Below are 144,179 nucleotides of genomic sequence, written 5' to 3' on the forward strand. Positions count from 1 at the left end.
GAAGTAATTTGGCCTTAAAAATATTTTAAAGCATTTCAGAAATGAATTAGCTTAACATTGAACATATTAGCAGGTCTTGTCAATGAAAAATGACTGATTAAGCCATTACAGATTATGTAGCATTATTAAAGTGCAAGATACATAATAAGTGTTTAATAAACATTTGCTGAATTAAATTAGAGCTAAATATGACAGGATACCTTATATGATAGAACAGCAGTTATAGAGCGTTTCATGAACACAGGATTCAAATGTAATTCGTATTTACTTTTCTAAGTAAACACTTAAGCACCACTGACAATGACATAAATATCTCCTATTTCTTCCTATTTGTTAAAAAATTTTATGGGCGCCTGGGTGGCTCAGTTGGTTAAGCGACTGCCTTTGGCTCAGGCCATGATCCTGGAGTCCCTGGATCGAGTCCCGCATCGGGCTCCCTGCTCGGCAGGGAGTCTGCTTCTCTCTCTGACCCTCCCCCGTCTCATGCTCTCTCTCTCTCTCTCTATCTCATTCTCTCTCTCAAATAAATAAATAAAATCTTTAAAAAAAATTTTTAAGTTACTCAGTCTTAAGAGCTCAGTTCTTCCATGTTCTGGGAAGAGAACAAAATAGACTCTCATCTCTTTATAGGTGCTACTTTCTTTGATGTGTTATACAAATTGAAAACTGTTTTGGTATAATCTGATGGGTTGCTTGCTATCCAGAGCTTCTGTGAATCATTTCCTCCCTAAAATCAATGTAATAGTACTACAAACTTGAGCCCCATGCTTAGGCTCTCAGTGTCTCCAACCTAGAGTCCCCTTTCTCCTCAGGGTAGGACTGGTTCCCTTTGAGACTCTTGATTGCCTGTCCTTACTGTGAGCCTCCAGGCAGATTTTCCAAACTCGGAACCCCTGGAGCAGATACACTTATGGAAAAGAATAAGTTTTGTTTCAAAGGCATCCAACAAAAGGTTGGATACTAAATACTAATTCTAAGTATTAGGTTTTGAAGATTTTATTTATTTATTTGTCAGACAGAGAGCACAAGCAGTGGGGAGCTGCAGGCAGAGAGAGAAGCAGACTCCCCGCTAAGCAAGGAGCCTGATGAGGGACTCGATCCCTGGGCCCTGGGATCATGACCTGAGCTGAAGGCGGACACTTAACCCAGTGAGCCACTCAGGCGTCCCTGGAAGTATTAGCTTTCGAAAAAAATGTTTTAGTCTTGTTAAATTTATGGACTGTGATTAAAAAACCAGCAAAAACCTATTGTGCTCACTTCTTATGATGAGCACCAAGTAAGGTACAGAATTGTTGAATCACTAAATTGTATACCTGAAACTAATATAACACTGTATGTTAACTATACTGGGATTAAAATTAAAAAAATAATTAGAAAAACCCTTATTGTCCTATTTTCTTAACATAAAACCTAAACTGTTTTAAAGAAAATGTCAATTTTTATGGTGATAAAAAAATTATACTAACTTTTTTTTTCCCTCTTTTGTCCATTTTACACTAAATAAAGGATATAGTTAGCCAACCGGTCAAGGATTGTAAGGAAATTGAGGTACTTTCGAATGTTTGTTTTTTTGTTTGCTTAGTTCAAGTTTGTTTTTTTTTTTTTTTAAGATTTTATTTATTTATTTGACAGAGAAAGATACAGCGAGAGAGGGAACACAAACGGGGAGTGGGAAAGGGAGAAGCAGACTCCCCGCCGAGCAGGGAGCCCGATGAGGGACTCGATCCCGGGACTCCAGGATCATGACCTGAGCCGAAGGCAGTCGCTTAACCAACTGAGCCACCCAGGCACCCTTAGTTCAAGTTTTTTTTTTTTGAATTCTAGCTACTTAACATATAGTGTAATATTAGTTTCAGGAGTAGAATTAAGTTGCAGATATGGACAACTGAAATGACTGTATTTGTTTTTTTATTATCTTCATTTCACTTGGTCTTTAACAACAAAATCAAAGGGAAGATCAAAGTAACGATATACATGTAACAAGGAAAAAACCAGTATAAAACTTTAGATATTGCTATATCATAAGGGTCTTAAATAGTTTAATGAAGGAATATTCTCTTATTCCCACATAATTTTAATAGAATCGGTCTTGTCTATATCAAAATGTAGAAACATGGATTCTTTGCACCTGGTGAACAGTAATCACATTACAATCCTGTATTTCCAGGGTAGTATGAGTGTTTTCTAGGGTATACAGGACACCTAGGGATCCAATGGCAAGAGGTCCTTTTTAAGTAGAAATTTTTATTTTTTAATAAGAATGCTTTCAATTTCATTTCTCTCTTCATATTCAGAAGTGAAAGCACAATTTCCTTTCCTTTTGTGTGCATCTTTTATTCATTTATTATATCAGTTTTCCTGACCCAGCAGATTATGCATATGGAAAATGAAGAGAGACACTGAAAATAAGACAATATAGTAAAAAAGATATTTATTTGATGTATAACATATGTCCTACATTTCCTCTCAATTAAGACAATATAACCCTCAATATTTTATATATTCTTTGAAGGTTGAGCTAAGAATGCCGTCATAATTGAGGTGATATTCATTTTAAGGATTTGTTTGTAAGGAAATATAAAATATGAGGATTTTTTTGTTATTACATGACTGTGGCATTCATATCTTGAGGAATGTGAAGAGTCAGATAGAAGACTAAATTATATCACTAATATACTACAATTATATAACTTCTCTTCTGTTCTTATAATTGCTTTTTGAAAAATGAGAATATGTGAAACTTTTAATAAGTTAATTCACACATGACAAATGCTGTCTTGGATATAATTTTAAATTATGTCATACTCGTATTTAAAGTATAGGAATTAGGGGCGCCTGGTGGCTCAGTCGGTTAAGCATCCGACTCTTGATTTAGGCTGAGGTCATGATCTCAGGGTCATGAGATTGAGCCCCGCATTGGGCTCCACATTGAGTGTTGCACTTGCTTAAGATTCTCTCTCTTCCTCTGTCCCTCCCCCACCTTATGCACACGTTCTCTATCTCTGAAAGAAAGAAAGGGAGGAAGGAAAGAAGGAAGGAAGGAAGAAAAGAACAGGAATTACAAATTGGCCAAATACTGACAGGTAGCTGTTCATTTCTTATATATCAGAAAAGCCAAAAATAACCAAAACCAATCCAAAAGTTAACAAATACGCTGAATCAATATGATGACAGCCGACAAGTCTGGTTCTTGATTTTTTGAACTAAATTACAAAAACAAATTCTGTTTTACTCATTTGACATTGAAATAAAATTGAGATAGTGGGAAGGGAAAAATGAAGGGAGAAAATCGGAGGGGGAGACGAACCATAAGAGACTATGGACTCTGAAAAACAAACTGAGGGTTGCTGGAGTGGGGGGTGGGGTGGGAGGGATGGGGTGACTGGGTGATAGACACCGGGGAGGGTATGTGCTCTGGTAAGCACTGTGAATTGTGCAAGACTGTTGAATCTCAGATCTGTACCTCTGAAACAAATAATGCAATATAGGTTAAGAAAAAAAAAAAGAAGAAGAAGAAGAAGAAGAAGAAGATTGCAGGAGGGGAAGAATGAAGGGGGGAAACCGGAGGGGGAGACGAACCATGAGAGACGATGGACTCTGAAAAACAAACTGAAGGTTCTAGAGGGGAGGGGGGTGGGAGGATGGGTTAGCCTGGTGATGGGTATTAAAGAGGGCACGTTCTGCATGGAGCACTGGGTGTTATGCACAAACAATGAATCATGGAACACTGCATCAAAAACTAATGATGTAATGTATGGTGATTAACATAACATAATAAAAAAAATTGAATTCTCTAACTAGTTTGTCTAAATGGTATAGTCACGGAGACCAATTTCCTCATTTACTTACCTACTGGGTGAATATGTAACCCTACAGACTTAACTAGTTTAGTTAAATGACCAGACAGATCTGTCAAATTTTTAGCCAAATTGTTTATCAGGTATCAAGTCAATAAAAAATAAGTATTTTATTTTTAATATAAAATATTTTTTTCTGTAGAGCTGCTCTTATAGCCATATAAACAACTAGAATAAAACAAAATCCACTACTAAGCTTAAATGTGAAGTGAACACTTTCCAGTTCTCTTCATAACCTTGATAACTTCATAGAAAAGGATATTATCCTTGGAAACTTAAGGTTTTGATCATTTTTTTCAATGATTCTTCATACAAAACAAATTCTAAATTCAAAGTGCTTTGCACTGTACCTCTGCGTAACTGGTACTGTTAACCTTTACTTTTACTTTTGATTTTGATAAATGAAAATTCTTTTTTCCTTTTTCTTCTGAAAAAAATAATGTGCCCTAATTTACATTTCTAGAATTTTATTAGAACTTTCCAAGAGATATGCTAAAAGGTGTTTTCCAGCACCTGTTAACTAGCGTATCTTGGGTAAATCTAAAACACCACTCAGTTTACCTTTATCAAAATGTAAGAGCACCTTAGTATGATTGTCACCATTTTTCAGTGTTTTTACTAGTTAACACATTAATGCCTCTAGGATAACTTTAAGTTACAACAAATGTAAACTCAACACATTTTGTTTTCTATTCATTTTTATCAGCTTCTTTGAAATCAGGGCTGATTTTAAAGCTCAGGAAACAATTTTCTTTTAGGAAAGGAGAGAATGGAATGTGATAGCGTTAAAGTAGAGGTAAAAAAAAAAAAGACACAACTCTGCCTTACAAGAGTTTCAAGACACTGTATATTTTCTAAAGAATCGCTGGACAAAACAACAGAATTGTAATAAAAACACAGAAATGATTTTTCCTTTATTTCTTTAAGAAATATCTAAAATTCTGACAATGTTTTCTCAGATCATTGGAAAACATCAGGCAGGTTTGAGGTTGAGTGTGTATTTCCATACACATGGAAGGTATGGCTGCAATATCCCCCAGGCACTTATTCACAAGTGCTCAGAAGAAACTGTCAACATAATACCAAACAGTATAACATAACTGTTGTTGCTTGAGAACAGGCACCTAATGTATGTTCTGGACAACTAACTAGAGAGGAAGAAAGTGAAGACCTGCTAACTTCCATCCATATCACAAGAGTACCTTCTGGGTAATCAAAATGAGAGAGAATTCCACAATTATATCAAAAACAAACATACAAATAACTATGTTTTGTAACAAGTATGATATGTTCCTATCTTCTTTCTCTAAACAGTTTTAAGCCATACTACTTAAATTGACTTAAAAGCTAAAAATATTTACCTTACACTTCATAGTAATTTATAAGGTAGGTTTATCTGATTTTCAAATGTATAGAAATGCATGTTAAATACATTTATGTCTATATTTTGACCCGAGAACTAAAAGAAAAAATAATGTGAAGTATGAGTTTTAAGGTGTTTTGTTTTGTTTTGGTTGCAGATGCTAAAGAATGAAAGATATTTTCCACCAATATGCCTCTGGGAAGTTCTATCCTAGTAATTTTCAAAAGAAATGATTGTTCTATTGGATTTTCAACTATATCAGGTAAAATATGGCTTCTTACATATAGAGCTATGAGGAACTTCTTTTAAATCATTAAAAATATGTATAATTGAGTTTGTGTCTACTGGACGCCAATGTAAGGGCTCAGCATAATCAATCATTTAATGCAGTTTAATAAAAGCCAAAGATTTAGCCACACACGACCCATCTATAAAATGTGCTCATTTTTGAAAATTAGAGATTTTATCTCCAAGAAAGTAGTGAAAATTATACTTTCAAGATTGAAATGGTAACAATGAAGTGCAAATATGTATATTAAATCCTTAACAGTTTACTTATTACAAAACCAGAAGTGCCTTCTTTTTTTTTTTTTTTAAGATTTCATTTATTTATTTAGCAGAGAGAGAGAGAGAGCTAGAGCAGGAACACAAGCAGGGGGAGTGGGAGAGGGAGAAGCAGGCTTCCTGCCGAACAGGGAGCCCGATGCGGGACTCGATCCCAGGGCCCCAGAATCATGACCTGAGCAGACGCCCAAAGACTGAGCAACCCAGGAGTCCCGAGACATAAGAAATCTTGCTGGCTCTCTCTGCCAAGTGAAGACACCATGAAAAAGCAGCTGTCTGCCACCCAGGAGAGGGATCACAAAAGAAACTGACCAACCTGCCACCTTGATTTCGGGCTTTCAGTCCCTAGACCTGTCAGATGATAAAATTCTATTTTTAAGCCCCTCAATTTGTGGTATGTTGTTAGTGCAGCTTGAACTAAGACATCAGGTCTGGCTGATGCAGGAAGCAGAGAGGAGAAAATAGGGCAGACAGACCTGAGGTTCTTATTTCCCCCAGGACATTCCCGCCTTGGTTTGACGGAGGCTGGATTCCTCCACCAGGCTAGAACATCCGTCTGGAGGCCACTTCCCTAGGGCTGCCTGAGTTCTCCTAACAGCTTCTTCTTCTCTGGTCCTCAGGGCCAATGAAGCCTCTCTCTACCACTGGTTGCTATGTTCTTCACCCTTCCTGGTTAGTATTTGAATCCTGCCCCAACTCTGTGAACACTCCACTAATTAATCTCCCTTCAGTTATCCTGTGTGTGTGCCATCTGTCTCTTAGGGGTGGTGGTGATAAACTGTAGAGGCTCCCAATCAGAAAAACTTAAAATGACACGATGAAATGCCTAATATAGTGTTCTATAAAATTATATATTTACTGAGTACTCATTGAAGCTCGATGCACCTGTATGAACGTGCTTATTGATTTTTCAAAATACAGTTTTACAATACATTCTACACTACCTGTTTTAAAAATGGTATATTCCCCTCCAGATTCAGAAATCTAAAGTTTTATTTTTTTGCTAAAAGCAAACTGAAGAACACATTTCATTTAAATAAAGAGAATGGGATTAAGAGGAAGACAACTGGTTTTCATATCCCTGCTGTGCCATTTACTGTCTATATGATTTGCAAAATCTTCATAAACCTTCTGCATCAAAGGACATTACTCCATAATAATACGTAGCCTCATGGGCTGGTAGTGCGGATTAAGTAAGTAGGTTAATACAAATCACTTAATGTGTACCTAGTATCAGTGATTTATTTCTATTTCCCTCAGTCATGAAAATCCAAGGTTATTTTGAGCAAATATATATAGAACTGATAGCTTTGTAACTGTATATTATACAATGACCATAAATAATAAAGGACACATATTTTTGAAATACAGGAATTTTTGTGTCAAATTTAAATGCAAATCTGGCTCCACTGTTATTTTTTTTCTGTTAGAAAAAGAAGCTTTTCAAATCATGAAATAAATAGCATATTCATTTATTAGTTGGTCATATAATTTAAATGGATTTTAATAAAAGTTATTTTTTTTGGTAAGTCCTGTGTATCATGATTAGTTCTGTGTTATAGTAAATTTTCCTCCATATTTCTTAATTCTTGTCCCCTCAATAAACTCAATACTATCTTCCTTTCATATCTGTTATTTATAGATATGTGTATGTATAATGTAACTCATTGAGTCTCTATAAATATGTTTTCAAGTAATCAAGAAAAGTACCAAGCCTTCTCTAGGACATAACTGTGTCTTATCCAAACTTCTCTATTCCCTACATTGCCACATGCCCAGAGTTAGCCCTCCAATAAGGACTATGGGTGTGTTTTATTGTGTTAGGACAACATTTTTACTCCTTATATTTCCTAATTCTTACACTAAATCCAATTCACACCTCATATGCTAGTTTCCTATAGGCATTTGGATTTTGACATTCATTTCAGATTATTATTAAAAAATCACCTGAACATAATATAGATCGTACTATCGAAGCAGCCAATGGATCCATTTCTGGAAATCCAGGAATTAGATTATATTTTATATTACTTATAAATGAACTAGCTTAAAAATCAGAATAGTACTCAACTTCATTTATAATATTGGAAATATAACCACTAACTTTTAAGGAGTTTCAACTTAAGAGAAAATATAAATTGTTATTTTTCTTAATTATAGTTTTTTTTTTTTTTTTTTTTAATAATGCTTTGCTAAATTCCCTCTTCCTTTTCCTTAACAATATAGCTCCTAGATCTTACAACCTTTGGTCTTTTCTGGACCAGTCCACTTCAGTATTTAAAGCTTCCAATTTCACATGCAAATCAAGGCATGCATCTCCCTTAGCCAATGCGCCTGGAGCTCAGATTCTTCTGGCAGGAGAGTAGGCAGGACTATGTGAAATGTGAGATGTGTTTTATTTCTCTGGATGTTTCACATATAAATTTCCAAGGATTGGATGGGAATAGATCAGAGAGGCAGGAGAGGCAGCCCAAAATGGCAAAATATACTTGATCTAGAAGTGTTCCTGTATTCCTTTGTTTAGGAAGCACATTGTGGGTATATGATATGCACACTATTGTTGGGGCAACGTACACTTATGTACATTTTCTGTGGCTGAAGACTCCCTCAAAGAAAGATGTCTCCCTCATTCCTGTCAATGACCGTCACCCCCAGCCTCTTCTGAGGCCACCATACAGAGAGGAAGCATACATCACAGGGAGACGCCATGGGTGGGCACTATGGTTGTCAATACTAAATCCAGCTTTCAATGCATCCCACCTCAATTGTCAGACATGTGAATTAGGGAGCTCCCACAAGATCCCAGCTCCCAAACATTTGAGCCTCTTTCAGAAATTCCACAATTATCTTGCTATGTCCCATCTGAATTCTTAACCTCAGACTTTTTGAGCATATGAAAATTCTAATACCTGTTAGAATGGTTATTATCAGAAAGACAAGAAATATTTCAACAAAGTGGCTTTAGAAGGAACACATCTCAACAAAATAAAGGTCATACGTGAAAAACCCATAGCTAACATCATCCTCAATGGTGAAAAGCTGAGAACTTTTACTCTAAGATCAAGAACAAATGGGACACTACATCAAAAACTAATGATGTAATGTATGGTGATTAACATAACATGATAAAAAAAAAAAAAGAAAAGGTTGAAAAACTGCATTAAACCTGTTAGAGAACCCTATTTTGCTCATGGGGCAATATGGGGACTCTATTTCAGTGAAAGGTTTGTTCAACCAGATCTGGGGATAGTCTGTGGGACCAAAGGTTTGACTAATTGCCATTGTTTCCTGGCTGGTTTGGAATCTTATTCATGGCAAGAAGCGATCTTTGAAGCTATGTCTGTCTTGACTTACTCCATATTGAGAACAGATATTGTGTTGTAGCTGTCTTGTTTTTAAAGACACATGCAAGTTACATCAGTGAAGACTTTTAGTATCCTACAGAACTTGCTTCACCACATATGAAATAATTCTGCTCAAATTGAAATCCGCTCTATCTTTTTTGGCTAATTTTTTCATTTTTTCTGTCTTTTCTTTAAATTGATCTTGTAAGTTTTTTCATTTGATCATTTAAAAAGTGTAACCATAACTATCCATTGTGAGTTTTTCATGTGACTGAGTCAAAATGTAATTGTGTTTTTCTTCTGTGTATTAATCCTCGGACCATGAATTTCTTTGGAATATACATATTTTTTTTCAGTGCAAAAGGCCCCAAAGGATATTATAAAGCTACTTCAAATTTGTAGCTTATAATGTTAACAGTGTTGAGATCAGGGGGCAGAGCAAGATGGCAGAGGTGTAGGAGACCTGGATTTCGTCTGGTCTCAGGAATTCAGCTGAATAGGGATCAAACCATTCTGAACACCTACAAACTCAACAGGACATCGAAGAAAAGAAGAGCAACAACTCTCTCATCAGAAAAGCGACCACTTTCTGGAAGGTAGGACGTGCAGAGAAGTGAATCCGAGGCGATATTCAGGAGGATAGACGGCGGGGGAGGGGGCTTCCATCAGCAGCTACTGGCAAGTGATAGAACAGCGGAGCACAAAATCGGAACTTTTAGAAGTCTGCTCTGCTGAGGGACATCGCTCCAGTGGCTAAGTGGGTGGTGGAACCCTCGCTGGGGCAGTGTGGTCTCAGGACCCTCGGGGTCACAGAAAGACCGGGGGTGCCTGAGTGTGGCAGAGCTCCCAGGGATCAGAGCGGGGAAGTCGGCTGCAGAGACGGAGCCGAGGAGTGGGCTCTCAGCTCGGGGTTGCCCTAAACCGTGATCTGCAGCATGGTCGGGCGACAGCTCCTCCAGCAGGGACCCAACAAGTGGCAGATCCAGGGAGACTCCCCTTCCTCCCCCAGGAGGAGCAGCGTGGGAGCACACCACGGGGATCTGCTGGGTTTGGACAGTCCAGCTGGGGTCGGGTGCCAGGGATAGAAATGCACGGTCACAGGCCGGGTGAACACGGAGTGTGGCCGGAGACTGGGGAGACGGGAGTGATTGACTGCTTTACTCTGAGGGCTCACTGAGGGCGGGGCTCCAAGTTCTCGGCTTCCCCGGTGCAGAGATTGGGAGGCTACCATTTTCACTCTTGGCCTCCAAGGCTCTATGAAGAGCTTGCAGGGAACAAAGGCTCCCGAGAGTAAACCCGAGCAGATTACTTAGCCCAGATCGGGCAAGGGTGGGGCAATTCCGCCTCCGGCAAAGACATTTGGGAACCACGGCAAAAGGCCCCTCCCCCAGAAGATCAGTGAGAACAGCCAGCCAAGACCAAGTTTACCCATCAATGAGAACAGCAGAACTCCAGCGCTAGGGGAATACTGCACATAGAATCCATGGCTTTTTTACCATGATTCTTTAGTCTTCCAAAGTTAATTTTTTTTTAAACTGCCTTTTTTTTTTTTGAATTTTTCTTTTTCCCTTTTTCAACCAACATCTTATCAATCCCTTTAAAAAAAAAAAACATTTTTATTTTTCATTTTTAGAGTCATATTCTGTCCCTTCATAGTAGTTACCCTTATTTTTGGCACATATATGTAAGTTGTTTTCTCTTTAAAATTTTGAGGTAGTTTCCTCTAACAGATACAAATATACCCTAAATCTCTAGTGTAAGGTTTTGTTCTACTCTCCTGCCTGATCACATTCTCTCCCTTTTTTTCTTTTTTTTTTAAATCCTCTTCTTTCTTTTTTCAAACAACTTCTTATCAATTCCTTTTATAATTTTTTTTATACTTTTCATCTTTACAGTCTTATTCCATCCCTTCATCATATAAACCCTTATTTTTCTACATATGTAAGTTTTTCTTTCTTTAAAATTTTGGGAGGTCTAACAGACCAAAATACACCCAAAATCTAGGGTGTGGCATGGATCTATGCACCAGCCGATCATATTTGATCATATACTGTTTTTTTTGTTTTGATCTGTTTTTGTTTGTTTTTATCATTTTCTTTTTCTTTTTCTTTTTTCTTTCTTTCCCTTTCTTTTCCCCCGGCTTCAGGGCTTTTCTAATTTGTTTAGAGTATATTTTCTGGGGATGTTGTTACCCTGTTAGCATTTTGTTCTCTCATTCATCTATTCTCCTCTGGAAAAAATGACAAGATGGAAAAAATCACCTCAACAAAAAGAACAAGAGGTAGTACTGACTGCCAGGGACCCATTCAATATGGACATTAGTACGATGTCAGATCTAGAGTTCAGAACCATCACTTTAAACATACTAGTTGGGCTTGAAAAAAGCATGGAAGTTATTAGAGAAATGCTTTCTGGAGAAATAAAAGAACTAAAATCTAACCAAGTCGAAATCAAAAAGGCTATTAATGAGGTGCAATAAAAAATGGGGGTGCTAACGGCTAGGATAAATGAGGCAGAAGAGAGAATCAGTGATATAGAAGACCAAATGATGGAAAATAAAGAGCTAAGAAAAAGAGAGATAAACAACTACTGGATCACGAGGGCAGAATTCGAGAGATAAGCGATACCATAAGAGAAAACAGATTAGAATAATGGGATCCTAGAAGAAGATGAAAGAGAGAGGGGGCAGAAGGTATAATGGAGCAAATTATAGCAGAGAACTTCCCTAATTTGGGGAAGGAAACAGGCATGAAAATCCAGGAAGCACAGAGAACCCCTCTCAAAATCAATAAAAATAGGTCAACACCCCGACATCTAATAGTAAAACTTACAAGTCTCATAGACAAAGAGAAAATCCTGAAAGCAACTCGAGAGAAGAGATCTGTAACCTACAATGGTAGAAACATGAGATTGGCAACAGACCTATCCACAGAGACCTGGCAGGCCAGAAAGGACTGGCATGATATCTTCAGAGCACTAAATGAGAAAAATATGCAGCCAAGAATACTATATCCAGCTAGGCTGTCACTGAAAATAGAAGGAGAGATAAAAAGCTTCTAGGACAAACAAAAACTAAAGGAATTTGCAAACACGAAACTAGCCCTACAAGAAATCTTGAAAGGGGTCCTCTAAGCAAAGAGAGAGCCTAAAAGCAACATAGACCGGAAAGGAACACAGACAATATTACAGTAACAGTCACCTTACAGGCAATACAATGGCACTAAATTCCTATCTTTCAATAGTTACCCTGAATGTAAATGGGCTAAATGCCCCAATCAAAAGACACAGGCTATCAAACTGGATTAAAAAACAAGACCCATTGATATGCTGTCTGCAAGACACTCATTTTAGACCCAAAGACACCCCCAGATTGAAAGTGAGGGGATGGAAAACCATTTACCATGCTAATGGACACGAAAAGAAAGCTGGGGTAGCAATCCTTATATCAGACAAGTTAGATATTAAACCAAAGACTGTAATAAGAGATGAGGAAGGACATTATATCCTACTTAAAGGGCCTATCCAACAAGAAGATCTAACAATTGTAAATATCTATGCCCCTAACATGGGAGCAGCCAATTATATAAGGCAATTAATAACAAAAGCAAAAAACACATTGACAACAATACAATAATAGCGGGGGACTTTAACACCCCCTCACTGAAATGGACAGATCGTCTAAGCAAAAGATCAACAAGGAAATAAAGACTTTAAATGACACACTGGACCAAATGGACTTCACAGACATATTCAGAACATTCCATCCCAAAACAACGGAATACACATTCTTCTCTAGTTCCCATAGAACATTCTCCAGAAGAGATCACATCCTAGGTCACAAATCAGGTCTCAATTGGTACCAAAAGACTGGGATCATTCTCTGCATATTTTCAGACCACAATGCTTTGAAACTAGAACTCAATCACAAGAGGAAAGTCAGAAAGAACTCAAATACATAGAGGCTAAAGAGCATCCTACTAAAGAATGAATGGGTCAACCAGGAAATTAAAGAAGAATTTAAAAAATTCATGGAAACCAATGAAAATGAAAACACAACTCTTCAAAATCTTTGGGATGCAGCAAAGGCAGTCCTAAGAGGAAAGTATATAGTAATACAAGCCTTTCTCAAGAAACAAGAAAGTTCTCAAGTACACAACCTAACCCTCCACCTAAAGGAGCTGGAGAAAGAACAGCAAAGAAAGCCTAAACCCAGCAGGAGAAGAGAAATAATAAAGATCAGAGCAGAAATCAATGAAATAGAAACCAAAAGAACAGTAGAACAAATCAACGAAACTAGGAGCTGGTTCTTTGAAAGAATTAACAAGATTGATAAACCCCTGGCCAGACTTATCAAAAAGAGAAGAGAAATGACCCAAATCAACAAAATCATGAATGAAAAAGGAGAAATCACAACCAACACCAAAGAAATACAAACAATTATTAGAACATATTATGAGCAACTCTATGCCAGCAAATTAGATAACCTGGAAGAGATGGATGCATTCCTAGAGATGTATCAACTACCAAAACTGAACCAGGATGAAATAGAAAACCTGAACAGATCTATAACCACTAAGGAAATTGAAGCAGTCATCAAAAATCTCCCAAAAAACAAAAGCCCAGGGCCAGATGGCTTCCCAGGGGAATTCTACCAAACATTTCAAGAAGAATTAATACCTATGCTTCTGAAACTGTTCCAAAAAGTAGAAATGAAAGGAAAACTTCCAAACTCATTTTATGAGGTCACCATTACCTTGATCCCAAAACCAGACAAAGACCCCATCAAAAAGGAGAATTTCAGACCAATATACCTGATGAACATGGATGCAAAAATTCTCACAAAAATACTAGCCAATAGGATGCAACAGTACATTAAAAGGATTATTCACCATGACCAAGTGGGATTTATCCCTGGGCTGCAAGGTTGGTTCAACATCCGCAAATCAATCAACGTGATACAATACATTAACAAAAGAACAAGAATCATATGATCCTCTCAATAGATGCAGAAAAACCATTTGACAAAGTACAGCATTCTTTCTTGATCAAAACTCTTCAGAGTATAATGATAGAGGGTACATACCTCAATACATAAAAGCCATCTATGAAAAACCTACAGCGAATATCATTCTCAATGGGGATAAACTGAGAGCTTTCCCCTAAGGTCAGGAACACGGCAGGGATGTCCACTATCACCACTGCTATTCAACATAGTATTAGAAGTCCTAGCCTCAGCAATCGGACAACAAAAAGAAATAAAAGGCATCCAAATTGGCAAAGAAGAAGTCAAACTCTCACTCTTTGCAGATGATATGATACTTTATGTGGAAAACCCCAAAGACTCCACCCCAAAACTGCTAGAACTCATACAGGAATTCAGTAAAGTGGCAGGATATAAAATCAATGCACAGAAATCAGTGGCATTCCTATACACCAACAACAAGACAGAAGAAAGAGAAATTAAGGAGTTGATCCCATTTACAATTGCACCCAAAACCATAAGATACCTAGGAATCAATCTAACCAAAGAGGCAAAGAATCTGTACTCACAAAACTATAAAATATTCTTGAAAGAAATTGAGGAAGACACAAAGAAATGGAAAAACGTTCCATGCTCATGGATTGGAAGAACAAATATTGTGAAGATGTCAATGCTACCTAGAGCAATCTACACATTAAATGCAATCCCCATCAAAATACCATCCACTTTTTTTCAAAGAAATGGAACAAATAATCCTAAACTTTGTATGGAACCAGAAAAGACCCCGAATAGCCAGAGGGATGTTGAAAAAGAAAAGCAAAGCTGGCGGCATCACAATTCCGGACTTCCAGCTCTATTACAAAGCTGTCATCATCAAGACAGTATGGTACTGGCACAAAAACAGACACATAGATCAATGGAACAGAAGAGAGAGCCCAGAAAAGGACCCTCAACTCTATGGTCAACTAATCTTCAACAAAGCAGGAAAGAATGTCCAACGGGAAAAAGACAGTCTCTTCAACAAATGGTCTTGGCTGTCCAACAAATGGACAGCCACATGCAGAAGAATGAAATTGGATCATTTCCTTACACCACACACAAAAATAGACTCCAAATGGTTGAAAGACCTCAATGTGAGACAGGAGTCCATCAAAATCCTAAAGGAGAACAAAGGCAGCAACCTCTTCGACCTCAGCCGCAGCAACTTCTTCCTAGAAACATCGCCAAAGGCAAGGGAAGCAAGGGCAAAAATGAACTATTGGGACTTCATCAAGATAAAAAGCTTTTGCACAGCAAAAGAAACAGTCAACAAAACCAAAAGACAGCTGACAGAATGAGAGAAGATATTTGCAAATGACGTATCAGATAAAGGGCTAGTATCCAAAATCTATAAAGAACTTATCAAACTCAACACCCAAAGAACAAAGAATCCAATCAAGAAATGGGCAGAAGACATGAACAGACATTTTTCCAAAGAAGACATCCAAATGGCCAACAGACACATGAAAAAGTGCTCAATATCGCTCAGCATCAGGGAAACCCAAATCAAAACCTCAATGAGATACCACCTCACACCAGTCAGAATGGCTAAAATTAACAAGTCAGGAAACGACAGATGTTGGCGGGGATGTAGAGAAAGGGGAACCCTCCTACACTGTTGGTGGGAATGCAAGCTGGTGCAGACACTCTGGAAAACAGTATGGAGGTTCCTCAAAAAGTTGAAAATAGAGCTATCATATGATCCAGCAATTGCACTACTGGGTATTTACCCCAAAGATACAAAGGTAGGGATCCAAAGGGGTACATGCACCCCAACGTTTATAGCAGTAATGTCCACAATAGCCAAACTGTGGAAAGAGCCGCAATGTCTGTCTATAGATGAATCGATAAAGAAGAAGTGGTATATATATACAATGGAATATTATGCAACCATCAAAAGAATGAGATCTTGCCATTTGTAACAACATGGATAGAACTGGGGGGTGTTTTGCTGAGCGAAATAAGTCAATCAGAGAAAGACATGTATCATATGACCTCACTGATATGAGGAATTCTTAATCTCGGGAAACAAACTGATGGTGGCTGTAGTAGGGGGTGGGGTGGGAGGGATGGGGTGGCTGGGTGGTGGTCACTGGGGAGGGTATGTGCTATGGTGAGCGCTGTGAATTATGCAAGCCTGTTGAATCACAGATATGTACCTCTGAAACAAATAATGCAATATATTTTAAGAAAAAAAAAGAAGAAGAAGAAGATAGCAGGAAGGAAAGAATGAAGTGGGGGAAATCAGAGGGGGAGATGAACCATGAGAGATGATGGACTCTGAAAAAGAAACTGAGGGTTTTAGAGGGGAGGAGGTGGGAGGATGGGTTAGCCTGATGATGGGTATTAAAGAGGGCACGTTCTGCATGGAGCACTGGGTGTTATGCACAAACAATGAATCCTGGAACACTACATCTAAAACTAATGATGTAATGTATGGTGATTAACGTAACAATAAAAAATAAAAAAAACACAGTGTTGAGATCATTTAATGTTTCTTAAATCTTCCAAATATGTTTATACATTTCAAAAGTATATTTTCCTTAAATTAAAATATTACTAGCTCTACCAAAAAAAAAAAAAAAAGAACAAAACAAGGATGTCCACTCTCACCACTTTTATTCAATATAGTCCTGGAAGTCCCAGCCACTGTAATCAGACAAGAAATAAAAGACATACAAACTGGTAAGGAAGAAGTAAAACTTTCACTACTTGCAGATGACATATAAGATATAGAAACCCTGAAGAGTCTACCAAAAAACTTCCAGAACTGATAAATGAATTCAGTAAAGTCACAAAATACAAAACCAACATACAGAAATCTGTTGCATTTTTATATACCAATAATGATGCAGCAGAAAGAGAAATTAAGAAAACAATCCCATTTACTATTACACCAAAAAGATTAAAATACCTAGGAATAAACTTAACCAAAGAGGAAAAAGATCTATACCCTGACAACTATAAAATATTGATGAAAGAAATTGAAGATGATACAAATGAAAGATTCCGTGCTCATAGACTGGAAGAATCAATATTGTTAAAATGCCCATATTACACAAAGCAATCACCAGATTTAATGCAATCCCTATCAAAATACCAACAACATTTTTCACAGAACTAGAACAAATAATCCTAAAATTTGTATGGAACCACAAGGACCCTGAATAGCCAAAGCAATTTTGAAAAAAGAACAAAGCTGTAGGTATAACAATCACAGATTTCAAGATATATTACAAAGCTGTAGTAATCAAAACATGGTACCGGCACAAAAATAGACACATACATCCATGGAACAGAACAGAGCCCAGAAAGAAACCCACATTCATATGGGTTAATTAACCTACAACAAAGGAGGCAAAACCATACAATAAGGTAAATACAGTCTTTTCAATAAATGGTGCTGGGAAAATGGGACAGCTGCATGCAAAAGAATGAAGTTGGATCACTTTCTTATACCATACACAAAAGTAAACTCAAAATGGATTAAAGGCCTAAATGTGAGCACTGAAACCATAAAACTTCAGAGGAAAATATAGGCAGTGATCTCTTTGACATCGGCTGTCACAATATTTTTCTAGATATGTGTCCAGAGGCAAAAGAAACAAAAACAAAAATAAACCAATGGGACTATCCCAAAATAAAAAAAAAACTTTTGCCTGGTCAAGGAAATCATCAGCAGAATGAAAAGGCGACTTACGGCGTGGGAGAAGATTTTTGAAAATTATATATCTGATAAGGGTTTAGTATCCAAAATATATAAAGAGCTTATACAACTCAACACACACACACACATACACACCACTCACACACACACACACACACACATCCAATTTAAAAATGGGCAAGAGACCTAAATAGACATTCTTTCAAAGAAGACATACAGATGGCCAACTGACACATGAAAAGATGCTCAACATTACTAATCATCAGGGAAACGCAAGTCAAAAGCACAATGATACACCTGTCAAAATGGCCATTATCAAAAAGATAAATAACATGTTGGTGAGGATGTGGATGGAATAAAAGGAACGCTCATGCCCTGTTGGTGGGAATGCAAATTGATGTGACCACTTGGAAAACAGTATAGAGGTTCTTAAAATAATCAGAAATAGAAACCATATGATCCACTAATTGTACTACTGGATATTTACTCAAAGACAATGAAAATACTAATCTGAAAAGATATATGCAGCCTTATGTCTATTGCAGTGTTATCCCCTAGTGAATAGATAAGAAGTTGTAGTAAACACATGCATGCATGTGCACATACACACACACACACTCCAAATGGAATATTATTCAGACATAGAAAATAATGTACCCTTACCATTTGTGATAAAACGCCAAGAAAACAAAACAAAAATAACAAGCTCATTGACACACAGAACAGAAGTGGTTTCCAGAGGCATAAGGTAGGGGGTGGAAGAAATAAGTAAAGGGGATCAAAAGGTACAAACTTCCAGTTATAAAGTAAGAAAGTCATGGAGATGTACAGTATTGTGACTCTAGTTAATAACACTACATCACATATTTGAAAAATGCCAAGACAGTAAATTTTAAAAGTCCTCAAACAAGAAAAATTTTGTAAGTGTGTATAGGGATGGATGCTAACTTCATTTATTGTGGTGATTATTTTCCAATATATACAAATATCAAATCACTATGTTTTATACCTACAATCAATACAATGTTATACGTCAAGTATACTTCAGATTTTTTTTTTAAAGATTTTATTTATTTATTTGACACAGAGAGACAACGAGAGAGGGAGCACAAGCAGGGGGAGTGGGAGAGGGAGCAGCAGGCTTCCTGCTGAGCAGGGAGCCCAATGTGGGGCTCGATCCCAGGACCCTGGGACCATGACCCGAGCCAAAGGCAGACGCTTAACCAACTGAGCCACCCAGGCACCCCAAGTATACTTCAGATTTAAAAAAGGAAAAATTTTGCTTTGTGCCAAAATACTTGGGATGACTTGATACACAGGAATATAATTGAAATAGTCACATTAGTCCCAAAATTCCAGAAAATAATTGTATAGGTTCTCTATAGAAACCTCAACCACGTTTTATTGTGTTATTGTGTTTCAAGGGTAACCCATAACTGGACAGCCTATAGGAAGAGCATCCAGCTGGCAACTGAAGATAATCTGTCAATTTTTGAGAGGATGATCAATCTTTATGAATAATTCTCTTAGAGGCTGCCCATTAAAACGATACTAAATTTTAGGAAGGGCATGGATGGTTAGTCAATATAATTAAGTTAACAAAACCTCCCTTAGAAAGCCCTGCAAACAGCTGCCTGGGTGGCTCAGATAGTTAAGGGTCCGGCTCCTCATGATCTCAGGGTCCTAAGATGGAGCCCTGTGTCTGGCTCCACCCTGAGTGTGGAGTTGGCTTGAGATTCTCTTTCTCCCTGCCCCTCCCCCGACTCCTGTGCACTCTCTCGCTCAAATAAATAAATGAAAAGAAAGAGAGAGAGATAAAGGAAGCAAGCAAGCAAGCTCTGCAAAGATGTGTGATTTTGTAGATGGCTCGTTGTAGCATTTTTGACAATCAGATGAAGCTTGATGTCAGTTGTTTTCAGCTCAGAGCTTCATTTCCAAGCCCAGAGCAACAGGAAAAAAATCATCTTACAATACTCTTTAGGTATCATAAATATATACAATATATATTAAAATATATATGATAAATATATATTTTATAATATATTTTACTGCATTTTATTACAGATTTTAAATATATATTTATTCTATATAATTTATATACATAATTTATATAGTATAAATATAATTTATATAAAATATAATATTAAAATATATCAATTACATATGTATAACATACACAATTACATAAATTAATTATGAAAGGGTTCATCAAATGAAAAAGTTTTCCAATATTAACCAGAGGAATTTGGTTAATTTACAGAGAAAAAGTCAATAGTAAAGGCATATACTGAGAGCATACAGGGTAACCCATGTGCTCTGTCAAGTTCTCAATAATGCTAGTTTCCAGATCAGATGATACTTTATATAATAGTTTAAATTAAAAGACATAAGAAATTATGAGAACAAGAGGTCCTATGTCCTGTCCGGGCATATCAGATTCCTTTAATTCATATAAAATTTGAAATACTTTTACATATATATATATTTTTTTTCTGAACAAGGAATGTTCAGAAACACTGAAAGAGATGCAAACACATACCTGATTTGTAATATTTTATTAAATAAATATGCATTGAGCAACTGCTATGGTTTCTTATTATGTTAAGTATTTGGCATGCAGCACGAGCAAAATCTGATAAAAAAAAAAAACAACCTTGCTTTCATGGACCTTAAATCTGAGTGAGGAATATAGATAATCAATAAGAGATAGAGTAGTGATTTGGTAAGGATAGCTATAAATATAGTTACTATAAATATAAATCAGGAAGGAGGGATGGCAGTTTTGGTGAGAATACTTGAAAATTTAAATTGTCTGTTCAAGGAAGCCCCCCAACCCCTAGTTGACTTTATCAAAGACTTCTAGGATGTGAGAGGGAAAGCCAGGTAGCTCTTAGGAGTGTGTTTTGGCAGAGGGAACAGCAAATGCAAAGTTCCAGAGCTAAGAGCTTTCCTGATGGCCTTACAAACAGTTTAAGGTGGGGTAGAGAGACTGTGAGAACATTGAGTGCATCAGCATTTACTTTGAGACAGGAAACCATTGGGAAGTTTAGAGCAAAGAAATGAGGGCATCTCTTTTAGGTTTTCAAGAGGTACTGTGGCTTTTTAAAAAATAATCTATGTTGTCAACAGTGGAAGTAGGCAAACCGGTTAGGAGAAAATTCCTACAAATTAGATGAGAGGGTTTGATGGTTTAGAAAGGGTCTGAGGGTGGGGTTGGTTAGACATGGGTATAAATCATGCATGCCACTAAAGGTTTGGGGTCTGAAAAATGAGAGGATGGAATTGACATTGACTGAAACAGGGAAAACTGAGTGAGGAGAAAGTATGTAAGGAAGAGCAAGAATTTGGATTTTGGACATGCTAAATTTGCTTTACTCAATACATGCCCACAGAGAGATGAGCAGTTGGCAGGTGCATATAGCAATTTCTAGTTCAGAGAAGATTGAGATACGCATGTAGAAATAATTTATAAAGAAGCTATTACTTAAAGATATGGCATTCGGTGAGTTCACTCTACCCAAGGAAATGAATATAAAAAGAAAACAATTTCAAGGACAGCCTGCACATGCCCACATAAAAATCAGGAAATGAGTAGGGAGCAGCAAAGAAAATGGAGAAGCAGCGATCCACAAGATAGAAGGAAAACCAGGGGAATGTTGTGTCCTAGAAAACAAAGGGTTGTCTCAAGAATTTAGAAGAGATGCCCAAGCAGCTCTTGCAAGGCAGTGTGAGCCGTTTTGGCCCAGGACTCACCAATGTCAAATGCATTGGTGGTGAAATAAAGTGCACCCTGAGAGTTGACCATTTGCTTTAGCAATATGAAATTTTAGCACTTGGTGACTATGATAATTAAAATTTTGGTTAAGTACATAGGAAGTGCGTATAAACCTTTTTGAAGGAAATTGGTAAATAGAGAATTTAGGGCGCCTGGGTGGCTCAGTTGGTTAAGCGACTGCCTTCGGCTCAGGTCATGATCCTGGAGTCCCTGGATCGAGTCCCGCATCAGGCTCCCTGCTCGGCGGGGAGTCTGCTTCTCCCTCTGACCCTCCCCCCTCTCATGTGCTCTCTCTCATTCTCTCTCTCTCAAATAAATAAATAAAATCTTTGAAAAAAATAGAGAATTTAAAACATTGAGTCTATACAATTCTTTCAAAGAATTGTGATACAAAAGCAGCAAGAGAAATAGGGTGGTAGTTTGAGGGGTCTATCCAGCAAAGAGAAAAAATCATCTATGTAAACTGATGGAAGGATCACTTACACAGGGGGGAATTAATGCAGGCTGCAGGAGGCATGGTGAAAAATGGTGTTCTCAGATGGAATAAAAATTAGACAAGTGGGCACGTGGGTGGCTCAGATGGTTGGACATCTGCCTTTGGCTCAGGTCGTGATCCAAGGGTCCTGGGACTGAGTCCCACATCGGGCTCCCTGCTTCTTGGGAGCCTGCTTCTCCCTCTGCCTCTCTCTCTCTCTGTCTCTCATGAATAAATAAATAAAATCTTTAATAAAAAAAATGAGACAAGTGGTGAGGTTGTATTTGGATATGAACACGGGTGGTCTGACAGCCAGCAGGCTCAAGACCCAAGAAGAGCCAATGTTTTGGTTTGAGTTCAAAGACAAGAAAAGACTAATGTCTCAGCTCAAATAGTCCAGCAGGAGGAGTTCCCTCTTACTCAGCCTTTTGGTTCCAGCCAGGTTTTCAATCTATTGGAGGAGGCCCACCCACATTAGGGAAGGCAATCTGCTTTACTCAGCCTCCTGATTCAAATGTGAATCTTATCTAGAGATATCCTCACAGACACCCAGAATAACGTTTGGCCAAATGCCTGGGCACCCCATGACCCAGTACAGTTGACACAGAAAATTCACCATCACATGTGGGTAGATGTAATAGAGGAGCTTTTAGAAGTTCTTTCTGATTGCTTCCATTTTATCTATAACATAGGTCATCACAGAGTAAAGATAGTGCTAGTATTTAAAATTTGAGAAGAAGAAGGAAAAGTGTGAAAAAATCATCAATAGGAGAAAAGGAGTAAATTATCTAGGGAACCATAGAAACACTGCCACCCATTATAAAAGTTGCACTGATGTCTTTGCCTGGGAATTTATATTCAGTCGGGAAAATCATATAGTTTTCACCAGTCCATGTAGCCTCACTGTGGTAAGCCCAGAGTATGTGGTGAATTGGATTCAGTCAGGATTGGAACTGTGCTAGAAGTACATGGAAAGGGGGGCACCTGGGTGGCTCAGTCATTAAGTGTCTGCCTTTGGCTCAGGTCATGGTCCCAGGATCCTGGGATCGAGCCCCGCATCGGGCTCCCTGCTCAGTGGGAGGCCTGCTTCTCCCTCTCCCACTCCCCCTGCTTGTGTTCCTGCTCTCGCTATCTCTCTCTCTGTCAAATAAATAAATTAATTAATTAAAAAAAAAGAAGTGCATGAAAAGAAAGAGAGGCAAGAGAATTCAAGAATTGTGCAAGAGGTGAAAACAATGATGTCCCATAAAGTCTGATCCTTTAGGATGAAAATAAAATGATTTGGTGGAAATGGTTGTGATATCCATGCAGTTCTTTTGGAGGTTGAAGAACAATCAGAATCAGGATACTCCAGGGAATTAACTGGAAAAATAAGGGCACAGTGGCTGAAAATTGGGATGCCTATAGTTGTATACAATAAGAGGGTTTGTGATGATTAGTGATGAGAAGAGATATGGTCATGGAGTGAAAAGCTGAGGTGGGTGAAGAAAACAGTTATTAGTTGACACAAGGCCAAAAACTTAGGCCAGGATATTGGATGAATATACTAAATGGGTAGAGAAATTATAAGTAATGAAAGAATTATGAAGATAGTGGTAATGATCCTGGGGTTAGAATCTTTTATGAAGGAGTGGGAATAACTGTGGTTTTGTAGATGAGTGCAACAAGGAGATGCAGTAGGTGGTATAATCTGTTGGGATGGATTTGAAGATCTGGGAAAACAATGAAAACTGCAAGAACACCAAAAGCTTTACCTATAGACAAAGCAGTGTGCAGGGTGTGGGACAGAAGACACACATAATGAAGGGCTGCCGCAAGAAAGTGGACCTTCGGGAGAAAGGTTTCAGTTAGAGAAGGAAAGTGAAGGAAAAGTCAGATATGAGTCAAAATAGGACCTTTGCTGATGACTGGCTGTGAGTTCCAGAAGCCTAATGAAAGATCTTGGAATTTGGGAAGGATTGGAAGTAATATTAGAAAAGGAAAGCAGAATTCCGTCTTGATGTGAGTCCCAGAATTGAGAGATGGCTATAGTGAATTCACACAAAGAGGGACAAAAGATATAATCTCATAAATTCTGAAGGTTTCGAGGTATATGGTGGCACCTAGGCTTTAAATGTGGGCTGTCAGAGGAGTAGTGGTTATATTTTGAAAATCATGCAGTTTTTGGACTCAACATTCAGTCCTTCAAATGCTGATGTGGGTGCTGTATGAAGGTAAAGTCTGCACTCCTTGGAGCCCTCCTGGGTCTATGACTTTCCACTCCTGCTGACAGGGGGGTGGAAATCAAGGGAAATGGTTGTCTTATCTGGAGCACTTACAAATCTTTGACGTCCCCTTTATCCCGTCCCAAGCTCTGAGGTCAAGAACTTGAACTTTATCTGAAGAGTTGGTAATCAAACATGTGCAGATCAATCTGATGTACTAGGGTTTTCTAAAAAGGGTTCATTTTGGAAGGGAGAAAACAGACGAAACAGAGTAATCATGGATAAAAATTTATGTCAGTCCAAGACATACTGAACATCAGATCAGTCCAGGATGTTGGTCAGTGGTCATGTGGGCAATGTGAAGCTACCTTTAAGTGTCCTTTGGCCCCCAAATCTCACTTCTTTCCCCACCTTTTCTTGACCTTTGGTAGATAGGAGAAGAGGAAAAATTGTGATACTTAATGTCAGTCTGTAAGCTCTATTTTGAAAAGATATTCTTCAAGGTGGCTCAAGATATTTATCAGAAATTTTCCTACCAGCTAGAAAAGGACAGTGCACTGGCCATGACTGGTCTGCATAAGGGGGCACCAGTGGCAGTAAGAGCTTCAATGAATATATTGAAGAATGAAATTTTGGAAAACATCAGTAATGTTACAGGTAGTATCTCAGGCTGCCACAAGGGGGTTGGAAAGTGCTGGTCTCCAGGGGAAAAGCAAGGACAGGAGGGTAGGGGCTGCAGAGTTGGGTCCAGTGGTGATGATACATGATGATCGAGCCTCACATGGCTGGAGGCTGGTAGAGGAACTAAATAAAAGAATCCTGTGAGAACATCAGAACATTAAAGTGGGTGGGAGCTCCGAGCATTTAGATGTGTGAACTGTTGCAAATGTGACACATAAACCTACCTAAATATCCAAACAAAGAAAGTATTTCCAAAAAAAGACAGATAGATTAGCTGTCCTAGAACGAAGTCTAATAGAAGATTTTGAAGTCGAACATGTTAGTGAGAACTAATGAGCTGGTGACTTATAATGGTACACCTAACATTGAAATTAGCTAGATTATCCCATCATTAGACATTGCTACTAACTAATGTTTTGGAAAATCAGAATATCAATTAATAGAAGCTACCTTCCTAGAATTCCCTCTGCATTAATAGTAACTTGCTCTTTTAAAATTCCCCTATGATTTGTACTCCTGGGGTATGCCATGTTTTTTTCCCACTTTACCTGATTTAAGGCTGCTCTTCTCATATCTGAATGTGGGTCATCTGGTCTCACATGATAAATAGTATAAAACCTGTTTCTTTGAGAAAACAATCCAACTTTATTTCAGTTGACTTGAACCTAGATTCACTTACTTCCTTTGCCTTACATCAAGCCAATGCTTTCTGGTTTTTGAGTATGGAGTGTTAATTAATTCAACATCTATTATAGGGGAAGAGAATGTTAATGTGTATGTTAGGGTGAGCTAGGTTGAAAAATGAATACAACACTCAAATATGTAAAGGCACAACACAATGAAACTTAGATCTTGCTTATATAACAATTCTAGGAGATTGTTCATGTTCAGTGAGAAGCTCTTCTCCATGTTATTTTTCACCCAGACTTCCTTTATATGAACCCATCAGCTCTGAGTGCCTCATTATTGAATGCATTCAAGAGGCAAAGTGGCAAAAGAGCTTGGGCAGACACTCTTGCATCTTAAACTTGAAAAGCATACATTATCTTTGGAAAAAGATTAGTCATATCACCACATCTAACTACAAAAGGTAGGAGATGTGTTGGTTCTTACATGGGCAGTTACTTCCCAGCTACTGTCAACTTTATATTAATAAAATCTATAAAAATGAAATTTGGTGGACTAGCTAAACCTCTGGCCCTCAGAAATCTGTATCCACTCCTATTCTCACACAAAGAACAATTTGACTTCCTTCCTCGGGGATATAATCAAAAGTCTATCCAGTCACTTCATTCGTATCAAAATCCAGGATCTCTGAGTAATGTACAGACATTTCCACTGAACCTAGAAATGGCTCCTTATGGTGTTGCCACTTAATAACTAAAAACAGAAGTTATTTAACAATACACACATTAGGCCTGCTGGCATATGTATGGAGATAAATTGATGGAAGTAGGAGACATAGCTGGTATGCAGGTCTTCTATTATACACAGCATCCCAACTCAGTACAAGGGCATCTAGCAGGGATGGGCATCAGCTCTGGGAGAGGGAGAAGGCACTTCTTTTTTTTTTTTTTTTTAAAGATTTTATTTATTTATTTGAGACAGAGAGAATGAGATACAGAGAGCATGAGAGGGAGGAGGGTCAGAGGCAGAAGCAGACTCCCTGCCGAGCAGGGAGCCCGATGCGGGACTCGATCCCGGGACTCCAGGATCATGACCTGAGCTGAAGGCAGTCGCTTAACCAACTGAGCCACCCAGGCGCCCGAGAAGGCACTTCTTAAATCATGAGATTGAGGAAGAATCAGACCTGCCTCAGGTGGTGCCACGGTCTGAAAATGAACAGCATTATAATGGAGCAAATGCTTGTCTCCAGCCCAATTACGCCAGCTTATCATTCATGGGAGGACGAGCATCATACCATCACCTGGAATGATCTGGGCCCTGCCCTTACAGATGCGTGATGAGACAGGTCAGTGGCTGGTCTGTCTCAGCATTCCTGTGAATGTGTGTGAGGAGTATAAGCTCTCCCATAGTGTCCAAGCCTTCGTGTTGCAGCATAAACCACCTGGCTGACAGGTGACCTAATTCACAACATCAGGACTTTCCCAGAAATGAGGGTTTTAAGTACCTGGCTGCAGCTAGTTTTCATGCTTTGCAGGAGACCACTCTGTAATCTGTTATTCCTTTCTTCTCAAATATGTAGATCAGGGATTCATTATATTATATATATCACATGACTGCCTGTAAAAAGCAGGAAGAAACTTAAAGAACAGGCATATGTAGGACAGTAAGATTTACTATATCTTAAACCTTTGTTTTGGTTTTGAGCTTCTGACAGATATGTCACTGAAAGACATTGACAAGAATTATATTTAATATGGGTAACATAATTCTATAGGAGGATGTATAGACTCAAACTTATGGAAATTTTTTATAGGTGGAAAAGTCACAATATTAAATCTTAAAGAGTTTAATGCAAGTAAAACTTCAAAACAGTAGTTTTAGGATAAGAACAAAGGAGAAGTTTGGGTTGTGGATACAAAATACAATGTCTACATTTTATATAATATATGGCATTAAGTCATCAAGTTCGTTAGCTAGCTTTTAATACTTGTTATACAATGTTGAGTTATTCCTGAAAAGTTATTCCTAAAAAGAAAAGTTTAGCTAAAGGTATAATTATTAAATAATCTGTTAAGGTTTTGTCTTTTGTTTTCAGAATCACCTATTCTAATATATATATATTTATATTCCATAAATATAAATATATATTTGAATATATATTTGTTGATTTTGTGTCTTCTTTAATATTAGATAATATCTGAAGCTTGTGGGAACATACTTAAAAGGAAGACTGAGCAATAATTCTATTTCTGTGGCCCTGGGTGGCTCAGTTGGTTAAGCATCTGGATCCTGGGATCCAGCCCTGAGTCCTTGCTGGGCTGCCCGCTCAGCGGGGAGTCTGCTTCTCCTTTTCCCTTTGCCCCTCCCCCCGCTCATGCATTCTAAATAAATAAATAGATAAATAAAATCTTAAAAAAAATAAGTCTAATTGTGTGATGATATTTAGGGTATGAACTAGCCATGAATTTATCTTGTTCAGATCAGAGATAAGAATTTACTATATATATACTACATATAGTATGGAGAATTTACTATATTCTTTACTATAGAGAATTTATATATATATATCAAACTCATCTTTTATAAATAATGGACTAGTGCCAGAGTAAGGAGAAACAGCTATATAATTATGTGCAAATTAGATAACGTTATGAATAATAAGAGTAAAATTATAAAGTTATGTTTCCAGTTACATTCACACAGGTATAGATTTAATGTAAACATGAATCTTTTAAAATTTTATGTGTAATAAATTGGAAATTCTTTCAATTGACCAAGGATCATTTTCTACATTTTTACTAAGAAGATCAGGAACTTCCTTGAGTGAATTCTAATTTATTTTTAAACATACAATTATTAAAAATATATCCTACCCATTTAACTTAGGAAGTTTCAAAAATACCATTTTTAGAAATTCAGAGGCAGTGGATGGCTTGGTGTCCTTACTAAATTGCAGGTTTGATCAAATTATTAATTTGGTAGGCAGAGCTCCAAAAGCCTGAGCTATTTTAATACATTTCAAATATATCAATTGGACTAAGTTTAGAGCAGACCAATAGATTTTTTTTTTTTACTTTTAGTTATTATACTAATCAATATTTGGTATTAGTCCAATTTCATCGATCAGTTTTTATGTAATTAGTAAGATTTCATTAAGCTCTAAATTTGTGTTTAATGTTATTTGTTCTTATTTCCATTTCCTACATAATAGTGATGGAATTTATTTAACACATTTCACTGATTTTACTGATTAGGTATATTTTTCCTTATTGTATGAGATGTGACAATAAAAGCAAAATGAGCTGTGGGTTTGGGGAATAAACCCACAGGCACCTAGGGGATGTGACATGCAATTGGAGTGCACTGTGTCTTGGCTTTCCATTTTTATGAGATGGCCTCTGAGAGTTGAGTCTTGAGATCTGGCACTGAAGAGGACTGGAGAGTTATTAAACATAAAAGACCTCAAAAGGGAAGAAAAATATCAGATTCAGTGTTAGAAGTATTTAAAATGTAAGTTTTGAAGAATTTAATGAACATGCATTCTCTGATTTTTCTGATTTGAGAATCATAAACTAGTTAAAATTTAGCTTTTGGTTTTTGATGAAATGCTATCCGAAGCCACATCGCAAGTGCATTTAAGATTTTTTCTACCAGTATTTTTCCAGATTCAAGCCTGGAGAAAGTCTTCTGTAGAATTAGTTCATTTAGGTTTATTTCGCTAAATGGATATAATGGAAAGACAGAGAGGCAGGGAGGCTAGGTTATCAGCAAAATGTTTGCTAACATGGGACAATGTAATCCAAGCTGGATGAGAGGGAGTGGAAAATGAAAAGAAGTTTAATAAATGGGAAAATGTTTAGAAGTCAAAAGATTAGAGCTCTATTTAGTAAGTACATACTCACTGTGGGCCTAGAGGTAGAGGGGTTTGCTTTTGAACGGAGAAAACGTCAAACAGGACATAAGGAGGGGAGGATGGATCCAGATGTGAATAAGTTTATGCCCTTCATAGGAGAAAGTGAGGCCGGCCACTCTGATCGGAGTGTCTGGGGGACATTTGCGTGATTTTCCAAGGACACCATCACTCATTCAACATGTCACACAACAGTGTGCCAGACCCTGGTGCTGCACATTCATCAGTGAATGAAACATGCGAGACTCTTTGCCTTCAAGTGGCTTACGTTTCAGGTGTGGACGATAGGACAAGAGACGTTAACAAAAATTAAGTAAGTACAGTTACAGTGAGCTAGAGGCCAATACGTGCCACGAGCGAGAACAGAGCATGAGGTCAGAGTGAGTGGGAGGACATGAGTGTGCACAAGAAATTTGAGAGAGGGATGTGAGGTCTTCAAAAGAAGGAATCATATGTGTAAGGAGGTAAAGGTTAGGGGAACCTCACTATCCTGAAGGAAAGAAATGCACCCAGACGTCAAAGTAAGCACAATACGAGGGACAGCAAGGAGACCAGTGTAGCTGGTGTGGAGGGAACCAGGGATGACCGTAGGAAACGAGGACAGAGAGGCACCAGGGGGCACCCCTTATAACCTGGTCAACTTTTAGACTGACTTTAGATTCACTCTGAGAGACTTTGGAAGCCACTGTAGGATTTTGAGCTGAAAGGTTTTGTTTGGAGAGTGTTTCTGCGCCTGCCAGATTGAGAAAGGATGGAAGGCTAGCAGAAGCAGAAGTAGGGGGATGAGTTATAGTTATTCTACCACAAGGATCTGCCTGGATGCAATAGTGATTCACACCTTAGCAGTTGCCGTGGAGACACAGAGAAGTGGTCAGAGACCAGATCTATTTGGAGGAAGAATTCCATCATTGGGTAAAAGAGAAACTGATAGGAGAAAATCTGAGGGAGAGGCAGGTAGAGGGATGAAGATCAGAATTTCATTTCTTCTTTCCTCCTGTAGTGGTGAAGAATATTACATTTAGGTTACTTCATATGTATTTCAAAGGGTTTTTGAGAAAAGGGAAGCCCAGCTGTTTAACTCACTTTGGCTCTTCTCTTCTAAGAACTAGAGTGATAATACACAGTGTTTTCAATAAATGCTTAGCAGACACAGAATTTTACTTTTGTTGGTTCTAGGCAGGATGATTGGTTGCTGGTAAATAAAAAAAAAAAAGTGGTCATGCCATTTTCAAAGCTGTATTTAACAGTATGACAGTAATTCACAGCATAAATAATTACCATGGCAGCAGAGTTTGGATAATAACAGCAAGCAAAACATGAATGAGAGGAGGCAAGATCATGCTGATGCAGATTTATTTCTTTAAAGCTCTTAATTCTGTATGATTCTGTGATTTAACTATCATTCTTTAAGACCTATTCTTCGTTTAAAAGGTGGTCAAGTATATTTGCCCAGACTACCAGGTCTTGGGAAGTGGGCTAAATGTTATTTGAAAAAAAAAGTTATCAGTGATTAAGAACATATAATGAAATGCATGATTTCATTCAAATATTTAAGATATCCATAAAATGCCAAGGTTGTTTTTAATTATTTGTACAACTAAATTAGCTGTATCTGTCCTGTATTTTTAATATTATAAAACCTTTCCTAAATGGAAATGGTTTACATCAACTAGACTTTTTAAAAAATAAGTTCTATTTTCCCTCTTATGTTCTATGACCTTAACTTATTCTTCCATCGAGCAAATCAAAAATAGGATCTGATAAAATGAAGTTGAGGATTCAGTGACGCTAAGATACTATCTTGGAGGTGCTAATTTCTCCATTATATAGCCTCTTTCAAAAAAACTCTGAATTCTTTGAACAGAAAACAGTATTTCCACATCATCATCACTTCTGTCACAGGTAAAATTTAACTAATTTAAAGAATGATTTTAGGGTCATGTACAGGGTAATGCCAATTTCGTAGCCCATAACTTTTATTTATTTTTTTTTTAAGATTTTATTTATTTATTTGACAGAGAGAGACACAGCGAGAGAGGGAACACAAGCAGGGGGAGTGGGAGAAGGAGAAGTAGGCTTCCCGCTGAGCAGGGAGCCCGATGCGGGGCTCAATCCCAGGACTCTGGGATCATGACCTGAGCTGAAGGCAAATGCTTAACAACTGAGCCACCCAGGCATCCCTAGCCCACAACTTTTAAAGGGCCTCCTTTATCAGGTTCGTCTTGTAACAGACAACAATTGTAATTTCATACATACAGAAAGAATTACCTAAAATAGGAAACTTGGAAAAGGGACTGTAAACATGATCTATTTTATGTTAATGCGATCACAAAGAGCCCAATACTTGCTCAGTGGGAGGCAGTTTTGGATAAGTTTATAGCCCCTCCATGAAACCTTCATGATTCATTGTTATTAGATGGTCTAGCTGTCCAAAACCTTCCAGAAAAATAATCTATCTAGATGGAGGTATATACATATATCTACCTAGATCTATAAATAGTTATATCTATATGTACATATATATATATCTATATGTACATAGAGAAATACAAATATATACATATACTTAATAATATATACTTAATAATCCCCATTTGTGGTACTGCATAAATCACAATAATACAAAGTTCACACATTAATAATGCATTAATGACATTTAATGATTGTCCACTATATGCTGGATTCCACGTTTAAAATAAACCCATGCTTACATGGTCAATTAATTTGGATAGCTACATGCAAAAGAATGAAACTGCACCACTTTCTTAGGCCATACACACAAGTAAACTCAAAATGGATTAAAGACCTAAATGTGAGACCCGAAACCATAAAACTCCTAGAAGAGAGCACAGGCAGTAATTTCTCTGAAATCAGCTGTGGCAACATTTTTCTAGATATGTCTCCTCAGGCAAGGGAAACAAAAGCAAAAATAAACTATTGGGACTACACCAAAATGAAAAGTTCTTGCACAGGGAAGGAAATCATCAACAAAACAAAAAGGCATCCTACTAAATGGGAGAAGATATTTGCAAATGATAAATCTAATAGGCATTAAATATATAGATATTAATACTATATGTATTTACAAATATATGAAGAACTTATACAACTCAAATACCAAAAACCAAATAATGGGCAGAGGACCTGAACAGACATTTTTCCAAAGAAGACATTTTTCCACAGAAGACATATGGATGACCAACAACACATGAATAGATAACTCAACATCAGTCATCATCAGGGAAATGCAAACCTGAAACAACAGTGAGATATCGCCTCACACATGTCAGAATGACTAAAATAAAAGATAGAAGAAACAGCAAGTGTTGACGAGGATGTGGAGAAAGAGGAACCCCTTGCACTAGTGATGGGAATATAAATTGGTACAGCCACTGTGGAAAACAGTATGGAAGTTCCTTAAAAAAATTAAAAATATAAATATCATACAATCCAGTAATTCCACCACTGAGAAACTCCTCCACCCCCCCAAAAAACCTCCACTACCCAATGGAAACAAAAACACTGTCTGAAAAGATACAGGCACCCCTATGTTTATTGCAGCATTATTTATAAGAGACTCTAAGATATGGAAACAACCTAAATGTCAGCGGATAAAAGAATAAAGAAAATGTGGTGTGTGTGTGTGTGTGTGTGTATATTTGTGCATATATATATATATTTGTGCATATATATATATATATATATATATATATATATACATACACACACACACACACCTACACACATTCTATGGAATATTACTCAGTAATAAAAGTAAAAGCAAGAATGGAATTTGAGCATATGCTAAGCAAGGTAAGTCAGATGGAGAAAGACAAGTACTCTATGTTTACTTATACGTGGACTCTAATATAGTTAAACCTGTAAAAAAAACAGTAAATTGGAGTTACCAGGGGATGGGGTGGGGAATAAGAGTGATGGTGTTTAAAGGTACAGACTTTTAATGAGCAGCAAATAAGCCACAGATATCCAATGGCCAATATAATGAATATAAACAATAATATTGTACTATAATTATACAATGTGATAAATATTGCCATCAGCAATATTACAATATATAAATATATCAAAATAGCAGGCTACACAGCTTAAACTTACAAAATGTTACATGTCAAACGTATTCAATCAAAAATAAAAAAAAAAGAAAGAAAATATCCACCAGAGTTGTGTTTGTCTCTGAAGTTTATGTTTCCCACGTTTTACTGGCCCTGCAGGATCTCTATGACTAAATGAAAATATTAATCAAGGTCATTAATAATTCCTGGAGGAGGAAACTCAGGATCATTTCATCTGAGCTCACCACCCAGTGTGGCCTTCTCTTGGTGTGGGAGAGGAAGTAATACCCCCCCACATATCCCCAGTCTTTTCCCTGCATTTCTCAGCCTGCTTGTAGATAAGCAGGGTTGTGTGACAAATTCTGGCCAAGTGGCTGTGGACAAATGTGATGCATGTCACTTCCAGGTCAAAACATCATAGAACAGGTCTGAGTTCTCTGTATCCTGTCGACCTCAGAGAGTCGGGGACCTGGGGCAGCGAAGGAATTGAGAAAAAGAGACGACAGTAAGGCACAGGGACCCCGAGCAAACAGCCCAAAGCACCGAGGTTTATTTTCCATACTCTTACATACCTTCTACAGCGATATAGATCTATGATGGTTTACAGCAGGGGCGTAGTAAGGACTTTCCTCCATGTATACAGGATTAGTCAGGCACATAAGAATCTTTAAAACAGAATAAAGAACAGAGGGGAGTATCCAGTGTGCTATTTACAGCTGGCTTCCTATCTACAAAATATCTGCTGCTGGTACTTTAGAATTGACCACACACATCCCAAGGGCATTTCACTCTGATCCTTTCAGGTTATTTTTAACCCTGCAATCTCGAGTTTTCTCAGAGATCTCGGAGTCTGAACGAACATGCACCAGTGGTCATTGGGCGTTCTGTTTCCTACAGTATCCTCTTTCCCTCCTTCAAGTTCAGGTTGGGGAGCCAAATCTTGGAAATGACCATGAATGCTGAATGACTACATAAAGGATAGATGTCCTGGAAAACCAACCAAACCTTCAGGGGGCTTTGCTTAAGAAAAATCACACTAATCGTATTTAGGCCCTAGTTTTTCTTCTCTAATCCTGTCAGTATCAGCCCAGCCTAACTTGCCTCATTAACCTACCCATACAGTTTTTAAGGTCATATCTAAGAGAAAATTGTAGAACATTTCACATTTCCCTCTTCTTTGGAAGATTTTGTATCAAATTACAATTTTTCCCTCTGGACTGCTTGTCAAGACTTCTTTTTTTCTTTTTTTTCCTTTCCAAGTTTTTATTTAAATTCCAGTTAGTTAACATATAGTGTTATATTAGTTTCAGGTGTACAATAGAGTGATTCAGCACTTCCATACAACACCCAGTGCTCTTCACAAATGTACTCCTTAATCCCCATCACCTATATAACCCCTCTCCCTCCCCCCCGGGTACCATCAGTTTGTTCTCTAGAGTTAAGTCTGTTTCTTGGTTTGCCTCTCTTTTTCCCACCTATGTTCCTTTGTTTTGTTTCTTAAATTGTCAGGACTTCTCTTTAAACCTGTCTCTACCTCCCAATTCTATTTGTTTAACAGAAATAGTTGTATTCAGGTTTTATTGTCTTCTTATAGCACTACATTTAGAAGTTTATTTTCTGAGGATGGTGCTAATATCTGTTTTTATTTTCCACTCTTTATTGAATGATATATTAGCAATTTTTATTATTCCAGATTAATAGCTAGCATCTCCACATTCTACAAATATTACTCCACTATGTTCTGGTTTCTACCCTCTGGTTTGTCTTTAACTGTGGCTGTTTTTATAATATTCTCCTGACTTTTATTCTGTAAGTTTAATACTATATACATACTTGTGAATTTCTTTTTATTCGTGGCAATTTTTTTAATTTCCCAAATTTAAAGGTTAATTTTTAAAATTATTTCTGTAAAAAGTTAAATATTATTAAATGTAGTTTCTTCTCTAGTGTTTCTCTCTGGTTCTTTGGGAAGTAAAATCATAAGTATAGTCTATATTCTTTTTTTAAATGATTTTTCTTTAAGTAGACTCCACGCCCACTGTGGGGCTTGAACTCCCTACCCCAAGAGCAAGATTCAACATGCTCTACAGACTGAGCCAGCCAGGTGCTCCTATATTCTATATGCATATTCTAGTTTGGATTTCTCTAACCTTTCTGAGATATTAAGCTTTTGTCAATCTTGCTGGACTGACTTCTGTGAAATGTGCATTTCACTAAGTCAGTATTTAGCAGGTTCTAATCAGCAGTTTAATGTTATCTTTTGAAATTTTCATTTTAGTATTTATATTTTTTCATTTTTAATAGTGGTCTATTTTACTTTTTCATATCATATGTATTTTAGTGTTTGAACTTTTAGGTCTTTACTTTGTAAAATAATTATTTTATATTCTTTAGCTTATTATTCCCAAGTATAAATATTTGGGGAATCTCCTGTTCTTCATTAGTCCTAATGTTTCTCAATGATATTCTTTTGTTCTCCTATGCTTGGGTACTTGGTTGGTAAGCTCAGATTCTATCACGTTTTATTTATGGGAGATAGGGGTTGAAGATGTGTTCACCCAGACAGGATCTGCTTTTGATTTTGTAAAGCAATTTGTGAACCCTTTTAAATTTTTTTGTGATTGTGGATTATACAATCATATTGGTAATGAAAATCAAATGTTCAATGCCAATGAGGAAGGACAGTGTAAATATAGTGCCCATCTGGAACACAGCCTCTACAAGACAACATCTATGTTATATTGTATCCATGTAGATCCCCTAGTTCTCCTTCTACTGAACATGTGAAGGGCTTAGCTTTGCTGGGGCAAATCTTAGTTCCCAATTGGCTCTAGGTTACTGAGATTGGCTGAGGGTCAAATGCCACTGGAGGGTCAGAGCTTAGTCTTCTATTCTCTACTTTGGAGTTCTGACTTTAAAATTTTGGCTTCTATGATGTTATCCTACTTCATCAGGGTTAGTTATTAATGTCAAGAATGATTATAATATTTTATTCATCATTACTAGGTGCCTTAAATTGTAGGATTCCTCAATAGCAAGGTCTGAAAGGAACACTCTTGCTGTATGAAAAATATGTCACAAATGCTATTCTCCTCATTAATGCATTAGTTTAAATTATATCCAATAGCTCCTTTCCATACATTTCTTGTCACTTTGAAGCCTAAAGATTTTCTGCCACTCCAGAGGTTGCCTCAGAGGAGAGGTTCCCCCCCCCTCCATACTTAGCCAGTGATCATGCTCTCTCAGTAGCTCTGCATTGACTTCTGAGTGTGATAACCCCCCCACCCCCCGGTGTTCCTTTTTTTTTTTTTTTTTTTTTTTGAGAGAGAGAAAGAGAACACAAGCAGGGGAAGCAGAAGAGGGAGAAGCAGGCTCCCGGCCAAGCAGGGAGCCCTCTGCGGGGCTCAATCCCAGGACCCTGGGATCATGACCCAAGCCCAAGGCAGTCACTTAACAACTCAGCCATCCAGGCGCCCCCCGCCCTGCCCCCCTATGATTTCTAAACATTACCTCCAGTTTTCTTTATTGTCTGAACCCTAAAATTTCTATGGATGTTCAAATGAATTCTCAAACTTATTATAGAAAACATGAAACTTATTGTATAATTCTTTCCTAGAAATGTATGCTTTCTACTTAGTTTTTCCAGGTTTTAATGAAGACAATTGATCAAATGATCACCTGGAACATCTCTTTCACTCAACTCTCAAAACTTAATTTCTTACAAAATTCCATCATTTTCACTTTTTCTTGAATATCTTGCATATTTTTTAATGTCACAATTCAGTCCATTGGTAATTTGTGTCTAAATTACCGCAATTACCTCAGAATTGGCAACTATATTTTGTTTGTGTATGTGTATACGTCGTATGTATGTATATGTTAAAAAATCAGCAAAACAAATCCAAAAACAAAAATCTATCCCCAAATTTAGAGGCATCAAACAACAACCATTTTATCCTACCATTTGTGGGTCAGGAATTTGGGCAGTTCTGCTCCATGTGGCTTCACCTGGGATTACCTGGTGGTACTGAATTAGTTACTGAGTTGGTCTGGAGAGTACAAGACAGCTTAACTCATATACCTGACATTTGAGACAATTGGTTGGATGGGCTTCTCCGGGCGACTCTCCCTCTTAAGGTCATGTCAGGGACTCTACATGCAGTCTCACTAGGAGAGTGGACTTCTGATGTGGCCACCCAAAAGCCTCCAAGGGAGCAAGGAGAAAGCTCAGTCCTCTTAAAAGCAAGACTCAGAACCACCATATCGTCACAGCATCTTTCTTGGCCATACTTCTTTTGGTCAGAGGTAGTCAGAGGGCAGCTTGAATTCAAGTGCAAGGGGAATAGATCCCAACCACACAATGGGGGGAGTGTCAAAAATGTGCAGCCATGTTTCAACCACCTGTCTTCCTTGTGCCAACAAAAAATCTATGGTTATCTTAACATTTCTGGTATGTTACATTCCTCCAACTTTGAACTTCTCTCAGAAATTCTGTCAGGGTTGCCTTCTTAAAACACGAGGCTAATATTCCACTACTGAAAATTCTTAATTACCATTCTGAGCTCCCATTCATAGCCTAAAAATTTATTTTTCTTTGCTTTGTTATTATACCTTATTTCATATAATATGCTCTGGATCCTATTGTAAGCTTTCTGATAGAACCAGATAATAAATGACACTCTGCTTTAACATTCTTATCAGAAGAAAAGGTTTACATCTCATTAGAGTTAACCTTACTAAGGTCATATATCAGCTTTGATATGTTCCTTTGCATGGCATAGATAACTCCAATTCAACCACTCAAACAACAAGGAGTATTTTTTAGCTTACCAAATAAAGCTCCTCCATGGGGTGCTGGAGTGGCTCTGTCTGTTAAGCATCTGACTGGTGATCTTGTCTTAGGACTTGATCTTGGGGTTGTGAGTTCCAGCCCTGCACTGGGCTTCACACTGAGCATGAAGTCCACTTTAAAAAAAAAAATAAAGAGGGTACCTGGGGGGCTCAATCAGTTAGGTGTCTGCCTTCAGCCCAGGTCATGATCCTGGAGCCTCTGGATTGAGTCCTGCTCTGTCTCCCTGCTCAGGGGAGAGTCAGCTTCTCCCTCTGCCCCTCACCCCGCTTGTATTCTCTCTGTCTCTCTTAAATAAATAAATAAATAAAATCTTTAAAAAAACAACTAAAAAAAGCTCCTCTAGGCAGTATAATTTGAGAAGCACTTCAGTTCAGTGAATCCATGTCATCGGCAGCCCAGCTTCCCTCCAGCCTACTATTCTTCCAAGAGCAGCACTGCTGCTTTATCTCCCTCCTGAGGGCATGTTTGGTGTAGTAGTTTTCTTTTTTTTTTTTTGTCAAAATTGCAATAAATACCTATGCCAAAATAAACAGCTGTTGAGGGATAGGAGTCCTAAATCACTGGCCTGTGCAAATAAGGATGGGGCACTGAATGCTGGGAGAGAGGAAAGCAAGTGAAGGGGCTGGAGTCCAGCCACCGTGGAGGAAGGACTGAAGAGCTATTGCAGGTCTCTCAGCAATGATTCAGCTCAGAGAAAACAAAGGCTCAACCACCTATCAACTCATGGCAAAACACTTAAATTGACCAACTTTAATCATGTTCTAAATTTTAACATTTCTCTTTTTTATAAATGATCTCCGATTTATAGGAGGCTATACACCAAAGATGTCTAGAACCTACGAATATTCCAATTTCTCCTTTTATCCAAACTAATTATAATATGCTGTAGGAAATTCTCCAACCCAAGGTTATCTGCTCTGCCTTCCCTTATTTCTCAAAATAAGGTAAACAAAATCATTTTTCAAAATTTTATATAAAGAACTGCATTGGGTGAGTCAGTCTGTCCTCACAAGCATAACTCTCGGTCTCTACTTACTGTTATACTACAAACTGGAGGCCTTTTCCTATCCAATTGAATTCTACTCTTGTTCCAAGTCCCAGTGCAAACAGTGACTTTCCTTAAAACCTTCTTTAAGGAACCAGTTAGAATTAATCCTCCCCTCAGTGCTGTGTGAACCCTTCTTTACCTCTCCTTCAAGGGAACAGCCCAGTGTGTGTGCTCTGGAGTGAAAGACACTCATTCAAATTCTGGATCTGCCACTAATCTTGCCCCACACAAGTCAAGTAACCTCCCTGAGTCACTTATTTCTTATTTTTAAAATGTGGAAATCAGAAATCACAGAATTAACATCGTTATTATTAATCATAAAATACATAAATGCATATTTTTATAATTCTACTGTACATTTACATATATTTTTACAACAGAATCATCACATTGAGCAATTAAATCATTTGGGTAACAATCTCCTTGGATACTGTGCTGAAGACTAAGGACCTCCTTCTTCTGATAACAATGAATGCAAATAGACTGCATGTTTTATGACCTTGGAAATATAAAACCTGACTCACAAGTGAGTGTAGCTTCAATATATACTCAGAACTTTCATATTTAATTTTTCAAATGAAGTGAAAATGGCGTCAAATAATGCCACAATTCTTCATGACTATTTGAATTAAATTAATGTCAGAATGTTTCCTTTTTCCCGTATCGTTAGTGCTAAACTCAATTTGGCTAGCCGCTGCATTATGAATGCTGTCTCTATTAGCAAGAAAGGTATTATGAACCCACATTTCAATTCTAAAGTCATCTGAAGGAAATATTTTAAAGTGTTCTTTGTTTTCAGGTATCTGGAGATTTCTGTCCAAAGAAAAATTGACAAGACTTTGTAGTTTTCAATTCCATCTTGAAGAAGTGTTTTTTCCAGCTTTGCAAAGTTTGTGTAACTAGGCTATATACTCTTCCAGAGTGGCAACATGGAAGAGACCATATGGTTCTTTCCGCAGCAACCATAATGGTGACCTTGGGGTCTTAAAAGAAAGATGGATGCCATTAATGTTGCCAAAATTATTCAAGACAGTGAAGCACTGAAAGAGTTCTTTCCTGTTGAATTATTCCAAGATTAAGCAATCTTTTTTCCCACAAAACTAATATTTATACCCACATATATACATTTTAAGACATGTCCTATTTTTAAAAAGCCACTGGCCATCTACATGTCAGACAAGAATATTATTTGTTGTCCTGCAGTTTTTTCAGGGATTTCTTTTTTTTTTTTTAAAGATTTTATTTATTTATTTGAGACAGAGAGAATGAGAGACAGAGAGCATGAGAGGGAGGAGGGTCAGAGGGAGAAGCAGACTCCCTGCCGAGCAGGGAGCCCGATGCGGGACTCGATCCCGGGACTCCAGGATCATGACCTGAGCCGAAGGCAGTCGCTTAACCAACTGAGCCACCCAGGAGCCCTTCAGGGATTTCTTAAACAGTATTTTCTCATGACCCTGATTATAAGATGTCATGTCTATGGGAAAAACACATTTTGGTCTCCTTAGCAGAGGCATTGATGCTAATGGGTATTCACATACAAAGTCATGAGTCAGAAAGACATCTGGATTTGTACCCTTCACACATGTAGCAAAATTAGATGTGATACACACCGCCATGTGTCTTCCATCTGACCTCAGAGTGAGAAGACTTTTCTTCTAGTTAAATTTCTACATAGAAATGAAACGATTCATGGCTTTGAACATATCAGTTGCCTTTATCATTTCCAAAAGAGCATCACAAAACAGAAATTATCCTCTAATACTCAACATATCCTTAGCTGGAGGCTTAAAAGTTGGGTTATTGAGAAGCTCCAATAATGTGTGCAGGTGCATGCTGAGTGGAAGTAGCAGGGCTGAGACATCTAACAAGACCTACTTCAATTTACTGAAGAAAGACTAGTGATTCAGAAGTTATGACACCATTTGGCAGAGATATGCTTCCATGTCTTCTACTTAAATTATGAAATAGCTATTTCCAGGGTATATAGATTTACCATGTTCTCTCCATTCTCAAGTGACTTATTTTGCTTTGCCATCCAATCATCTACCAGGAAAGTATTTTACATGAAAGCTTTTAGGTAAAAGTCCAACCTTTGCAAATAGGGCCATTTGCTGCTGGAAAACCTACACCTTTTCCTACAGTTTTTCTGGCTTCATGCTTGCCACTCGAATAGTACTATAGCTCTTGGTTTCAAATAAATATGGAAATGAGTAAGTATGGTTTCTGGTGCTTTTTTCTATCATATTTTCCAATGTATATATGCTGGGTTCAATATACATAAAGACTTACACCATAATCACATGCCTAATCAAAACATACATTTTCTTCAAATTTTATCAAGTGTACATTTATGGATATTGTGACAAATGACCACTGTTCTGACACTTGTAAACAGCATCAAAGTTTATCCTACAGTTTTGGAGTGAAATAAGACATTGACTATATTATATGTATGTTTTAAAGTCAGTTTTTAGAGGAAACGGAAGAAATGGGAGAGGAAAAAAAAACAAAACAGCCCTTAGTTCACAGACCCTGAACCACATTCCTAGATTCAGTAGTAGAAGATTTGAAATTAGGTTTATTACTCATTGGCTGTGTCCACTTGGCAAGTTACATAACTTCCCCAAACCAGTTTCCTCAAATATAAAATAATGATTATGTTTATCTCATTTTTACAAAACTGAAAGGCTATAATTATACAGAGTGCTTGGCAAATATCTAGCATATAGGTGCACTATAAGGAAACATTTTTTCTGTCTTATGCTCCAGCTTACATTTTCCTTTGCATTCCCCATTACTTGAAGACAAGCCATAAAAAATGTGGAAACCAAGTCCTAAAAAAATGTGATATAGCTCAGTGTTTGAATATCTTAGGTGTTAAGATACTTTCTGAATTGGAGTCATGTGGTCACAACCCTGTTAATGTCCTTGTGTTTAGTGACACCATTTATCTTAATAGATTTATTGCTGGTCTGTGACTTCCACTCCATATTTGATCACCAACTTCTGTTTACTTATTCAGTCTTATAAAAGTATTGATTTTCTTCTTTGGCTTTTGCTTGCCATTTATACATTCCTCATGTTTTGGGTGAGGCTGTGATATATTTCACACCTCTGACTCAGTATTCAGGGCCCTGGGTTCTAGTCCCCAGCCTACCTCCATTCACTGCTCCGTCTAAGCCTTTCTCAGGAAAAATACCCAATGATGTTCTAGTAAGTCCGAACACTTCCATAGGATCCAATTATTTAATGCATAAATATCTTGTTCCCAAACTTTTTTTTCAATATTTTATTGTACAATTCAAAATTGTCAAAACCCAATTATCAAGAGTGCAAATTATCCCATCATCATTGATTCTGCCTCTTGTTTTAGTCCACTGATTTACTTCATAATGAACAACTTTCATTTATTCATCAGAATTGATCCATGTTTACCACTATATCTACCCAAATAGTTGGATTCAAACTGGAAAGAAAAAAAGAATCATATCTGCTAGTCTATGGAAAAGGGGTGATAGCATGTTCTCTTTTTGCATCACTCTGCTGCCAAAACTTCAGTAGCTACTCCCTATCTCCTTGGTTACATCCACTCCTGACTTTGGGCAAACACCCTTCTTCCTGTAACAGGGGTCATGTGACTACCTAAACGCCTCTTTAGTTGTTACCCACTTTGCTGTAAGCAAACTGCACAAATAAGATTAGTGACAAGAATCAAGGATAAAGGGGGAAAATGAAGGAAATAGAATGCACTGTTTGGATGAGTTATAGGTCTTGGTGCTATCAGGGCACCAGGATCACTGCAATGCCAAAGATGCAGTATTTGGGTTGAACAAATACAAATTTCGATAAACAAATGTATCCTAACCTCTTTGTTCCAAAAATTCAAGAAAAAGAATGTTGTTCAAGCCAGATACATAGGGATGCTATGGTGTTCTACGCGGATACCATTCCCCTCCACCTTTCAGAACTGAAGCGTGCATTTCTCCAGATGCTGGGACAGTGGGACAGTTGTGTCACACTGTTATCCCTTCCAGTGACTGACCACTGCTGAAGAGATCTGCTTGTCTTCCCTTTTCTGTGGTCATCTGTGTCCCATCCCTAGATGCTGTGGATCTATCAAGATCCAGCCACCATGATTTAACCAGGGACAATTCTATAAGCTATCCTAGCTCCAGAACTACCAAAGGGTCAGCTGAGGTCACTGCTGTGACTACAGCAGCCTTACCCAATCTTGCTTTCTTTTCTTCCTCCAAGGGGTTGATCCTAAGAGCATTCCTTGATAAACTTCCAGCACACAAACCTCCATCTCAGAATCTGTTTTCCACAGAACCTGACCTGCAACAGTATGTGTATGACACTTTATAGAAGTGTGATGAAATGTGTTTTGTTGTTATGTCATAGGAAGTTTTTATGGTGTTTCGTGGGCTTATACTGGGTAAATATTAACAGCCAGGTTTACTCTGATGCCAGAATAATTATGATAAAATAAAGTACTTTGTAGAAAATTAAAGTGAGATTTAAATCAAGAGAGGGCATTTCATTGTTATCCTGTTTATAGGACCATAATAGGAGATAAATATCAAAATTAGATAATAGGTTAATGACAGAACACCCTAGAACCAAGCAACATTTTATTCTTGGAACTTATTTGATGCTATTTCATTAAAGGACAATTACATTTGAGAAAAGGAAAAAAATGAGAAGAGATAAATCTTGGATATAAAAATAGAATTTTAGGGCTCTCCAAGGGCACTTTCGAGTCAATGGCATAGTGTTGTGATGGGTCATTCCAGAAGCTAAACACATATTTACTCAACTAGAAGAAAGCAGGCTTTATTGTCTGTGTCATTCTAACCTTGTCTAGGATTCTGGTTTTACTCTTTTTATTTGGGTTTTGGGGAAATAATCTTTTTCTTTTCTTCTTCTTTTTTTTTTTTTAGAGATTTTATTTATTTATTTGTCAGAGAGAGAGAGAGAGAGAGAGCATGAGCACAAGCAAGGGGAGGATCAGACAGAGCAGGATCCCCATTGAGCAAAGAGCCCAATGTGGGACTTGATCCCAGGACCCTGGGATCATGACCTGAGCCGAAGGCAGACGCTTAACTACTGAGCCACCCAGGTGCCCCAAAACACTCTTTTCTTTAACAAGGTACTACTTCCTGCTGTGCCTGATTGCCAATGGACCCTTAGACAAATAAAAGACTCACTCGACACTTCTCCAAAGAAGACATACAAATGGCTAACAGACACATGAAAAAATGTTCATCATCATTAGCCATCAGGGAAATCCAAATCAAAACCACATTGAGATACCACCTTACACCAGTTAGAATAGCAAAAATTGACAAGGCAAGAAACAACAGCTGTTGGAGAGGTTGTGGAGAAAGGGGAACCCTCTTACACTGTTGGTGGGAATGCAAGTTGGTACAGCCACTTTGGAAAACAGTGTGGAGGTGCCTCAAAAAGTTAAAAGTAGAGCTACCCTACGACCCAGCAATTGCACTCCTGGGTATTTACCCCAAAGACACAGATGTAGTGAAAAGAAGGGCCATATGCACCCCAATGTTCATAGCAGCAATGTCCGCAATAGCCAAACTGTGGAAAGAGCGGACATGCCCTTCAACAGATGAATGGATAAAGAAGATGTGGTCCATATATACAATGGAATATTACTCAGCCATCAGAAAGGATGAATACCCAACTTTTACAGCAACATGGATGGGACTGGAGGAGATTATGCTAAGTGAAATAAGTCAAGCAGAGAAAGACAATTATCATATGGTTTCATTTATTTGTGGAACATAAGGAATAGCATGAAGGACATTAGGAGAAGGAAGGGAAAAATGAAGAGGGGGGAATCGGAGGTGGAGATGAACCATGAGAGACTATGGACTCTGAGAAACAAACTGAGGGTTTTAGAGGGGAGGGGTTGGGGGGATGGGTTAACCTGGTGATGGGTATTAAAGAGGGCACGTATTGATCGGAGCACTGGGTGTTATACGCAAACAATGAATCGTGGAACACTACATCAAAAACTAATGATGTATGGGGCGCCTGGGTGGCTCAGTCGTTAAGCGTCTGCCTTCGGCTCAGGTCATGATCCCGGGGTCCTGGGATCGAGTCCCACATCGGGCTTCCTGCTGAGCCCTCTCCCACTCCCCCTGCTTGTGTTCCTTCTCTTGCTGTGTCTCCCTCTGTCAAATAAATAAATAAAATCTTTAAAAAACAACAACAACAACAAAAAAAAAACCAAAAAACAAAAAAAACTAATGATGTAATGTATGGTGACTAACATAACATAAAAAAAAAAAAAAAAAAAAAAAAAAAAAGACTCACTCGATTTGGAGTGCTTGCTCCAGGAATGGAAACTCTGGTGAGCGTGAGCAGGTGCTGCTCTGGAGAGAAGGACACATAGCAATGTGGGTTTCAGGGCCTAATTGCCAGTATCCCCTGCCTTTAAGATTCATAAACCAGGACTGAGAACACCTTCATCCTTATTACATCCAATTAAGGTTCCTATTTGATGAAGTACAATTTGTATAATAAAGAGGGAGACTGTAAATTAGAGCAAAATAGGCAATCATTAAAAATCAGATGCAATAAGAAAGTCAAGTATTTGAGGGAAATTATCTTCAGGAAAAATGAACTGATATTTCAAGTTTTTAAAAAGCCAATTATAAGTTACACAAAACACCTTGATGAATTTAACATTCCTTCTGAGTTGGATATGTTTTTATGAGAAATAAAAGTCCCGTGCCTGGAAATATGTTAAAGCTATACTTTAATTTTGATTCATGATAGACATCAGCATGCTTTAAGGAGCATATGGATAAGGGTAACTTGACTTCAAAGAGAAGAAATCTAAGTCTAATTTGCACTTGAGAGGAGGCACATGAAGGACTTCAGTCAATACAGAGGAGTTCATTGTATTTTTGTGTTAAGTATTTGATATACTCTCTTGGCAGTTTAGTCACATACTTAATTTGCATGAAGAGTTTTTCTTAAATGTCAGAAGTGAGATATGACAATAAGTATTCTCTTTGATTAACATGTTCAAAATTTTGCTTGACCTTAAATGAAGATATGCAATAATAACTCACTTCAAAAATGTGAATTTGGTCTTTATAAATTGAAACAAAAAAATCCATACTGACAGTTAAGATCAGAGTGCCTTACCTTGTACATATAGATACAGGGCTAAAATACATATTTTGCTATCTTTGAGACCTTGCCATTACTGAGATTCATTATTCAAAGTAGATTATCACCTTTTTAAAAATATCTTTGCACTTGAGTGAATTCATGAGCTATCTTTTCTAAAGGAGATAAAATGGAACAGGCAATTTTCTGGTAGCAATAAAATTTCAATAATAATATTTGCATTAGAGAGGCTATTACATAATGAAGCTTTCTTATAGCTGTAACAAAACATCATATGCCTGTTGACATACATGTGTGTTTTGTGTGCTGTATAAATAGCCACACGTATGTAATTGTACTATCATTATTGACAGCCCCCATGGTTTTGAGTGGAGTAGGAGGTCATTATTTTGAGAGACTGCTCATATTCAGATATTTGATAAAAACTCCTCAGAGCATTGTTATACCACATAACCATCAGATATGCAAGTAATATAGAAAATTGTCCTGTTATAGAATGTCTAGTGACTATATTTTAATATTCTTAGACCCAGAAAATATAAACCAATCTGGAGACATGTAAATATATTCAATATGATTTTCAATTTGCTTGACAACTGGAAATACATATTTATGTTCCGTTACTCATAGCTCTAGTCCCATCCTTAAATGCAAGTCCTATCACCTCATGTTTCCCACCTGCCCAACCATTTTAAGTGATTTGACAATTCACTGGTTATTATCTACTCATATCAGAAAGAATGCTTTCCTACAGCTCATATTGGGGACATAGTCACTGAATATTCCTGTGAGCAGCTTAAGGAGTGATCCGAAGGAAAGAGAATGCTAACCATCAGCCCCCCTCCCCAGTCTACCTCTATCCACTAAGCCAGGAATTGAATCCGTTTCAAAGAGGCACAGGAGAGCCTGAGAACACTAGGAAAGGACTGCTGTTTGCTTCCAGTTATTATTTGTACCGACTTCCACAGTTAAACCATCAAGTAGGTTTCCCTTGTTACTCTGTCTGCCCCAAGTAAAAATTATGTATATCCTCGAATCTCTCTAGTTTTCTTAATGATAGGTTAATTAAGTTCAGTGATTCTTTATCTCATTAAAAATGACTTTAAGTCCCACTGGGAATGCAATAACTCTTTAAAGACAGTGAAGAAAGTAAAAATACTATTTTAATTAATAGGAAAGGCATATGTTATTTAATCTATAGATGTGTGTTCTCTTCTCTTCACCTCAACAATATCATAACCTGAATTAACCCCTCCTTAGCATCCTCCTTCTCCTGAGGTACCTTGTTATCCACTTTCTCATTGTGAAATTATTACTCATCTTTCAAGTCTTTTTTTTCCAATACCACTTCCTTTGCTTGATTTTTCATCCATGCAGTGCTGTCACCTAAAACCTTGCTATCTCTGTAGATCTCTGCATTAAAGTGTGAGCAGAGGGGTATCTGGGTGGCTCAGTCGTTAAGCATCTGCCTTCGGCTCAGGTCATGATCCCAGGGTCCTGAGATCAAGCCCCACATCGGGCTCCTTGCTCTGCAGGAAGCCTACTTCTCCCTCTCCCACTCCCCCTGCTTGTGTTCCCTCTCTCTCTCTCTCTCTCTCTCTCTCTCTCTCTCGCTATCTTGCTATCCCTTTCTCCCTGTCAAATAAATAAATAAAATCTTTTTTTTAGATTTTTATTTATTTATTTGACAGAGAGAGACACAGCGAGAGAGGGAACACAAGCAGGGGGAGTCGGAGAGGGAGAAGCAGGCTCCCTGCAGAGCAGGGAGCCCGATGCGGACTTGATCCCAGGACCCTGGGATCATGACCTGAGCCAAAGGCAGTCGCTTAACCGACTGAGCCACCCAGGCGTCCCGAAATGAATAAAATCTTTAAAAAAATAATAAAGTGTGAGCAGAGGGAAGAGCATGGTAAAATAATAATAATAATAATAATACGGATAGGATGAGAATTAGAGGTGTACCGTACACAGACGTTAAAGGAAAAGCTAAATAAAGAACATGAAAAAGCACAGAGATATGGAACAAGACCAGAATCAGTGTTGGGGAGCCAGTAAGGCTCAGATTTCCCACTTTAGTGATAAATAGCATAGTGACACTTTTATCAGTTTTAATATCACAGATTCCAAAAAGTACTCTTATGAAGAAAGGTTCTCTTCAATTGAAACAAAAGTTTGTAAAACAACAGCAGAATAAAAGAGCATTTTAAAAGTAGTCATTAGGTGGGGGTTGCCATACTGCACCGTTTTCGTTAACTTGCTACTTAATTTTGTGCTTCAACCACAGAATGAGGAATTTCAAAGAGCCTGTAGAGGTCTTACATTCATAATACGATTTTGGTGACATGAAATGCAGCATTAACTGCACAGACTTTGGGGATAGTATATTTATATAAATATCTCAGTTTTAACACTTCCTGGCTGTGTAACTTGTGAAAATACCTCACCTTAGTGTGTATCAGTTTCTTCATTAGTAAAATGCTGAAAATAAAAGGATCCAACTTATAGGTTTATTGTGAAAATTAAGTGAATATAGAAAAAGATTTGGGATATTTCTGACACAGTAGATATATAAATAAATGTTTGCTGTTGATCACAGCCATATGATTTTAAAGTTCAGATTTAATAGAAAAGCAGTATAAACTCCAATGTCAAGTTTACAGCAGTGCAGGGGGTTACTATATCTGTGAATTCCTCCGCACTGTAGATCACAGTGATACCCTCATACCTAAACTGGATCATAGAACTTCAGAGATGGAGGGAATCTGTAGAATCTAGTATGAATTGAGCCAATCAGGTTGCTGTACAATAATCCCCCCACGCAGGCGCAAGTTTGAGAAGGAACAGTGAGAATTACAATTTCCTTTGGAACTGAAATGCATTTGCAAATAGTTTATTGAACTATCTAAACCACAGAAGGGGAAATCATGCACTAATTTCGCTTTTCCTCCCATCCTTCTTCTTAAAGCCTGCTGTATTGGATTTCTTGTCTCTGGTGTAGGAGAAAATATGGAACAGAAGACAAAGCTTCCTGGACACTCTCAATCACAGTCTGAGAAATTTATAACCTCACACAATGTAATGACATATGAATCACTATTCCAAGTAAGTCTCCTGCCCCGGAGCACCTGGTGGCTCAGTCTGTTAAGCATCTGTCTTCAGCTCAGGTCATGATCCCGGGGTCCTGGGATGGAGCCCCGCATCTGGCTCCTTTCTCAGTGGGGAGTCTGATTCTCCCTCTCCCTCCCCACAGTTGCTCTCAATCTCTCTCTCTCTCCCCCTCTCTTTTTCCCCTCTTGCTCACTCTCTCTCCCAAATAAATAAAATCTTTAAAAATATATACGAAATCAATAAATAAAAGTCTCCTGTCCCTCCAAGCTTACTAACAAACATCAGTTCTGGACTACATATGATACTGATTTCAGCCTCCAAACCTTAGAAGTGTGGACCACCTCCCCTGCAGTCCTACTTCCTTCCTCTGCCCCCAGTGTAAGCTCTAGTCAGAATTTTTCCTTTAACCTTTTTCATGGGAGCCAGATACACTTTCTGTATCTGAACTTAAGGGGTCATATCTCAAGTTCCACCAGTTTTATAAAACGCTAGTCTGACAAAGAGCATTCCTTTCCAGCAGGTGTGGCAGGGAGAGAAATGCCCAGAACTCCTACAATTTTTTCTAAAGAAAAAATCATTCATCCATTTTTTTTCCTCATTTTTCTAACTCCGCAATATATTGGACAAGCGGGTGATAGGCTTTGGTTCCCAAAGTGACTTATGCAGTAATCTAGCACATTTCTTTAGGAAGTGAGAATACCTAACACCTAGCATTCTTAGATTCCAGATCAGCAAATATGGAGACAAAAAAGGAAGTCTCAATTTCTTGATGCACATGTGGCCAGGTCCAACAGTGAGAAATAAAATTTGACCTGAAATTTGCTTAATGTTTCTAGGTTTTTCACAAAATATTGTAGCATATACTAATTCCAGAGGATGTTCATAGTTGCTATGTAAGTATAAAAACATTCCACAGCCTCATAAACTTGGGAACTTCAGGGTTAAACAATATTAAACAATTTTCCTTTTGGCAGGACTTTCCAGATTCTTTAATATACAAATATGCTGAAAAGTTCTAAGAGTGTTTCATATTCCATATTTTTTTAAAAGACTTATTTGAGAGAGAGAGAGCGAGCAGGGGGAGGGCAAAAGGAAAGGGAGGGAGAGAAGCAGACTTCCCGCTGAGCACAGAGCCCGAAGCCCAATACAAAGCTCGATCCCATAACCCTGAGATCATGACCTGAGCAGAAATCAAGAGTCGGATGCTCAACTAACTGAGCCACCAGATGCCCCAATATTCCATATTTTCTAAAGTTACTCAACTAAAAAGACATTTTTAAAAGTACTATCTGATGGGACAGTTCCATGTATACCTGACTGAAAAAAAGAAGATAAACATCTTTTTTCCCATTATTTTAAAATATTCTTTGTGATTATGTTACTTTTTTCAAACTTCTCAATGGCAGCCACCAATTAATTGATGAAATCAATTATGCCCATTCTTAACATAGTTCCTTTGGCCCATTTCTCACTTGAAACATTTTGAGGGTATCTCTTCTTATATGAAACACAGATATTACAGTGTCTAGGTGTACTTTGGCCAGTATAGGGTGCTATATTATTTGTCAAATCTCTAATTCTATATAGTTTATATTATATGTATATTTTATTAATAAATTAGCTAATTATAATTTTAAAATCATTATTTTTAAGGGGGGGTAATCCCTTTACCTGGCTGACTGTTAATGAACCTCCTATTAACCAGGACACCCCAAGCCTTTTATACCCAGGGAGCCAACAGTCATTCCTCTGCATCCTATATTGGTGTACAGTACTTATGTCCAGAGCACTAATTTGGCAACTGCTTTAGAAGCATGAAAAATGCAGAGTCAGGGGCGCCTGGGTGGCTCAGTTGGTTGGGCGGCTGCCTTCGGCTCAGGTCATGATCCTGGAGTCCCGCATCGGGCTCCCTGCTCGGCGGGGGGTCTGCTTCTCCCTCTGATCCCCCCCTCTCATGTTCTCTGTCTCCCATTCTCTCTCTCAGATAAATTAAAAAAAAAAAGCAGAGTCACACTCATTTCATAGGTGAGAAAATATAAGTGACAGAATTTTAGGTTCCAAGACCATTTAACACGTCCTGCCTGGTTGAGTGATGTGATATTTCATCAGTCTGGATTTTCATGTTAGTTACATTTTACATCACTTGAGATCTAGAAATATGTTTTCTCACTTCACAATTTTAAATCTTACAGTAATTGCCAACTCCCATTTTCTGTATAAACAAATGAAAAACTTTACTTCAAAACATGTTGACCACTTATTAAAATCAAATGACAGATTGTTTTTTTCTAAATCAAAATAAGCAGTTGTCCACATCTACAATTCAAGTTTATGTTCTAAACAACTAAATAGAGGGAGAATGCAAAGCTAAGTCTTCACAGGCTGTTTAACACATTATTTTTATGTTTAAATATATAAGCAGATCAATAGCACTGCTTTAAGGCTCTGGGGCTTTAAACTATCTACTACATCAATCAATGGTGTGCCTAATTCTCAGTATTTGCACATACAGTGGTTGTATAAGTTCAATTATTTGTAGCAGGTAAAACAACATTTAATATGCTTGGTAACATCAGGATTAATAATAGATAGGTTCTTTTAATCTGTTTGGAGTGGATGCTCAGCTTTGTAATAACACCTTTACTACATTCTGCAAGTTATTTCTGTTTGGGTTATAAGCAAAGGATGGATGAGAACATATATTTAATTTTTATGTGCATGTGGAATCTAAAAAGGGCAATGTTAATCCTTGTTAACAAAAGTCTCAGAATTATAATGAGTTGTGTGCATTAACAAATGAAAAAATGTAGAACCATATTTATGGTTTAATTTAAGATTTTTAATTTAAGATATTTAATATCTTTGACTCAGTATTTTATAAAATTTCATCAATAGGACAAATTTTTATCATTATCATCAAACAGAATGACATATTTATCTCTAAAATAGCATGGTCTTTTTTGACTTCTATATTAAAGATAATTTTCAGAAAATGAAGTATTGGTGGTTAAAGCTAAACTTTCACCGTAATCTACTTAGAATTTTTTTCCCCTCTGGATAGAAACTATGTTAATATTTATTTATTTTATTCACTTCCTTAGTCATTCAGCCATTTTCAATAAAGTGTGACTGATTCTATTTTATAAAAATATCTTCGATCAAACAAGTAAAATCTTTAGAACCATATGATTCATCACAAATTAAAATCTCTACCCTGGGCTTTTATGCTTCCAACATGGCACGATATGTCCATCATGGGCCACTCTTCCCGCTGATTACAACTAAAAACTGTATAAAATGCAAACAATTACCTGAGGAGACTGAAAAATAAATAAGGGCAGGTAGATTATGGAAAGGTGTCAAAAATTAGAAGTGACCTATAAAGGGGTGAGTTTCCTCTTTTGTTGTTGTATGTTCTCTTTTCTCTTATGACTTTGCCCCAAAGGTAGAAGCCAGTACCATGGGTGCATAAAGTAGCAGCTACGTGGGAGACTAAAATTAAGAAAACCAATAAAAAACTGTGGAACTGGATAAAGGGCACTGTGTGGGCCAGAGAATGTGGAGACAGCTAGAAAAGGGGATTCCCTAATTATATACAGGAATCCACACCAATCTTGGGCTCACCAGTGAGCTGCAAATACGTGCATTAGACCCAGTACAGCATGCAAAGGCTCTGAAAAACTGAAATTAGAAGCAGCACTTAAAGAATTTAAGACCAATTTTGTGGTTTGAAGTCACTTGTGCTGATTGCTTGAAAAAATGAAAAAAAAAAAAATTCTCCAGAGGATTATAACAGGACCCATAAGGTAAGCATCATATTCAAAACACTGCTGATACAATCCAAATTACCCAACTCACAAAAAAGGAGGAAAATGTGGCCAGTTTTCAAGGAAAGTGAACATCAATATATGCTAACAACAAAATGACTTGAATGTTGAAATTATCAGGAAAGGACCTTAAAATGTCTTTCATAATCATGCTCCACAAAGAAAAGATAAACATACTTGAAAGAAAAGAAAAGGAGGGTTCTCGAAACAGAAATAAAAACTATAAAAGAGAATCAAAAAGAAATTTGGGAACAGAAAAAAATACAGTAACTGAAAAATAACACCATTAGATGGGCACAACAGCAGGATGGGAAAGAGAGAGGAACATCAGCATATGTGAAAACAGATCAATAGAATTTACAAAATCTGAAGATCAGAAAGAAAAAAAAAAGATTTAAAACAAAAAGCTAACAGTCTCAGGGATATGCGGGACAACACCAAGAGCTCTAACATACATGTCATGTGAGGAGAGGTAGCAGAGATGGAGCAGAAAAATATTTGACAAAAATTCTCAAATTTGGAAAGAAAAACATACATTTCATCGGACCCCAAACAGGATAAATTAAGAAAACCAGCCAAGATCTATCAAAATCAAATGTTTAAAAACCAAAAAAAGGGGGAGTGGGAAATTTGAAGGCAGGGAGAGGAAAATAACATTCATTCATTCATTCAGTCATTCAGAAAGTAACATTTTGTATACATGAAGAAAATTATGTAAATGACTCCAGAAACCATGGAGGCCAGTAGATAGTGGAAAAACATCATAAAAGAATTGTCAGGCCACATGTCTATATTCGGCAAAATTGCATTTCAGAAATAAACGCAAACTAAAGACATAAATGAGATAGAACTTGGACAATTTATTGCCAAAAGGCCTGCCCTGAAAGAATGCCAAAGAAATATCTTCAAGATAAAGAGAGAAAGAGAGAGGTTTGAATTTTCAGAAGTGAAGGAATAGCAACAGAAATGGTAAATGTATACACAAGTTCTTCAAAAGATAATTTTTGAAAGCAAAAATTATAATATTTCCTAGTGGTGATATATATATATAAATTTATATATACACTTAAATTTACATACATAAAAAATTATGATGAAAGGTATCTACCTAGTGGTAAAGCTTCTAAATTTTATTTGAATTGGTATAATTTTAAATCAAAAAAGTGGAAGTTTAATTACATATAATCTGTGGAGAAACCCAAAACAGAAAGAGATACAACTAAAATGCACAAAGATATAGTAAAACAAAGCAAAACAATAGTTTTTCATTTACTTAAAATGGATTCAACAGTATTTCAACAGTACAAAAGAGGGTATAAAAAGGAAATCAGAAAAATGAAAAGCAGAGGAGAAAAAAAAAAAAAGGCACTCCTAAGTCTGACAATTTAAACATTTATATATATAATCATTTAAATACATGACTTAAAACACAGATTATCCCTGATCTTCACTTCTAGGAAGATGGAGTAGACATAATTGTCCCTATTCCTCCCATTAAGTACAAATAGTAACTCGGGTTAATATATAAAATGACCCCAAGAGGACTGTGAAGGGTGGTAAGCAGGGGTACTTGGGACTCAAAAAAATGGCATGGTGGTGAATTCCCTAGATTTTCCTATATCCCAGATTTGGAGAGGAGAAGCCAGCAAACTGAAGATGCTAATGGACATAGATTAAAAACAAATAAAATAAAATGAACCCAGCAAAAGCGAGCTTCTCTCTAGACAAAAAGCCAGGAAAGGGACTTCCTAGGCAGATACATACTAGAACTCCACGACTCCAAAGACACAGGAAAACCAGAGCTGCGGCATTGAGTGAGGAATGGAGACTTCCACCCTCCCCAGGCTATAATGAGGCAGACCCACGGACCAGACTAAAGGGATAGTGTTCCTATTACTCAATCCTTTGTAATAAACCACCTAAAATTTAACATATTAAAGTAACTACCATTTTATTCTATCTTGTGCTTTTGTGCATTAGGAATTCCAGTTTGGTTCAGCTGAGTGACTCTCCTGCTTCAAATGACGTTGACAGGGGTCACCTGGCATTTGGCTGATGGCTTGTTTGCAGGATCTGGGACAGCAACTGTCTTGTGTTGAGCCCTTTGGGGGTAGCGGGAAGTCTAGATTCATCTGGGCCCTTCTCATCCTACTGGGCCTCTTCATGTAAACTCTTCAGCTGGGTGTTCAGACAACCTACGTGGTGGCTGAGCACCCAGCAAGAACAGCAGAGAATTGCCTGGAAACGTTCTCAGTCAGCGGACAGACTCCCAGTCCTCTGACATACTGGTAACTCCCACAGCATATTGTTTGTTCAAAGTAGTGACAGGCCAGTCTGCATTTGAAAAGAAGTGGAGTAGATCGTACATCTTAAAACAAAGTGTGAAGAAACTACAGGGCTCTTAATCCACCATCAAATTGCTGCCCAATATTTCATTGTAACAGTTGCTTCTAAAATCTGAGAATAATCCAGAAAAGGGGTGGTATATGAAATGCAAGTATATATTTTAAAAAAGTATCTAAAATTACCAGCAGCTTATAAATCACCACTCCTTCCTGACAGCAAGTAAGAAACTAAACAAACAGAAAATTAATGACTCTTACGGGGCGCCTGGGTGGGTCACTCGTTAAGCGTATGCCTTCAGCTTGGGTCATGGTCCCAGGGTCCTGGGATCGAGACCCACATCGGGCTCCTTGCTCCGCGGGAGGCCTGCTTCTCCCTCTCTTACTCCCCCCTGCTTGCATTCCCTCTCTCGCTGTGTCTCTGTCAAATAAATAAAATCTTTAAAAAAAAAAAAAAAGAAAATTAACAACTCTTCCTAGATCCATCAGAGAAGGTCACACACAAAAAACCCCACTGCCTCTATAATTCAATAGACTGACAGATACAGAGAATCATGACTTACTACAGTAGCAACTGGTGAGCAGAAACCTACCTGGAAAGCAGGGCTGGTTTAGGAAGCTGACGAATTACTGGAGGCACAGGGTGGGACAAATCCAAGAGATAAAAACTTCAGGCAGACAAGGTCATCAGGAACCCCCACACTTTTTTGAATTTTACCTCCAGGAGCTCTACCAGATCCTCACGGTGAATATTTAAGAGGAATCCCCTCAAGCTTCCAGAAGGGGGACGGGGTAAAGGAACCATTTTGAAATACACCAGAGCATTCTGTTCATCTTAACAAGATCTTCCCACAGGAGAAACTATCTTAGCAGAACCTAACCTACTTGGAGGAAGGAATTTGCCCACCTGCAGCCCCTCGTGCCATGCTTTCCAACTTAAGGGATGGGCAGAAAACTGAGAGGCACTTGTGAAGGTCACACTCCAGGGACACAGGCTCTTCAAGAGACTGGGAGCTACTGGGACCTAATCACAGGACTACAGAAGACTTCCCCTCCCCCCTACCTCGCCACCACATTACTAAAAGCTGATTTACTGCAGGACCTTTTACCCAGTACATCATGTCCACCTCTCCATAAAGAAGTGACAAGGCATGCTCAAAGGTGAAAATCACAGTTTGAAGAGAGTGAACAACCATCAGAACCAGAATCAGAGATGACAGGGATATTGGAATTATCAGACCAGGAATTTTTTTTTTTTTAAACTAATGCTGGAGATCAAAAACACTAACAGAAATGAAGAATGTCTTTAATAGGCTCATTGGTAGACTTGAAACAGCTGAAGAAAATCCTGCACTTAAGGATATGACAATAGAAACTTCTGAAATTGTGGGGCTCCTGGGTGGCTCAGTCGTTAAGCGTCTGCCTTCGGCTCAGGTCATGATCCCAGGGTCCTGGGATCAAGCCCCGTATCAGGCTCCCTGCTCCGCGGGAAGCCTGCTTCTCCCTCTCCCACTCCCCCTGCTTGTGTTCCCTCTCTCACTGCCTCTCTCTGTCAAATAAATAAATAAAATCTTTAAAAAAAAAAAAAAGAAAAACTTCTGAAATTGTAAGCAAAGAGAAAAAAAAATTGGAAAAGATACAATACCCAGGAACTGTGGTGCAACTACAGAAGAAGTAACATATGTGTAACAGGGTTACCAAGAGAGGAAAGGGAACAGAAGCACTATTTGCAGTAATAATCACTGAGAATTTTCCCAAATGAATGTCAGAGTCTAAACCACAGATCCAGCAAGTTCGGGGAACACCAAAGAGGAAAAATGCGAAAAACCAAAAACCCCAAAACCTACACCTAGACACATCAGACCCAAACTTCAAAAAATTCAAATATAAAGAAGAAAACTTGAAAGAAGCCAGAAGGGAGAAAAATACCTATAGAAGAGCTAAGAATTACATCCAACTTCTCCTCAGAAACCATGCAGCAAGAAGAGAGTGAAATATTTAAAGCATTAAAAAAAAAAAAAAGGAAAAGAAAACCAACCTAGAAATCTGTACCCTGTGAAATTATCCTTCAAAGGTGAAGGAGAAATACTTTCTCAGACAAACAAAAATCGAGGGGATTTGTTGCCAGTTGACCTGCCTTGCAATGTGAAAAGAAGCTTCTTCAGAGAGTAGTAGGTAAATGACAGAGGTCAGAAACTGGTCTCTCCATAAAGAAAGGAAGATCATAGGAGAATGAGTTAGTGAAGATAAAATAAATCTAACAACCAAAGGATATAAAAAAAAACCATTATAAGGTTTTCAGCAGGGATGTGACAAGATTATATTCTTTTGAATGGCTTACCTGGGGACTCTGTGGAGCTGAGATTTTGAGAGGTAGGATTTAGGAGACTGTTAGGCGGCTGTTTTAGTCATCTGGGTGAAAGAAATGAAGGCTGAAATTAAGACCCTAGGAGTGGAATAGAATGAGGTTGGGGCATGGCTACTGTTTAAAAAGCTTCTCAGCTGATCCTAAAGTGCATCAAAGGTTTAAAATCACCATGCGTGTAATTGAGAGCCCCGGGTGAAGATTGCCTGGAGTGGCCCAGGGACGTCAAGGCAAAGTAGAAATTTCAAAAAGCCTGCTAGAGCAGCTAGCGAAGGGCACGGACCCGAGGCATACTTGTGATGGTTTTTGTGGACCGCTTTGCCTTTTATTAAAAGCTGCAATTGTAACCCTACCTGACACTTTGAACGAAGAAGAGACTGATGAGACCCTACTATGGGTTTCAGGTTGGGTGTCTTCCTGGCATTGTAAGTAATGGGGGTGATAAATTGCTAGGCTTCCAGTGATATCTGGAGACATGAAGTTCACGGTGCAAGTCACCTGAGATTTCATTGACGCTCCTTGTGTCAAACAGGGAAACAAAGACAGACTGCACTTGATCATCTTCTCTGTAAATCTGTCTGGTATTTGTCATCTCTCCTTCACTACCAGACTTCTTAAAGCGAGCATCTACATTGGTTGTTTCCGTTGCTTCACCCCCAGGTACCTTTCAGGCCCCAGAGAAGGGCCCAGCCCCCACCTGGCAGTCATACTCCATCTCTCTCTGAACATTTGAACCTCCTTCTTTTCAACTATAAATGGAGGTGATGCCCCGTCCTTTACCTCTTGTCCTGACCACCTTCCTGAGATTGCTGCACGTATCCAACTGTACACCAAAATTCTCTTGCTATGAATCTTTTTGGCATTTAAAATTCCATAAAATTCTTTTGAATTAATCAAATTCGCTATATTTACCTCAGATTTGCCTTCCTTCCTATGTCCTCTCATCTTAGTTAATGGTATCTAGTCATTGGAGCTAGATACTTAGAGTTTGACTCCCCCATTCCATCAACAGTTTTTACTTCAAATGGTTTCTGAGCTAGCAAAAACTAAATGATATATGACTGGAAAATAATTAACTTGAAAAATTAAAAGGTAATGGGAATTAAACTCTGAATTTTTAAAACTGTTATATTCTCTACCATTATTAAATTAACATGGAGAAACAGTTCGTTATTATTCCTTTTACTAAAAAATATTTCATGATATATATTAATTTGTGAGGTACTCAAAGCTGATTCTGTAAGATAATTTAAAAATATGTTATGAGACGGGGTGCCTGGGTGGCTCAGTTGGTTAAGTGGCTGCCTTCGGCTCAGGTCATGATCCCAGGGTCCTGGGATCGAGCCCCGCATCGGGCTCCCTGCTCCATGGGAAGCCTGCTTCTCCCTCTCCCACTGCCTGCCTCTCTGCCTACTTGTTCTCTCTCTCCATCTCTCTGTAAAATAAATAAATAAAATCTTTAAAAAAAAAATGTTATGAGAGGCGCCTGGCTGGCTGTTGGTAGAGCATGTGACTCTTCATCTGAGTCGCGAGTATGAGTTTAAGCCCCATGTTGGTCATAGAGCTTACTTAAAAAAAAAAAAAAAAAAAAAGACTGTTCTGACATCTTAGATGTTCCAAATCCTGTGAAAGAGTAGACTGTAAGATGCTATGGGAATGACCAAATCCTTCCTTTACTCCTTGGTGTTGGCATTGGATTCAGAAGAGAAGGTAATTAAATTAATATGTTTGTTTTAAAAATATCTGTCTTTTTTTCTTCGTGAAATGAAAACAACTAGACTCCTGCCTCCTTAACCTGTTTTATAAGGCAAAACTTGCTGCCATTCTTTGTTAATGAATCTGTAAGTTTTAAGGCGGGGGGAAACTGAAATTAAACTTTAAGACAAGCCCACATTTTCTTCAAGTGGGCCTATATCCTTATCCCAAGTCATGTCATGCACATGGCATTGGGAGAATTGAATGCCACGGGGACATTGAGTGATGTGTTCAGAGATTAAGTATAGCAGCTTCTACAAGCATTAATGAGACCATCACTGCCCATTCCTGAGGTGGCTTGCTGAAAATGTACTGTTCTCTGTCCGCAGCACTATCCTTTCCATACGAAGTAGAAGCAAATGAAGAGTTGTTGCTCCATAAAGCTTAATATCCGAGTAAGGTAATCCCAGGGTTGTTTTGGACTGGACACCGAAGGTGATCTTCGGGAATTGTTGACTGAGTAACTATGGCATGTTGTACATCATTTTTATTAATAAAGGAGAAATCACCTATGTGGAATCAGTAGTTGTAAGTTGCTTTAAAACAGTATGTTTTAAAATAATCATAAAAATTCAGTTACATATTTATTTAAATTACTTTCTGAAATGTGACTTTTCCCATCATTATCTACCCACCCTGTTATCAAGAATTTTGATGTGTCTTTGCATTTTTCTTTTAAAATGGTGAACTTAAATCTGAGAAAGGATAACAATGCCTTTTTTTTTTTTTTTTAATCTGTCACAGCAGTCTTTGGTGATATCTGGATTTTCTTTAGGTTTTTTTCTGAGCTGATATTATTATATGGATGTAGTTGAGAAAAAAAACTTACACTTTTTCTACTAAATAATATAATGTCTTTAATACATGGCTCTAAAATATGCAAATATAGTGTCTTTACTTAGAGAGTTTTCTTTGATTTATTCATTGAGGTCATGTGCCAGGCAGTTTTAGGTCCTAGGCATACAAAATCACTGCACTCATTGAACTTACATCCTAGTATGGGGAAAATGAAAAAATAAACAGACAATCCGTATCAGGTACTGATAAGTGCTACAGAAAATAAATAGCATGTTGAGGGAAAAGGGTAATTACTATAAAGCCCTCTGAGGGGATCTATGCAAAAGGACAGAAGTAAGTGAGAGAAAAATCAATGGAAAAATCTCATTTAGGAGCTCTGCAGAGAGCAATCAGGAGCTACAAAGGTTAGAGACAGCCATGAGGCATGACTTCAAAGAAGGCCATTGAGACTAGAGAAAAAGGAGGTTGATGGCCATTGGTAGGAAATGAGCTTGGAAAGGTGCTCAGGTGTATCAGTTAGGTATTGCTTCATAACAAGTCACTCTAAAATTTTAGTACCCTAAAAGCAAGCACCATTTATTACTTCACATGAGTCTATCAGCCTAGGTCAATCAATCCGTGCTGGGCTTGATTATGCATCTGCTGTCACCTGGTAAGTCAAGTATTCACTCGTTGGTTTGGGTAGTTTGCACCAGGATGGCTCCTCTACTCCCTGTGATTTCTCATCCTGCAGTGGGCTAGCGAAGGCTTGTGAACCCTCTTATACTGTTGGTGGGAATGCAAGCTGGTGCAGCCACTCTGGAAGACAGTTCTTCAAAAAGTTAAAAAGAAGCTACCTAACAACCCAGCAATGCCACTACTAGGGATTTTCTTCAAAGTATACAAACATAGTGATCCAAAGGGGCACGTGCACCCCAGTGTTTATAGCAGCAATGTCCATGATAGCCAAATTATAGAAAGAGCCCAGATGTCCCTCAACAGATGGATGGATAAAGAAGATGTGGTGTATATATAGATATACATATAATGGGATATTACTCAGCCATTAAAAAATGAAATCTTGCCATTTGCAATGATGTGGATGGAACTAGAGGGTATGAGGCTAAGTGAAATAAGTCAGTCAGAGAAAGACAAACACCATATGATTTCACTCATGTGGAATTTAAGAAACAAAACAGATGAACATAGGGGAAGGAAAGGAAAAATAAAATAAGATAAAAACAGAGAGGGAAGCAAACCATAAGAGACTCTTAACTCTAGGCAATAAACTGAGAGTTGCTGGCTGGAGTGGAGGGGGTGGGGGATGGGGTAACTGGGTGATGGGAATTAAGGAGGGCACGTGATGTAATGAGCACTGGGTGTTATATGCAGCTGATGAATCCCCGAATGCTATCTCTGAAACTAATAATTGTTACTTAATTTAATAATAGTTAAATTTAAATAAAATAAATTTTCAAAAAGATCTCATAGGCTGAGATTTAAATGTTTTGTTCTATATATATGAGAAATTATTATGGTTTTGAAAAAGCAAGGGAATGATTTTATTTCTGTTTTAGTTCTGTTCTCCATTTTTGTTGAATGGAGAAATAATTTTATGTGAGGTGGGTGCTAGGGGAAAAGAATAAAAAACAAGGCTTTTTTAGTAGTCTAATTGAAAAATGATAGTAGCATAGACTTTGCTCTAGCAGATCGTGAAACTGTTTCTATTTAGGTTGTATATTGAAATTAGCCCTGCAGGGATTTGTTATATGATTATAAGGAAATTGGCAGTCAAAATTGTGTCCTAGGTTTTTGGATTGAGAATTTTTTTTTTTTTTTTTTGGATTGAGAATTTTTTTTTTTTAATTTTATTTATTTATTTGACAGAGAAAGACACAGCGAGAGAGGGAACACAAGCAGGGGGAGTGGGAGAGGGAGAAGCAGGCTTCCTGCTGAGCAGGGAGCCCAATGCGGGGCTTGATCCCAGGACCCTGAGATCATGACCTGAGCCGAAGGCAGACGCTTAATGACTGAGCCAACCAGGCACCCCGGAAGTTCTACTTTTAATTTTTTGAGAAACCTCCATGCTGTTTCCATAGTGGCCGCACCAATTTGTATTCCCAGCAACAGTACATGAGGATTCCCTTTTTTCCATGTCCTTGCTGATACTTACTGTTTCTTGGTTTTTTTTGATAATGGCCATTCTGACAAATATGAAGTAATATTTCATTGTGGTTTTGATTTGCATTTTCCTAATTAGCGATGTTGAGCATTTTTTCATGTGTTGGTTGGCTATCTGCCTTTTTTGGAAAAATGTCTATTCAGATCTCTTCATTTATTAAACTTTTTTCTTTTTTCTTTTTTTTTTCTAAGATTTTTTATTTATTTATTTGAGAGAGAGAGAATGAGAGAGAGCACATGAGAGGGAGGAGGGTCAGAGGGAGAAGCAGACTCCCCGCCGAGCAGGGAGCCCAATGCGGGACTCGATCCCGGGACTCCAGGATCATGACCTGAGCCGAAGGCAGTCGCTTAACCAACTGAGCCACCCAGGCGCCCTTTTCTTTTTGCTTTTGAGTTGTATAAACTTTATATATATATTTTGGATATTAGGTCCTTATCACATATATGATTTGCAAGTATTTTCTCCCTTTTAGTAGGTTGCCTTTTTGTTTTATTGATAGCTTCCATCACTGTGCAAAAAGTTTTTGTTTTATGTAGTCCCATTTACTTTTGTTTTTTGCTGCTCATTCTGATCAGTGAGCTGATTCCAAGTGAGTTATTTATGCTTTGTGAAGGATGATTTCTTCCATTTTTAGAAAACTGCCATTTATAGAATCAGCGTTATAATTTTGGAGTCATAACTGGGTTTAGTGAAATATACATTTTGAAGATGATAGTTCACATTTTTTACATTGCTATTAAGGTGAGGCAATAAAATATAAAAAAGGAATACTTTTCCTGGAATAGTTCTAAGCTTTTTTATCTCAAGATCCTGTACACTCTCAAATATTTTAAAAAACATCAAAAGTCTATTGTTTATAGGGGTTATATCTGTCAATATTTATCATAATAGATCCTAATACTGAGAATGATTAAAATAATTCAAAGTAATAAACATACTAATGTTAACAAATAACATGCATTTATGGAAATAGCTACAATTTCTTTATTTCTAAAAATGTAATAAGAAATACGGTAGTGTAGTACATCTTTGCAAATCTCTTTGATGTCTGCCTTGATAGGAGAGAGTGGGACTCTCACATCTGCTTCTGCAACCCGCTGCAAAAGGTTATTTTGCTTTGAGCGTATAAAACTGGAGGATGACAGGATGCCATCATGGTTCTCATGGAACCCCTCAGGTCTTCAGACCCCAATTTGAGAATGGTTATTCGAGAACCACTATTTGGCAGAATTTGGCTAATTCGTCAAGTTTTGTGGGGACACATTCCTTTCACTAGAGACCTAGATGGACACAGAGCTCCTCTTACTTTAGTCATCAGGACACCCTTCGTGGTTGGTGGCATGGAAGAGGGGTGTCTGAAGCCTGGCATGGGTAACTTCTTTTGACTCGTGTCTTGTATCCTGGGTGGGTTTAACCTTATTCTGTCAAAATCCTTTGTATTATTATGCACTTTTGAAATCTGTGTCGGTTTGCTGGGCGTGAGAAATAAACCATCGCAGACTGGCTGGTTTTCACCACAGAGATGTATTCCCTCACAGGGGCAGGGGCTGAAGGGCCAGGATCCGGGCGCGGCCGGTGGTCGCGGCTCCTGAGCGCTCTCCACGGCTTGCAGATGCTGCCTGCCTACTGGGTCCTTCCATGGCGTTCCTCTGTCTCCTCACGTCCCTGGCATCTCTGTGTGTGTCCCAGTTTCCTCTTTTTACCAGGACTCCAGTCAGACTCTATTAGGGCTACCCTGATGGCCTGATTTTAACTTATTTACCTCTTTATGGGGCCTATTTACACAGACAGACTCTGAGGTACTGGAGGTCAGGACTTCAACAGAGGAATTTAGAGGCTGTGGGGGGCACAGTGCTGCCTGGGGCAACCTCAGCTTCATTCTCCAGGTGGCTCTCACACATCTGCCTCCAACAGTGTGCGGAGTGCATTACACAGTGCTTGACTTGGATAGGAAATACAAAGGAAAGGAAGGAAAAGAGAAATTATTCTATATTCTGTACCAGAAAAAATTACAGTCTTCGAAACCTACAGTGTAACTACAGCATTCCTTTTGACTAATGGAAGCTCAGCTTTTGATTAGAGGATGAAATAACACAGCAGTAACTATTCAGGAAGAAAAGAATCTTACTTGGGGCGCCTGGTTGGCTCAGTCCTTAGGCGTCTGCTTTCGACTCAGGTCATGATCTCAGGGTCCTGGGACTGAGCCCCACATTGGGCTCCCCACTCATCAGGGAGCCTGCTTCTCCCTCTCCCTGCCCCTGCTCATGCTCTCTCTCACTGCCTCTTTCAAATAAATAAATAAAATAAATAAAATCTTAAAAAAAAAAAAAAGAATCCCACTTGCATAAAGTTTAGTGACGGATGCTGATGGGAATATCTATGATGCATGTCCAATTCCTAAACAATTGCCCTGGCAAAAAATTACATTTATTTATTTTTTCATTGAAATTCAGCCGAAAGTCTTTCTGAATCCTAAGTGCTGGGTGTACGTTCATAAGTAAAATCAACAAGGTCCCCATCAAGTAGCATTAACAGTCTAATGCAGGAGACAGTCCATAAAAAAGCGTAAACGAAGTTGTGTAAGAGCTATGTAGATACTAATGACCCATGCATTAAGCTTTCTTTCTACAACATTTGGTTAAAAGATTTGATGTATTTATGTTTAATGGATTTTTATTAATGTCTGGTAGAAAGTTCAACAAAATACAGCTTTATTATAAAAGAATACAGGTGTGAGATTTATCACACTTTTAGGTGAGTGTTGAAAGCAGTGTAAAATGTTTCCTTTGAAAAGAGCATAAAAGAGGCAAAAAAGAATGACAGATTACCGAGTGGGGAAATCTGTATTTTCTATTTAAAAGACCCTTTTTTAGAGAAATTCTCCCGTTTCCACTGATACAAGTGGGTGGATATAAAGACAAAATCAGGATGCACAATTAGATTCATCAATTTAAATTAAAGAAATGTATATTATGGTGACAGTATAAATAACGTATTCCTTGAGGAAGGAAAAAAAAACCTTTGTTCATTTAAATGTGTGAAATATAATAATCAAAGAATGATATTGTGCCTATTTAGTCTTTCACTGTGGTAGATGTCTATATTTATCTTTTGTATATACCAGAAAAAAAAAAAACAAATACAAAGAGCACTAGTGAAGATTTGAAGAAATTTAGCCACAGCACAGATTAGAAATAGACATCTGCATATACATTTTATTGACTCCAAAAAAGGCACTTTCATAATGTTACCAAATTTCCATTCCACATATTTAAAAATTAATCTGTCAGGGCATCTGGGTGGTTCAGTTGGTTTACTGTCTGACTGGATTTCAGCTCAGATGGTGATCTCAGCGTTGTGGGATCAAGTCCTGCATCAGGCTCTGTGCTCAGTGTGGAGCCTGTTTGAGATTCTCTCTCTCCCTCTGCCCCTCCTCCTGTTCTCTCCCTCTCTCAAATAAATAAATCTTTAAAAAAAGTGAATAAAAATCTGTCATCTCCTTGCATATGTTAATGTTGCAGTAGTTGTTCCAAAGACTTCTGCTGAAACCTTTTATGAAAATCACATTAATTGGAGAAATAAGAGTAGAAATAAATGTTAAGTTAAAGTGCATGTTTTCTGTGTCATAATGTTTGAAGACAGAAGAAAAAAGTTTATGAATCACATTTAATTTGGGATCAATAGGCTCAGATGAGAAATCTTGAGCAACATTGATTGTGGGCCACTGAACTTGAAGGGAAGTAAATTAGTTTGCTTTATTTACCCCCTGGTTAAGGGAAACACTAGCGTTTGACAAAAACGCCTCAAAAATATTTAAATATAAAATCTTAAAATCAAGTTAGACTCTGTCCTCTTATAAAAATTGGATTTTTATGACAGTAATATGTTTTTCATGTAATAATTTTGAGAGATTAAGAAATTATCTCATTAGTACAGTAAATATTTAATTTTAAAATATCAACTACATAACACAATATTTCATGTCCATCTCCTATTTATTAGCCAGGCTATCTACAACAAAGTATTTAAACACTTGAAGTTCATGGGGTGCCTGGGTGGCTCAGTCGTTAAGAGTCTGCCTTCAGCTCAGGTCATGATCCCAGGGTCCTGGGATCGAGCCCCGCATCGGGCTTCCTGCTCAGCGGGAAGCCTGCTTCTCCCTCTCCCACTCCTCCTGCTTGTGTTCCCTCTCTCGCCGTGTCTCTCTCTGTCAAATAAATAAATAAAATCTTTAAAAAAAAAAAACAAACACTTGAAGTTCGGTGTGTTTTGCACTTTTATTCAGGAAAACAGGGGTTCATCTTTCCTTCCTCACCTATGACATAGTGTTGTTTTGCAGATGATTTGACTTCATAAAAAATATACCACTGGACTAAAAGGAACTCTTATTAAAAGTTATCTCCAAATGTACAACTGTATTTGAGAAACCATTCTAGGTGATTCTATGATGATTAGGTTTACTTTAACACTTATCGATGGAAATATTAGCAGCTGTGATGAGAATGATAATGGGGGAGGGCGGGCAGAAGAAGGTTGTTTGTCATAAAAGCAAATTGGCCATCTTTTTAGGGCATTCCTCCACAGTAAACATAACAGCAGCTTCACATTGAAGTGTTCTATGATTTCGTTTCAAAGGCTGACCCGAAATCAAAGTTTCTTTTGATTAGAGAGGAGACATTCAAGCAGGAACAGGTGCTCCTAAGATGGAGACAGAGTAGGAAATGGATATATAAATCACAATGGCATTTTTCCCCTTTTTTTGGAAAGCATCATGATCTAAAAAAATCTATCAGGCTGGGTTTGAAATTTGCACTGATAAATGAATTAATTTATCAAAGCTTTTTCTCTAAGAGCAGAGACTGAAAATACATGTCATTATTATAAGAGCCTTGAGGAAAGAATTGACATGACCTCTTGAGCTCTGGATGGTTATGAAAATAACTGATACTTTGTTTTTTAGTCTGGAATTATTGTGAGGACATCTCCACTTTTAACACCTTGCCCAGGAGCCCTTCCCAGGTCAACCTTAAAATCGTGGCAATAATCTTTTAGTCAGCTACTTTGGGGATGGAAGGGGAAATGGACTAAAGACCTAGCTTTTTAAGGAAGTAATTCAAATAGTTACCACAATTGTGAGACCATAGTCTATCATTTATTTAAACCTAGTACATGTTCATGTGGGCCCTTCTCTCAGAAACTCTAAAGATGACTAGAGTGGGTGCCTCAGCCTATTAAAAGGAATAATATGGGGAAAATGCTCCATAAAATTTCAAGGTATGAATTACTGTTGTTATTAATATCACTATAACCTGAACCTCTTCCTATGATTATCCTGTCACCACTTTTATCCTTTGTATCATTTTTCTTGGGCACAGAGTCATCAAGACCTAAATAATCATGCCATTGGCAGAAATAACCAAGGTCTAAGAGGTATAGTTTTTAGAAAACAATGTCTGAACTACTTGAGGTCAACAAACAAGGATTCTTGAAGTCATAGTGTGCCTTGCAGAATTAAAACCTCTGCAGTCTGACCTCACTGATATGAGGAATTCTTAATCTCAGGAAACAAACTGAGGGTTGCTGGAGTGGTGGGGGGTGGGAGGGATGGGGTGGTTAAGTGATAGACATTGGGGAGGGTATGTGCTATGGTGAGCGCTGTGAATTGTGCAAGACTGTTGAATCACAGATCTGTACCTCTGAAACAATACAATATATGTTAAAAAAAAAAAAGGGCGCCTGGGTGGCTCAGATGGTTAAGCGTCTGCCTTCGGCTCAGGTCATGATCCCAGCGTCCTGGGATCGAGTCCCGCGTCAGGGTCCCTGCTCCTTGGGAGCCTGCTTCTCCCTCTGCTTCTCTCTCTCTCTGTCTCTCATGAATAAATAAATAAAATCTTTAAAAAAAAAAAAAAGATAGCAGGAAGGGGAAGAATGAAGGGGGGAAATCAGAGGGGGAGACGATCCATGAGAGAGGATGGACTCTGAAAAACAAACTGAGGGTTCTAGAGGGGAGGGGGGTGGGAGGATGGGTTAGCCTGGTAATGGGTATTGAGGAGGGCACATTCTGCATGGAGCACTGGGTGTTATAAACAAACAATGAATCATGGAACACTTCATCTAAAACTAATGATGTAATGTATGGTGATTAACATAACAATAAAAAAGTAAAAAAAAAAAAAAAAACCCTCTACAGTCTCTTTGTTTAATGCCAGATTTGTGTGGTCTACAATAACATTGTCCAAGAGTTCCTTTCCTGGATGGCTTAAAATCTTTGCGACAGGAAGGTATGGGGCATATGCTTATGTTTGAAAATCCATCCTTAGTTGAGGCTGACACTGAAGGGAAAACAAAAATCACATAATATGGGTTAAGGAATGTTCATAGGAATAGGACTCCATACAGATTGAAAACATTATCATTGCTATAGCAAACCCAACCAGCAAACTGGTAGTTTTGAAAAATTATAAAACGTTTTCCCCGTAGAAATAAGGATATGTATTGTGGACAGTTTCTCATATCATCCTCCATATGCTAACTTCAGCTATAGTATATTTAGTTTATGGCACCTTAAAAATATTCATAAGTTGGTCCATTATGAGGCTTCCTTCTGTTATGTGTAACAAGAACAATGAAAGAAATTTGAAACCCCTGGCTAAGGCTGCAGTTTGTAAAGGGTCCAGCATCTGTTTTGTTTGTTTTCATTTATAAGAATCTCGACTGAAATAGGAAATGCCTGCCCAGTTCAGATAAGTATAACAATATCTGGATGAGATCCTTTTACCGCAGTTTCATGAAGATAGCAAGTGTTTATTATAATTATGGATGTGGTCTCTGGAATGAGAACTATAATTATTTTACCACATAGTCAAACTGAAAATTTCACACACACATGTATTTGTATATATATACCTACACGTACACATACAATTAAGTTCTCATAACATATTTCTTTTTATTAAACTCATATGAGAAGTTTTGTGTAAATATGAAAAAGGCTGCTATAAATGTTTGCATACAGTGTTTTTGTAAACATGGCCTCCATTTCTCGAGGATAAATACCCATGAGGGACATCACTGGGTAAAAATCTAGAAAGGGTCCAAATGTCCTTCAACTAAGGAATGGAGAAACAAACTAGGATGCATCTATGCAATGAGAGGCTACTTCACAATAAAAAGAAGTAACTGTTGATGCAAGCTACAACCTGCATGAATCTCAAAGTCAGTCACACTGAGTGAATAAGCCAGTTTCAAAAAAATTACTTAGTGTAAGATTTCATTTACAGGGGGCACCTGGGTGGCTCAGTCATTAAGCCTCTGCCTTCCGCTCAGGTCCTGATCCCAGGGTCCTGGGATCGAGCCCCACATCGGGCTCCCTGCTCCTCGGGAAGGCTGCTTCTCCCTCTCCCGCTCCCCCTGCTTGTGTTCCCTCTCTCGCTGTGTCTCTCTTTCTGTCAAATAAATAAAGAAAATCTTTAAAAAAAAAAAAAAGATTTCATTTACAGGATATCCTTGGAAAGACAAACCTATCATGAAGCAGAACAGGTAAGTCGTTTCAAGGAAGGAGAGGTGTGTGGAGGTTGTTACTACAAAGGCACAGAAAGAGGGAGGTTTTTGGGGGGGTGGGACTTTACTTTGTCCTGCTTGAGGTGGTAGTTACATGAATCAATACATGTCTTAACATTTATAAAACCGTTAACAAAAAATCCCTTATCAATATATGTTATGTTTTTAATTAAAAGGAATTGACTCCTGGTGTGCACTTGTCGACACAATAATGAAGATGGGCCAGGATGCTCTTCTCTTTGTTTTGTTCCTGTTTGATTCCTTCTGCACTACTCTGTCTTTATTCAGTGCCAGTGAACATCAGAGTTTTGTTTACTTAGTAGAACCTTTTTATATCTATAAGAAATATACATCTTAAGGCACCTGGGTGGCTCAGTTGTTAAGCATCTGCCTTCGGCTCGGGTCATGATCCCAGGGTCCTGGGATCGAGCCCCGCATCGGGCTCCCTGCTCGGTGGGAAGCCTGCTTCTCCCTCTCCCACTCCCCCTGCTGTGTTCCCTCTCTCACTGTGTCTCTCTCTGTTAAATAAATAAATAAAATCTTTTAAAAAAATACATCTTATATCTATAAGAAATATCTATAAGAAATTCTTAGCATTTTTAGATGATTAAAAATGCCTTAAAACAAAATTCCTAGTCTTAGGAATGTTAGCTGCACACTGGTTATTCTAGTGATGGCTCTAGATTTTTATCACTCCATTTAGACTGGCGGGGAAAAGATGCCTTCTTTTCTTCTCTTCATGCAACTAGAGGGATTTTAGGGATTTTTTAAATTATTATTGTTGTTTGTTTTTTACCATAGATCAACCATTCTCTCACATGGGATCCCCCTGACTTCATTGCATTAATATGTAAGCATGCTTACGTCTTTCCTATCTTTTGAAAGATAAAATTTCCTTCACTCTATTTTTCCCTAAATTCTGTCCTTTCCATGCAGGCTGTGACATTGAACATGATGTTATTCATTCACCTCCTGTTCACTTAGCACTCTGCTATCTAGCCCCCCCTAAAACTTAGCAAAGATCATTGTTTCTTGGTTAAGAACCAAAAGACATATTTTTCCTCATCTGATATAACCTCTTTAAAGCATTTGGTGCCATGAACTATCCTTTCTTATGTCTCTATACTCTCCTGATTTTCCTATGTTTTAAGGGGCTTCAGAGTCAGATTGTAGGATTAAGAGAAGTAAAAGCAGTTTAACCTAGTCTTTAAGAAGTCACATGCATGTAGGGATCAATAGGAGCACTAAATGCTTTGATCTTAATTAAGAATGGAGAAGCTAATGTATTGGATGTGTCAGCTGCAGAAGAAAAAGACACAAATCACCATTATCCCTTATCATCCAGGCTTAGTCTCAAGATAAGAAACTCAGTGTAGGCATTCTTCATGAAGATGCATGTGCTCAAAATGTGTATGTGGTCAATAACTCCTCTTGGACCACAGTTTGACTTCACTGGTTCCTCATCAAAGAGGCTTTTGCCAAATACCATCTCCAAACAACCAGAACATTGACTGAAATGGTTCAGAACAGTCACCAGAATTCCTCATATGGTTCTACTCTGCTCTAGGGGTAGTCACTGGGAACATTACACTGTTTTCAAATCATAAGCAAGATTGACATTTATTCTATTTATTTCCTTCTTTTCACTATGATAACTGGCAGACTGCTCTGGATAATTGAAACATCTACAGAGCAGGATCCCATCTCGGTAAGAATGGCTGCAAAGGCATTCACTATGTCAGGGCTTGCCATAAGGAAGGATAGCCATTCTTCAGTCTTTGTGTTATTCCCAGGCTTGCAATTTTTCCAGGCTTTGTCATGTCTCATGGCTTCCCATATTCTAGTGCATTACTCAGAAAGGGAAATGAACTAAGATTCCACAGGTACGAGCTACAACCCCAGCTTGCCGGAATGGGTCTTAGATAGGAACATTTAGGGAGATGGCAGAAAAAAGTCAAGCTCACTCTTATCCCAGCGGGTATCCCGCTCAGTGACCCCAGTGGCCGCAAACTAAAGAGAAGCGGGAAAAGTAGAAGTCAAACTGAGGCTTGATGTTTGGAAGAATCTGGTCTGAGAAAAGATGTGAATGATGTCAAGAAGAATGTGCCTCCTTCTTTCAATGAAAATGGAAAGTCTAAATGCAGGAGACTAGAGAGAGAGAAACAGCGTCTACAAACATGCAAAATGCAGTTGAGAAATCTAATCTGGAAAAAAGGCATAATTCAAGAAACAGAAGAAGATTCCCCAGTTGTGATTTATTTCACAGACAAAATGAATTTAATAGGTATTCAGTAAATCATTTTGTTTAACTACAAACTGATAAAAGAGTATATTGAAGTAAGATTGCAGAGCTATGAAAGCCAAATGAGATCCAACTAATGCCATTATGGTACTAACGAACAATTTATAAAAGACGGACAATATATAATGTGTTTAAAATAAAACTAATGAGATGGAAGAAATGATTGATATATGATCATATTAAAATCAAGGAATAAAAGACAATTTGATTATAGCCATTAGAGGTAACATAGTATGCATAGAGGACAGAAAAGAGACTCCAACTTTTCCTGAAGGGGAGAAGCCCCCCAGAAAAGTTGGTCTCAAAAAGCTATTTAGAACAAACACAAAATCTATCAATGAAATAAATGGCAACTGGGAATAATTGTTTAGACCACTGACCTTGAGGCATATTATTTTTAAGATACTGACACACAGTAAGAAAGACAAAGTAATTTAAACATCTCAAAAAAAAAGCAGCTTGTTACAACTAGCCTACATCTATAATTTAGGAATCCAAATAGACACAATGAAATGAAATACAAGAAAAAGCAAAGAGATAATGGACACGGAATTCGGGCCAAAGTTCAGGGGGCCAGAATGGTGAGGGAGTGGGGTTATTAGATGCATGTTATTTTTCAAGACTCAACTGTTTTGAATGATGGATTTATAGGCACTTAATACATAATTACGGTTATTGCTATTATCATTATGCTTTTTAATTGAGGTATAACGTAACGCAGGAAAGGACACTAAAATCTGAAACTCGAAAACATGTTATACTCCCATATGTAACCACCTCTCAGATCAGATCAAGAACATTTCTAGCATCAGAGAAGGGTCCTTTGTGCCTGAAAATATTTTCCTCTGCTATGTTAGGCAGAAAGGATTGGAGCTAAATCCAGTTCGGCATCGAACCAGGTCAGACAGCTGTTGCTGTAGTGTAGACGGATGGAGCCCATGCTTGACTTGGTCCTGTTTTGTTGGGGCAGCTCTCTTGGAATTTTGATTGGCATGTCCTTGCTCCTTGTGTGAAATTGAATGTGGTTCTTTGGAGTTTGGAGTCTGGCTCTTCGGGCTCCTCCCTCCTGATACTTCAAATCTGGCAGGTGCCTTGAGTGGGAGCCTAGTGGTGAATTTGAGGCAAGTACCTCCTACCAGGGAGGTGTTTCTCCTAAGTAGCATCGTGAGCAGGTTTTCTCTACCTGTCTGGCCTAGAGGGGTCTGGTTTTTCCTGGCAGACCTCTGTCCCCGGGATCTGAAAATTCTGATTCATAGAGATAATGATCTTACTGTTTTTATGCAGCTTTATTTCACTGCAGTTTCAAGATCTGGCAGCTAGCATCTATTTGCTGGAACTTCCACCCTCTAGAGGCACTTTCCTTCCTACATCTTCCATCTGCCCCCTTGCTCATCAAAAGCTTCCTTGATTTCTCTTTCCTCCATAGATTCCATCTGCCTAGGTTAGTGGTTCTTAACTGGGGAGGATTTTGCACCCACCTTCCTTCCCCATGCCCACATTTGTCAATGTCTGTCGTGTTTTTAGGGCCATCTTCCTTTCATGGCCTTCTAAACATATACTTGGATGAATATGATTATGCTTATCCTATCTGTAATTAGCTTCCAATCATAAATTGGGAAACTTTAACTAGAAAACTTCATTACTTATCTTATTCAGTAGCAAGGTAGGAAAGATGTTTTACTGCTAAGCAACAAGCACATATTAATGAAGACCTTTAATGGTGTGAATAAAGCAAATGACAGCTCTGGACTTAAAGCATCATCTCTACATATGTATCTCGCAGTGACAGAACGTTCTCTGGGTTACGTTTTAATTTACTTAGATTTGAATGGTAGAAGAGTTGATAAGAAAAGGTTACAGGATGCCAGGGTTAGATTTATAAATAAATCAAATTTTTGGTTCAAGAAATTTCTCCTTAATTAGATCACTGCATATCTATGTTTGTGATAGGGCTACTTTACTGAATGAGTTTAGGCAACTTTATTCTTGATGTGAGCAAAGTCGGAATATCTGCCACATGAGTGAACAAGCTCACACTTAAGTTTTATTACATGATAAAAACCATAAAATAATACTTATTGACAATGATCAAAATATTAGACAAATTATTTCTTTTGAAAAAGAATTTCATTCAGGCAAGCTGAATTTCTAAATTTAAGCCAGTGATCAAATCAATGCCTTCTTTTCATGTGATATAGTTATTGTTTGAAGATTTCCATATTAAAATAATAAGAAAATCATAGAATATGCTGTAGTTTTACAAAATTTAATTACATGCTGGTTAGTAGTTCATTGGGGATGTGGATATGAGGACATTCATTTTGCACTTCACAATAATCTACAGTCAAAAGGTGGTATGGTTAGTGATGAAACAGATATTTTGTAATAAAAATCCATATTAGCTAAAACACTTTAATATTACATTATTCTTAAATTACAGGGAGTGAAGTTGAGTGATGAGTTTTTTGTTCCTTCTTTTTTTTGGGGGGGGCAGTGGTCATCAGTGGCACATGAGATGGTCTTACTTTAAGAACTTTCCAGGGGTGCCTGGGTGGCTCAGTTGGTTAAGTGACTGCCTTGGGCTCAGGTCATGATGCTGGAGTCCCTGGATCGAGTCCCGCATCGGGCTCCCTGCTCAGCAGGGAGCCTGCTTCTGCCTCTGACCCTCCCCCCTCTCATGTGCTCTCTCTGTCTCAAATAAATAAATAAAATCTTAAAAAAAAAAAAAAAGAGCTTTCCAAGGGGGGGCGCCTGGGTGGCTCAGTCGTTAAGCGTCTGCCTTCGGCTCAGGTCATGATCCTAGGGTCCTGGGATCCAGTCCTGCATGGGGCTCCCTGCTGTGCCTGCTTCTCCCTCTCCCACTCCCCCTGCTTGTGTTCCCTGTCTCGCTATATCTCTGTCAAATAAATAAATAAAATCTTAAAAAAAAAAAAAAGAACTTCCCAAGGAGACCACTTTCCTTTCACCTGGGTTTTCTTATTTAGACCCCCCCACACACATGTATCTTTGTTTCCCCTTCTAGTATGGGGTTGCATTAGAAAATAATAGCACAAATCATCATAAAGGAATAATATTACAACCCCTGAAAACATAACTATATTTTAAAATATTGCTTGAGTGGAATCTACCTATATAAATTTCAATACTCAAAATATGTAATCTTCTATGTGTTAACTGTTTTCAATGAAATAGAAAGACAAAGTTCAATTATGCTACAAACTTTGGAATCTCAATAACATACTTTTTTTTTTTTAAGATTTTATTTATTTATTTGACAGAGAGACGCAGCGAGAGAGAGAACACAAGCAGGGGGAGTGGGAGAAGGAGAAGCAGGCTTCCCACCGAGCAGGGAGCCCGATGCGGGACTTGATCCCAGGACCCCGAGACCACAACCTGAGCCAAAGGCAGATGCTCAACGACTGAGCCACCCAGGCGCCCACAACTAATACAGTTTTTCATTGTATTATACTAAAGCATTTCTATAGGTTTAAGATTTTCCTGAACTCCACTTTTTTTTTTTTTCATGCTTTAAGAATATAATAGCGCCCTGCCTCCAGGGAGCTTTCTAAAGCTTCCCAATTTCACTCTCCAGCTGCTGAGTCATTTCCATCCAGAGTGTGAATGAACTTCTTCCTGACTCAACTCATCTCAAGAAGTTAGTCCCATTGTTCACTGATCAACTGTATTCCTGTCATGGGAGTGGGGTAGGGGTTAAAATGATCCATGCCACATGTGTTATGGGAGATCTTGAGTAGATCTGCCTGTGATTGATCAGAAATTGCGACTGATCAGAAATTGTCTGCGGCTGATCAGAAATTGACTATACATTGTAAAAAGATATGAAAACACATGATTAGACTTGTAGAATCATTGCATTTCTTTTGTGGGCTTAACTGCCACGGAGATGAAGATGTCATTTAGGCTTGGTTTTGTGCCCTAAAATTAGCAACGTTCCTCCTTGGCATTTTTATCCCCAGAGATGTTAATTGTTCTTCCAGTGCTTTAATTTCTGTGGGGTTGCTATTCTGGATGTCATCTGTCTTCCTGAGGTTCTGTCAGTGATCTATGAGGCAACTGATTGTTCCTGTCAGCCTACCTTAAAGATCCAATGAGAATGAACACCTCTGAAACAGTACGCAAGCAAGGCTGGCTTCCGATGTGTTCATTTTCACGCCCCTCTTTGGCTACACTCTATTACTTTCATCTTATGTGCTATTTTATAATGTGACCTTAGTAATAAAAAAAATCCTACTTGAATTTTAAGTGGTAGTTGAGGAAAGCAATGAAAATGGAGGGGAAAAAAAGGAAAATAGATTTTCATTTTTAAGGCATTGCTTGTTACATGCAAGAGTGTTAATCACAGCCGGAATGAGACTTTCAAATCTCAACAACATAATGCATCAGTGCCCCTGAGTCTCTGGTGAGGAAAATGTGTTTGTTTGTTTGTTTGTTTATTTTATAGAAAGCATAACTTCTTTGATAACCTTGTTTTTCTTTGTTGTATAAAATACGAGTTTATATATTTTGTAGTTTCTGGTTGACTTAGCCTACTGTGGTGTTATGGTGTTTTACATGAAATGAGCACATGATGTTAAGAATATTGTCACACTAAAGGAGACAGCATATGAGAACGTATGTTTAAAATGTTCCAGTTGACTTCCTGAATCTTTTGAAGGACTTACTACTGACTGGGGTGTGCTTTAAAATTAGAAAATTCTATTAATTATGCCCATTTTTTTGGGTAATAAATGTATGCCCAGATAGCATTTGCTTCAAAAATTTTATAAAGCTAAAATGCTTACTGGGTAATTTGTTAAAAGTGTAATTTGTATTTTGGTCTTTGTATTTTCTGCTCCAGCATTCTACAAATTATAGTTGTTTTTAGGCTTCATTGCTTCAGGAATTTTTTTGGCAGGGCAGAATGCAGGTGCAGTACAAAGTCAAGGTTTGACCTCTATTTTGTCAAAGCCAAAGTCTATTGAGAAAATGAACCAGCTGGGTCTGACAAGGAAGGCAGAAGGAGAAAGTCTTTGAGGTCAAGGAGGTAGAAAGAAAGGGATTCAATTTTAATAGACTAGGGAGAGGGAAATCTTCTAGAATCTGGCCCTGCTTCCTCATAGAGGTGGGATAAAGCAAGACTTTAGAGGCAAATGGAGATAAGGAGCACTCACAACCAACTGGGCAAAGGAATGCCCAGTCTCATCCATTGGCCTTTGTCCTCAGTTGGTATGGAAGAGGACTCGAAGGACCCCCACCACTGAAACACCTGTGTAAGGCCCTTTATACCCTGGTGGCATGTAGAAGTCAGAATACACTTGTTTTAGTTCATTTGGGTTGCCCTAAGAAAATACTATAGAACAGGTGTCTTATAAACAACACACATTAATTTCTCAGAGTTCTGGTGGTTGAGAAGTCTAAGATCATGTCACCATTGGATCTGGTGTCTAGTGGAAGGACCAAGGGATCTCTCTGGAGCCTCCTTTATAAAGGCACTAATCCTATTTATCGGGGATCCACCCTCATGACCTAATCACTTCCCAAAGTCCCATCTCCTATTACCATCCCGGTGGGGGTTGGGATTCCACCTCTGAATTTTGGGGGCACACCAACATTCAAACCACAGTGTGGCCTTTGAATTTAAATCCAGTGTATTCATAAAAACTAATCGAATAGAGCAATTCTCATATCTAAATTTTGAGATCGGAGTTCATTAACTGCTATCCAAATATAGCTGGCTATAGGGAGAAGAGAAAAATAGTTTACGTTCAGAAATATTTCTATCCCACTGTTCATCTCAATCATGTATTAAGCATAAAGACATAATCAAAAGTGCTCTAGAAGTTCTGAAAATACAATGCAGTAGAATCCCACAATTCTTGTTACTTTTGGAATCGTTTACTAATGCTTGAATGTTTGTATTAATAGTGCAAATAAAAGGGGCTGGTAATCAATTTTCCAGAGAAAAATCGTTGCTAAGGTCATAAAAAGTCCTCGAGAGAAGACTCAAGAGAGGGTTGAGGCACAGCTTGTCTTCTGTCTCACCTACAGCTGGTTCCCCTGCTACAGCATTAGCTACAGTGGATGCCACCCTATTGTCTTCACTTTCCCCTAGAAAACATTCCCTTTCCTGATTTTAGACTTAGCACAATGGAATGAAAGTTGTATAGTCTATATTATCGTGGCAATAAAGCATTATTTTTGACTCGTGCCTGTTTGCCAGTCTATAAGGAAGTGTGCAAGCGGTACACACAAATTATGCTTTACCTGCATAGGTAAATTCAATTCTGTTTCCATTTCCTGTTTTTTTCTATTATTGCTCCTTTACTACCTCTGCTGGAAGGTTCGGGCCAAATTTTGTTAGATCCATAGGGGACCTCCTGCATTTCTGTCCTTCCATTCTGCTGGGAATATTTTAACCTACATTTGTATCAAAACACTTAACCTCACTACCTTTTATTCAGTCTTCAATAACTTAGCCTAAAATCCAAAGGCATTAGGTCTGATGCAAGTTTAGGGCAGAGCAGGGCAAGACTGGGGGTTGCTTTGGAAAAATGACTTTGACCTTGGACACTTGGTGGTTGACACAAATGGTGATGTCAGCTTGAACACGAGCCTGAAACCCATGAGGGGGGTCAATTTCACCTTAGAGATCGAACTTTGGGATCAGACAAGAAAATTCTTACAGACAGGAAATGTTAAGAGGCAGTCACTAAAGTTACTAATAACAGTGTAGCTTGTATATATTTAGAAATAACCCAAAAGTATAATGGTTCATATTACTATCAATTTTTATCTTGTGTGTCTTTTATGTGATTCCTTCCACCACTAAACCACTGTTAATATAAATACTGGCATATGATCCATTACAATAACACAAACATATTTAAAATATTATAAATGGCATTGGCTGTACAGAGTTCCATAATTCTATGATTTAGGTTGAGTTTTCACACTATTAGGATGTTATTGAGACCAAGCACCAAAATTCAGCATCAAATTTCATACTGTAATTTCCTTCTAGGGCTTTCCAAGACATAATGTATAAATGCACAAAGGAAAATAAAGCTTTTGTCAAAGAATTGTCTATTACAATTAACAAAAAGCCATTTATGCCAATTTATGAAAAACTTTTTATTGAGTCTGATAAAACCTCCATTCAGGGCTACTTAGTGAAAGGGCAATCAGAGTGAGAAAGGAGGAGGGGGGGAAGAAAAAAAGGTGTGGATGGAGCAGAAGGGAGAAGAATCTTCTCATCTACTCATCTGCATAGAGCAGAAGCAAAGGAAATCCAGCAAGGCTGTATCAAGAGGCCAGACCGTGCCCGGGTCCAAACCCGGACAGCAGAGAGCAAGATGATCCACTGTGGCCATGTAGTAAACTAAACAGTATCCTGAACTCAGAACCTCTAGATAATGAACTGAAGTGTTGTGCTTCTCCTCACCTAAGAATTAGGTAACAAGGGGAACGAAGTTTTCCCTTTAAAATGGAAACTGGCACAATTTAACGATAAGCAAAGTGTTTTGTTAATTAAGGGCAACAGATAAGAGTGTAAATAACTACATAGTTTAGGAATATCCTGTACGTACAAAACTTACTGAGTAGAAGCCCTATCATACGCATTTGTATGCATTTTTCCTTGTTTGTTCAAAGTCTGCAGAGAGGGGTGAGCATGAATTCCTCCTGGACCCCAGGAAAGCGAGCACAAGAGACAGAGAAAGGCAGTAACTTTGCAAGCACTGTTTGTACGATATCATAGCCAAGTCAACGCAGCGCTTGGACACCTGTGGTAGACATAGTTCTCGTGTGAGTCCATTGACTTGCAATGCTATTCTAGGTTTCTGACACTCTTTTGATTCTTTCCCTACAGTTTTCTACAGTGAAAGAACATTCCTCATACATCCCCCTGCTTTTAAATATATTTTATGTTGTGTTTTGCTCATATTATGAGAAAAGAGAAATCAAAGCATGTTGCCCATCTGCCAGGGATAATTCTCATTTTAAGAAAGTAGATATTTTATAATTAGATAAGGGCACCTTTGTAAACTTTTTTCCCTCTCTTTTCTACCTGAAAATGTATATACACCCTGCGTCTACAAGACCAGAGGGTAGACTTTGAACATGGCGGCTCTCACAAAGGTCAGCCTCACACAGTGAAATATCTCGGTGTATGAGTTTTCTATCAGTACTGTAACAAATTACACAAAGGTAGTAGCTTAAATGGTGCAAAATTATCATCTTACCTTTTGGAGGTTAGAAGGCTGAAATGGATCTCCCCGGGCTGAGCAACGTGTTGTCATGGCTGTGGTCCTCGTGGTGGCTCTTGGGAAGAGTTATTGCTTTGCCTTTTCCAGTTTCTAGAAGCTTCCTTCCCTCTTCTGCCATCTGCAAAGCCAGCAGTAGGAGGTCATGTTCTTCTCACACTGCCAGTAGCTCTTGTTCTCTTTCTCGCCTCTGTCTCCTACCCAAAAGAACCTTTGTGATTACATTGGACCCACCTGGGTAATCTTGGTGTAATGACTGTCAAATTAACATTTGTTAAGTGGAGTGCGGCAGGGTGCCATATGGTGAGTTGAGTTTCAACAGCAAATCACAAGAGAAATTGAAACAGAGACATTTATTGCTAATAGGTCCCAGAGGAGGTACATGGCATGCCTTGAGGGGCCACAGAGGGATGTCAAGGCAGTTTGCGTGCCGAGAGCCCCAGGACCTGGAACCCATGCCTTTATTCGGGCCGGGGGTGGAGTGCTTAGGTGTTCCCAGGCCAAGCCAGACCAAAAAGAGCAGTTTGGGTTGCTCCCCAGAGGTTCTTACTAAGCTGCACACAAGGGGAGGTCCCCACAGGAGAGGGGAGATTGTTGATTACAAAGGCTGCTGGGGAAGTCATATCGGGAACTGATATTTTTTGGTAACTCTGGGGGCTGTTATCTCGGGCAAATGCTTGCATGAGGGGCTAATGTCAGGGTAAGGCCTCCACAGGCCACTTGGCCAAATAAAATGGATGTTGAGGCAGCGATACCATAGAGCAGCTTAGCTAAACTTAAAGCCAGGATACTCACCTCCCCTCAGAGTCAGCTGATGAGGATTCTTAATTCCATTTGCCACCTTAATTCCCCTGTATTATGTTACTTGACATAATCACAGGTCATAGGGATAAGGATGTGGGCATTTTTAGGGGGCCTTCTCTACACAAACGGTATGAGAGAACACGCAATCTACAAAAATCAAATACGGAAGTAATGATTTTTTCCCTCCATATCATTGACCATAATGAGCAATTTTCACTCAAGAAGAAGGTGTTGATGTAGGATAAGATGTAAAAGAGGAATGGGACAGAGAGAGAAAGGGAGAGAAGAAAAGAGAAAGGCAGCTCAAAAATGAATTAAGGGGAAAAGCATCTCTAAGTTATGTATATAAAACCATCAGGTGATAGAGATTAAATGACGGAGATCATGGGCATCACCTGTGAGTGTGAGGCCAAGGCAGAGTTTCTGGAGCACCCCCAGGCTTACTGAATAAGAATCTGCACGTGGGGTGCCTGGGTGTCTCAGTCAGTAAAGTGTTCGACTCTTGGTTTTGGCCCAGGTCATGATCTCAGCGTCATGAGATCGAGCTCCCCGTCATGCTCTATGTTGGATGTGAAGGCTGCTTGGTAGTTTCTCTCTCCCTCTCCCTCTGTCCCCTCCTCACCACTCCCAAGCATGCACTCGTGCTCTCTCTTATAAAGAAAAAAGAAGAAAGATAGCACCTGCATGTTACTCTATGGAGGTGCTGTGCAGACATTAACAGTTGAGAAACCCAGGCGTAGATAACAATGTTGCTCACTCTACAGTGCATTATTCAAAGTACAGGCTCTAGATGAAAGGATATATATAAAGTGTTAAAATGGAATAGTAATGTTTATGTGAGAGTCTTTTTATTTTTTTGAGATTTTTGTTTATTTATTTCAGAGAGAGAACACAAGCTGGGGAGACAGGCAGAGGGAGAGGGATAAGAAGACTCCCTGCGGAGCAGGGAGCCGGATGTGGGGCTCAATCCCAGGACCCTGCGATTACGACCTGAACTGAAGGCAGACCTGTAACTGACTGAGCCACCCAGGCGCCCCATGAGAGTTTTTTAAAAAGGAACATTCTTTTTTTTTTTTTTAAGATTTTATTTATTTATTTGACAGAGAGAGACACAGCGAGAGAGGGAACACAAGCAGGGGGAGTGGGAGAGGGAGAAGCAGGCTTCCTGCCGAGCAGGGAGCCTGATGCGGGGCTCGATCCCAGGACCTGGAATCATGACCTGGAATCATGACCTGAGTCGAAGGCAGACGCTTAACAACTTTGCCACCCAGGCGCCCCTAAAAAGGAACATTCTAAAGTATTCTTAAAATGATACTTTTAAAGTATACTTTAAAATGATGACTAATAATGTAAATGCAAGTTACTATTTATCATCTATCCTAATGAAAACTCCTATGTTCTAATCTGTTTCTGATCAGATGGAGATTGACTCCATCTCTAGTAGGTTCAGATGACATTAATACAAATTTAAATTAAGAAAAGCACAAGCACTTAGTCTGAGCCATGCCCGCGTTCTCAGAAGCACAGAGAAATCTGCACATGACCATGGCCTACTGAAAGCCAATTTGGGGCACTTAAACAGTATAGAGTCCACACATCTGGCTCATAATTTTCAGAATCCTCAATGGATAGGATGTTTTACAGCAGATAACGATATAAACAATTTGTTTTTTCATACGTGAGAGGAAATGACCTTCATAACTTAGTTGTAGCTTCATTCTTATTACTTATGAGCCATTCAATAAATGATAGAAATAAATTATATTGTTCAACTGCTCTTTGTTATATATTCCCACTGTAAATGGATATTTTTCATTGTCCTGACATATTTGCAACAATAATGTGTTTTCAGGCTATAAATATTGATAGAGCAAAGATGTGTATGTTTGCACTTTGAATATTTGATAAGTTCCACAAACACCTATGGAATGAACATTAGAAGTTCTAGGAAGCTTTACTTATCCCCCAAAGGACAGTTCATGCTGCAGGTGTTTAAAAAATATCCTTCATTAAATGAATTGTTTCCACTAAGCAGTTATTTAATTTTAACTGATTTTTAACTAAGTTTGAACTTTTTCCTGAATATTAATCATTGCAGGGAAACTTACAGATATGCCACATTATGAAGTCCCCTGAATGAGTGAAATGTTTGAAAATTATAAATAGAATTAAGGCAATTTTTATTTAGAATGATCTTTTCACTAATTGACATTTGTCTTTAATCAAAAAATGATGGGGCACCTGGGTGGCTCCGTTGTTAAGCGTCTGCCTTCGGCTCAGGTCATGATCTCAGGGTCCTGGGATTGACCCCCGGCATCAGGCTCCCTGCTAGGCAGGAAGCCTGTTTCTCCCTCTCCCACTCCCCCTGCTTGTGCTCTCTCTTTCACTGTGTCTCTCTCTGTCAAATAAATAAATACAATCTTTAAAAAAAAAAAAATGATGGAAAGGTAGACATATTCTCTAACTGCAGAAGATCTGGTCATGTGATACGTGCAAAAACTAGGCAGACTGGATGCAGGAGAGGGGCTGAGGAGTAGGGTGTAGGTGTCTTTCACATCATGATTACTGTTACGTATTTTTGAATAAACACAACCTTTCTGCAATTAAAAAAACGTTATGTAAATATTATGACTTAATTTAATTGGCCTAAGAGGGAAGCTTATTAAAAAGCTGATGCACATCTTTCCTTGGTTAAACTTTTAATTTTTTAGGGCTTTGGACAATTCAACTTTTTAACAAATTTCACTTCCTTTTTACATTTCCCTCCTTCCCTTCTTTTACCCCAGAGCTTAAACAAACAAACAAATAATGTATTCGAGTTTTCTGCCCCTTCTTCAACTCATAGTTCCTCCCTACTTTTCCTGGGTTTTTCTCTCAGAAATGTATTTACGGGAATATACTTGAAGGAAGGCCAGTTCAAATATTTCACTAGATGCCTTTCCATTTCATCCTGTATTGAAAAATAGCAAAAGACACATCTCTGTGAAATTTACTGCCTTAATTATAGCAAGAATTTTGTTCATTATATACACTGTCCTTTCTATAGTTAACCATTTGAAAACTTTGTTAGTTTCAACATCCTGGTTGTTATAGTTTGACCTTTTGAAAGCTATAATAAGTACTTCTGTCCATGGGCTGATTACTAGTAAATAAAATCTAATTTGGGAATAATTTCTTTTTAAGTTTTCAGATCTTTACTGCAAACTCTATACATTCTAAACTCATTCCTTCTCCATCTTTCTAATCTACCCAAAAATTTCCTTCCTTATTACTTTGTTGTTTCTCTTAAAATGTTCTGAGCATATTTTTAAGTTGCCCTCTGCTCTTTTCTGCAAAAGCAAAAATAAATATATGTGGCAATCATCCCAAATAGTTTCAGATAAAAAAAGAGTAATGGATCCATTTTCTAATTTTTTTCCCATTTGCTAAACATTTTGGAAATACTTACCATCCCAGGAATGGTGGGAAATACATAATTATGACAAGTAAGCGTAATTTGGAAAGAAGTACTATGACAAGTAAGGGTAATTAGAAAACAATCTGTGGAATGTGGAAAAGAGAATTTTGTTACTTCTTTTCAATGGAGCTTTGTTCCACAGATTTTATGTGCTGTCCTTTGAAAACTGTGATGTGTGAACTACAACCCACCATGATTCTTCACATATTTAACCGAGAGAAGGGGTGCTATTAACAGCTCTATTTGAGGAAGCTAGCCCTGAGGTGTACTTCTAAGATACATATCATTGCTTATCATTGCACAGGGTACACACGGTGAAACTTTTATAGGGCCAATTCTACAATCAAGTAGGCCTTTCCTTTACCTGTTGGGGAGGGTTTAAGAGCATGGTTGATTGAGAAGGACAACTATATATCTGGGGGTTCACTATGACGTTGCCAAAGGTAATATTGGCGACTTTAAAGAGAACCCAGCAAGCAATTTTTCCAGTAATAGTACTTTGTGGAAAAAGGTAGAAAAATTTTAATTCCTGCAGTGAGCCTTTTTTCCTCTCGAAGCCAGAAATGGTGTCCTATGAGGCAGAGAAGATCTCTAAGGCATGATTTCACACCATGGTGGCTGAGTTGAGGCACTGGAGGCTGTCCCAGCGGAGGCGTCAAGAAAGGGCTGCGCTTGACAAAACAAGAATTAGTCTCAATCAGAAAAACATGTTGGGTATGAGGTTGTGAAGAGTCCAACAATGGGGGCTCTCCCTATTCTTATCTCCCAGTCTTGGCTTCAGGTTGAAGTTGGAAGGAATAGGAAAAAAAGAGATATCTGAATGGCTTGAAGGACAATATCTAGGTCTGGACTCTTGAAACTTTGAATTAACATTAAGCAATGAGATAACTAACAGGAATAGAGGTGGTCCAGATATTAAATTAAAGCAAACAAACAAAAAGCCTTTGACTATTTTGTGACTAAGTAATAACAATTGTGCCTCCTGAATATCCCTTAAATCGTCCCTTGCTCTCCATTCCCACTGACATTGTAGTAAGTTACCCATCAGCTTTTCTCTGATGGTTGAAATGGCTACCTGACTAGGTTCTTTGGTCTGAATCATCTTCATTGTTTGAATTTATTCTCCCTACTACTTGGATTCAAGATGATCTAAAACAAATTTCTTGTAATCTCAACATTAGTTTTGAGACATCCTTGGATGTCTTCCCCCAGTTTTTTACAGAGTTGCCAAGAGGTTTCTTTTTTTAAAGATTTTATTTATTTATTTATTTATTTGAGACAGAGAGAATGAGAGACAGAGAGCATGAGAGGGAGAAGCAGACTCCCTGCCGAGCAGGGAGCCCGATGCGGGACTTGATCCCGGGACTCCAGGATCATGACCTGAGCCGAAGGCAGTCGCTTAACCAACTGAGCCACCCAGGCGCCCCAAGAGGTTTCTTGATAGAGAGGTCTATCTACACGAGCTCATTGGAAGGCCACTGCAGCACAGAGATAATGATCACGTACTGCAACCCCACTCTCAGGGTTTGGAGGCCTTCTACTCATAAAGCTGCATGTCCTTGTGCCTTAGTTTTATAGTAGGTAACCAGGGATCATAATAGTACATGTCTCACAGTGTTGCTATGGGGATTACATTTATACCTAAGATAATAGGTATAAATGTTAACAATGGTGTTTGGTACATAGAGAGTGACCCTCCACCCATTTTTCCCCTACTCCATATACCCAGTCTCCCAGTGCTTAAGTCACACTGGATTATCTTTAGGTCCCTGGATGTGGCATGCTATTTCCCTGAGGGGGCTCTTACACTTCCTCCTCCCTGCATTCTGGTACCAAACTTCTCCTCCATCCCAGAACCACTGCTAGATTCTCCTTTGGCCCCAAGAGTTCCCAACGTACACACAGCTAATATACAGACTTGAGCATGTTCTACTCATCTTCTTGAACTTCTTGAACATCTCAACTTTTCATAGAATTTCTGGCTTAAATTATACACATGGTGCAAAGGGGAAGTTGACTTCAGAGATAATTGCATCCAGGAATTGTGAAAACTTTCTCTCTTGTCTTCCTCTTCATTCTCTTCCATTGCAGATGTTTTTTGTTGTTGTTGTTTGTTTGTTTGTTTGTTTTTTACTTTACTGCAGGCAGCTTGGAACTAATATTCTTCAGGTTTGGGGGCCCTAGAGAACAATGAACATCAAAAACAAAAATGGCAATGTCATTATTGTGAGAATTCACTACAATTGCCATGTTGATCCAGCTTTAAGCAATGAGGAGAACAGGTAATTAAGCAGCATTCATTTAAATTTGTCCACCCTTATGTTGAGGTACTAAACCTTACAAGTAGGGGTATAGCAAAGTGCACACAATTCCCTGAGATCTCTTTAATTCACATAGAGGTGTGCTCAGGCCCAGGCCTAAGCTTGCATATCTGTGGTCATTGGCCAGTGGAAAGAGGTCCTACTCCAAAGTTTTCTTTTTTTCCTCCTTTTTTAATTTTTTTTATTTTTTTAAGTAGGCTATATGCCCAGTATGGGGCTTGAAATCATGACCTTAAGATCAAGACCTGAGCTGAGATCAAGAGTAAGAAACTTAACCAACTGAGCCACCCAAGTACCCCTACTCCAACATATTCTATGTGGAAATGGGTGCTGCAGAGATTTTCTGTATGACGATGTAGGAAAGCAAGCTACATATTCCAGAAGGTTAGAACTTGTCTGGAAAAGCATCCATTGGCCATCCATTACAAAAGCATTTTGCTTTTGTAAACTAACTTTGACCTACTGTCGCTATTAAGCTGCTAAAAACTGGAAGAAATGAGTCGTGGGAATCATCTTGATCTGTCTCTCTTCAATTTTCCACCAAGCTCAACATGAGCTTGAGTTCTTTCCACTCAAACTACTCTCAGAACAATAGGTTTTAACATATTCAGAAATGCATAACTTACCTAAAGTTGACCTAAAAGTTAAAAATTGTTGCTTAAACTTTTATGTAAGGTTATGACAGAACTATTTCATTTGGTTGCCTTCACGACTCATCAATCGTTAATTGCAGATAGGCTCTTGGAACTCCACTCTGATTCCATATGTGTATTTTCTGTCATTTTTGTATTGATCATTTAATGCATTGGTATGTTTTAATACTTGCAATGCTATCATCACTTCACTTTATTTAGTACTGGTAGTTTCGCACCTACTTGAAAACAACCGCAATCATGCCAACTCAAATGACCTTTCCTTGAGAGAATGGTGTATCAAATTCAGTATGCTCAACTGACAATATGGTTTCCATAGCATACTCTAAAATATATCAGGTTTAAGCTCTGGTTCTCAAAAACTAAAAGGTTCTGTTTACCTTGCAGCCATTTGCATCTAATTAATACAGTCTTAGTAGAATCCATTGTTATGGTGATAGAAGTTCTGGGCTGAAAGAGAAACTTTGAAAAATGTCAGCTCAGTATGTCATATATTTACAACTCTTTGATAATGTCGCCATCTTTTCATTCTAACCTTTTTATCATCCCTAGATAGAGACAAGTATATCTTTTACTTTGAACTTTGCTGTAGTTGCCCTAAACAACAGATTGTATAATGAACTGCATTGATTACTTTTGATGTGACTTGTAATTGTACACTTCAGTTTTAGCAACCGCTCTGTCATGTCACGTTTGTACCTTTGACGAACTGACCCAGTTTTCAAAATGCTTTCAAATCTATAGTTGAGTTAATGACCTAAATCCCTGACTTGATGAGTTCAGTGCATTTGACATCTTTCTCATAGGAGCAAGGAGCTGTGATAGCTGGACATTATTCATAACTTCCTACCCTTACTAGGAACTTAATTGAAGCATGGCTTGCAAATGAGAGCCAGAACTCAACGGAAGGATTCAGTCCTCTCTTAGGCTGCATTCATGAAAGTTTAACTGTAAAGTTTATTCCAAGCTATAACGTAGCACACATCAATTTATCTGAGGAACAAATGACTTTCAAATTAAAATACATCCAAACACTTAACTATGTTTAAATTTTAGAAGATCTGGGCATGTGTGCAATGCTACCAATTTTATCACTATAATGTCATAAGGATCTTTAGCATACAGAATTACAATGAATGTGGTGGTTCAGGGATTAAAATCTCCTCAAATACTCATTCACATGACATACTGGAGCAATTAGTATATAGTAACATGGTGCATGGATAACAAGAGTGTCTCATACATTTCTACTGAGAGTCAGCTTCCATTATAATCATCCTAATGAAAAAATCACAGTGGTTGAATGGAAATGCTGTTGGTATAGCATTAAAAAAATAAAAAGGAATGAACACTAAAAAACATCATTAAAGTCACATTAAGGAACTGATTGAAATTGACCAGAAAGGGAATAATCATGGAACTGTCATTACTACCTCTTTCTTATAGCTCTGAGTCCAGGTGTTACAGAAATCTCACGTCAGTGGGTGCTCATGCTATGATATCTATGCAGAGCACTGTGTGTAGAGAACAAAATGACAGACCTAATGATTCTCATAACTCTAGTTCTCATTTGTCAGCTCTGGTTTAATCTCTCTCATGCCATCTATTCTCCATGCAGAGCTTCTATCCAGTTATGGAAAGTTACCTGAAGGAATTGAATAAAAAAAACCCTCAATCATGCTATTTGTTGGCTCTATCCACTTAAAAAAAAAATTCATATTGAAGCTGCTGTGTTTAACATATTCAAATAGACGTTTTTCCATATTTTTTTCTTCCTGATCCTTTAAATTTTTCTCTTTTTGTAAAAATAACAGATCAAAAAAAAAAAAAGGAGTCCATGCCCAAACTGAAGATAAAAAGTCAGAAGGGGAGATTTTCCTGAGATTGATGTCTAGAGAAACAGTGTAAATCAACATGGGGGGTGGAATTGGGTCTCTTGTTACATCAACTTGAGTTGAGAGCAGATAGAAGAATAATGTGTGTGTGGACTTGGGAGGAGAGAGGAAGGGCTGATGATGTTGCAAAAAGAGAACGTGTTGACAGCCAGCCTCATTTAGCACACTTTTCCCCTGATCCTTGAATAATGGGCCCAGTATTGAGCTACCACACTTGGCAGGTAACAAATCGAACATAGCTCATCTGCAAGGGAAATAGTCTCACTAAATTAGCCAATCTGATGACGTTCTATCCAAGTTTATCACTAGACTATATTGAAAACCTGCTATCGATTGTTAGCATGTGAAGGTGATATTTCTATTGGGATTCTAAGTTCGGGCTGAGGGAAAAGTGGGGATAAGTTATGCCGAGTTAATAAGCCACAGAATATTTAACATAAATACAATGACCGATCTTTTCATGTATTGTGACTGCTGAATGGCATATTTGAAATATTCACCAATTCTGCCAAAAACGCTTCGAGTGAAGGCACAGGAGCCTCAGTGTATCATTTTGATATTCACCTTTTCTTCTTCTGTAAGGTTCTGGACAACCCTCAGGACATTGCAGTATTCCTCAAACTTGTCATAAAAAAAGAGCAAAGTAAAGATTTTAAGGGAAAGTTTCTTTCTCTTATGACCTCTTTGACTCTTGTTCATTAGTACATGATTTACTTTTGTGCAAAACTCCAATTCCACCTTCATTTGACACAACTGAGTAGTGCATAACCTTGGAATGAGCAAACGATCTCAGCATATATCAGACAAACAAGAGAATTCATGTTATAGAAAATTGGAAAATGCTTGCATATAAAATCAAGGACCTTAATGTGAATCCAGTGAGAGGTCCAGAAATCAAAATACTTGCCTGTCCTTCAAAAGGATACAATTCCTATTTGACTGCCTGCTGTGTGGCTGCCTAATTATAACAATAGAGCTGAACTTACCAGACTGTTACTCTGTTGATCTATGTTGATGATCACTAATTTGATCTCGAATATGAAGCAGCCAGAGATTTCAGAATGTTTCTTTCAAATGTTTGGCATCAATCTTGTTATTTGTCAGTGTGTCAGTTTCCTAAGGCTGTCATAACAAAGCACCACATACCGAGTGGCTTAAAACAACACAGATTTATTATCTTACAGTTCCTGGGGCTAGATATTCAAAATCAAGGTGTTGTCAGCACTGTGCTCCCTCCCTCTGAAGCCCTTAGGGGAGGATCCTTCCTTACCTTTTCCAGCTTCTGGTGGCCCCACATGCTCTCCGGTTTGGGGGAGCACGAGTCTGCCCTTATATGACCATTTTCCTTCCGTGTCTGTGTCTTCACCGGATGGTCACTCTTTTCTGTGTCTGCACCCAGATCGCTCTCTCCTTATAAGGACAAGGTCGTATTGCATCAGAGCCCACACTAATGACCTCATCCTAACTCGATGACTTCTGTAAAGCTCTTTTCTCAAATAGGGTCACGATCGCAGTTTCCGGGGGTAGAACTTCCACATATCTTTTTAGGGAATATACTCAACCCATAATAGGATTGATTTTAGGTAATGTCATGCTCTAATTTTTACCTAGCCAAACTCATCTGTTAAAATAGGTAATAAACAGATAAACAGTGGGAAAAGTCATCGTAAACGTATTAGGGAAATCATTTCATCCATAAACAAGGAGAAAGTACCATTCTGTATGGAAAATTAAATAGTGAGATAATATGAATTGTGTAAAAGAAAAAAAACATAGGTTTGAATCATTTGTCATTATATTTGAAATGCCCGAATCATTTAAAGCCAGATTCCTCATTTTTAAATTGCTTATTACCCTTTTACGTATAATAAAATAATTTTGATAATCTTACCAATTTTAATTTTTCTTTAAGTTTAAACAACTTTAAGTCTTGTAGCTTGAGCTCCAAAATACTGTAGCAACCACATTTTTTCAAGTAAATGGGAAAGAGGTGTGGAGTGATCTTTCAATATTAAATACAAGATCATTTTTCTCATTGTAACTGATCTCTTGATTTTATGTTATATGGACACTTTATGAATATAACAAAAAGGATATAGCATGATATAATTTTATTCAGAATACTCAAAAACTTTAATTTTGAATTTCACTTAGAGGAACTTCTCTCAATATCTATAAAGAAAGTAGAATTACAGCTTTAGTATTTCCATGTAGCCATGTCTAAGAAATGTGATAGAACTCCCTTGAGGATACTCATAGGCAATAGGATGGAGTTAGTATTGCTTATCAAATCTTGGCTATGTTCTATTTACGATGTGACTAATGGTGAGAACTGAGAGTGTCTCTCACAAATAGTACTCACTTAAGAAGACTGACTAGTGAAATGGACAGCTATTGTATTAAAGTAGTATTGGATAGGGATTAAGAACGTGGATTCTGGAGTCAATCTTCCTTTCTGAATGTTGCTCCATCACTGACTAGCTATGTGAACTTGGTCCACTCACTTATATTTTCTGGTCTTGGTTCTATAAACTGATAATAAAAATACTAACTTATTACTATGAGTTGATAAGAGAATCAAGTGATTAAAAAAAGTCAAACTCTTAGAATCATTCTTGGTACATAGAAAGCACCGTGTTGTGTTAGCCATTTTTCCTATTCCTATTTATATTGTTGCTAATATTATTATGATTATGCAATTATTAAATAACAAAGCTATAAGGAATAGAGCAACCAGCTAAAAATTTCGAGTCACTTCCCCAATCACTCTCTTCTCTTTACTTTCCCATTTCCCCCACAACCCTACCACATGATTAAGCAAAGAATACAATAAAAATATTCTGGAACGATGTCCTTTGACTACATTGCTGACATGCCTGGCCCCACACAGAGATAAAGATGGTCTTTTGGTTTCTCTCCAGTACTTTCCTGTAATCTATGCATTACTTTATTTTTTTAAGTAGGCTCCATGCTCAGCATGGAATCCAATGTGGGGCTTGAACTCATGACCCTAAGATCAAAACCTGAGATGAAATCAAGAGTTGGATGCTTAACTGACTGAGCCACCAAGTCTCCCTTATGCAATAATTTCTAAGTCACACTTTCTTGCATTAAAAATCATAAAGGTCTACATAAACCTGTACATGATTGTTCATAAGAGCTTTATGCCTGATAGCCTCAAACTGGGAAAAACTAAAAATACTTGTCAACTGGTGAATGAATAAATAAATTGTGGCATATTCATATAGAAGAATACTTCCCAGCAACAACAGCAACCAAACAAAAACAAAACCAAAAACAAACCCTGCCGATAGACACAATACCATGGATGAATCTCAAGAGCATTATGCTAAGTAAAGGAAATCAGACACAAAAGAGTACCTATTGTGAGATTCTATTTATTTGACATTTTGTTAAGAGGAAAAACGATAGGGACAGAAACAAATTAGTGCCTGCCCAGGGCTGAGGATGAGTGGTGGGGGACTAGACTGTACAAGGACAGGATGACATTTTGGGGGGTGATGGAACTGATCCAAATTTTTATTATTGTGATGGTTTTGAGATGGTATACATTCAACGAAGCTCATCAATACTTGAAAAAAATGACCTTCACTCTGAAAATTTTACCTGACACTACCATTTTAAAATGGCAAAAGACCCTTTTATTGAGCACCTTGTATGGATTAGATACTAAGTTGACCAGTTAACCAGAGACTCAATTTATCCCTGAGCTCATGGAGAACACATATAAGTGAGTTCATAGATAAAAGTCTAATATTGGAGGCCATCATAGGCTCCATATAACTTGGGGCTTTATTGGTTTTGTGGTTTAAAACCTAAATACTTTGCAAAATACTTATGCTAAATTTAGAGCAATACTACCCAGAATTTGTGAGAATCACTAATGCTGTGCAAATCTATTTAACTTACCCTTGCAGTTTGAATTTTCATTTACCCATTTTTTTCTTATTCTGCTACTGTTAAATGTTTCATTTTAAAATTCAATAATTTTATTAATTTAGAAGTCATTGTATGTACTTTGGAAGACAGATTGTATGTGTCTTTTTTCCAAAATAAAAGTGTACTGTTTTCTTTATATTGCCATACACTTTTATTTGAAAACTTCCCAATTTCTTTTTTGCTTAACTTTCTAGAACATAAATCACTATGAAACCATATTTCTAAAGCACTCATTAACAATGAGTACTGTGCCCGAAGTCAAACAGCATCCCAGACCCCTTCTTTGGCCCCGTCAGGGAGGTTCTTTTGTGATGATTTGAAGGATATGTGCTGGGTGGTTATGACTTTCAATGGTAGTTTTATACCACATCTTGTCCAGAGAGGAAAGCAAAATGAAATTTGACAGAATCTAAAAAGCAGAAATCTTCACACAGTCTTTAAATTGGACTAAAACTCAAGATTTCTATCATTTTGCCATATTTTCTGCTGTTTGCTTATGTGATAAATATATAAAGGATCTTTATCTTTCTCTCTCTTGGTATTACTTTTAGAATATTTTGGGTTTTTGTCTCTCACTCTAGTCTCTAAGTCAGATACTTAGTATTCTGTAGAACAATTATAGGCATTAAGTTTCTTATAAAGAAAATAAATGTATTGAAACTGCACTCACAAAGAGATAGCAGGTATAGCCAGAGGATTGAAGTGTTTTATTCTTGTCAGATTCCATATACCGCTAACGTGTGGGTTCTTGAATAAACTCTTCGAGTTATCTGCGTCCCTGTTTGCTCATTTGAAAAATGAAAGGATTGAGTCAAATGACCTCTACTAGCTCTTCAAGCTCTAAAATGAGTATATACTTGGTTTGGGGTAAATAAATGTTCTGCATTTGTACGTATCAGGTAAATAGGTTAATGCTATAGAGATTTAAAAAAATTAAGCTGATATATAGGCGTAGATAAAGTATAGTTCCACATGTAGAATATATCATTATTCTTTGAAGAATTTACAGAGCATATGGCAATTATGGAAGCTACAGAGGGTTTGTAAGAGCATATCACCCCTCCATATCTCCTTTATAGTTTTTGGACATTTAGACAAGCATGCTAAAGTGTTTATTTTCTGGTTCAGACTCTCCTCACTTTTGTCATTTAAATATTTAGCATTCTCCCTTTTGATTGCATTTGCCATGGTTTTCTTTACTTCTACTTCTTTGTTCTTCCCTTTATTTCTGCTTCTTTGTTCTTAACCATTCTTTCATCTTTTCTCTCTCTATTTTATCCATCCCCCAAAGTCTGTTGCTATCTATGATTTGTATTTTTAAACACGGAGATAACCTTAGGGTATAAACTCTTTCATTTCTATATTTTGCATATTTTGTAGACTATAGAAAGAATCTTGGGGCATTAGCACTGGAGGGAACCTTGAGAAGTCAACTCATCAGTTTACACCATCACCCTTTGGCCACTGCTTCACTGTCTTCTACACTTTGTGAAACTATTTCTGTGAAGCACAGCTTCAAGCCTAGGCCAATGTCCCACTAAGGGAAATCCTGCTACCCTATCACTTGCCAATCCCTTCCCATATGAAATAAAACAGAATATTCCACTATGCACAACAGTAAGCTCTTAACATATATGAAGATTTCATGATATTACTTGCAGGTTAACCAGTTTGATCTTACAAAGACTAATGCTTTTTCGTGTGTTAGTTGTGTTTTGCAACTACATTTCCTGTATATTGTTTCCTCACTATTTAACAAGGAAATAAGTATTTCTTCAGCAAAAAATGAACCAGAAGGCTAAGGCTGAGCCTTAAGGCCAGGTGTGGAATCTAAAGAATGAGGACCTCTAAATTCCATTCATCCTCTTGACAATTAGAGGAAACTCTCACTGTCTTAACCCCAGGCTGTGTGTGAAAGATGGAAATATTTCATATACTCATATTATTTTAGAAGTTCAGAACACTTCAAAGGTTACAATGCACTTTCATCCATTCACAAATAAATAAAACGATGTATAAGAAAAATACCGAAACATATATTATCTACACAACGATGTGCTATTTCGCTTACACCTATTGCACACCAGAGTAACACTGGAATTTGGATCTCACACAGCTGGGCTTTTCCTACTCTATCACATGGTCTTCATACGATCAGAGCTCGTCTTACTCCAAAGGATGGAGAGGAAGTGAAATGTATGCAAGTGAAACCACTGTTGTAAAAATCATGAGAACTGGACCCAAACTTTGATTTTTCCGTCAAACTGTCACGTGAGAAACTGGAGACACAATATTTTGGTCCTCCCAACAACCTCCCTCCATCCCTGGGTTTCTGAGTATTCATTTAGCATAAGAATATTACAGTTCTTTTTCTTAAATCCGATTATTCTGTCAATTCACAAAATAATCACACTTGGGCCATTTTGACTTCAGAGAATCTCATTATGGAATGTTTTACCTGGTGACTTTGCCACATTAAAATTTGTCAAGCGTATTTTGACTAAGATGTAAACCTGGTTCTGAGCATTTCTTCTTGGCCTTTTGTTCTTTTCAAAAATGGTATTAATTCAGATATTAGAGACTCCATGAAGCTCTTTTTTCTTTTTTTAAAAAATTATGTTTAAAGAAGAATTTGACCTGTGCTTGGTTTAGATTTCTAGGATGTAGCACATAACCAAGAAGCCTTCGTTTTCGCTGGGTTTTTTGTTTTGTTTTGTTTTTTTGTTTTTTGTTTTTTTGCCTCCAAAACAGTTACTCATGAAATGAGGTTTGCACCGATTTATTAAAAAGACAATGTTCTATTATTCAACTCACGGCAAAGAGATAATTGTGAACCTAAAAAAAGTTGTGTCAGAAGGATATAAAAAATAAATAATGTTCAGAGAAACAGTGTTGAAGGAAATACGGAACATTTCCGTGTTTCTCAACTAGTATCCCAGCTCAGCAGCCTGGCTGTCAAAGCTCAGGTAGAGATGAAGCTGTTAGAGCTTGGGCTGCAGTCAGCCTTGCTGAATGATGTCCTTGATGGGGAGCGCATATCTTGGCTGAGAGCTACAAATGTGAAGGCCCGCGGCAATGCTTCTGCCTTATTACCACTTCAATAGCCTACTCAGCAGGAATTAACAAGTAGTTTGAATGAGTCCTTTCCCCCTTGGCCACAACACCCAGTCTTCTCTTTTTGAATCCTTGACTTTCTCCCTGTAAATTTCATTACATGAAAGGGATGTGCCAAGTGATATCCTTGATGGTCTAACTGCTCTAGCTCATGATAAATCAATAGTGTATACAGCTCTGGGGCAATCTCTAATTTAATATATAAAAACGCACATTTATGTGTTGCCACTGAGCACTGAGCGTGATCGCTCCACAGGAGTCTCTCTTGGAACCCAATCCCAGATTTCTCCCAGGAACACAAAAGACCTTAAAACGCACACCTACACATATGTGACTGGCTTTTGTGACTGGTTTTGTGTCTTTTGTGACAGGTCTTTTGTGACCTGACTGGCTTTCTCGAAAAGACCTACCTTGGCAAGTAGTGCAAGAAAAACGTCCATTTCTGATTTTGTTGTGTGCCTTTCCTTTTTGTGATTTATCAACAAATATGCCCACAATAATTCTTAGCTAGTAAGATTTTTCCATTTGTTTAAATATTTTATTGGAACCATATTTAAAAGGATTTTTCAAACGTTCATTGTGAAAAGATTGGTAGTTTATTACCTATGGATATTAAGTAAATCAATGCTATGTTTTATAATAGTAATATTAATAATGGAACTTGAAATTGCTTACCATAGTGGGTAAGTGTTAAGGCTCTGGATTCACACTACTTGGTTTCAAGCCTTTGTTTAGCCCTATGTTGGTTATGCAATCCTGGACATGTTATTAAACTTTGCTGTACTCAACTTCTTTATCTGGGAAGTGGGAATAATAAATGACTCATGTGTCATATAACTTGTCATGTAGGATGTTAGGCAAATTGGAAGGGCTCAGTAGATATTAACCAATTCTTAATATGGCAATTTTATAGCCGAGTAAGAGGGAGCCTTATATAACTGCATAGTCAGAACTACTGGTTTTCTAACTGTTTCTCACTTCAATACTTTTGCTTTATGTTTTGCTTTTATGGAATTACCTTCCCCCATTCTCTTGGTAGCCTGGAAAACACTCTTTTAATGACTCAAACCAAATATCCTATTCTGAGATGCCTTTGGGGACCCTCATTCAGATAAACTTGGCATCCCTCCTTGATGGCCTGTCATTCTCCCCAGGCATCCCTGTCATAGAATATAGTGTATTCTCCTTCACTGATATATTTATTTACTCTCCTTTCTTCCCTGACTAGTTTTACGGTAAGCTCTTTGATTGATCACTTTCTCCATCCAAAAAGCTAAGTTAGTTAGAATGAAATATAATGCAGGGTGAAGGACTGCATATTAACTCTATCTTTATTAACTCTGTAACTTTAGCCAGATCACTTAAGCTTCTTTTAGTTTCCCATATAAAAATGGGACAAATGCATTGCAGCGTTGTCCTACATACAGAAGCAGATACCACATTTTTTCATCTTCAAAGTTGATTAGCAAAGTGGATCTTACTTGTGTTTTCTTTTAGTAACTAAATATCTTATTTCAAGAATCCTCCTTAGATACTCAACAAATTAAATTGATGGTGGAAATAAAGCAAACATAGAATCCTTTTGTTAGCTAAATTAAACAAATAGGAAATAATAGCTACAATAAAGCAATTGTTTTTAGTCAAAGCAATTTATTTAGTCAAATAAACCAATATTGAGAGCATAAAAAAAAAAAAAACAATATGTAGGGCACTGTAGCTGGTACGTACTGATGGACATTATGATGTGTGAATATCTGTATGAGGGTGTGTGTCACATTCACAGACACACAGATGCACACACGCAGGTTCCCATTAAATTCATGTTTGTAGGGGCGCCTGGGTGGCTCAGTCCTTAAGCATCTGCCTTTAGCTCAGGTCATGATCCCAGGGTCCCGGGACCGAGTCCCGCATCGGGCTCCCTGCTCAGTGGGAAGCCTGCTTCTCCCTCTCCCACTCCCCCTATTTGTGCTCTCTCTCTCTCTGTCAAATAAATAAATAAAATCTTTAAAAAATAAGTAAATAAATTCATGTTTGTAGCTACAGAACAGAGTAATCCTCAGTATGGAGAATTTAAGGACTGCCTTCTTCACCCCACATCGTTTCCGGGGCTAATGAAGCAGCTCCAGGGGAACTCAGCAGTAAGAGACCATTGGTGAGGATCACTTAGGAGTCGGAAGTCCTGAAACATAGCTTATTCTGACTAACTAGAAGGAACACTTCCCTGTACATGTATGGCGCTTACTGCTTATCAGAGGTCTTCATAGATATTGCTGTGACTTGGTTGTAATCTTTGAGCCTTTTCACAGGACCTGCAAAATGTCTGGAAAATAGCATCCAGCAATTTACAAGAAAAAGGGAAGGAAAAGACAACCAGGGAGGGAGGTGACATAAGCAACAAGAACAGTTACAGTTACAGTGAGCAGAGCCCCTTGGGAAGCAGACAGGAAAGCCAGCTACCAAGAGGAAGGACAGAGGAGGGCCCTAGCAAGCAAAACACCACCTAGAATACTCTTCATGTCATGGGACCTGAGTAAACCCTGTTTCCGTAAAACAACCTGATAGATAAAGATCTGATTCTTAGGCAGGTGGATCTTATACACTGAAAATTAACAATCAGTATCGAGGAATACTGTATGGTTTAGGGACTATGTCCATACATATTATCTAATTTCCTATTAAGAGTGGTAAAGATATCGACTTTGGCTCAATTAACCCATTTGATGGGTGGAAAAACCGATGTTGAGTTGTTTGAAATGGCTTGCAGATGGCAGGCAAATATTTTGTTTACCTATTCTGATTTCATAAAATATTCTTTGCAGAGAAAACTTTGAAAAATTCTACTTAATACTTATACATAATATTAGCAGCTCTCAAAGTTTATCTAACAGCAGCAATTAACAAATTCTAATAGTTCAGCCAGAAACAGTTCCTAATCTGTGCTCTGAAACCTAGTGAGCAATCATGATACAATTGGGTAGATAGGGAACAATATACCACATCTTCATGTACACACATTTTTTGGGGGTTGCACACAATATATTTGGTTCAAATGTGGTTAACCTGAACAATTTGCCAAATAGAACAAGAACTGGAATGGGCCAGCAGATACATTTTTGGATCAAATGGATGCTGATTCTTTTTGTGCTTATTATCAATTTCTACTACTGTTGATGTGCAAAAATCATGAGTGGAAAATATTTCCATTTACTCTTGTTGGCAGAATTTAAAGAAAATAAGCTATTTCTGATACAATCATTGATTGTATGTTAAACATGCATTGCTCCATTGAAATTGGCGAAGCTTGTTTATTCCCTGACTGGTTTGCAATAAGAAGAGAAATTTAAGTGGATGTATAGAAGGAGTAAAGCAAAATTAAATATTTGTGTGCTTGGAGTTACAAGTGAAAACTGCTTAAAATGTGAAAGTCTTGTTATTTCAAGTTCAGGAACAACTCAGTTCATTAATAACAAACCCTATGTATCTACCCATCTTTTTTTTCATATTGTATCCAATAGTTAATAGAAGGTATTTATATTACATTCTTAGACCTTAAATATATGTTTTTAACGTTTTGAATTATTTTCTTTAGTTTTTATTTATTTTGAAACCCGAGAATTTAATAAATGTTAAGTTCTGCTGCTCACAGTGCAGAGTTCTAAGGCACTAGACTCAAATTTTCTTTCTACCCCAAGGATTTGGTATGATATCCTTCCTTCCTTCCTTCCTTCCTTCCTTCCTTCCTTCCTTCCTTCCTTCCTTCCTTCCTTCCTTCCTTCCTTCTTTCCTTCCTTCCTTCCTTCTTTTCTTCCTTCCTTCCTCCTCCCCATCCACCTCCTCCTCCTCCTTCTTTTTCGTATATAATTTTGTCAGAGATTGTTCAGTTGGAATAAGTACACTTAGGCTTAGGTAACATTATTGCACTTTTCTAGATAGAGACCTTAAGTGAGTTACTTAATCCATTTGGAACTCAATCTCCTTAACTATACATAGGAATTAACACCTACCCATTTCTTAGGGTTATTTTGAGAATCAAATGAGATAATATGTGCCCAAACACTCTGTAAATTCTAGGGCAATTCGTTACTTTTAAATAACATCAGAGCAGAATATCTTATTTCAGAAAAGTGAGCAAAGTGACCTGTGCTAGGGGTGGACATGAAGATGCGGATACTAGTTCAAAAGACCTTCCGGTAGTTCAAATTTCTAGGTGTGGATCTTCCCCAATTGTTACCGACTACCTTCGATTAAGAAACTGGTGTGTAAGGAAACCCTAGATTAGACTGTAGTATTTACAGCACCTCTCAAAATGTATGACAGTTTGAATTTAAGAAATGGAAATTTTAAAATACCCTATTTCTGTTCAATGAACAAGAGATTTCTTAAAATTTAAGTTCACTTCATACACTTAAGATGACCCCTTTGTCTTCCATAATCTTTCTTTGTACATTTGCATTTCTTTATTTTTTTTAAATTTCTTATAAAACTTTTCATATTTTTGATCACTGTATCTCTTTCTTTTCTTGATCCCTTATATCCAGAGATTCCTTAGAACATATACCAATGTTTCTAAATCCATGTCTCATGGTGTAATTTAAAAAAGGCTTCATTGTCAGGAGATCAATTGCAAAGAATTAAAATCCATCAGTATACAGATTAAACTGATAGGACCATACACTCTGAGTTGTTTTTCATGTAAAAATGATACTTTAGGCTGGGAACACTTGGTTAGTCTCTGTGATGATCCAAAGACACGTTTCTCTGATTTCCATCTTGCTTTAGGAACATACATGTCTACAATGAGGTACATACTATTTTTATACCCCAAATGCCTGGCCGACATTCTGTAGAATTTGTGTCACCATAGATTAGTATTACCATTTAAAAAAAACCCTCCATATTATCTTCTTTAAATCTCTTTCTACTCTCAACCCAAATACCTTAAAGCTACTCTTTAGACTTCAAGCATGCTTATGAATTATTCTTTTTATCCCTCTAAATACCCAGTTTAATTTGCTAGGAAGTCTCCATTTTTATATTCAGTGTCTTTGGGGATGAACAATGTTAACCAGTTGGTATAGAGTACTATTTGATATGCAACTGACATTTATAGTTTTTCATGTTTCCAACAAACTGTTACTGCATCATGGATTCCGTTCACTCACCAGCTGCTCCTCCTGCTTGAAATACTCAGCCGTTGAGGAGGGAATGTTCACATCCAACCTCTGGTGGATTGCAGCTGTGATCTGTGGGCTCGTTGTTCTCCTCTGTGAAGTTGGTTATGGCCTTCACACTATGCCTATTAATTAGAACATATGAGCACTTACTGGCATTTTATGAGGAATTTAACAATAGATATTGAATATTAAATGTGGAGCTGCAAAGATATGCTCTAGAGCTGAAGTACTGAAAGGACAGACATGAGAAGCACATTTTTAGTTCTGATTTAAAGGAAACTGAAAAAAAAAAGAAGATTTTTTGAAGCATTAGTAGGCAACATACGTGCAGAAAGAATGGGGCCATTCTGAGAGGAGAGAGGAAGGAAATTAATTTCTCTAATGGAATCAAAAGTTGAGAACAGTAAACATTATTATTAGAAATATGTGACTCTAGTTTGTAATCCTGATGGATCAAGAATATAATATGGATGTATAATGTGATTGGCAAGGTTGGAAGGGCTTGACAAGAAGTCTTTCTGTACATTTTATAACAATAAAACATAGCTCAAACTTTGAAATTCAGATGATTTTAGTGTGTAGCAACTAAAAAGTATAATGTACACTTAATACAGTGACTGCAATAGGGCCGTATCATGAATACATAGCTTATATATGGCCATTTATCCAAACCTTGCAGAATTCTATTGGGTAGAAGAAATGGAGTTTTGATAAACATAGTGTTCTTTAAACCCTGAGGTTTAATCTGAGTCTTAACAGTGGCCCAGCAGTCCATGAAATATTTATATTGTTTTTCTAAGTATATACATTATTTACTGAACAGTCTATAAAGTATTTACATTGTTTTTCTAAACACAGTATACATTATTTACATTTCACTGTACTTTTTCCTGATTCAGGTAGAACGGAATGCTTGGAAATCACTGTGTCTAAGAGGTTCAACTGGAAATTGTCTGACTTTCATAGCTTGCAGATTGGTTTTCTTTGGTCATTTACTTGGAAAAATAAAATATTTCAGTATCGTTTTTATGATTATATACAAGGCTTATCTGATGACTATATTTAAACCTCATGAATGGCACAAATCAACAATAGATCATCTGGGTAGAACTCTGCTTCATGTACATAGAGTTCTTTGTTACCATGTGTATAAACGATGCCTTTTTTTTTTCCTTTCTCTTCCTTAGAAATTAAAGTGAGACGTAAACTTGGAAGACATCTCTCTCATGTCTACCTCCCCTCTGAAGTCAGGACACCATCAGAAACTGAATCTTGATCCTATATAGACTGATGCTCACCCCACTGAAGTCAATGAGACGATGCGATGAGACCAGTCGTCTCTCCCCTTCAAATCCAGGCCCATTAGGCAACATAAAATTACAACTCCAGAATAAAAAAGGAAACACATTTGCTATAGAGCTGAAGCAACTACAAAATGGAATTATAGCAAAGAAGAGGAAAGCTGAAAAGCTAACTAAATTGGCCCTTGACCAAGTTTCCAGTGAAAAGACCTAGAAACGTAGACACTGCTCCAGGAAGTCAACTGTCAGGGTGACTCTTCATCCCTCATCTCCTCTTGTCTCTAGATTCACGCTGTCTTAGTCATAAGCTTCAATGCCCTGTCTCCAAGTTATGGAGGACACAGGATGAATAGTAGTTTTCTTGGATTAGCTGTGAGTTTCATAATAGAATAAGATTGTTGAATTACATATTGAAGAATTACACAATTAAGATGTTCACATTTTAATGTGCTTAAGGATCATAAGGTACTTTTGAAAGACATGTAGATTTTGGGGACTCACTGGTGAGAAAACAAATTAAATAGAATATTCTGGTATAGTTCATTTGAGGTACAGTGCAGAATTTGCATGTTTTACAAATGCCCCTTATAATTCTCATTCAGGTAGGCTTAAGGCCAGAAATTCCAGAAAACACATTTTTGAAGTCATAGATATTAAACTAGAGTTACAACCTACAAAAGTAATCTGTGATTCTGAAAATTATTGCCAGCTGATATCAGCCAAATAGATTTTGTGTCCTAAAAGACCAGTAAACACCAGGCATCTCAGGAATGGATGTAGAAAAAACAATAAAAAACAGCACACACACACAAAATTACTTTGATGGTTGAATGGCGGGGAGGGAGGCAGAAAGGGGGAGTTGTTGTTGAATAGATACAGTGTTTCAGTTTTGTAAGATGAAGCATTCTAGAGATTGGTTGCACAACAGTGTGGATGTTCTTAACAGTTCTAAACTGTAGGCTTAAAAATGGCTAAGATGGTAAATTTTATGTTATGTCTATTTTACTACAATTAAAAATTAAAAAAAGAAAAGAAAACTGGTGTATTGACATCAGTGGTCTGCACAGTATATGTCAATGTTACTGAAAAAGCTCTAAAAAGTAAAACCACACAAAGGCAAGTAAAAAATACAAAAGAACACTTAACTCCAATATGACGATATTTGGAGTGGAGCCTTTGGGAAGTAATTAGGTTTAGATGATCTCTTACTAAAATCAAGCTATGATACATAGGAAGTAGCATCTAACTGACCATTTAGTAACCCCACCAAACTTTAAACAAGTGTAATGAGATTGGTTCTTAGGACAAATACACTATATTTTGACTCCCTGCCGAGCAGGAAGCCCGATGCGGGACTCGATCCAGGAACTCCAGGATCATGACCTGAGCCGAAGGCAGTCGCTTAACCAACTGAGCCACCCAGGCACCCTCACTGCTCTTTCTAATGGCCGCAGATCATGGTTTAACAATAAGTCTACACAGAATTTTGTAAGAATAAAAATCTATGTATGCAAAAAAAAAAAAAAAAAAACACAAAAAAACCAGAACATGAATTAATTAAAATAAACAGGATGGGACCACATCAAACTAAAAACTGCACAGTGATGGAAACCATCAACAAAATAAAAAATAACCTACTGAGAGGGAGAAAATATTTTCAAAAGATGTACCTGATAAGTAATTAAGATGCAAAATATGTAAAAAAACCTCATACAACTCACTATAAAAATGAAAGAAAAAATAATTCAATTTAAATATGGACAGAAGACATAAATAGACATTTTTTTTCCCAAAAAAGACATTTAGATGGTCAATAGGCAGATGAAAAGATGCTCAAATCACTCATCATCAGGGAAATGTGAATCAAAACCACAGGGAGATATCACCCCACACACATTAGAATGGTTACTATCCAAAAGATAAAAAATAAGAAGTGTTGGAGAGGATGTGGAGAAAAGGGAACACTTGTGCACTGTAAGTAGGAATGGAATTGGTGCAGCCACTGTGGAAAGCAGTATGGAGTTTCCTCAAGAAATTAAAAATAGAATTACCATAGGATCCAATTCTACTTCTAGGTATTTATCCAAAGAAAACAAAAATATTAACTCAAAAGAATATCTGCACCCCCATGTTTATTGCAGTGTTATTTACAATAGCCAAGATATGGAAGCCACCTAAGTGCCCAGCAATGGATGAATGGATAAAGAAAATGTGATATATATATATGGAATATTATTCAGCCATAATAAAAAGGAAACCATTTGATACAACATGGATGGACCTTGAGTGTACATGCTAAGTGAGATAAGACAGAGAAAAGCAAATATTGTACGATCTCACTTATGTGGAACCCAACACCACCACCAACCGAAAACAAGCTCACAGAGAACAATATGGATGAAGAGGGTCAAAAGGTACAAACCTCATTTTATAAAACAAATAAGTCATGGGGATGTGATACACAGCATGGTGAAAAAAATAAAACAATAAACTAAGAACCCTCCTCCCAACCCCCCAGAAAAAAGATTCAGAAAGTGAATGTGATCAATATTTTGTAAGTCTTAAAGTTTGAAGTAGAATGGTCATAAGCTTACCAACTCAGATAGAATTTATAATTTAGATGGTAAAAAGTAAATTAATATAAGCTTTGTGAAATGTTTAGATTGGATAGAATATTCAGAATCTATTCAGAATCTCAGTTCCACCTTGGGACTGAGAATGGTGGAAGCCACACTAAGGTATAATGACAGAGTGAGATGACATAACTGAAAAGTAGTTCGTTATCATTATTGTCATCATTATTATTATTATCAGGAAAGAAGAAAAAGGTTTTGGGTATAAGGTAAATAACAAAGGATCTATGCTATTACCTTTCTGGGCGATCTAAGCAAAACGAACAATTGGAGGGCACTGAGCCTGCCCCAAGAGTAAGGATGGATTCGCAGAGACATATGTACACATCTAGTCGGATTTTCTTTTTTTTTTTTTTAAGATTTTTTATTTATTTATTTGAGAGAGAGAGAATGAGAGACAGAGAGCATGAGAGGGAGGAGGGTCAGAGGGAGAAGCAGACTCCCTGGCGAGCAGGGAGCCCAATGTGGGACTTGATCCCGGGACTCCAGGATCATGACCCGAGCCGAAGGCAGTCACTTAACCAACTGAGCCACCCAGGCGCCCTCTAGTCGGATTATCTAAATTGTTGTTTGCCTCCTAAGCCAAACTTACTCGCCATTATTTATCTACCTATTATCAATTATTCATTTATAATACCAGAACTTTATGCCACCGAAGTACTAACAACAGAGTCTAAGATCACATTTCACCAACTGCATTTTTCTTTTGTAGGTAAAATAATAACACAGTGGAACTAACAGAGGAAGCAGTTATTCCAATGATGTTTCTTTTGATGCCTTTGTGCCAACATTTCAGTCTTCTCCTTTTTTTTTTTAATCGCCTTAAGGATCTTTGGCACAATTTTCACTTGCTCTCGATATTGACCAGTCTTGAGTCCCTCAGGGCACTAGGCAAAATCCATTCACCTGGCTTCCTTTCTTTCTTTTCTTTTTTTTTTTTTCTGTTTTGTTTTTTAAATCGTTTATTTATTTATTTATTTATTTATTTATTATTTTTTTATTTTTTTAATTCTTATGTTAATCCCCATACATTACATCATTAGTTTTAGATGAAGTGTTCCATGATTCATTGTTTGTGCATAACACCCAGTGCTCCATGCAGAATGTGCCCTCCTCAATACCCACCACCAGGCTAACCCATCCTCCCACCCCCCTCCCCTCTAGAACCCTGTATGTTTTTCAGAGTCCATCGTCTCTCATGGTTCGTCTACCCCTCCGATTTCCCCCGCTTCATTCTTCCCCTCCCGCTACCTTCTTCTTCTTCTTTTTTTTTTCTTAACATATATTGCATTATTTGTTTCAGAGGTACAGATCTGAGATTCAACAGTCTTCACAATTCACAGCGCTTACCAGAGCACATACCCTCCCCAGTGTCTATCACCCAGTTCCCCCATCCCTCCCACCCCACCCCCCACTCCAGCAACACTCAGTTTGTTTCCTGCAATTAAGAATTCCTCATATCAGTGAGATCATATGATACATGTCCTTCTCTGTTTGACTTATTTCACTCAACATAATACCCTCCAGTTGCATCCATGTCGTTGCAAATGGCAATATTTCATTCCTTTTGATGGCTGCATAATATTCCATTGTATATATATATACCACTTCTTCTTTATCCATTCATCTGTCGATGGACATCTTGGCTCTTTCCACAGTTTGGCTATTGTGGACATTGCTGTTATAAACATCGGGGTGCACATACCCCTTCGGATCCCTACTTTTGTATCTTTGGGGTAAATGCCCAGTAGTGCAATTGCTGGATCATATGATAGCTCTATTTTCAACTTTTTGAGGAACCTCCATACAGTTTTCCAGAGTGGCTGCACCAGCTTGCATTCCCACCAACAGTGGAGGAGGGTTCCCCATTCTCCGCATCCCCGCCAAAATCTGTCGTTTCCTGACTTGTTAATTTTAGCCATTCTGACTGGTGTGAGGTGATATCTCATTGAGGTTTTGATTTGGATTTCCCTGATGCTGAGCGATATTGAGCACTTTTTCATGTGTCTGTTGGCCATTTGGATGTCTTCTTTGGAAAAATGTCTGTTCATGTCTTCTGCCCATTTCTTGATTGGATTCTTTGTTCTTTGGGTGTTGAGTTTGGTGAGTTCTTTATAGATTTTGGATACTAGCCCTTTATCTGATATGTCATTTGCAAATATCTTCTCCCATTCTGTCGGTGGTCTTTTGGTTTTGTTGACTGTTTCCTTTGCTGTGCAAAAGCTTTTTATCTTGATGAAGTCCCAATAGTTCATTTTTGCCCTTGCTTCCCTTGCCTTTGGCGATGTTTCTAGAAAGAAGTTCCTGCGGCTGAGGTCAAAGAGGTTGCTGCCTGTGTTCTCCTTTAGGATTTTGATGGACTCCTGTCTCACATTGAGGTCTTTCAACCATTTGGAGTCTATTTTGTGTGTGGTGTAAGGAAATGGTCCAGTTTCATTCTTCTGCATGTGGCTATCCAATTTTCCCAACACCATTTGTTGAAGAGACTGCCTTTGTTCCATTGGACATTCTTTCCTGCATTGTCAAAGATGAGTTGACCATAGAGTTGAGGGTCCATTTCTGGGCTCTCTATTCTGTTCCATTGATCTATGCGTCTGTTTTTGTGCCAGTACCATGCTGTCTTGATGATGACAGCTTTTTAATAGAGCTGGAAGTCCGGAATTATGATGCCGCCGGCTTTGCTTTTCTTTTTCAACATTCCTCTGGCCATTCGGGGTCTTTTCTGGTTCCATACAAATTTTAGGATTAAAATTTGTTCCATTTCTTTGAGAAAAGTGGATGGTATTTTGATGGGGATTGCATTGAATGTGTAGATTGCTCTAGGTAGCATGGACATCTTCACCATATTTGTTCTTCCAATCCATGAGCATGGAACGTTTTTCCATTTCTTCGTGTCTTCCTCAATTTCTTTCATGAGTATTTTATAGTTTTCTGAGTACAGATCCTTTGTCTCTTTGGTTAGATTTATGCCTAGGTATCTTATGGTTTGGGGTGCAATGGTAAATGGGATCGACTCCTTAATTTCTCTTTCTTCTGTCTTGTTGTTGGTGTATAGGAATACCACTGACTTCTGTGCATTGATTTTATATCCTGCCACTTTACTGAATTCCTGTATGAATTCTAGCAGTTTTGGGGTGGAGTCTTTGGGGTTTTCCACATAAAGTATCATATCATCTGCAAAGAGTGAGAGTTTGACTTCTTCTTTGCCAATTTGGATGCCTTTTATTTCTTTTTGTTGTCTGATTGCTGTGGTTAGGACTTCCAATACTATGTTGAATAGCAGTGGTGATAGTGGACATCCCTGCCGCGTTCCTGACCTTAGGGGGAAAGCTCTCAGTTTTTCCCCATTGAGAATGATATTCGCTGTAGGTTTTTCATAGATGGCTTTTATGATATTGAGGTATGTACCCTCGATCTTTATACTATGAAGAGTTTTGATCAAGAAAGATGCTGTACTTTGTCAAAAGCTTTTTCTGCATCTATTGAGAGGGTCATATGATTCTTGTTCTTTCTTTTCTTAATGTGTTGTATCACACTGATTGATTTGCGGATGTTGAACCAACCTTGCAGCGCAGGGATAAATCCCACTTGGTCATGTTGAATAATACTTTTAATGTACTGTTGGATCCTATTGGCTAGTATATTGGTGAGAATTTTTGCATCCATGTTCATCAGGGATATTGGTCTGTAATTCTCCTTTTTGATGGGGTCTTTGTCTGGTTTTGGGATCAAAATAATGTTGGCCTCATAAAACGAGTTTGGAAGTTTTCTTCCATTTCTATTTTTTGGAACAGTTTCAGAAGAATAGGTATTAATTCTTCTTGAAATGTTTGGTAGAATTCCCCTGGGAAGCCATCTGGCCCTGGGCTTTTGTTTTTTGGGAGATTTTTGATGACTGCTTCCATTTCCTTAGTGGTTATAGGTCTGTTCAGGTTTTCTATTTCTTCCTGGTTCAGTTTTGGTAGTTGATACATCTCTAGCAATGCCTCCATTTCTTCCAGGTTATCTAATTTGCTGGCATAGAGTTGCTCATAATATGTTCTTAAAATCGTTTGTATTTCTTTGGTGTTGGTTGTGATCTCTCCTCTTTCATTCATGATTTTGTTGATTTGGGTCATTTCTCTTTTCTTTTTGATAAGTCTGGACAGGGGTTTATCAATCTTGTTAATTCTTTCAAAGAACCAGCTCCTAGTTTTGTTGATCTGTTCTACTGTTCTTTTAGTTTCTATTTCATTGATTTCTGCTCTGCTCTTTATTATTTCTCTTCTCCTGCTGGGTTTAGGCTTTATTTGCTGTTCTCTCTCCAGGTCCTTTAGGTGTAGGGTTAGGTTGTGTATTTGAGAACTTTCCTGTTTCTTGAGAAAGGCTTGTATTGCTATATACTTTCCTCTTGGAACTGCCTTTGCTGCATCCTGAAGATTTTGAATAGTTGTGTTTTTATTTTCATTGGTTTCCATGTATTTTTTTAATTCTTCTTTAATTTCTGGTTGACCCATTCATTCTCCAGTAGGATGCTCTTTAGCCTCCATGTATTTGAGTTCTTTCTGACTTCCCTCTTGTGATTGAGTTCTAGTTTCAAAGCATTGTGGTCTGAAAATAGGCAGGGAATGATCCCAATCTTTTGTTACCAGTTGAGACTGATTTATGACCTAGGATGTGATCTATTCTGGAGAATGTTCCATGGGCACTAGAGAAGAATGTGTATTCTGTTGCTTTGGGATGGAATGTTCTGAATATGTCTGTGAAGTCCATTTGGTCCAGTGTGTCATTTAAAGTCTTTATTTCCTTGTTGATCTTTTGCTTAGACGATCTGTCCATTTCAGTGAGGGGGGTGTTAAAGTTCCCCACTATTATTGTATTGTTGTCGATGTGTTTCTTTGCTTTTGTTATTAATTGCCTTATATAATTGGCTGCTCCCATGTTAGGGGCATAGATATTTACAATTGTTAGATCTTCTTGTTGGATAGATCCTTTAAGTAGGATATAGTGTCCTTCCTCATCTCTTATTACAGTCTTTGGTTTAAAATCTGATTTTTCTGATATAAGGATTGCCACCCCAGCTTTCTTTTGGTGTCCATTAGCATGGTAAATGGTTTTCCACCCCCTCACTTTCAATCTGGGGGTGTCTTTGGGTCTAAAATGAGTCTTGCAGACTGCATCTTGATGGGTCTTGTTTTTTAATCCAGTCTGGTAGCCTGTGTCTTTTGATTGGGGCATTGAGCCCATTTACATTCAGGGTAACTATTGAAAGATAGGAATTTAGTGCCATTGTATTGCCTGTAAGGTGACTGTTACCGTATATTGTCTGTGTTCCTTTCTGGTCTATGTTGCTTTTAGGCTCTCTCTTTGCTTAGAGGACCCCTTTCAAGATTTCTTGTAGGGCTGGTTTCATGTTTGCAAATTCCTTTAGTTTTTGTTTGTCCTGGAAGCTTTTTATCTCTCCTTGTATTTTCAATGACAACCTAGCTGGATAGAATATTCTTGGCTGCATATTTTTCTCATTTAGTGCTCTGAAGATATCATGCCTGTCCTTTCTGGCTTGCCAGGTCTCTGTGGATAGGTCTGTTGCCAATCTAATGTTTCTACCCTTGTAGGTTACATATCTCTTCTCCAAAGCTGCTTTCAGGATTTTCTCTTTGTCTATGAGATTCATAAGTTTTACTATTAGATGTCAGGGTGTTGACCTATTTTTGTTGATTTTGAGAGGGGTTCTCTCTGCCTCCTGGATTTTGATGCCTGTTTTGTTCCCCAAATTAGGGAAGTTCCCTGCTATAATTTGCTCCATTATACCTTCTGCCCCTCTCTCTCTTTCTTCTTCTTCTGGGATCCCAATTATTCTAATGTTGTTTCATCTTATGTTATCGCTTATCTCTCAAATTCTGCCCTCATGATCCAGTAGTTGTTTATCTCTTGTTTCTCAGCTTCTTTATTTTCTGTCATTGGTCTTCTATATCACTGATTCAGTCTTCTGCCTCATTTATCCTAGCAGTTAGCGCCCCCATATTTGATTGCACCTCATTAATAGTCTTTTTGATTTCGACTTGGTTAGATTTTAGTTCTTTTACTTCTCCAGAAAGCGTTTCTCTAATAACTTTCATTTTTTTTTTCAAGCCCAGGTAGTATCTTTAAAGTGATGATTCTGAACTCTAGATCTGACATCGTACTAATGTCCGTATTGAGTAGGTCCCTGGCAGTCAGTAGTACCTCTTGTTCTTTTTGTTGAGGTGATTTTTTCCATGTTGTCATTTTGTCCAGAGGAGAATAGATTAATGAGAGAACAAAATGCTAACAGCGTAACAACGTTCCCAGAAAATATACTCTAAACAAATCAGAAAAGACCTGAAGCAGTGGGAAAAGAAAGGGAAAGAGAAAAAAAAGTAAAAGAAAAAAAAAAAAGAAAATGAAAAAGACAAAAACAAACAAAAACAGAACAAAACAAAACAAAAAAACAGAATGTGATCAAATATGATTAGGCTGCTATATAGATCAGTGCCACACACTAGATTTTAGGTGTATTTTGATCTGTTAGAAGAAAGTGCCTCCCAAAATTTTAAAGAAAGAAAAACTTATGTATGTAAAAAATAAGTGTTGATATGATGAAGGGATGGAATATGACTGTATAGATGGAAATTATAAAAAAAATTATAAAAGGAATTGATACGTTGTTTGAAAAAAAAAAGAAGAGGATTTAAAAAAAAAGGGAAAAAAAGGGAGAGAATGTGATCAGGCACGGGAGTAGAACAAAACCATACACTAAAGATTTAGGGTATATTTTGTTCTGTTAGAGGAAACTATCTCAAAATTTTAAAGAGAGAACTAGTTATATATATATATGCCAAAAATATGGGTAACTACTATGAAGGGATAGAATATGACTCTAAAATTGAAAAATAATAATGATAAATAAATTTTTTTTTTAAAGGGATTGATAAGATGTTGGTTGAAAAAGGGAAAAAGAAAAATTAAAAAAAAAAGAAGACAGTTAAAAAAAAATTATCTTTGAAAGACTAAAGAATCGTGGTAAAAAAGCCATGAATTCTATGTGCAGTATTCCCCTAGCGCTGGAGTTCTGCCGTTCTCATTGATCGGTAAACTTGGTCTTGGCCGGCTGTTCTCGCTGATCTTCTGGGGAGGTGCCTGTTGCCGTGGTTTCCAAATGTCTCTGCCGGAGGCGGAATTGCCCCGCCCTCGCCCCCTCCCGGCTAAGTCATCTGCTCCGGTTTGCTCTCCGGGGCTTTTGTTCCCTGCGAGCTTTCCGTACAGCTTTGGAGGCGGAGAGTGAAAATGGCGGCCTCCCAATCTCTGCCCCAGAGGAGCCCAGAACTCGGGGCCCCGCTCCTCAGTGAGCCCCCAGAGAAAAGCCGTCAGTCACTCCCGTCTCCCCCGTCTCTGGCCTCACTCCGTGCTCACCCGGCCTGTGACCGCGCGTTTCTCTCTCTGGCACCGACCCCGGGTGGAGTCTCCAAACCCAGCAGATCCCTGCGGTGCACTCCCGTGTGGCTCCTCCTGTGGGAGGAAGGGGAGTCTCCCCGGATCTGCCGCTTGTTGGGTCCCTGCTGGAGGAGCAGTGGCCCGACTGTGCCGCGGATCACAGTTTATGGCAACCCCGAGTTGAGGGCCTGCGCCTCGGCTCTGTCTCTGCAGCCGGCTTCCCCGCTCTGATCCCTGGGAGCTGTGCCACACTCAGGCACCCCCAGTCTTTCTGTGACCCCGAGGGTCCTGAGACCACACTGTCCCGGAGGGTTCCACCCCCCGCTTAGCCACTGGCGCGACGTCCCTCAGCAGAGCAGACTTTTAAATGTTCCGATTTTGTGCTCTGTGGTTCTATCATTTGCCAGAAGCGGCCGACGGAGGCCCCTCCCCCGCCGTCTATCTTCCCGAATATCGCCTTGGATTCACTTCTCCACACGTCCTACCTTCCAGAAAGTGGTCGCTTTTTTGATGAGAGAGTTGTTGCTCTTCTTTTCTTCCATCTCCTGTTGAGTTTGTAGGTGTTCAGAATGGTTTGATCCCTATCCAGCTGAATTCCCGAGAGGAGACGAAATCCAGGTCTCCTACTCCTCCGCCATCTTGCTCCGCCCCCCCTTCTTTATTTTCATACCTATATCTTCCCAGGTTTATTGAAGTTGGGTTCACTTACAGCAACCCAACTTTTTCAGTATCAAAATATATACTAATAGAATCCACTTCCCCTTCCTTTAACTTGCCCTCAGCTGCTGAGGACTGGCCTTAGGTGGATCTCAGGCTATTAATCCTGCCAGTAATAATATTAACACTTATTTAACATTTTCTGTGTCCTTTGCAAAGACTTCAAAAGATCATCTCATTTAATTTTCACAAGAACCTTACTGGTCAAGAACTATTGTATATGTTTTACAAAGGAGGGAACTTAAATCTAGAAAATTTAAAAATACATTTATTAAGGTCACAGATGTGGTGTGGACAGGGGCTGAGATTTGATATCAAAAGGTTAATCCCAATTCACATGTCTTCAGCAAAAAGCTGGTAGCCAATCACTATCTGAGACCCTCCTTTTTCCCTCCCGCCAACTTCCCTGTCTTTCACTCTTGTGTCTGTTATGTGTTGATTGTCATGGGCACTCAGGTAGGTCTAGACTGTAGCCCAGCTACCACTCTTCAGCTCCAGGATGCTCAGTCACAGGGACTGACTATAACTGAGTGATATCCCCTCCTTTGTTCTAACCAATTTCCTAAGTATAGTTCCAGTTTCTCTGCCTTTGACCCCTAAGCTGTGTAATGAAATATGATATCACAACCACTGCTTTTTTTTTTTTTTTAAGATTTTATTTATTTATTTGAGAGGGAGGGTCAGAGGGAGAGGGAAAGAGAAAATACCAGGCTGACTTGGTGCTGAGTACAGAGATCAACTCGGGGCTCAATCCCATGACCCTGAAATCATGACCTGAGCCAAAACCAAGAGTTGGACACCTAACCAAACTGAGCCACCCAGGCGCTCCATATCACAACCATTTCTTACCAGACCAACCCTCCTGAAATGTTACTTCAAATTGTTGGTACACTTTGAAGACATTTTTCAATTGGCTATTTTCTCAGAGTTAACCTGAGGATCTGAAATAATTTTTGCTGACTTTATCCCAAAGTATTTAATGAATTTCTACTGCTTTCAATGTATTTATCCCCATAGAGATTTTTAAAAATCAAAGTCAAGGATTTGAACAACTTTATGCCAATTAACTTGTAAACTTGAAGAGAAATGGACACTCTTTAAAATAAAATTATAAATTAGCAAAATTTTACTCAAGAATAATTTGAAGTCTGGAAGTAATTATGAAAATCAAACTTTAATTAGCCAAAAGATCCACTCCTATGCTTACCCAGTTTTGATAATGCAGTGAACTATTTTCCCTTTGCATTCCCCTCAAGTGTTTAATGTTCATATCTATATATGGGGATTTCTCTCTCTTTTCTTTTAATTTTTTTAATGTATTGAACCATATCTTGATTCCAAATTATCTGGTATTTATCTGTCTTTGTAGTAGGAAGGCGTAAGTTTTTCACATCAGTCCAATCTACTATAGTGACCACAAATCATTAGATCTATCTATATTTTTTACTCTAAGTTTTGTAAAGTTTAAATATGCTAAATCTATATTAGGACCCTCCGATATTATTTGCATTAAGTAACTGCATTTCATTACAGATCACCATATTTTTGGAGAATTTATTGAAGCTCTGAAAGTAATATTACACAATTTATTTAAGAAATCCTGATGCAGACTTTTTCTATATATAAGAATTTCCCAAAATTGTGCACAGCAGCATTCCAGTAGACTTTACTTAAGACAGAAGAGTTCAGGGTCAAGTATCACGTAAAGAACATCTCTTTTAGAGAGTCACAATGCACACCAGTACACTGAAGGCTAGAGGATGTCCTCCAATAACGAAGCCTGTTTCACTTTGCTCAAATTCATGTACTGCTTCTCAAATGAAGGAATTCTTCATTTATTTTGAATAACCCCCATAAAACAGTATGTGGGAAATACTGTCATCTCTAAAAAGTATTCAACACACATGAGGCAGGCATCCTTTAATGTAGCTTCAACTATCAAATAGGTCTTCTTCTGCTCTTCCATCAAGTTCAGTAAAATATTATTCAGAAATCTCAGATCATGTAACCATCTACGAGGAAATTACATCTAGTAGAAACGTGCTTCAATTCTGTATTCCTAAGGGCCCATTTTAAAAGCTATTCTTAAAACGACCATGCAAGGGGCGCCTCCGTGGCTCAGTTGGTTAAGCAACTGCCTTCAGCTCAGGTCATGATCCCGGAGTCCTGGGATCGAGTCCCGCATCGGGCTCCCGGCTCAGCGAGGAGCCTGCTTCTCCCTCTGACCCTCTCCCCTCTCATGCTGTTTCTCTCTCTCTCTCTCTCTCAAATAAATAAATAAATAAAATCTTAAAAAAAAAACAAAAAAACGACCATGCAAAAAGGGTATGGGATATAGAGAATGCTAGCTTCTAGGAACACTGCATACGTAGAGAGTACAAGAGCTCACTTTGGTTTGCCTCAGCTTTTCAACAGGAATAAATGAGTCATATTGAAACATGCTTCCTTTTCATGCATTTTGGTTCCTTTTTTCTGAGAAGATGACCCCCAAATTAGAGGACTATGATTGGAAGGTTATGAGGAGTTGTAAACGATTTTGTTCTCAGTCTGACATAACTCTTAAATTCTTCAGTATGAAACAGTATCTAATACTGGCAGAAGAGTGCTTGTCGTGCTTAGATAAAATGATGACTGACAAAACGTTTCCTTATGGTCATAGTGCTGGAGGGACTGGTACTCTACACCCTCTGCGGCGCTCCGTCCAAACAGCTGCAGAAACTGAATTTTCAGTGGGGGGGACGTTGTGTATGAAAAACCACACATCACACATGCACCATTTACAACAGCATGGATGCTGAGCACTGTACACTTTCATATGTTGTTACCTTGTTCAGTTGTTGTAATCCTTGACAACCCTCAGGAATAGCTACCCCAGTGGAGATAATCTTCCGATTTCATTAGTAACAAAACGTTGCTTATCAAGGTAGCTGAACAAACTCTTATTATATTTAAAGCAATTTGTATCAGTGCCACATCCACCCTGTGGTCATAGAGGGAGGCTACTTGGACAGCTGCCTGGCTGGAAAGCAGGCTTTTGTAGATCACTGATTCTCAAATGGACAAAAAAAAATGTACAAAATTTGCTTAGAACCAAAGGTTTGTCAAGAGAAATGGTGTCTGTGAGGAAAAGACTGCACAAATAGCCTCTTTGCAGCCAGAAGGACTACATACCCGAAGGAAACTATAAGCTTTTCGTCCAGATGCTAGATAAGCTTGCCAAGGAAACATATGCTGCCGCTGGAAGAATATTTTCGCAGTTTGGCACCTGGATCATAGAATTACCATTCAATAGGGAAAATGAGAAGCATATGAAGACGAGAAATAAGATAGTGTCCACACTGCGTGAAAATCCAAGGTATACAAAGGTGAATTTCAAATGTCATTTTAATGCAGAGGAAATTTAATTAATTGCTCTGACTACTGTTTACAAGATTTAAGTGGACACAAAGGCTCTTTCTTTTGGAAACAAAGGAATGAGATTAGAGAATTAATATTATAGAGCATCAGTAGCATAACTTTTTGTTGTTGTTTTGTTTGAATCTGATAAACCCAAAACTGCAAGACAGAGAGATTTGGTACAATAGAGGATTTTTTTTTTTTTTTTTTTTTGCCTATTGGTTTCACTCCTTTCCTTTAATTATTTCTGTATTCTACCTTACTTTTCAGGACAAAATAAGTTTAGTGAAATAACTAACTTTTCACTTTTGTTTCATTTTGTTTTTGTTTCTAGGTTATCTGGTATAAAACGTGGCTCACCAGGTCACTGTACTAAAAAGTCTGATACTCATTTTGAAATGGCTTTCAGCACCAAGAAAAAAGGGAGTGAAAAGGAATTGATCTCGGCTGATATATTGGGTAGCAAAATGAAATGTGAAGGCTCCATAATTATTCGGATGTGAGATCAATAGACACATTCAAACGGGCAACAAACAAACAAAACAAAACAAACATTGCACCAAGAATTTAATTTAGTCACATTATATTGGTATAAATGTGTCCTTTTGAAAGAGGATGTTGAAGTTTATACAATTTTGTGAGAGGAATCAGCAGATATCCTAGAATTTATTCTAATTCTCACCGTTGGACTATTATATTCTAGTGGCTAATTAATAGCACTTAAAATTTTCTGTCCCTCGTTGTAGTAGCTAGTCAGTCATAGGTCAGTGTATCTGCTTGAAATAGCTGAAACACTTTCATGTTAAGAAATCTTGGGATAATGCATGGAAAGGGTCAGACATTTCTTTGCCCTTTGCCTTACCCCTACTTTAGAAATAGATCCCATGTTTTTTAATTACAACAGAGGTTGTCACTACAATAATGAGTTCTCTATCTGCATTTGGTTTCAAATTCAGATAGATAATGGAGGTTAGAGAAGGTGAAATTTTTCTCTGGCTGTGTTTACATGTTGCCAAAACAACTCTTCTTTTCAGTCAATTTAGGGGGAAAAATCAGTGAAATAATTTATTTGTTATCAGGTAGCAACCAATTGACAGAATTTCCCACCTCTGACCAGTTTAATATTGTGTAAAACACAATTACATCAGGTGGATTATTTCAGTTAATTGTCTCTCTTTCCATTACTAATCTCCATTTATCTTGTTCATATCTGGTTCTAAAAGCAGCTAATTAATTGCAACCTACTTTATAATTTTCATTTTGAGTTCATACATGTCATATTATGATTGTGGCCAGGAGGGCAGATCTTGGTGTCCCCATTTTTCAGATTAAAAGTATTGACCCAGATGGAAGGTAAACGATTTCTACAAAGTCATTTAACTAGAAGCACAACATGGGTCATCTGATTCCTAGACCAACACACACACACACACACACGCACACACTTAATTTTACCCTTTAAGTAATTCTATACAACTGTTTCCATAGTGGAAAAATTAGTGAGATTTTCAATTTGATTATATAGTACCAAATACACGTCTTGTGGAATTAGTCTTTAGACTGAATTGATCAATTTCAACATATATGTATATATATTATACATATACATATATAACATATACATATATGCACACATATATAATATGCTTATTAAATAAAACTTTTACTTTGTTAAGTGTGTAAAAATGCAGGATTTTTTCTTATAAAATGATTTGATATAATAGATTTTGTACTTTTTTGGGGTTTTGTCATTTATAGATGTCAAAGTGATGTATTTAAAGAGGATCTAAATAGCTGTACATCTAGTTTTTTTTTTTTAAGATTTTATTTATTTATTTGTCAGAGAGAGAGAGAGCACAAGCAGGGGGAGGGGCAGGCACAAGGTGAAGCCGACTCTGCTAAGCAAGGAGCCCAATGCAGGACTTGATCCCAGGACCCTGGGATCATGACCTGAGCCAAAGGCAGACACTTAACCAACTGAGCCACCCAGGTGTCCCACATCTGGTCATTATTAAGGTTAAATGATGGTCAATAGTTAATAAGATTAAAAGTTTGTCTAATGCTTGCATAAAGAGTAGAAAAGTAAGGACCGAAGATTTAAAGAAAATGAATTTTTTTTAAAAAAGGTTAAAATTATAGATAACAAACACAACTGATTTCACCAAGCTAACAATCTATTTTTCCCTTAAAATATTTTCTGTAAGAACTAGACATTTAAACCATTTTTTCTGCTGTAAGTCCTCCGTCTGATTCACATCTGATTTACGGAAGTCATGCAGGTTAGTCACAGGTTGGTGAATCTTATTCAACTTTTGGAAGTTACATTATAAACCTAGGCGCAGAAATGTAAAGTTTTTTTGTTACTGTCATTGTTGTTCCTGCTTTGCATTATGTGAGACTCTATTTAAACTGGCCCCCAAACCACTCCCTAAACATACATGATTTGAATATTTTTCTGGGAATAGGGCAGAAAACATTTGTGTCTAAGGCACAAAGATAAATTCTCTACTGAAAAGGAATTTCAAAGTTTGATAATTTTGTTTCTCTCTTAGTATTTCTACTTCACAGCATACAGCAAATATGCATTGTATCTCTAGTTATCTGTGATGATGTTGGTGTCTCAAACTAGATGTTCAATGACATCCAACTATCAACAAGAAGACATTTAAAATTGTGCTCAGGGGTCTTTCACTCATCCCCCCCCCCCCTTTGTAAGCCTCTGCCACACAAACATGCATTATATTATTTATATATAAAGAGCATATGTTTGAGCAATATATGTTTTATGTATGTTGCCAAAGGCTGTTCCCAAAGAAAAATGTTTATTTAAAGCCATATAAAAATGTGAATATTTGGTAAATTACTGTTATCTGCATAATATTTTCTTAATCTCCTAGCTTCAAGGGAGAAGTTTGGCCATTACAATAATATAATATTTCTTTATCCTCAGAATACAATTTTAGAGATTCTTATACATAAAAGCAACCAAATGGAAACTCCAAATTATCATTAATACTCTCAATGTGTTCTTATTCTATAAAATTAAAGTCCCTGAAGAAAAGACAAGACTGGCTGCCTTCCAAGAATAGACTTGCATCTTCCCGCCTAAGCTGTGTCACCTTTCTTTGTTGCAGGCATTTGGGACATGAAGGGTGCTACGAGATTTGCCTGTCAAAAGAAGGCAACTGATGGTCCCTCCCTATAGTGATCCTTGAAAACCATTTTTTAAGCAAAATGTTAAATGCATTAACCTTGCTCTGATCTTGGGCACATCACTGCAAAGCCATTCTCAGGCAGGGATAATTGAAAGGTATGAATTTTTATATAGGTTTAGCTGTTAAAGTATTTTTCCGGAGGCAAAGCCAAAGGCTAAATGTGTGCCACACATTCATCTACCAGGCTGTGGGTTGGCCCCACTGCCTCAGCTCAGCGATCCACAAATGAACAGAGGGCTCATGACTGAGTTCTTGGCATAATTTATATATGTCTTGTTCCTTTCATTTGTACTTATTCTGCACATGTTCTTGGTTATGAAAGTTGGGACTGCTTCTAAACTTCAGTTTTAAGCCCGGAATAAATACAAAATGTTGCTAACTTTATCTATTTTCAGGCTATGTCTTTTTATTTATCAACATTGTAATTTTCTGTTACTAGTAACATATGCTGTGGTTTAAATTCTGCCCCTAACAGGTACCATTAGGAGAGTCCACAGACCGTGGATCAACTGCATGATGCAAACTTACTGCTCTCCTACTTTAAATGAAAATGTATATTCAGCATAAGGATCACAAATATTCCAAAGCATTTTGTTTGTAGTTTGATTCACTGAAATGCCGCTGGGCTTGACCTAACAAGACTCTCATGGCAAATTTCTGTTGTGTTTCATTCACACGTTCAGTGGACAGAATGCTAAGGTCGGCTTCAGAGAGATGAAGCCGCCCTTGCCTTCTAACTCTCAAAAGGGTGATACCATTGACAAGACCCAGGAGAAAATTCCTGTCTCTAATGAGGTTTTGATTTAGGAACGATTTTTATTGATCATAACATCCTCATCTGGTATTTGGCTCCTTGAAGACTCATTCACATCATATGAAGAGGTATATTTTCTGGGATAGATAAAGCCAATGAGTATCTTCTTAAAAAAAAAATCAAAAACACAAACAAACCTCCATCTTCTTGCCTATGTTCCCTTTTAAAATGCCGCGTACTTTGTCGAGGAGCACATTTTCAAAAATGAAAAGCTGTCTTTGTGTGCAACAACCCTAATATTTAAGCTATTATTTAAAAAATAAGGATGTGAGTTTTAAATGTTGTTTTTAGCAATCATTAGCTACATGGCATAGAACGATTTCTAATCAATTTAAAATTAAAGTGTCAAACTGCTAAATAATATTTTAAGTTGAAAGGATATTCTCTAAAATCTCTGTAGGATTATTGAAAACAAATCCATTGAAATGACGCTGAATCTCAAATCAGCAAAAACAGAGCATGTTCATAGTGAAATCTGCGTTTGTGTTACTTGTTCTAACGGAAAAAGGAGGCGTCAAGGTTCACACGGAATTTATGTTTGGATATTTCTCAACAGTTAATGGGCTCTTGCACTGGCTAATGCTTTGTTGTTCTCAAAACATTTTTGGAATAATTAGAAAGAATTCTCCAGAATCAGCACTAAATATTTGAGAAGAAAGAGAAATGATTGCTGCAAGTTCAAATATTATCTTGGTAAAAATTCCCATATCGCTCAATTAAGTAATAGAATGGAAAACTCTATTAATAATAGCTGTTTCACACAACCTCTTTCATCTATATGCAAAGAATGTAATATCTGACTTCTTTTTTTTTTGAGCTTTTTCTTTTTCTTAATTAACATAATGTATTATTTGTTTCAGAGGTACAGGTCTGTGATTCATCAGTCTTACACAATTCACAGCGCTCACCATAGCACATACCCTCCCCAATGTCTATCACCCAGCCACCCCATCCCTCCCACCCCCACCACTCCAGCAAATCTCAGTTTGTTTCCTGAGATTAAGAGTCTCTTATGGTTTGTCTCCCTCTCTGGTTTCATCTTGTTTCATTTTTCCCTCCCTTCCCCTATGATCCTCTGTCTTGTTTCTCAAATTCCTCATATCAGTGAGATCATATGATAATTGTCTTTCTCTGATTGACTTATTTCACTTAGCATAATACCCTCTAGTTCCATCCATGTCATTGCAAATGGCAAGATTTCATTTTTTGATGGCTGCATAATATTCCATTGTATATATATGCACCACATCTTCTTTATCCATTCATCTGTTGATGGACATCTAGGCTCTTTCCACAATTTGGCTATTGTGGACATTGCTGCTATAAACATTGGGCTGCACGTACCCCTTCGGATCCCTACATTTGTATCTTTGGGGTAAATACCCAGTAGTGCAATTGCTGGATCATATGGTAGCTCTATTTTCAACTTTTTGAGGAACCTCCATACTGTTTTCCAGAGTGGCTACACCAGCTTGCATTCCCACCAACAGTGTAGGAGGGTTCCCCTTTCTCCGCATCCTCGCCAACATCTGTCATTTCCTGACTTGTTAATTTTAGCCATTCTGACTGGTGTGAGGTGGTATCTCATTGAGGTTTTGATTTGTAATACCTGATTTCTTATTGTAAACATTTGGGGTTAGTTTTAGTCATGGACCTGTGGGTAGACAAAATAAAACTTCCGAGAGTAATCGGGACAAGAGTTAATGGGTCCAGATAAGAAGCAGAAGAATGGGACAGACTCAGCAGGGCAGAGGCTGTGCAGAGTTGAGGAGGCAGTGAGAGTCTCTGTCCTCCACAAGGCACTGTTTTTTTCTAAAAGCTGGGGACTGGCAGCTTCATTGACTAGTTTTTTTTTTTTTTAATTGCCCTATAATTACTAATGAGCTAATATTGTTGGAGGTTCTACAAAAACCCAAAAACGTTTCACTCCCACATTTCAGATCGACATTGATTGGCACTATCTTCAAAGATTATCTCCCCTGAAGAGATTACCTGGGGTTGTATTCCCTCCCTAGGACTGCCGTAACAAAATTTCACAAACTAGATTGCTTAAAACTACAGATATTAATTCTCTCACAGTTCTGGAGGCTGGAAATCTGAAGTGAAGGTTTTGGTACAGTTGGTGCATTCTGGTGGCTCTAAGAATCTGTTCCACATCTCTCCCCTGGCATCGAGCCCTTCCCAGCAATCCTTGGAATTCCTTTGCTTGTACCTGCATCACTCCAATGTCTGTCTCTTTCTACATTTTGTTCTCTTCTATCTGTGTGCCTGAGACTTGACACAACTTTCTCATAAGGACACTAGGTGTTGAATTTTGGGCCTTACTCAGTGTAACCTCATCTTAACTAATTACATACACAGAGACACAATTTCCAAATAAGATCATAAATTCAGGTTCCAGGTAGATGTGATTTTTTTTTTTTTTTTTTTTTTTTTTTTTTTGTGGAAGGGGACAACATTCAACCCAGTGTAATGGTCTATATTCGATTTAAAACAGCATCTTATCTTAAAGGAAAAAGGTCCCCCACCAAGAAAAAATCATTGCATATCTATTTTTTCCTTCCGAGGTTGGAATTCCCATTTTAAGGACAAGAACTGATCGATCTAGGGATTTAGATTGGAGGCTTCTGCAGAGCTGATCACAGATTCTCTGGAACTCTAAGCTATATCCATGAGTTAATAAGCACAAGGTTTTTCAATGGTCCGTAAGAACTCCTCCAAGGAATACTTCCTTATAGTACCATGCAAGGAAGACTTATGCTGTAGATTTTCCATGTCAGGACGATTTAGGTCAATGAGGTGACTGAAGGAAGCTTGAGCTGGGTTAGAAATGTTGGTATTCATTGGGGCATGCATACTCCTTTCCCCCTGAACATATGATTATTTGTTATCCATAGAAGGAAGGAATATCACTGCACAATAGTCTTATAATTGTTGCTAAATATCCTATGGGTATTTAGGATCCATCCTGATAAGTCTTCTTCTTGTGAGAGCTAAATCACCTTTGGTTTAGTGTTCAGAAAGTAAGGGTAGCAGACTTAAAAAACAAATAACAATAAAACATACAAACCTACATGTAATTGGAGAGTAACTAGACATCAAGAGTTGAATCTATTAATGAAAAAGAAATGTTTTAAAAATTGGAGAACCTGAATTTACTTGAATTTCTGATGAGTATATTTTGTCATGATATGTCTGTACTTCCAAATATACAGGTTTGATATAAATGGGGTTCATTTGTATCAGCAAAGTAGCTGATATCAAGGATGTACTCACTTGCCTTTTGACATATAGAAGTGGACTAACAAATAAGCCAACAAACCATTAAACATTTGCCTTATCAAATTACAAAATAGCACACTCAATAACAAGTGCGTTAACAAGTCCTATGCACCTCTAATGTTCTGCGTCAGGAGTGGAGTAGAGTATGTCCAAAGTTGATTCGTGGTTATATATTTCAGCTTGCTACCAGTCTTTTTGTATCAAATCTTGATCTGAACTGATGTGAAACTATTTGTATTTTATATTTCCCCTTTAGTGTGAGTATTCACACATTTCTCTGCAGAATCCTCATGAGTTTCATTACACCGTGTGGCCCCAGTCCACTTCTGGTGTTTCACAGAAGTAGCACATGTTCTAAAATTAAAAAAAAAAAAAATCCAACTCCAAATCACACCAAGCCCCTTTAAAAAAAAGATCGTGGAACCGTATCTTTATTTTAAAGGCAAACATTGGCAGTGTATTCATTTGCTAGGGCTTCCATAACAAAACACCACAGACTGAGTGATTTAAACAACAGCAATTTATTTTCTTATGATTCTGGAAGTTGGAAGTCTGAGATCAAAGTATCAGCAGACCTGCTTCCTTCTGAGTCCTTTCTTCTTGGCTTGCAGATGGCTGACTTCTCACTTTGTCTTTATGTGGTCTTCGCACTGTGTGTGTGTGTTTGTGTGTGTGTGTGTCCTAATCTCCTTTCTCATTACAACACCAATCATACTGGATTAAGGCCCATCTTCTGTTTGTTCATTTGTTTCAAGTTTTTATTTAAATTCTAGTTAGCTAACATATAGTGTAATAGTAGTTTCGGGAGCAAAATTTAGTGATTCATCACTTCTATGTAACACACAGTGCACATCAAGCAAGTGGGATCAGGGCTCATCTTAATGACCCTATTTTAACTTTATGCCTCTTTAAAAGCTCAAACTAGGTCGGACTTTGTTAGCGGTTGCCTTTATTTTCACTCCAATGTCTTTTGATTTCTCTAAGAATATGTTTCATGTGCTTCACCATGGAGTAGGACACAATAATGGTACATTTCAGAAATTATAGAACAAAACGAAGTCCTGCTTAAACAGTTAAGGCCAATATGAGAGAAAGAAGGGGATTGTTTGCTTTTATTCTGTTTTTACTTTGTTCATACACAGCCTGTAGCTGGAGAATCAAGGAAAAAAAAATCAAGATTGGATTTAGAGATAGTTGGAGAAACAAGTTCCAATGCCATACCAGAGCTTTTTCCAGGTAGCTGGCATAGTGCCCATAAACCTTGCCTGCATGGTCACTGTGATGGAGGTGTGATAAAGGAGAGTTGGATTGTGCCTGAAGGGCCCGACTGTTAAGAATGAGTGGGAATGCACTGTACCATACTTTTTATTTTATTTTTTTTTCCTCTAGAGAGCGAGCATGAGCGGGGAGGGGAAGACGGAGAGGGAGATTGAGAATCTTAAGCAGGCTCCACATCCAGCAAGGAGCCCAATGCAGGGCTCAATCTCACAATTGTGAGATCATGACCCAGCCAAAATCAAGAATGGACACTTAACCGACTGAGCCACCCAGGTGTCCCAACTGTACTGTTCTTAATTGAACTTTCACCTAGGTTGCAGTTGGTCTCAGAGCTGCTGGTGAGATCTTGATTTTACCCCATTTACTCTACATTTTACCCCACCCCTTCCCTCAATCAGCTTGGAACATGAGTGGACTCTGCCCAGGTTTCTTTCAATTACTACCTAGCCAGGATCCCACTTTACAAAAGAAAGGCATTATTCGAGTCTGCTCTTTATTCATTTCAGTTTGATCTCTGTTACGATCACAAAGGAATTCCTCTAAGTTTTTAAAATGTGGATGCCATCTTTTTCTACTTTCTGGCATTAAAGCAGATTTTACTCTACAAACATTCATTTATTCATCCGTTCAGCAAATATATAATGAATGTCTATTATGCACAGGGCACTGTTAAACATCAGGGAGCTTGCTGTGAGGCACAGAATCTTTATATCGACAACATGCCCCTCTCTTAATGAGCCATATAATTGGGATCATTTTAGGAGAAATAGAGCTTTGCTGTCATAATTTGTCTTGGGAAAATTTAGGGGAGGGGAGGAGATACTGAAGACACTGTCTGACTGTTGGTTTCGGCTCAGGTCATGATCTCAAGGTTGTGAGATTGAGCCATCTGGCTCCGTGCTCAGTGGGGAGTCTGCTTGAGATTCTCCCTTTCTCTCTGTCCCTCCACTGCCACCACCCCATGTGCACTCTCTTTCAAATATATAAATAAACCTTTAAAAAATATATCACATATGTGAAATGGCAGCATGGAGAACTTTGCAGAATTAATCATCAGTGAGACAGCCACAACTGGTGGGAATTATAAAAACAACCATTTAGGGTCTCTGGAAATTGTCCTAAGAGCAGAAGGGAGTGAAGAAGCATTTATTAAAGAAAATCTAATAAATTTCAGTAATGACAGTGAGATTGTGGCACTTGAATGACAACATGCTCCCTCCCCCCGATTCCCAGCTTAGACAGAAGGAACCTCCATTCTGGGCACATATGGCCAAGAAGATGGAGCTCCCTGTTTCCTAGTTCACACTCAAAAGCTATAGGACACCCCCTTTAGGGGCAGGTACTCAGTATTTCTTATCCTCCCCTCCAAGCTGTGTTTCAGAGGCTAAAATCCAGGCAAGTGTGACCTAAAGGCAGGGCGCCCCCTACCTTCACCCAGTCCACATTCATAGGGCGTATGTTCTCCCTTAGGCAGGGCAGATTTCTCAGTATGCAGGGATCTGTGCTGCCCTTGTCTCAGCTCCTAGACCAGAGTCCACACCAGGTGAAGCAAGGCAGAAACCAGAGGCTACTGCCCCTGGCCAGCACCTTGCTCATAAAACAGGATAATTCCTCTTAGAGAAGCAGACCACTGTCCAGCCTCTAGCTCCAAAACAGTGGCTTAGAGACTTTTCCCAGGGGAAGAGGCAGGCCATAGATGTAATATAGTTCAGAATTCTTCCCCAGAGGAACTGATTATACCTAGAAAACAGTATGGGGAATTTCAAGCTTAAGAGTGTTCAAGAAAACAATGAAAATTTTGCTAGTAAACAATTAGGAGGAGGCTGCTGCCTCCATGAACAACAAGCTAAACCATAAACAATCCAGCTCACCAGTGAGAACTAAGAGAAGAGACAGCTAAGGAGAGTCTTCCTTAAGTCAAAATAACCTTCATAAATTGCTCAACGATACTATTCCTGCAAAGAGGCCCAAATTTCATCAAGTCAGACTGTGGAGTTTTATATCACAAGGCATGGTTGAAAACAACACAGTCAGTATTATTAATAGATATTCCAGGGTGTCTGGGTGGCTCAGTTGGTTAAGCGACTGCCTTCGGCTCAGGTCATGATCCTGGAGTCCCTGGATCGAGTCCCGCATCGGGCTCCCTGCTCGGCGGGGAGCCTGCTTCTGCCTCTGACCCTCCCCCCTCTCATGTGCTCTCTCTCTCTCATTCTCTCTGTCTCAAATAAATAAATAAAATCTTTTTTAAAAAAATAGATATTCCAGATGAAGTAGAATCTCAGGTTCAGGCTTAAAACCTCCATATGAACAAATCAGTGCTGTAGTAATCTCTTCAATGTTAAACATGCTAAGGAAGCTCAGTGACAATATTCAGAAATAAGAAATAAACAGTTCACTCAGGGGAAAAAGGAAAAGATAGTTCCTTTACAACTTAATTTGCAATTTACAGGAACTAGAAAATATTAAGTTTTCTATTAGCATTTTGTGAAACTTTTCTTTTGATTACTTTCATCATTGCCATCTTTTGTTATCACTGAAATCTCACTGAAAATGTTTAGTTTTGAGGGAATTTTGAGATGAGAGCCCAGTAAGAAGAGCAGAATGGGAAACAGATCATTTCCTAACAAATAGATGTGGTGACAGTGGGATTGGAAAGTGTTGAGGGATATAAATAAGAGTGTAGGTTCACCCATGAAAAGAGTAACATGAAAGGGTGGAAGGGAGTGATTATGAATATTTGCTTAATTTCTAAATGTGAAAAGAAGCAAACAAAACATCTAGCTGGCTACATTTGGGAAAGTAAGTAGCATTACTTTAATAATAATAGTCTGTGAATTCCAAATTTGCTTATCATGCATATCTATTTAATGTTTCATATCTTGACCTTGGATAAATTGCCTACACTCTTCTTATCATAATGTCATCTTTAATAAAATTGTAAAAAACTTTTACCTCACAGAATTGCACTGAAGAATTTCCTTTGATTGAATGTAAAAGCCTTTTGAGTCTGTTTGTAACTGATGCCACAACAATAGATTGATTGATTTAGTCATTGCAATAAAACACCTGTCAATTTGATAAAGTGATAAAGATTGCTATTTTGGCGTGTCACTACTGAAAACTCATTGCTTCCATTTTCACTTTTTCACAAACTATAATACTGGACAGCACTTAGAGCATGTATTCAATTTACCCATATGCAATCTTATGTATGTACATGCGCAACGCTTCTGTGTCTCTTAGGTCCTTTAAGACGGAGTAGACTAATGACAATCAAATATCAACTAATTTGTGATTTTTAGTTTATTCCCATTCAATTTTTGTCTCAACTAATTCCTTACTAAAGACGCTGCATTTGTTCTCTTGGCTGGGAGACAGAAGAAGATAGACAGGCTAGAGTCACCAAATCATGGAGGAAGATCATTTTGGACTGTACAAGAAAGACAAGGAAAATTTAATCCCATTAAGATGAAAACTTGGCATTTACCTTAACTCATCTACATAGCAACAAATTAGTAAATTTGTAAAATAAATGCGTAAAATGAGAAGGCTGGACTAATAAAATTTACAATTTCCAAGTTGCTTATATCATTATTGATTAAAAATCTGCTTGGTAAAAATTACTATGGATCTCCAAAATCAGACATAAAAATTTTGTAATTAATTTAGGCCAAAGAAATGAACTTTAATTTTCCAATTACACCTATGAAGACAAGTTTTACAGAGTTTATGTAAAGTATCAGTGATTCTAAATTACCTTGAGAAAAATCAGTAAGTTGATCATTTTTGAAATTACTTTTGTAGTTACTAATATTTGACATGCATATTTTTCCCATCTATTTACATCATTTATGTCCCTTGTCCCTACAAAAGTATACTACTTTAAGAAAGTCTATTTTGTGTAACCTGAATATCATCTTATGGAAATCTTTTATTCATTTAAGTTTAAATAATACAACACTAGTTTAAAAAATCAGAGAATAGAGTGGCCCTTTTGGTTAGTCTTGGATCATATTCACATCTCAAGATATTTACTTATTTACATCAGCAAACTCTCTTGCCATATACAGGTTTCAGGAATTAGGACATGACCATCATTGGGAGGCCATTATTCTGCCTTTCAAAAATTCCTGGCAGGTTTTCTCTTGTGTATTAATTTTGATCTCCAAATGTTGCACGCATTTTGGCTTCTTTTTTCTCACTTCTACTCACCAAAACCCATTTTGGTTTTATGCTCACCTTTCCACTGACCTGTTCATCCTAAAGTCTCGAATGACTTTCTTTTACTAACTATAATTAAAAATTGTCAATCTTCATCTTACTTGATTTTTTATTAATTTTTGGCACAGTTCACTACTCACATCTTAAAAAAATTTCTCCCACTATTTCCATAACACTAAAGCTCAAACTAGGTAGATGGCCAGGCTTCCATTGCTAGACCTTCCTCCCCTCCCACCATTGAAATGTCAGATCTCAGAACTGTTGAAGATGATCTTCAGTTGATATCATGTACACATTCTGTGAGGAAAATTCTCTAACCTCAATCTTTCAGTGTTGTTTTGGAAGATAACATTGTTGCCTACCTCACTACCATTTCTCCCCCCTCTCGCTGTAAGAACTCTTTTTAAAATTTAGATTTAAGCATCTTTCATGAATGGGTGGCCTTTTCCCAGACCAGAAGGTGGGTGAATCCTTATTAGCATAAACCAAACATGGTAATTCTAGTCCTCTTGGCACCAGTTGGCTTAGATATGGAAAATGTAAATAGATATTTGCATCTGGGCAATGCAAAAGGGTAAGGGCAATGCAAGGGGAAGTTGGCTTGAAATTTCGTGGTAAGTTTTCTGCATATGGAAAGAGACATCTCTCTTTCTGTGTTTGGAAGAGATGACCTGAGTTGCAACAACCATCTCAAAAACTGCATTCTTGTGGATGGCATAGTAGATAAAAGAACCTTGACTGAGCAGCTGATTTACCTGAGTTCACGCTGTCCTTAATCCCAAATGTCTTGTTATGTGAGACGATTTTTTTCCTGTTTAAATTTGTTACTCATACCCAAAAGAACCCACAAAGGAAAAAAATCATCTTACAATCAATGACTGCATATTAATATAATCAGTTACATAGTATCTTCAGAGAAGTTATGAGTATACAGGTATAGTCATTGTGTGTGTGTGTGTGTGTGTGTGCTTGTCCAAAAAAAAAAAAAAGTATTTTTCTAAATACAGAAAAGATCTTTCTTGAGAAGAAATGATCTTGAGCAGTTTCTCAAATTATCTGTGATGGAGTACCAGTGTTATTTTTTCCCTAATTCTTTATAGCCTAATACTTTGGTAATAAAAGAAATTACATGCTTGAATGTCACTGCAAGGTCAGATTTGCTTTAAAAATATTTAAATGACTACCCTCAATTTCTGTCCATATTTTGAAGCAGACCAGCAACTGTTTGTGGACTATATCTTTTTTTTTTTAAGATTTTATTTATTTAAAAGAGAGAGAGATCACAGAAGCAGAGGGAGAAGCAGACTTGCCGCCAAGCAGAGAGCCTGATGAGGGGCTTGATCCCAGGACCCCGAGATCATGACCTGAGCCGAAGGCAGATGCTTAACCAACTGAGCCACCCAGGTGCCCCTGTTTGTGAACTATATCTTAAGAGGAACTGATGTAGTGTGAGTCCCATGTTCAAAGTAATTACCATATGCTTGGGATTTAAACTCTTTTAAAATTTCTTCTGTAGTTTGGGAGTTTTGTTTTGTTTTTGTTTTGCTCATCAAACTAATAATTTTCTCCAGAAACATGAATTTTTAATGTGAACAAATATACATGAGAATCCAAGTATTCTGTTTTTTATTTCCTCAACAGCTGATGCTAATATAAACAAGTGCTATTTTTGTGTGGCTCATATGTACACTTATAGTGCATGGTTATTTAATTTTTTTTCAGAAATGTTTTTTTTTAGAAGGGAGGTGCACATTGTTTGGTCCAATTCCCAAGGTAGAATCACATCACAGTTCTTAGAAGTGGCCCTAATTTACAGTTTTTATCCTTAAAGAAGCTGGTTTAAACTGTTTATATCATCAGTATTGTTCCAACAATGCAATGAAATTGTCCCCTTTGTGTCATTTAACTTGTACTGGTAGTGTGGGTTAGATCTTATAGCTGGGGTAGGGCCAATCCTTATATAAGCCCTGGAAACTTATAGGTAAATGACTCTTTCTGCCCATCATCCTCTAGGTTCAGGAAAGCCCTTGAACCAGACTGTGTTAATCTGGGGAAGCTGATCAGAGAGGTCTGTGTTTGTGTCTGAATATTCTGTATTGTTTGTCACTCTGTAGTTACACCCTAAATTTATAAAACTTAGTTCATAAAACGCTTCCTGGTTGAAACAAAAACTAGCAACCCACATTCAGATTAGCCTACATGCATAACTTTCCAGCCAGATATGTAAAAGCCTGGGTTTTGAAGGGCCAATGGAACTTTCAGAAGGTCTGAAGTGACTCTTAATTATTCAGACTTTCCCATCTGAATCTATTCATTTACATGTGCCATCCTCTGTCCCAGAGGATGTAGCTGATCTTCCTGCTGAAGCACGGACTTTCCTCTATATCCTTTAATTTATATAGTGATATTTCTTTCTGGTCCTTTTGAGGGGCATTGTAATGCATATTTACTTATATTCATTCACATTTGAAAAAAAAAATTACTGTGTTATTTTGTAGGTCAAGAAGATAAATATTTCCCATACAACACCCACACAGTTCAAGGCACAGATTGTCAAGGAAGGATTTATTTGATGCGTAGTTTCATGAAAGGCAGACCTTCGTCTGTAAAAGAAAATATAATATTTGCTATCTTTTTCCATCAACCATTTAACAATGTTCACCGAGCCATGAGTGCCATGCAAAGTGGATGGAATACAGAGGTCAGTAAGATGTCCTTGAACTTGTTCATTTAACTGGAGGAAGACGAGGCCCAATCTCAGGTCTTTAGAATGTGTGACAGAAAACATTTTTTTAAATTAAAAAATAATTACGATTTTCTAATATTCTTTCTCAAACATGTGTCTTAAGGGAAATTAATCAAATTGCTTTAAATTCACAAGGGAGATATGAAAAATAGTTGATCAGGAATATGATTGCTCTTTGGTTGTGTTGTTTCTGCCTGTTTTTCAATTTTTTGTTATGGTAAGTTTTATTGAAAACTGAAATTAGTTCATGAGTGGGAATTTATCATCCTGTTTTTGATCCCACTGCCTTAAATGAGAACACCACCACTCAACAGTTATTCTCAGTAAAATTATTTCCATGAATCCCCCAGGCTACCTTAAATCTCACTCATTTCAAGAAATTATCGTGACCATGGATATGTTTTTCTCCCCACATGATATTAATTTCCGTGGCATTTCTTTTTGTGATTTACTTTATCATGAAACTTAAGTTGCTATTTAATTCCATGTATTTTTCTCTCCAATGAGAGATATGTTTCCTGTACCTGATACTTACTAGAAGGTGGGATATATAGTCCATCATCCCATCTGCCCATCATCCTCTAGGTTCAGGAAAGCCTTGCAACAAGTAGTTTCTGAATGCACAGAATTAAGATTTCCTTGGCCAGAGGCACCTGGTGGCTCAGTTAAGTAAGTGCCCTATTCTTGATCTCAGCTCAGGTCGTGATCTCACAGTTGTGAGTTAAAGCCCAGAGTTAGGCTCCAAGCTGGGCATTGGGGTACAAGTTGGGCATTGGGTTACACGCTGGGCATGGAGCCTACTTAGAAATTTCCTGGGCCAACTTTGAGGAATATCAACACTGGAAAGCTAATGCCCTCCTAAGTGGCAATGATAGGAAATGAGGGCAACAATGGTGTACAAAGCTATATATATTTATTCAGTTATATTCATGTGGGACCAATCACTATGTATATCTAAGCATTTGTTATTTTTTTAAAATTTTTATTGTCATGTTAATCACCATACATTACATCATTAGTTTTTGATGTAGTGTTCCATGATTCATTGTTTGTGCATAACACCCAGTGCTCCATGCAGAACGTGCCCTCCTCAATACCCACCACCAGGCCAACCCATCCTCCCACCCCCCTCCCCTCTAGAACCCTCAGTTTGTTTTTCAGAGTCCATCGTCTCTCATGGTTCTTCTCCCCTTCTGATCCCCCCCCTTCATTCTTCCCCTCCTGCTATCTTCTTCTTCTTTTTTTTTTTTTTTTTAACATATAATGTATTATTTGTTTCAGAGGTACAGGTCTGTGATTCAACAGTCTTTCATAATTCTCAGCGCTCACCATAGCACATACCCTCCCCAATGTTTATCACCCAGCCACCCCATCCCTCCCACCCCCACCACTCCAGCAAACCTCAGTTTGTTTCCTGAGATTAAGAATTCCTCATATCAGTGAGGTCATATGATACATGTCTTTCTCTGATTGACTTATTTCGCTCAGCATAACACCCTCCAGTTCCATCCACGTCGTTGCAAATAGCAAGACCTCATTCCTTTTGATGGCTGCATAATATTCCATTGTGTGTGTGTGTGTATGTATGTGTGTGTATATATATATATATATATATATATATATATATATATATATATATATATATACCACCTCTTCTTTATCCACTCATCTGTCGATGGACATCTTGGCTCTTTCCAGTTTGGCTATTGTGGACATTGTTTAAGCATTTGTTATTTTTAAATTCCCAGAATTGAACTGAATCTTTAATTATTGGCAATATTCAAGAGATAGATGCATTTTGTGAAATGTAAATAAGCACAATATTTTGAATTATTGTGGGCCGTCCTGCAAAAGCCTAGACATGTCTTTAATTTAATAGGTTGAAAAGGCAAAACCACATCACAAAGGAAGTTTCCCTATTAAATATATTATCGTTATACTTTTCTATTGACTGATATTCTTGTCCCATATTATACAGATTCAAATCCGTTTCTAAAAGCAAAATCTTTTTTATTTATTTTTTTAAAGATTTTATTTATTTATTTGACATAGAGAGAGATAGCGAGAGCAGGAACACAAGCAGGGGGAGTAGGAGAGGGAGAAGCAGGCTTTCCGCCGAGCAGGGAGCCCGAAGCGGGGCTCGATCCCAGGACCCTTGGATCATGACCTGAGCCAAAGGCAGATGCCCAACGACTGAGCCACCAGTCACCCCTAAAAGCAAAATTTTGAAACTGGTTTGATTTGGGGGTTTTCCTCTGGTACTAATTAGGTTAAATCTGTGTGAAACGTGGCATGAGGGTGCATTGTATGCTGGGTTTTTATTTTAATTCTGTTGTAAAATATTTTGGAGCTATGTCACGGTATTTTTTTATTGGGTGGGAGTGAGTAATTTCACTGAAATCTGTGTGCCCATTTTGAATGCATGAGGTGTTTAAGTTATAAAAATTGTGATCAGTGACTTATCAATTAGTGTGTTTTAGGGAGTGAAATAACACAAATATGGTTAATTTATGAATTTAACACTTAAAAATAAGTTTAACCCTGACTTGAATTTCAACTAGAAAGATCTGATCATTATGTTTTGTTTATATACTCTTTTGGTCATTAAAGCTGATAGTCTGCAATTTTCTGGTGGTTTTAAGTACGGCAATTACTGGATTATGGTCTTATTAGAATGGCTGAGATGTTACAATGAGAGCAGAGGCTCATCCTCCCACAGGCTCCCTTCTACAACTGCGGCCCGCCATCCATTTACTCCTTAAATGGCAAACGGCAAAGGCCAGGAACCTTGTGAAGATGGGGCTACTGCATCTAAACCTCACCATGGAGTCTTTCTATATTAACCACTTCATTGGTGGTTACATCACTCTTCAGTTTCATTTTACCTTTTTGTCCTGGGCACAGAGATAAACATAAATCTCCTGAGCCAACACCCCCACTTTTATCTGGATAGTTACAGGTGCATTCCAGAATGGATCAGCTGCAGCAGAGTTTGAATGGGGCCTTAATGTTTCCTTAGAAGCATTTACACCATTCTTAAAAACAAATCCATAGAAAAATCTATCCTTTGAAAGATTCGAACCTCCCTCCAAGTTTCTTTTTTTCCCCCTTGACTAATTGGTAACATATTTAGGCCAAATATTATTTCTTCCCCCTTCATAGTTTTTGAACCTAGATCACCTACTACTTTTGTTTATTGCAATTATAGCATTTCTGGGATAGTTTATATAAAAGCAATGATTTATTTTTTGTCACTTTACTTAAATGGAGTGAATAAACCACACAAACTCCAAAATCTGTGCATTAGAATTATCATTATGCATTCTATTCTTGGTAGCAAGAACACCCATAGTAATCATGTACATCTCAATTTGTTGTGGGACATGTAATATAAACCACATTCCACCCAGTATTTGTCAGCATCTTTAATTGATTAATCATTGTGTTTATTCTACATTATAGTATACTCAGCCAAAATTGAAAGCACTGCACTTCACTTCCCCTATCACCCTTTAACAGATCAGACAAAAAATGATACTAAATATTTGTTGAGTAATTACCAGGTGTTAAGAATTGTTTTAGATGCAGTTGAGGTCCTCCCAGACCCCCTTTTCCCAGGTGCTTTATTCAGTTATATTCATGTAGGATCAATCACTATGTATATCTAAGCACTTGTTATTTTTAAAGTCCCAGAATTGAACTGAATCTTTAATTATTGGCAATATTCAAGAGATAGATGCATTTTGTGAAATGTCAATAAGCACAATATTTTGGATTACTGTGAGCTGTCTTGCTATGAGCAACTGGCTTCTCTGGAGAATTTTGTTTGTTTAGCCTGGGAGGTTACAGACCCCGCTCTCTCCACCCCCAGCCCCACCCCCAGGGGCAGCCTATCTAAGAGGTACTGATGTGGAGGTTACACAAAACTGAAACCCAGAAAACAAGCCTCTGTCTTCTTGCTCTAGCTGCAGGGGTCAGGGGTGGGGGAAAGCGTGGTGCTTTCTGCTCTTTATCTACCTGTAGTTTGGGCCAAGGCTACACTTCACTGGAGACCACATTTTGGCACCGTCCTGTCATCAGTCCTACTGTCCTCACTCCCTACTGTTCCTGGGGGGCATCTCCTCAATAAACCAAGTGCTTCTGAATCATTGTCTCTGACTCTGCTCCTAGGGTACACGACCTAAGGAAGAAGCTACAACATAGGAATTAAATTGTGCTCACAACAGTAATGCAGGTGGCTGTCATTTCCATTTATAGATGAAGATGCACTGTGGAGCCGTTTCCGGGGGGCAGAAGCCCATTTGAATCTGGACTCTGCCCCTTACTAGCTAAATGACCTCACCAAGGAACAACGGTTCTAGTGAAACCTGCATATATTCATTGACGTTAGAACATGCCTAGAACAGTGCCTGGAAAATAAAAAACAAAAATGTATTGTTTAACATTAGGATTATGATAATGAAGGTTTAAAGAAGTAAAATGAATTGCCTCCGGCTACACAGATAATAAGTTGCTGGATTTTCTTCTGAGTGATGACAGCATGCTTCCTTCCAGATTGTTCCCTTTTCTTTCAACATTACATTTATGAACTGATGTTTTTTTCAGATTTGTTTCTATTGTCTTGCTTATTGAAGTTTGACTTCAAGTCTAAGTCTTGCAAGGGACAGTTCCTGGAATGCCATGGACGTCCTCCCTTCATTATTCTGAGCTATTTATTTTTAAAGAGTCTACTCCCCAACTTTATAAGCTCCAGGAGTCACAAAGCCTGGATACACACCTGGTAGAAAGTACTACTGAAGAATAACATATTAGAGGCTGGTAGTTGTGTTGTATTCATTGACCTGCTACCACTCAATATCTTCAATTCACTGCAGGAAAATCACCCACTATTGTCAGGTCTCTCCCTATGGAGTTCTGTTTTTCTGTTGGTACTTCACTGATTTCTAAAAATTCTTACCATTTATTGGTAACTTACTATGTAAGTATCAGAGTGTGCCGGACACCAGGGGATACAAACATGAAAATAAGTGCTCTGGGAGTGTGGTGGGACAGAAAGAAAAGACAACAGTGGTAAGACGTACTCAATAATGAAGCTATTTTCAAGGAACAGTGAAAACAGAGACGAAGCCGTACTTACAAGACCTTGTCGGGCACAGGGAAAGTGTGCAGAAGAGGAGGCAGCCCCGGAAGGAAACTTGAGTTGGTGAAAAAAGAAAGGACATTTTGTTTAAAGGAGATGACAGGTGTAACAACAGGAAGGGAGGTGTACCTGGCCCCTTTCACTCTGTTGTTGCTTACACACAAAACTGGTGTTTGTGTGTCCTATCGCCGACGTGTCTCTCTGCAGCAGCTGAAGAAAATGTGCATGTGTCTGGTTTAAACAGAGCTGGGTCCTGTCTGGGTCATGGTGAAGGCAAAGAACAGTGGTCATGGAATCCTGTCAGAAGACAGAATGCAGGGCAGATGGGTCCTACCAACCGGACTGCAGAACTCTTCTGTTCTATGAACAAATGTTTCTTTCTCACATCATCGTGGAAGTATCTGAGGTGAGGACCACATGCTCTGTCAAATGCTGAAACTTTCTTCCCTTAAATCATTAAGATAAAATTATATCCATTTAAATTTTATTTTGAATTATTTTTACTTAATTACAGTATGAATTTCCTCAATAGGAAATGTCTATTGTTATAATATTCTACTAGAGGAGTAATAGTAACAGTGAGTGCCTTCTTCCAGTTTATCAATTGCATAGATAATGGTAATCTATTCAGCTTTGGGAACTTTGAGGAGGGCAGAATCCACAAGTCATTTTCATTCTCAACATAACCTTATAACACATTTAGCAAATTAATGTTAAGTTGCTTAATAATTTAATGAGAGGTTGAATTTATTTCAAAAATAAAATACTATTATACATATATATACTTGTATGTAAATAGATAAGATGTTTTATTCTCTGTAATAAAGATGATTTCTGAGAACTGTTTGCTGATTATCTCCACAAGAAGGTGTTTATCATTTATAATGTGGGAGATGCTATTTATGAAACTTACGTACATCATTTTCCTATTTGGAAAATATAAACCTGTTTGACTCACAGGAAAAAAATAGACTTTTATCAAAGATTTAAATAAAATTGGGAGTAGATTATGAAATGCTTAAAAAACGTTTTTTAAAAAAGGTTTGACTGTGTGTGTGTGTGTACCTATCAGTCCATTCATCCACCTATATATGGTACATAATATCTGGGAGTAAATTATTTTTCTGTCTTCCAAACTATATATATTAGTTTTATTTTTCATGAAATGCACAAAATAAGAAGATACTGTCACTTTCTCATTAAAGAGATCATATTTTTCTTCATATTTTACTTTATTCTTATTTTCAATGATCTTTATTTTATTTTATTTTATTTTTTTAAGATTTTTATTTATTTGACAGAGAGAGACACAGCGAGAGAGGGAACACAAGCAGGGGGAGTGGGAGAGGGAGAAGCAGGCTTCCCGCTGATCAGGGAGCCCCACACGGGGCTTGATCCCAGGACCCTGGGATCATGCCCTGAGCCGAAGGCAGACGCTTAACGACTGAGCCACCCAGGCGCCCCCAATGATCTTTATTTTAAATCACGTTAGTAACTTCCCTCCTTCTGCATGTCTTCTCCAGTTGCAACTTCTTACATTATACTATAAGATTTATGTAATAGGAGTATCAAAAGTGAAATTGAATGCTGAACCATAGGAAATGTGCATTATTTTACTGGTATATATTGCACACATGTATAATTACTATTGTGCTTCATCTGGGAATACCCTAAAGACTTTTTCCTTACATTGAAGGATTAGAGAGAATGACATGAATATAAAAAAAACAACAACAACTACATTTTGACCTATGAGAAGACTTCAAGGAATGAGGAGAGGTATGTCTTGGGGTTAGTTTAGTAATGCTCTTTTGGTACCTAGCCATACTTAATTCAAACACATGTATATCAATTAAGTATGTAGAAGTAAAAGTGAATGAATGAATGAATGAATGAATAACTAGATAAATAAAAATACTCAGATTAAGATAAACGAGGATCACTGACCTTGAAAGGAGAAGTCTGAAGGAATGGGGCTGGGGGATTCACAGTAAATTGAACCTTGTCCCTCTTGTGGCTCCAGAAGGTAATATATACTATGTTCAGTTGAAGTAGAAAGGAATATCAGACTGATTTGTTTCCACTGTTACAATATTTATATCTTGGGTAATTTCAGACAATGGAATAGTTTACAAAAAGTAAGTGCAACCTAGATGGATCAAATTCCTTCTTTATCTTTGTTTTGCTCTTTATGGGATGCTAGCTATAACTTCTTAAATGTGAGATAGGCTGAGTAGGGAATTTCTTCAATATATCTGTACTAAGATCCTTTCGTATTTTTGATGAGTCAATTATCCAAAGGATTTGGAAGTATATTTATAATAGACCTCATATCTATCAAGTGAAGCATCACGAACACTAATCCTCTTTTAATATTATGCTTGGGAGCACAATGTTGCCTTTGTGTAAATCTGACATCCAAAAGAGGGAGTTGTACATCTGTTTTATTCCCTGCAATAAAGGTGATTCCTGGGAATTGTTTGCTGAATATCTCTACAACAAGATGTATATCATTTTTATCGATGATATGGGAGATGTCATTTATGAAACTCAGGTACATCATTTTCTTATTTGGAAAGTATAAACCTGTTAGACTTACAGAAAAACAGAACAAAACAAAACACAGTTTTTTTTTTTTTTAAATCAGAGATTTAAATAGAATGGGTAGAAAATATGAAATAATCCCAAAATCTTAAAAAAAGTTTGCATCTCCCCAAAGATAAATATTTAGGTCTTTTCAGTGCAGAGAGTAACTTTATTAGACCTGAGACACCAAGTCAGAGAGCCATTTAGTTAGAAAACTTCGTAAGAGAAAAAAAAAAAGAAAATTGTCTACCACTTCTTGACTTGGTCTGTGGCCCATGCATTTTTTAATGAAACTCCATAACAAATTAGTAATCAAATATATGGTATAATCATACTGTATATTTATAGAAGCTAATATTTAATGTTTAAAATATATCATTAACCATACTAAAATCATCATTTCAGAGAAAATTTCAATATTTCATCAGGTTGCTACATACATGTCAAATTATGTGATTAATTTATATTATTAAACTAAACTTGTTTTTGATATTCACATCTAACTATGACTACAGTGTCTCAAAATTTGACTTTTACACAATAGACACTGAGTTTCTGGTTTTGAAGAACGTACATTGATATACGTTAGCATGTGCTGCATGCATTTGTTAACACTGTGAGTTATATCATAAAATAAAAAACACCCAGGGGCGCCTGGGTGGCTCAGTCGGTGAAGTGTCTGCCTTCGGCTCAGGTCATGATCCTGGGGTCCTGGGATCGAGAGCCCTGTGAAGGGCTCCTTGCTCAGCTGGGAGCCTGCTTCTCCCTCTGCCTGCCACTCTCCCTGCTTGTGCTCTCTCTGTCAAATAAAAAAAAAAAATCTTAAAAAAAAAACTAAAATAAAAAAACATATATTAAAATTGGTTCCTACCTCGATGGACTTCTTTAATGGTAGAAAACCTATATTCATGAGCTGAGAGGCTATCATAAGAATTTTTAAAAATTTATAATCTCTGACACCTGTGTGGTACAAGGAATACCAGCTATAAGTAATTAATTTTACTATTAAAAAAGTTAAAAATACTACTTTTTAGGGCCAACTTACCATAGTATGTTTAAAATTTCAGTTATTAGAGTTGATGATAACTGGCATATAAACGTAACATTGTCAAATGAGCCAATTGAGAAAAACTGCTGATTTGTCAACATGTATCAATTACCCTAATAAAAAAGTGCCAGATTTTTAGTGTGTTCTCTCAATCTTCCTCTCTTCCATAAACACACACATACATATGTGTGATCACACTTGCTTGTGCACATACATGTACACACATAACTTTACTCAGAACAAAAGTTGAAGAATGGCTTTCAACAAATATTGCTGGAGCAATATTAAGACAGTTGTCCAAAGAAATGTTCCTTGAATGCAGCTAATAGGTCCAGATGTTATTTCTTATTTAGTTCACTGTTTTAAAGGATTTGTAAATTAAATTGGCTATAAGAAGTGTCTAATATATAGTCAATTAAGTTTTGGTTGCTCTATGTACATCAAGCCCTATGTTAGCCAATTTAAAATTCTACTGATTGTATTTGTGATAGCAAATTAATTTCTTCATATAACAAAATATTTAATTTATATATATTATTTAAAATTTCAGTGAATCTAGATATCAGATAGGAGACTTTCCACCATTTTGTAAATAGTCCTGATATTGCCTATTTGTTCTAACATAATTTTCATTGGAGAAAAATATTATCATATAATTTAATACATTATTTGATGAAATTGGATAAAGAAACAAGCTAATTCCTAACCTCATATTATAATAAAAGTGACATGGTCAATGTCCTCTTTTTTTTTATAAGATTTTAACACTGTTGCAAAGTTTGGATGAAAGTGTCCATTTTTAATTAAATTGTAATCAAGGTACACAAAGGAACTCATAAATAATTCTTAGTAGCAAAGGTGCTATTGACACATTTGTCAACAGGTGTTTTATTTGATTACACACATTAGTTAAATCAAAAATATCCTAGGCTCCTTTAGTAGTTTTGAGAGTTCACAATGTGGTGGGTGCTAAAAAAACTAAATCTGACTTCAAGTCTTCTGATTTGGAATAACTCTGGGTATCCCAAGTGGAAGACTCCCCTGTTCCATCAGGATCTCTTTAGAGTTTGTTTCTCTTTTGTCTTGGCCTCATCCAATATCCGCATAGAATATTCTTCGTCTTTTTGTGGTCATTTTCCAAATCTCTGTTTTTTACCATTACCCTAATATTTAAAAATTCAATTAAATTTGATTGCCATGTTAAAAAAATTAGCAATGTATAAAACATACAGCATTGTTGCATAGAATGAATGTGAGTAAATAATCATGTTAAAAGGTATTTACTTCTTTTCACAGTGCCTGGCTTGGTCAGTTGGTAGAGCATGTAACTTTCAATCTCAGGGTTGTGAGTTCAAGCCCCACACCGGGCATGGAGGCCACTTAAAAAAAAAGGAGAAAAAATAAAAAGTATTTACTACTTTCTATGATTACATGAAATCATTAGATAGGACAGAATCCAGCTTTACTTTAAATTTTGGTTTCTGAACGTAATAAAATTTTGCATATTTGTTTATTCTCATTAGAGCTATTGTGTGGCTATTTGTAGTTGTTTTTACTTTTACTGTGTCTTTCATCTACTTTCTGCAATAATTTAAAATCAAGTTTACTGGACTCATGTCTCTGGGGAATGATTGTCATCTGGCAGAAGAGAAGGTAACTCACATTTGTTGAAAGCCTACTATGTGCTGTGCATTTTGGTATACCATGTCATCATTAACGCCATGTTCTGATATTCCTATTACTTATTATAGATGAAAAATTTGCAGCTCAGTGATGCTGAATAACAATTCATGTCACACAATCAATCATTTAAGAAATGAGGATTTGGATTCCTCTTTGTTTGATCCTAAAGATTATGGTCTTTTAGTACTCTCTTGAGTAAGATTATATACC

The sequence above is a fragment of the Mirounga angustirostris genome, unplaced genomic scaffold (genome assembly GCF_029215605.1).
Source record: "Mirounga angustirostris isolate CCGP_5_RB_7025 unplaced genomic scaffold, mMirAng1.0.hap1 SCAF_2, whole genome shotgun sequence".
NCBI classification, from domain to species: domain Eukaryota; kingdom Metazoa; phylum Chordata; class Mammalia; order Carnivora; family Phocidae; genus Mirounga; species Mirounga angustirostris.